Genomic DNA, 132,047 nt, shown 5'->3' with positions numbered 1-132,047 from the left:
GGCAACCCCCGTGAGCTCTTGGTATTTTCTCTTGGGACTTGCTGAGGAAAGGTTGGTTTCTTCCTAAGAAAAAGCTGTTGGTGGCTGATTGCAGGGTGATTTACAATGCAATCGCAGTGCTAGCAACCTGCCCTTGGATTGCTCTAAATCATCTGCGTCACCAGCTTTACAAAGGCTGCCACGCCACCCTTGCGCTGCATGAAGATAAGCGAGGGCTGGTGATTTCACGGTTTTTGCCTTGAAATAAAATGTCAGCAGTGAAATCCCAGCTCCTTGGCCCTGCTGTGCTGCCTGAGCTCGGCCCTGCCATGGTGAAAGCAATGAGATCCTCCAAGGTGAAGCCGTGCGTGTTACGGTCCTGGCTCATCTCCTAAACCCATGACAGCAAAGTTGACTTGACCGCCGACTGCAGAGGCTGAGAGAGCAGAGGCAGAGCTCCAGACCTGAAAATTCAAAGGGTTTTAAAAGTCAGCGTGTGCTTTTACCCCAAACAACCTCACTTGCTGTAGCCAACTCATCCTAAAGCTCCTGTGGAGCCACAGACACCGTGCCTGCTCCCTCGTGACAAAGGCCAGGTGCAATGCCATGGTTGAAGTAGATCCTGCTTGGCTCTAGTTGTCATATTTGGGATGATGTTAGAGCCCAGGGAGATGACACAGAGCTGTGTGTAAGGGCTGGTTAAAAAATAAAATGAGTTTCCAGGTGAATGTCCTCTTCCCCAAGCTAAAGGTACGTTTTGTGGGTTTCCTGCTTCATAGCCAGCTTGGAGCTGTGGGGATTTCACACAGAGCTGGGACATCAAACCCAGATCACCAAGGCACCGTCATCATTTTCATGGAAATGGAAATAATTTGCACTGAATATGAACACAAAATCTTGATGGAAACCAGGCAGAGACAGGTCTTCAGCATGGAGCGATGTGAACATTCATTCCCCTTGCTCACCCACCTGGCTGTGCCCAGCCCTCTGGCTGCCTCGCCAACAACAACCATCTCCAATGAGCCATCTGGTTGTAAAAAACACACACAAAAAATGTGATTTTTGGCCTTTGCAAGGTTTCTGTCGCTTGCCTTTCAGAGCAGCCCAGGGCCGTGCCTTGCAAGCGCCTGTGCTGCTGGAATTAGAGGCACGTTGCGGTTTCATGAGCTGCCCCAAAAGCACTTGGCTTGAAATTAGTGTTGCCAGGAGGCCGTCAGGCAAAACCCCAACTGAGCTCCTTTGTTTTGGGGGTAGGCGACAGCAATAAATTGCCCGTTTCACTCGACAGCTCGCTTCCCTTTTGTTCCCTGTTAAAGACCAAGCAAGGTGATGCCCCGGATGAAAAGCTCCGGGTGAAGGCAGATGAGGGGAATGTCAAGGTCAAAGACGGGCGATTCCTCACACCCCTTCTGCTGCCACTGGAAGAAGACATCTCCTTTTGGCAGGACATCGCTTTAATATTCACATTTTAGCTTCCTTTAGGCAGTAAATAGCGACTTGCTGTCCCCAATCACATCTTAAGCGTCCTGTTTTATGCAGGAAGACATCGGGTTTCCTTAATTTTGTTCTGTTTAGGAAAAAAATAAAATAAAAAAAGCTCTTCCTTTGTCTCCCGGAGAACAAAGAAAAGTGAGGACGCTGTTGGAACAGGGAGGGCTGAGCCCATCCCCAGGGTAAAGGCGCTGCCTTAATAGGGTTACATGCAGCAGAAATTTGGCTCCGAGTGTGTAATCACCGCCTGAATTAATGAAAAAAGGGCTTCTTTGGAGCAGGCTGAATAGCGCAGCTGCGGCAATTATCTCGTCACTCATCAGCATGATGACAAAATTAGTTCCAGATATAAAAACCGGCCAATGGAGGCGAGACACCTATGGTTTATTTATTTTCCCAGCTAATGACACTGGAGGTTGCCTTTCTGTCCCCATATGTTTCTCGCAGCCCCCGCCGCATGCTTGTGGCTCACAGCAAAGCCTTCAGGGTTCACGCCAGGCAAGGCAGGGACCTGGGAAGGGGTTTTTTTGGTGTCAATTTGCTCCTTTTGGGGAAATCTGCCCTGGCTCTGCCTGGGCTCACCCGGCCAGCCCCCCAGCTGGGGATATGGGGGGCTGCACTGTCCCCCAAACTGCAGTGTGCATGGATATTTGCCCCTCTCTGGGGACCCACAGCAATGTTGTGGCTTTTAGGGTAATTACCAGCTTCATGGTGCTGGTAATAACCAAGATGGGCAACGGTATTTTGGGGAGAAGCTATGCACAAAGGGCTCTTGTGAGTGAAGAAGAAGAAAAAAAAAAAAAAAAACAAAACATTACTGTGCAATAAGACCAAGAAATTTTGTTGCCTGTTTCACGGGATTACAGACAATATCCCCCTCCTGCACTGCCCGATGAAGGCTATTGTTGAGAAGTGTTATTTCCAGGCAGATTGGCAGCAAAACTGCCCCAGGAGATGGAAAAAAATAATGATTTTTGTTCAGGGAAGAGAACCATAGGGGACCAAGAGTGAAATGCAGCACATCGGTTGCTCTTAGACCTCAAATCAGCCCCTTTGAGCATCTGGAGCTTTGTGCCCAAGAGCACCAAGACCCTCGGATCCCTGCTGTGCTCTCTTCATAGTGTGATGATGGATTTTGCTACCTGATGGTGTATCAGTGATGCTGCAAGCTGGCATCCTCCTGCTTGCCATCATCCCTTGGTGTGCACACATCATCTTGGCCAGCTTCTGCCCCAGGCTCGGTGCAGGGTGACCCCAACGAGCTCTTTGACCCCCCTAAATGTCCCCTACGTGTTTCGCAGTGGCAGCCCCAAACCCCAGAGAGCTGGTTAAGGTTTTATTCTGGGTTTTGGGGTAATTTAGGTATTTAGGAATTTAAATTAGGAATTTAAATTACCTGCAGGACTGGAAGCTTCTATAGGAGGAAAGATTGCAATAGCTGCTGCTGGATCACTGCACTCTCCTTTTGAAGGTTTGTAAGAAGCTGCATGGAAAAGTATGCGATTTATTATAAGACCTTTTTTTTTGTATTATTATAATTCAGAGGCATGCAGAAATGTTGCTTAAATGACATTTAAATCCCAGTTTTGCTTGTGTGCCCTGCTTCCTTGCGCGAGCAGCTCCCGGGGCCCATTCTGTGCATTGTATGGCCAGCTGACAAGCCGAGCCACAATAAATAACCCAGCTGCTGCTGGCGGGTGTCACGCATGACTGCCAGGAAAGGGCTGACAATGCCCCTTTTCCCCGAGGAAAGCTGGCGAGGGTGAGCCGAAGCGGTGGGAAAACCCTCGGGAAGAGGCTGCCCGGCCAGCTCCATGCTCCGTTTCTCGGGGAACGGGCAAAGCAGCCGCCAGTCAAAGCCGGTGACCTTGGGTGACGGCAAAAAAGCGCATTTGCCCCGTGGGATTTAGCCGCCCCGCCTGCGTCGCTGCTGGGCGATGGGGCGGCCGCTTTTTTGGGGCGAAATAGGAGAAAACATTGTCTCGCGTGTGAAGAACCCGTGGCGGCACAGCCCAGGGATGTGGTGCTGTTGGTAGCGCTGGCAATAAAGAAAGGAATGCCTCTGGGATTCCCAGCAGGGTTTTGCGCTGTGGCAGCCGGTGCTTCGCAAGCACCCGCTGGGAAATTCGGTTCCTGCTCCCGTTGCTGTCACCCGGGCTGGGCCAGCCCTCGGGTGGACGGCAGGCAGTAAATCACGGTCCTTTAGAGGAGGCTGGTGATGGTTTAAAGCAATGGATTTGCACTCAGCAATCCTTTTGGTGGGTGTAAGTGAAGCCTGAGACAAAGAAGAGTCGAAGCCCAGTCCTCCGGCCCTGCACGCTGCATCTCAGCGCTCCTCCCCAGCTCAGCAGTCTGCAAACCCCCATTTCTCACCTTTTTCTCCCCATACCCTTCCTCCTAAACCCTTTCTGCAAATATGCTGGTGGCCAGCAGCCTCTCCCCAAGCTCCAGCTGCTCTCAGAGCCGCACAAACCCCAGGAGCAGCACGGAGCAGCTGCTCTCCCCGGGGTCATTTGGGAAGGAAACGGATGCGAGCCGCTGGAAGAGGCTGGGGGTGATGCAAGCCCTGGAGCAGCTTGAGTCATGAAATCAGCTCCAGCCCAACCCCTCCACACACAGTCCTGCGGCACAGAGCAGCCAAAAAACAGATTTGGGGGCCAAATGGCAGATTTCAGGCCTTTATTACCTACGACCCACATGCCTTGTCTTCCCCGTAGGCTCTTCACAGCTGGGTCTTCCTTCCAGATGCTCTCCCCCAAGACAGTTTAGCTCATGAAATGCAATAAAGATTGCTCACTAGGGTCTGAGCAGAGCTTCTCCGAAGCCTGCCCGCCAGCTCTGATTTCAGGTGATTTCTCAGCTTTTAAGCAACAGACTTCAGGGTTTCACTTTCCAGCCGTAACTGTCCTAGAGGTAGGGAGAGAGGAGTTTATTAGGAAACCAAGATTTATGGCTGGTTAAGCCCGTGTGCTAAGTATTTCGCAAGAATAACTGGGACTGGGGGAGCTTTCCTTCCCAAGGCTGGACTTTAGGCTCTGTTTGGTGTTTCACTACTGCCTGGTTTCACTCTTCTTGCTCCCAGACACAAAAACTACACCGAAGGGCAGCGCATTGACCAAATTTCTCCCCGCGCACCCCCTTCCAAACCTCCGTAATCACATAATTTGATTTCAAAGTACCCTTTTCCTGGCAGTTTCAGAGCGGACCTGGTGAAAGTGAGCTGTAAAACGAGCTCAGCCCTCTTCCCTGCGGACTGAGGCAGGATGGAAGAGGACAGAGTCAGAGACAGAGTGCTTCTGGCCTTCATCATCCCCTGTGTTTTCACGGATGATGTCCTGAGAGAATGAGTTTCATTTATCACAGGGGGTGAAGGCGATCGCCGCTCGGTGTTTGCCCATCAGACCCCTGGCTTCCCACGGAGCGAGCCGAATGGGAAAAAAATAGCTTTGCAAACGATGTCGGTGCTGATTCCTGCCCCTGGTCCCAGCTCCTGGCTCGCAGAGAGCTCGGGGCTGCTTCACTGGAAGCTGGGAAGCTGGAGGGGGACGTGGTCAGGAGCTGCATCTTGCCGTAAAAGAGGTCTGGAAGGAGGTGGCAAGGCAGTGGTGACTCTGCAGGCTGGAAATTAGCAGCAGCAGAGCCTGAGGGTATAAAATCCCTCTTTGGGGAAGGCAAAGAAATGGTTCAGAGGGGTCAGATCCCCGTTCCCACTGTCTGTGGTCCACGTAGGAGAGGGTCAGCGCCGGACCGAGCGTGGTGGTGGTCAGGAAGCCGCGGGAGATGTTGGCCTCAGCAGCAGGAATACATCACCCAGCTGAAATGTTGGCAAAAGGCAATGAAAAGCTGAGGTGGATTTTCCCTTCCTGCCATCCCCGGCCCTGCCAGCTCGCAGCCTCTCTGAGCCAGAAACTGTTACAAGAAACAGAGCCCAGGAGGGGGAAATTCCAGATAAAGAGAGCTGGATGTCTTCCGTGTTTAGCAGAGATGTGCACCGACACAGCACAGCTCTCTCAGCTCTTTGCAGAGCCCCCAGCAAATTTCCAGTGTGATGCAACGGGGTCCAAGGCACACTGGCACCTCGGCTTTCTTTAGGCACCTTTTGTGGGGTCTCCAGGAGCCCAGAGCCCTCCAGGACCACCGGCTGAGGAGCTCTGCCGGGCACGGGGAGGCTCAGAGATGCTCCTCGCCTACGCATCCAGCCTTTGAAGACGTTGCGTTGCCTGAAGTTGCAGCCTCTCCAGGCCTGATGGTTTGAGGCCGACAGGTAGAGACTTGAGAGCAAGCTGGAGAGCTGTATAACCTGCTGCTGCCGCCTTAAATCGTGTTTTAAGAAGCGTTTCTCCAGGCAGCGTTGAGAGGAGACTCCTGGAAGGGCGAAGCAGAGGGAGGGGAAGGATTTGAGCCCCGGAGGGAGCGGGGTGGGAGAGGTGGGAGGTGGTCCTGGAGGTAACGAGATGTAGGGGAGGCCACACAGCAGGCACAGTAGGTCTTGGCTTCCTCGGTGCATCTGAGGCTGAAATGAGAACGTCAAAGAGGGGGAAAAGAGATGGATTTAGGGTCGGTTGCCTCCAGGAGCTGGTGGCCATCTAGAGGGAGGATGGCTGTAGTGCTGAGGGTGGGTAAGTGGAGGCTGGGGTCAAACACTCAGAAAGGAGCAGGTCCAGGGAAATGTTTGAGGTTTGGGGTTGTAGGACCAGGGGAGGTTGTGCTGTCTCCGTCCTTGGGGGTTTTTCAAGATGACACTTGCCTAAAAGTTCCAGCCTCATGGCTGACCCTGCTTGGAGCAGGAGGTTGGTGTAGAGACCTCCTGAGGTTCCTTCCAACCTGACATCCTCAGACATACCCTGACTGTTCTGCACTTGCAGAGCCTTTCCAGAGCATCCAGGGATTACAGAGGAGAAGCCAGCACATCATTCCAGACAATCATTTCATGTTTTTGATCAGACCAATCCCACACTGGCAAATCTGACATTCCCAAGCAGCTTTAGAAAATGCTACCTTTAACCTCCAGGGTCACGCTGTGAGCGAGCAGGTGAGACCTGAACTTGATTTCATGGAGCCAGACAGAATAACACCAGGGAACAGCAGCTGGGCGGATTGCAAAAATCCTATTTCTTTTTCATCAAGAAGTGTCGCAGTGTGGCACCCGGAGATGTCAAAGATCACGCTGGGATTAAGAAGCTGTGCCACTGAACTATTCTCAGGGACTATTCTCAGGGACAGTGGTTCCCCCATCAGGCAGCAAACGCCTCCCTGCTCCTACCACCACTGAAGAAGTCAATGACAACGTCAGCAGTTACCACCAACAGCCCCAAATTCAGATTTCCATACCCGCATGGGGTTAGCTACAGCAAACTGCATCTCATAAAGCTCTCCACAGTCACCCTCACACCTCTCTTAGCTGAACTAGCCACTTACAAAGAGCAGGGATATAAGAAACATCTGGTGGCAGTGCTGGTTTTGTGATACATTTCCTGTGCTCGCGGGATCTCGGTGTGTCACGTCTCCATCATCTCCTGTGCTCAGCTTGCTGAGAATGAACTTGCCTTTTTATTTTCCTTGACTCGAGGGTTGCCTTTTGCAATGAGAACAAAACAGTAACTTAAGGGTAGAGGAAATCTTAAAATCTTAGCATCTGCCTCCCCCAAATAACACCTGAGAAGAACTAAGATCTTTTAGCCCGGAGAACTTGGATAAATGGAGTAGGAAGTATTTATCGCCATCATCGGTTATTATTCAATTTTCCCTCCCAAGGTAAAAAGTGGGAAACTTTTGTAATGGTCTTGTTTTATCCTCAGCTGGTGCTGTTCATAAATATTTCAGCAGGAGCTCTGTAGGCAGCACGCCTGTTCTTGGTACGAACACATCCGCTGCTCTGAGGACACTGCCTGGAGGGTGGGCTCTGCTGAAACATTTATGGGATCCCATAAACTCTACGGGATCCCATAAATCTGAACGGAAGGGAGGAAAAACAATTCGTACAAAGCCCAGCGGGTGACTACCTTGTTTGTTTACCACAGGAGTATGGCACGCTTCTTTTTTTTTTCTCTCTAAGAAGTCTGAATGATTTCCTTAAAAATGCTGTCACAGTGGGAAAATGGCTCCTTGTATTCCTCATGGATAAAAAATAAAACAAAATTGAGAGCCCTGAGAGATGTACCCATGGCTCACAGCAAGCTGGAAGCTGACTGTGAGATCTGTGTAAGCCATAAAGCTTTTCTGTTTGCTATTCCTAACAGTTGTGCTGTCCGTGCCACCGTGACCAGCAGCATCTCAGCTGTGCCTGGCACCACAGCAAGAACCAGAGCCAGAGCTCTGACCTCCAGTTTTATTTCTGTAGCTGCCTCTGCCCGGCCAAACACAAGGGCTGGAGAGACATCTCCCAACCAATAAATTGGGGATCCACCATCCTGGAAAGTCCTCCAGGATGGCTCATGGACCAGGACATCAAAGCCTTCCCACAGCCACCAGCCTCCAAACCAACAAAATGAGCAGCCAACGCTTCTTGGTGGGAATTGTTTGGCATGGGACATCCCAGTAGCACGAAACTTACATATTTATTTTTGAATCAGATGCAGTCACCAGCCTGAGGGTGAAAAGCTTTGGTGTTCCCTACACGGAGGTTCTCCAGGTGCATGCCTCGGGGCAAACAACAGTTATTTTCAGCCTCTGTGTTTGCAGCATTGTTTTCCCCCTCGGTGCAGCAGGGATCTACTAAAAATAAAAAGGTATTCGTGGGAGAGGGTGCGAAGGCAGCTGTTTCCATAGGCAGGTGCCAACGATGAACTAGCCAAGCTGAAAGCACAGTGTGAGAGAGCCCTATCAGGTCAAGCAGAGACTTTACCCAGGTTTTGTTAATATAGGACAAGATTTAGGCCAGGAGAACCCACAAAGGAACACCACCAGCAGGTTCCCCCTTTTCCATAGCACTCTGCTTCCTTCCTTTGGCAGCTGTGATGGATTTCAATCAGTGTTTGCAGCCTCCAAAACATGCAACAATAGTGGGACAGTGAGGCTCAGGAAGCGGGGGAGCAGGAGCAGCTGACGTAGTGTCCGCTCCAGCCATGCTGCCAGGCACCCCTTCCCCTTCCACTTCACTCCTCCAGGAAGCCTGACCTCTTTTGGGTGTTTTCCAGGCTGTTAATCTGCTTTAGCATCGCAGGGAAAGGCGAGGCTGTGGATAGCAACCCTGGGCATTGCACCAGTGGTTTAAAATGCCTTCCCTTGTTGGCTTGGAGAAGGGGACTTAAGGCAAAACTGCAGCAAGCTGTGTCCCAGAAGGTTGTCCTTCACCTCTCCTCTCCTCTCTCTCCATGGCCTTGTTTAGTGTTTGGGGCTGAGGAGCTCCTGAAGCAGGCGGGTGAACACCCCCATGAGGCAGGACTGTGGCCATCGGGGTCTTGTTTAGGTGGCAAGGAGAAGATGGAGCCAACATAACACCCACGTGCTGGATGAGGATGGGGCTTGCTGCAGGGAAAGGACATCAGGACATGAGTTCTAGGACTCATTCCTTTCCCTGCACGAGCGCTGTATGAGGAGGGAGCCTGGCTCTGGGCTTAAGGCTAGTGCTTGTAGCCTTGGAACAGAATCACACAATCATTAGGGTTGGAAAAGCCCTCCAAGATCATCTGGTCCAACCACCCCTCTACCACCATTGAACCATGTCCCCAAGCATCACGTCCAACCTTTCCTTGAACACCCCTCAGGGACGGGGACTCCACCACCTCTCTGGGCACCCCATCCCTACACCCGACCACTCTTTCTGACAGAAATGTCTCCTCGTTTCCCACCTGAACCTCCCCTGGCACAACTTGAGGCCATTCCCTCAGTCCTATCACAGTTACCTGTGAGCAGAGGCTGACCCTCAGCTCCCCAAAGCTCCCTTCAGGCAGTAGCAGAGAGCAATGGGGTCTGCCCTGAGCCTCCAGCTCAAACCCCCACAGTTCCTTCATCCGCTCCTCATAGGTTTTGTGTCCCAGACCCTTCACCAGCTTTGTAGCCCTACTCTGGACACGTTTCAGGGCTTTGGTGCTGCTGGTAGCACACTAGTAAGCTCATCTTGAAGCACATCCAGGGGCTCAAAAATCAAGAAGAGCTTGGGATGGACATGGGATGTACACCATCAGCGTAAGAGATAGGGCAGGGCGGCATGACACCTGGCTGCAGGACATTTGTATGTGGTGATATCAGGTCATGGTCCTGTGTATTTATCTGATCTCTGCCCCATGGCAGAGGGCAAAGTGCGATTTAGGTTTCAAGGACAGCACGGCTCTGGAACAAGCTCCAAGCTGAAGAGAGGGGATGGTGAAGTCCACTGCTCTGGCAAAATATATAGGGGAATTAAAACACAGTGCAGAGAGGGGGTGTGGGATGAAGGGCTGGGCGGTGAGGGAAGAGGAGGATGCACTCTGTGTGTTCCTTTTAATTTTTTTTTTACAAAAAACATGCCCAAGGGGGGAGTGAAACGACCCAATGATCCTTGTGGGTCCCGTCCACCTCAGGATGTTCTGACTGCACGATCCTCATGGCCTCAAGTTGCACCAGGGGAGGTTCGGGTGGGAAATGAGGAGACATTTCTGTCAGAAAGCGGTCAGGGTTGGGGACGGGGTGACAGAGAGGTGGTGGCATCCCCATGCCTGGGGGTGTTCAAGGGAAGGTGCTTGGGGACATGGTTCAGTGGGTGACAGCGGTGGTAGGCGGGTGGTTAGACCAGAGGAGGTTGGAGGCATTTCCAAATTTAACGATTTTGTGATTCTGTGATTCCGGGGTTCTTTTATTTGATGATTCTGCGACCCCACAGATCAAAATGGGGCACGTATGGGGTAGGGGGGGGCTCAAGCCCACAGCCCTCAGGGGGCTCGGGCGAGCCCGTACCACAGCGGGCGGGGGGGGGGGAGCGGGGCTGTGCCGGGGGCTGGACGCGCCCATGACAGGAGGCGGGGGGTGGGCTGGGCGCTGCGCGAGGGGGACAGGCGTTGGACGAGCCCATTCTCCCTAAATGGGGGGAGACATAAACAATACACTCCATTCACTTTATATATAATTATTGTCGGCGGGAAAAAACCCTTTTACTATCCTTTAAAATATTGAAGCTGAATGTCAGGCTGCCTTATTCCCGCCGCCGAGGCGAGGAGAGCGGGCGTCATTGCGGCCCGTCGTCCTTTACCCCCCTTTCTCCTCAGAGGTGGCGCGGGCGGGGCGGGGCGGGGCGGGGCTGATGGCGGCGGTTGCTGCGGGCGCTGTGGTGCCGCGGCTCCCCCCTCACCGCCCCCCGCCGTCGCCATGGCGCTGTGCGGCCGCTCCGCGCTGCTCCGGCCGGCCCCGGCCCCGAGCCCCTCGCTCCGCCGTTCCCCTGCCGCCGCCGAAGCCTTCGTCAGGTAACGGGGGGGGGGTGGTGGGAAGGGGGCCGGGGTGGGTGTTGAGGGTGCTGAGGGGGGGGGGTGGGAGAGGGGGTTGGGGGGGGGATGTGGGGGCTGTGAGGGGGTTTGGGGCGCTGAGGGGGTGATATGGGGGGGATATGGGGGCTGTGAGGGGTCTGGGGGGTCTGTAGGGGCTCTGAGGGGACGTTATGGAGGTGATAAGGGGGCTGTGAGGGGATTTGGGGCTCTGAGGGGACGATATAGGGGCTGTGAGGGGGTTTGGGGCGCTGAGAGGATGATATGGGGGCGATATGGGGACTGTGAGGGGTCCAGGGCAGTCTGTAGGGGCTCTTAGGGGACGCTATGGGGACGATACGGGGGCTCTGAGGGACGATGTGGGGGTTATGAGGGGATTTGGGGCGCTGAGGGGACGCTATGGGGGCTGTGAGGGGGCTTGGGGCTCTGAGGGGACGATATGGGGGCTGTGAGGGGTCTGTAGGGGCTCTGAGGGGACGCTATGGAGGTGATATGGGGGCTATGAGGGGGCTTGGGGTGCTGAGGGGTTGAAATGGGGACGATATGGGGGCTTTGAGGGGTCCGGGGGGGTCCGGAGGGGCTCTTAGGGGATGATATGGGGGCTGTGAGGGGGTTTGGGGTGCTGAGGGGATGATATGGGGGCGATATGGGAGCTCTGAGTGGGCTTGGAGCTCTGAGGGGATGCTGTCGGGGCGATAAGGGGACTCTGAGGGGTGTGGGGGGGTCTATGGGGGCTCCTTGGGGATGCTATGGAGGCGATATGGGGTCTCTGAGGGGGCTCTGAAGGGTGAGGGAGCTCTACTGGGGCCCTGAGGGGATGTTATGGGGGCCTTGAGGGGGCAGGGGGCTCGTTTGGGAGCTCTGAGGGGGCGGGGGGCGATATAGGGGCGCTTTGAGTGCCCTGAGGGGGAGCTGTGGGTACTCAGGCATGGCTGGGGACTCTAAGGGAGCGCTGAGGGGGCTGGGGGCGTTATAGGGGTGCTAAGGGAGCCACTGGGGAGTGTTCTGTGGGGCAAGGGTGTGCGGGTGTTGAGGGGTTCCCTTGGGGAACAGATGGGGTATTTTGAAAGCTGCGGGCACTGAAGGTGGTGCTTGAGGAAAAAAAGGGGATGTAAGGGGTTTGGAGGGGGGTATTGGGGCATGGTGTGGGGGCCATGCTACCCCCTACCACCACTGTCACCCACTGAACCACGTCCCCAAGCACCACGTCCAACCTTGCCTTGAACACCCCCAGGGACGGGGACTCCACCACCTCCCTGGGCACCCCATCCCAATGCCTGACCGCTCTGTCTGAGAAGAAACATCTCATTTCCAACCTGAAATTAGGGTGAAATTAAAGAAAGGAGACGAGCGCGGTGTGTTCGTGTGGGCAGCTGCTGGGGGGCTCGTGCTGAGCTTCAGGAACAGGGAGCGCAAAGCTGGAAGGAGGTGGGACATGGGGCTGTGTTACGGGATAGCAGCGGCTCCCCAGGAGCTCAGGTGTCAGCTCAGGTATCTCTAGGTTGCTAGCTCTGCGCCCTTTTTCAAGGCTTGAGGTGTGTGCGTTGGGCTACAGTCCATTATTTGAAGTGTTTTGAGTATCTTAGAGAACAACCCATGGAAATAACGACTGCAGGCAGCAAGCATTTTGCAGCACAATACGTGGAAGTACTCCCCAGTGTAAAATCAGATAATAGAATAACCGGGACGTTGCATATGAATTGCAAAATTGCTGCAAACAAACGGTTGGCCCAAGCTGTTTGGTATTAAAATGGCTGTGTATTTGCCACAAGCTTTCTTTTGTTCGGGGAGGGAATAAGAGCCTTGTCGCTTGTCAGACAATGTGCCTGTGAAATGAGAAATTCTGCAGGGAGAGGGGGAGAAATGGAGGTCGCTGTGTTCGCCTGGAATACATGAACATGGCTGGTCCTGGTGGTTGTGCTCCTCCTCAGCCAGCTGGTGGGAACTGAATTGATCCCAAGAGGGAAGGCAAAAAGAAGGGATCTTGTTCAAATATTTTCGTTTCTCACTGAATAAATTAACTGTATTTGCTTAAAAGGAGCTTGCCGTTTGTTTGTAGCTGGAGATTCTCTCCCAATTCATTCCTAAGAAAATACCAATAAGGTAAAACAAAACAAAAAGGCTAAAACCACGCTGAAAGAGAAAATGGTTTCCTCTCAAGCCCCCTTTCTTTATGAGTGATTTCTGTAATTTGAGAGCCTGTTTCAGAGTTGTCATGAGAACATTCGGGCTGCGAACATCTGCAAGCTTTCGAGCTCCACCGGGAGATTCAGACAGCATCTGTAATTCAGCGTGTTTGTAGGAGGCATGTCATCCGTTAGTTTTTTTTTTTCCCCTCTCCAACGTTCGTTCTTGTGCAGTTTTTTTTTTCAGTCCAGATGGAGGAGGGAGGCCAGTGTTTGCCATAAATTTCCCAAGCAGTCAGCAGATACAAGGCAGTTCATAAAAATAACTTAAAACAAAACAATCCGTTACCCTTCCCTCCCCCCTCCGCGTCCCAAACAGGAATGGAAAAATTCTTAAGACTATATAAAGAATAGAGAAACGGCCAGAGATAATTCTTGGAGTTCTTCCACATGCTTCAGAGATTTGGTCTTGCTGTGTGGTGCGCTGGGAGCCAGCGTTTGCCACAGGGACCCGAAGCATTGCAATGGCAAAAGGAAGAAAGTTGTGCAAATAAAGAGGAAAAGTGCCTTGACTGAGAGATGAGCATTGTCCAAAAAAAAGGGTGCTTCTTTTTAGAAGCTGATGTCATGCTTCATGTGTCTGTGGGACCGTGTGTTTTGAGTATATGTGCTTTTTTTGATCAAAATCTCTGTTAAACATCAGCATCTGAAACTGAGGTGAGCTTGTTCCGTATGGTGGGGTTTTGGACCCACCCAATTCCGCGTTACCCTGATGTAAAACAGCGTAGGCAAATCCTTGTCCTTATTTACCCACGTTTCTAGCAGGCACCGAGCGAGAGCTCATCTGCATTTTATGTGGGGAAATGCAAAGCGAGTACTGGGGTTTGTTTGACATTGTCTCTGCCTCTGTGCCTGACATTATTATCCTCTGCACCGTTCTGTTTTTAATCACCGAGTGGTTAAATATGTGGCTTTTTTCTTCCCCTACAGCTTCACAGATCCGTCGGTGGGGTGTTCGGGAGCATGGTGCTGCAGGGACAAAAGAGCTGTTGTGGTTTCCCAACCCATTCTAGCTGGGGACATACATATCTGTGTTGCAGGATTAACAGTTTGTATCCATGTGTTCCTCGGGTAATGATGCCGAGGGTCAGGGTTTTGTAATAGCAGTTTCACCTAATTTTTTTTAAGGAATGCTCTGCATTTGAGCTATGCAAAGAGGGACCTAAATTAACCATGCTGAAGGGGGGTAAAAGGAGAAAAACAAACCCTGTGTTTTGCGTTTGGGTAGTTTTCTACCAAGGTAGAGAAGTAAAAGGTGTTAGGGTCTGTCAACTGCCAGTTTGGGGCCGAAGTTCAGAGGGATGTGGAAGTGGAAAGGCAGGGTGCCACTTTGTTAGGTGATAGGTTTTCCGAGGGGAGTAGTTGGCATCCTTACAGACATGCTGCAGTTTCAGAAGGTGAATAAACAGAGCTGGTGTTCACACATCAGGCTGTAAATTAATGCATCATGGCCACAGGTCTGGCTGGCATCTGTATGTGCACAGCTGGTGGGCAACCGTTTGGGTGCACCCGTGGAAGAACTTCACTTGGCTTCCAGCCCTTTAGCTGGTGGTGGGACTTCCAGCTGTCCTAAAACCATGCTGGTGTGCATCTACGTGACACTGACATCAAATTAAAGCAGGTCTTGTCTGTGAGCTGCTCACAGCAAAAAGTGTGCTGAAGGGCTGTGCTGGGTCCAAGTGTGGCTACGGGAAATACCAGCGTGAATATTGGTGTGCAGCCTTAATAAATAGTGCTGCTGTTTGGGTGTGCTGGGTCCCAAACAAGCCTGGAGTTTGGAAATGGCACCAGGTAGTCCCAAAATCCAGTAAGGGTCTCTTCTGGTGTGCTATGACATCTTCGAATTGTGGAATTGAATATTGCTCTCCAGTTACACTGAAGAAGCAAGGAATTTGGTCCTGCAAAATGCACACAGAGTTGAAGTTTCTTCCTCTGCATCCAGTCTTAATGTTCGTTACCAAATATTGCTAACAATGCGTGTTTCTAAAGACGCTGTTCCTAGTCAAGTCGCCCATGTTCTTTGTTAAGAAATCATGAAAATAGCTGGAAAATTGTGTGTAAGGTAGGAGCACACCATTGTCTGAGTGCCATGCAGTAAAACACAATTATTTTGGTGAATTAAGGAAGGAAAAAAAAAAAACAAAACAGCAAAGAAAGACCCACCAACCAACCAGCCAAGAGCAAGCATGTTCTGGCTCAATATTAAATTTCAAATAAACTGCTTTTGAAATCCATGAATTTGAGAGCCTTTAACTCAGTCTGGCTTCTGGTTTCTGTTTTCATAAATACCTTAAGATGCCGACCATGTCGGAGTGTGGGAAATCCAGTACTCTGCTGTATGCAGACAATAACAAGGGTTCTGGTAGAAATTGAGAGGTCAACAAAAAGCCTGCAAAGAATAAACTTCTTGTGTTTTTTGAGGGGTAGAGTGGAAACAGATGGTGGTAGCAGCCAGTTAACAAGGAGTGGAATCTGTGGGGGGGAAAAAAAAGGCGTGAGCTGTTCTTTATCTTTCCAATTTCTTATTTTTAAATCAAGCACTTAAGGCAGATTCTGCCTTTAACATTAGGTAGACAGCACAAATCCCTCCAGGTCCTTCCCCTTGGATGAGCGTTGATAATGTGAAGATTTGCACGATCTTGCCAGGGGTGCCTCCGACGTTGCTTCCCCTTGTCCGCTGCGATCTGGTAAAGCTTTTACCACGTGTGGGTTTTTAAGGCTGCCTAGCCTTTGTGGGGGAGGAGTGTAACATCTGCCAATATGGAGCAAAACAGGCTCAGCTCGGCGCTCCCTACGGCAGCGGGATTGCATCCATCACGAGAGCTGCAGGGTGACCACAGCTGCGCCATCCCAGGCGTTGGGCGAGCCAGCCTGGGGGAAATCAGGGTAGGAATCAATGGGGGATCGGTGCTGGTCCTGATCCTGCACGAAGCACTGCTTGACTGCAACAAGAATGAATGAATTCAGCTTCAGCTGGTAACAAGGGGTTCAGAAAAACTACTACATTGTGGAAACATCAGTTAAATGAAAGTTAAAACACTGGCTGACGTTATTTTAAAAAAATATATATATTTTTTTCTGGCTGTGAAAGGCACAGTTGTTAATTCTCTGTTTGCTGCCAGGCACTGTGTGCAGCGCTCTGCCTGTTACCGAGCTGCGACAGGCTGGGCTGCTACAAAGCAAGGTACTTTGCATAATTAGCAGAAGATGTGTGAACAGATGAGCGCTAATTCTCAGAAGTTAATGACTGTTAATTTTCTTCCTTTTTTTTTTTTTTCATCTACTCCAAGGCTAGCAGAAGATCAAGAACTGAATCGAGAACCTCAACAGAGCCGTTCTTAATTGGCCTAAATGCACTTTATTACCAGATGCTACCCCAAAACGTGGTTTGGCTTTCTGACCCTCCTTCCTTGGCAATCAGATTAGCTTGTGATGGCTGAAAGGTTTATATAAATGTGTGTTTTTTAATCCATGGTCTAGAGTTTGTGACTTGACGCGTGGCTTCAAGATTGTTGGTGAGATACAAAGGCAATGAGAAGGCCGAGACAGTCCCTTGGAACAGGGGGCTGCTTATACTGGTGTAAACCCATGTAGAAACTGGGGAGATTCTCACCGTACCTGCTTGTAAAGCAGCCTGGGTGTCTGTGCTCGTCTCGCTGGGCTGTTTGCAACAGACCTAGTTCAAGTAGCTCGCAGCTCAGGTCTCTTCCAAGGCTCACAGAAGCCCAGGACTTTGGGGTTTCCTCACAAAGGCTTCGCATAATTGTGGTTTTGAACCCATGTAATGCCTGTGTTCAGCATCAAGCTACTGCAGAATGAAGCTGTGGTTACCTACGTGCAGGGATCCAGAGCCCCATCTTCCAGGAGAGCATACTAAAGCCCGGAGGGTTGTGTGGCTCTGCAGAGATCCTTCATTGCCTTTGTTTGAAGTTGGGAGTGAGGTGGAAAGGAGTAAAATTCAGTGTCCTTGCCAGGGCACCCGCTTTGGAGGTGGGAAAAGTCAGGGATTTTTGTTCCCAGGGCCGTTTCTTTGTTTTTGTCAGATGAGTGTTTAATGTGAAACGCAAGAAAATGCCATTTTTTCCTCTGACTTGATACACAGTCCAGCCTGCATTGTTTAAAAGCATGTAGTAAGAGTTCTAATTATTCTCTTCAGTTTTTCTGAATAACGTCTTTATTCAGGAACAGAACTCTTTGGTTTTTAATGTCAGCCTCTGAATGTAATGATTTATATACACTTGAAATGACGTTGAAAATATCTCCTGAAGAAGCTTTTTTCAAAGATTTCTTTCATAGAAACTGCCTCTTCAACTGAGGCAAGGAAAAATACTCTGCTGAAGGCTGCCCAGTGTTAGAGACTGAAATAAACATGTTTATGGTCATACGTTTCATTATGAAATAACATGATTTGACCTATGCTCTTTGATTTCATGTCAGGACTATCTCCCGAATGAGATGTAGACCTGACCAACTTGGCTTGGCAGGAATTAGCAGCTTAATCCGAGAGCTTTGTGCATTTTAAGGGGTTCACTGAAATTAATCTCTGTGGAAGATGCTGAATGTAACTATAAGAGTAAAATTTTTAACCATTTATCAGACCATGAAGTAGGAAAAGACCAACCCAGAGCAAACATAGAAGTGTATTTCTCCCCCCTCTTTTTTTTTTTTTTTTTTTTTTAACCCCCTGAAATTTACTTGAACGGATAAGAAAATGCTTTTACCAAGCTGAAAAAGACAAAAACTCTGTATTTTGCTTTTCTCTGCTCATTACGCAGGGCCATTTTGCTGGTTTGTATTTACACATGATAATCCTATTTGATCAGGTCTCCCTTTCATCAGGGATGTTAGTGTGAAATTGAGATTTGAACATCTCAGAGAGGAGCAACTTGTATCTTATAATAACGCTTTGGAATGAATGAATCTTCCCCAAGGAGTTTCCACGCTTGCTCTTTGTTCAAATTTAGCTCTGACCACTCCTTTCCTTTAGAAGTGATCCAGGGCGGGGTGAGGGGAGATGGCAAAATCAAGGTATGTGCTCGTGCTGTGTTTGTAATGCCCAAGAGCTTTAAAAAATAATTTTCAATCAAGACAAATCTGCCTTTGGAGAATTGGTTAAATTTGCCTTCGGAGTAAATTTGAACACTGGTAGTGGAGATGTTTTTGAGTCTTTTCTCTGCGAGGAGTCAATAGAAAATCTGCCTCTTGTGCCTTTCGTTTGAGAGCATTCATATTTTTCCCGATGACAGTTTCTTTTCCTACTCTGAGTGAGAGCAGGAAGATGCATCCTTTGATATGGTAAGTTGTTTAATAAAAGGCAGTCTGCAAGCTGCTGATTGTGGAACTGCAGATGTCCTTGGGCATGCTTTGTCAGCCCTTCATATCTGTCCTTCAAATAGGCTCGGGAAGCACGGGCTTCTCCTCAGCAGCCCTTCCCAGATAGGTAGAGCAGCAGTTTTGTTTTCCCATGTGCTTTGTCTGCACGTGAAGCTTCTTCCACGTTGCAACGTCTGAGGGCTGCTCTAGCAATTTTACTTGGCCTGCAGCCGATCCTTAAATATCTGCAGGCTTGGCTGCATGTTAACGAATGAAGTCAGTTCAATTTGTTTGTAGAGTCCAGGGGATTTTTCTACTTCTGCTCTTTTGACATGGAAAGTCCAAAAAAAAAAAAAAAAAAAAAAAAGGGTGCTGTATGGCTTGCCATCGGGGATCGTGTCACCCCTAGCTAGTCTGGGGTCCTGGTTAACAGTGGACTGCAAGCTTCCCAAATAAGATACAAACCCTTAAGTTAATGAAGTTTTAGGTTAGGTTTAATCAATAATTAGGAGCTGTCTGTGCAGTGTGAAGCTCAGTGTTTTGTTCACAGAATTCATACCATCACCTCCATGGGCAACAACATCTGATATAATTAGCATCCGGCTAGATGTCATTTTGCTGTCATCAGTGCCTAATTTCTTTCTGTATCTCAGGCTGGATCAAAATGCCAGTTCATATGTACCCTGGACTATGATATGATGCAGCATTTAATACGAATTGGGAAGTTTCAGGCAAAAAGAGTAATTGAGGGGTTCACAGCTCAGGCAACTCACGAGGGGAAGAAATAAATCTGGAATGTGCATTTGTACAAATGGATCTCAATTTTTTTTCTTCCCTCCTTCTTGTAGAAGTATCTTGATGTTGTCTGACCTTCACTGTTAGTGTGGACGTTCGGATTGCACTTCGATGGGCTGTGATACAGATCTTTCGTGTCTGTTCTGTCTTTCAGAGAAAGTAGAGCATGATAATTGTGGGACCACTGCAAAGACCTGTCCACCTTTTACTTGATTTAAGTAACTATGAAAATAGGAGTACTTGATGTGGCTTTCTTGTTTATTTGGGCGGATCATAAATTTAGCTCTGTTTGAGGGTTTCTGTAAGAGAAAGCTGTTTCCTAGAGCTGAGCAGCCCGGTTGTATAAACAAGAAAACATTTGGTGATATCAGCAGTGAAAATTCTTGCCTTTTATCTGCTTTGAAACAAGCTCACAAAAGGTTGGCTGGAAGTACAAACTGCGCTGCTCTCTGTGTGGCTGAGATCCTTGCGTAGCTTAGAAATGTGCATTGGCCAAGATCAAATTGATACGACAATTCATTTCGGTTCTGAGAATCTTGGCAAGACTTGGTAATGCTTTAGATGTAGATTATCAAAGGGTTTGCTTTAGGTTTATAATTTTCTTGAGCTGTTTATTCTAGAAAAAAGTCACAATCGCAATATAGAAGTCACGAGAAAGATACAGTGCAGGTTACCTCATGGAAATGCTCTAGATACCCCTCTGGATATAGAGGGGAATAAAGTTCCCTTTTAATTGCTTGCATTAAGCATTATTCACGAATATTGGGCTTCCTACACGAATATTGGGTTTCTCAATTTGGTTTTGTGGGGGATTTGGGGCATCTCTACTGTGTAGTTACACAGGGTAGAAGTTTTCTGGTGGTGCTGGGGTGCTCAAACTCTCGACTTTTGCAAATCCTTCCTGGGCTGTCAAAGCATTTGCAGTCCCTTCCCATCCCCTCTCTACCTTGGTGTCACCTGCCCTGCGGTGCTTTGTGCTGTGCCCCTCTGGTAGGGGCTGACTTGGAGAGAGGGGAGGGAAAGGAACAGAAATTCTTGCTAGAGATCAGAGATGAACGAGGCACTTGGTTAGAAGGAATTCTCACGGGTTGTGGTGTTCTCTCAGGGCTACTTGTGCATATTTTAGTGGACAAATATAAATAGTCAGGGGCTGGTTTGATAAGAGATTTAAAAGTATTTCAGAGAAATGATACCTAAGCTGAACCATGTCCGAATAACTTCTATAACAAAGGAAAAGCGAGGTAAACTTTGCCCTACCAAATTTGAGCATTTTAAAAGACTGACTTTAAAGACCAATTCTCTTTCTTTTGCAGCTGCAGCCGCCTCCGAAACATTCAGAGTATCCTGACACAGAGCAGCAAATCTCAGCCTGATGGAATCCTTTGCATTTTAGGTTAGTGTTACTTATTTTTTCCCCCTCCGCTCTTCTCGTTGTATTAATGAAGATGCCACGAGTTTCAGAAAGATGAATATTATCTCCTCCTTCCTGTCCCATCCCTGTTTGGCAGCAAGAGAACAGCTCTCTGACTGTTACACCCTTTTCTCTCTCAATATTTCTCAGGCCTAAGTTCAGGCAGACTTACTGCAATAAGAAATGTTATTAACGTTCTTCCAAGCCTTAAGAAAATTGAGTGGCTGGAGGAAAAGACAAAATCTGCCTTAATGTCCAGATTGAAGGAAAGATAGGGAGAATTTAACCCATGCATATTTGGAGTAAACAGTCAGCTGTCCAGGCAGCGTTTGTGATGGGATAGGAGCTGAAAACATACGTGTTGCAGCTGGTTTCCCCACAGAGGCAGGGATGTGGAAGAAACTAGAAGGAGCTGGAGAAGGCCCTAGGAGTTCCAGGGTTCATAATCATCATCTGCAGCACGTTGGGGAGGGGTGGTTGAGAGCAGGCTCAGCTTGTAAGAGATGAAGAGGGGAAGAAGGGGGAATCAGGAGGCTGGCAGAGTTAATAAAACTGGATTTTAGTAGGAGGGTGGTCTTCCCTCAGGAGAAGTAATTCAAAATGCACTTAAAGAGTTGCTTGAGAAACCTGGGAAGCAGTTGAGAGTGAAATGGTGGTATTTAAACAGTATGTGGTTTCCATGCTTTATTTCTTCTGGGGGTAGGGGAAAAGAGCAATACTAAACAAAGCTGTGTGCAGAGGTATGCTATAGGAAAGTTACATATTTTTTTTCTTAGTTTCATCATTTCTGTATGTAACATTGACTTTTGTTTCTTAATATATAATTAATATTGGTACATTAAAGAAGTCAGGAATTATAATTGAAATTCCCTGCAGGTTAGGTCTAGAGTAACTGTGCAAATAACGTATAACAGTTAAGGATGGAGAAATCGAGTGTAGCCCTAAAGAAGTTGTGTAGTAATGGATTTGCAATAAGTAACGCTACAACAGATCGTTTCCTGCCATAGTCTGGTTTTGATTTTTTTATTTTTTTTAATGGTGCAGCAAGAAAACTTGAAGCTCACTTAGTGGCTAACAAAAATGTTAAGGGTGCATAACCTAGTTTTCTTCTGATGTCAACTATCTAACAACCTTCCTAACCCACATTCTTCACAGCTGAAGACACCTTTGGTTAAGTAGTAACTTCACAGGTAGGTGATCTATTAGGTGGCTCTGTCAACCTTGCATTGAAACTTACTGATACAAGATAAATCACTTGGTTTGGCTTTTAATGCCAGTCAAGTTTCATAAGATACCCCAAGTTGTGCCATCTCTTAATTCTGGCTGATGACTCTGCACTACTCGTGACTCTTAATTCTGAAGCTGCAGTAAGTCCCGAGCAAAAAAGTCACTCAAAACATTGTACAGCTTTAGGGAAAACATCAGAGGCAAAAGGAATTCCTTTGTGTAAGCCTCGGTGTGATGTGGAATGCTTAAGACCATGCATAAGGCTGCCTCTTAACGCGCGTTTCTGTTATGGAAATATAGGAAGCGTGTTTTGTCATTAAACTTGTGCTTTGCAGTAATCTTTCTGCATGCACAATGGGGCTGCTGTTGTCGAAGCTGACCTGTCTAATGTAGCTGGCAGAATTTCTCACATAACTCTGGTTAAGCAGGAATGTCTCCGTTACGAATGCATTAAATCTGTCTTCAAATTCACACTTGCAGTGACAAAAATATCATCTTACATCTTGATTCCTCTTGTATATAAAGTAGCTAATCTTTTATACTTTTTTTTTTTTTTTTTTTACAATCACTGCATTTTATATTTCACCTGGCTCTTTTTAATGACTTGCAGCTAATGTGTTTCCCTCCCCCCAGCTTTCATTTTACCCACTGAGATGAAACAGCATCAAATTCACAGCTTCACTTCAGGTGGTGCAGCGTTTCTACTGAAATTGGGAAAATTCTAATGAGGTGCAGAACTGACCAGCTGTTGACACAATTATTTAAATGCAGTTCTGGCTAATTTTAAAGAATCCTGGGTCTTGTGTTTTAAAATGGTTGAGTGTTGGCATTTCTGCATTCTTTGCTGGTGACAAAAGGCATCACAGCTGACAGGAGAAAGGCATCTGGAGGTCAGGAGAGAAGAGATGCATGTCAGACGTATCTTGAAGAAGCTGTGGTGTCTCAGCTGGAGTGCATTGCTGTTAAAGTTAAGAAAATATATTGAACTACCTAAATTATACTGTCAGCTTCTTTTTTTTATAATGCTGCTCTTTCTCACAATTTACTTTGAGAGCATATTTTTAGCTCATGTTTAAGTTGTGATTGCTGAGGATGTGTATTTAGTAGGCTGTCTGTAAATCTGACTGTAGGTTGTAGCTCTTCTGACCGTAGATCAAACTTTGTGTCACAGTTCAGCATAGCTAAGCTAAATTTTTCCAGACCTTGACATTTACCTTTTATACTCCCTGAAGAGGATAGGAGTACTTTCGAGCCCGTGCCAGTACATCTTCAAGTTATCTCCTTTTTTCTTATGTGTGACAACTTCTTTAGGATCTTTTAAAATTATATCTGCGCTGCACGGGGCTCGTGCACTTAGGATGTGGGAGAAACCTCACCAAAATTTAGCACATTGAACTGGTTTTTCATCCCACCTCCTTTCTAAATGAAGACTATTTTAATAGTTAAGTGCCATTTCTTGTGGATGGCAGCTGTACAACCATGTGATGGCTTTTGGTACCACAGTCCACTCGCTCCAGCCTCACCTTCCTGCTACCTCCCTGTGCCCTGAGAGCTCACGTGGGTGTTTGAGGTGCTAGGGAACAGGTATTGCTTTTGGTGCATGGAGATCTGTCAGGAATGCATGGCTGGGAACAAGAAAGTGTGACTTTTCTCCTCCTGTAGAGTGCTTATGTCAGTTTATCAACTGAGAAGTTGCAAATGAGGTGGCTGAGCTGAATCCCTTTTTTGTTGAAGAACAGGGATTCAGCTCAGAAAGGGATTTTGGTTGCAGAAAAGGGATTCTCACCCTGTTCCCGGTCTTGTGGGCCGCAGCGAGCTGCTGGGCTGCCTCACTGCCTGGCTACACCCTCAGGAGGAGCTGGGACAGCCTGGGATTACTCAGTTTGTGGCTCTGCTGAGCCAGGCGTGGGGGTTTCCGAATTACCAGCTTCCCCATTGTTCTCCTGAGGGCTCCAGACAGGCTTTCTGGAGGTATCTGATCTTTGCCTGTGTTTCATTTCCTGTTTGTTTTCCACTAACTGGAGCTGTGCCTTTAACTCCAGATGCTTTGGTATTAGGACCATTTTATCTTCTGATTTCCCATGCTTATTTCTCTCTCCTTTTCTCCTGGTTCTCTGTTACTCAGCCTGTCCCCTAGGCTCATCACCTTGGCTCTTCAGCCTTCGGAGACCTCTGTAATGAGCCTGATCGGATGAAAGTGGCCGTGACATTTGCACTTTCCCCTTTGTTTAGCCCGTAGTTGTGTGTCTCATTAGATTAACATCTGATCAGTGCTGTTTGCTTGTGAAACATTTAGCAATGCCTCTTGCAGAACAACTGATCCAACAGCTTGCTGCCGCTGAAAGGGACCATCCGAACTCCTTTGTGCTCCATTGATTGCTCATCAGATTGTCTTCAAAAGTTGCTTCAGTGAGGCTCAAGCAGCAAACCAGTTTATCTTCAGGACACCGTGTGCTAATATTGTAATGTTACAGTGGAGTTCAGGCTGACCACTGATGTTTTGAGTTCCCAAGGGCAGAGGGGTGGTTGCTTGCTGGAAGGAGGGTCTCTGCACATTTGGTTTTAACTCAAGTCCTGCCTTGAGATGGGTGGGAGCTTTTGGTACCACGATCATTGTGTTGAGTCCCGTTGAATTCTAGATTACACTGCTACAGCTGCTTTTGTGGGAATGGAAATTTAAATTAAAAAAAAGAGAGAACTAGAGAGTGTTCTGCCTCACCTTGCTCATTCATTTACGGTCCGTCTTTAAGTTCCCAGATCCAGGGCAGTCTGGTTGTACGGATTATCAGCAAAGTGATGACAGAGCATTGCAGAAGAGAGGACAAATGAGCAGCTGGGAGTTATTTGGCTGAGCTGTACTGATGCTGTGACTGGAGTTAGAAACGAACTGCTAAGGCTCCCCGTTCTCAGGGACACCTAACCTCCAATACCCTGGTATCATGGAACGGTTTGGGTTGGAAGGGATAAAAAAGATCATCCAGTTCCACCCCCATGCTGTGAGCAGGGACACCTCCCCCTGGATTGTGGCTCACTTTCAGAAAAGCACATTCCAGTGCTGTGTATAGGAATGGGAGGTCAATGCTAGAAGCTAGATAGCAAAGGAATGAGGATTTCAAGATCCTGGCAGGGTTTTGAGGGCTGAGAAAGCCAGGGCTAGTGTGGTGTAGTTTCCCCCTTTCCCAGCAGCTACAAGCAGGGAGCAGTGTTAGTTTCATAGCTTCAGCACAACTTTAAGTGATTCTCTTCATCTCTTCTGTGTGCTTAAACCAAACATAGGATACTTGGGAATATGTGTGAGCTATCCAAAGAACTATCACTAGACAAAGGGGAGCTTATTAAGGTGTAGAATTCAGTAGCTGGAGGCAGACACTGCATCTGGTTAACACCTTGAAGTCTGAAGCACAGCTTAAAAAGAAGTATAGTTAGAGAACCTAGTGTTTGTTCCAATTTCTGATGTGCTCACGTGACTTCAGTTTGATTTGTGATACAAGTCCCAAAGCCCAGACAGCCAGGCTGGGTTATTACATTATCACCGTACTGATCTCGTTAGGATGACAGAAACAAATGACATGTTGACAACCATCCATCTGTATCCTAATATAACTTGGTGGGAAAACGTGGCCTTAGTGTTTATGAGAGATTTTTGTGTCATTCGAGACCCATGATCTCTACCATGTATGGATGTTGAGGATGCTGTTTCTCGAATAGTTTCTACCTGTGGAGAAACCTTGATTTATTTCAGTAGAATTAGAATCTCTTTTCCAGAGATGAAGGCCTTCCCTAAATCTGTGGCTTGTTTCTTTTCTCTTGTATTTGTTCTTACCTCTTCATGTTACAGATCTTCAGTTTTCATTTTACTTTCCCAATGACCACAGAACCTTTTTCTTTTTATGGAAGCTCTTTGTATACTATATGTTATGTCCGAATGTCTTTTGACTTGTTAGAAGTCTGCAGTGGCTTTCTGGTGACTCAGGGATTACACTGTAATACTTGCGAGATAATGTTTAATCATGTATTCTAAAGCAGGAGATTTAGGTCACAGGATTAGTTTGTTAGGAAGCTTCTATCAAGAACATATTCATTGGAATGAACACTGCATCCAGACAGATGTCAAGTTTCAATTACTAGATAAAATTGAAACTCTGTTGCTTCATAACGCCGCAGAAAACTAGACTATTTTTTATGCAGAACCTGTAGATTTAGGTCAAAAGAAGAATGTCAGCATGTAGCAATGAACTTGCAAAAGCTGCCTTGTCCCTCTCCTCCTTTCCCTGTGAAGGTGTTCAGGTAATGCTCCTGTTTAAATATTTTTCTTAGCTGGGAAGAACACAAACTTTACAGGTGCACTGTGTTGAGAGAGAACGTTTCACATCTGGCTTTGCTTTTGCAGGAATAGATAGCCGATACAACGAAGGTTGCAGGGAACTGGCAAACTATCTGCTTTTTGGCTTGTACAGTCAGAGTAACAATGACTTCGAGAGAACTGGTTTCCCTGAAGAAGTTCTTGATGGTAAGTAGTACACTCAGCGTTTTCATCAATTCTTCTCTCCCTTTGGAGAGAGGCTGGGCCAGGAAAAGTGATAGGCAACGGGGAAAAAAGAAAAAGCCGGAAAACTTCTAATCACGTTTATAGACCTGAAAAACTGTTCTAAAAACGCTACTGAAGAACCCTTATTCAAATTTCCTTCCCCCAATTCAGAACTTCCTCCAAATGTTCTAAACAAGGAGAAGTACACCCAGTATCAGAGTCCTCGTTCAGTCATGGTGTGTTTGTACATTTATCATCAATTATTATCTGATCAAACTGTTGGAGTGCTAAAAGACTAAAGCTATATTTTTCCTCTACTTTAACATATTCCCCCTTATTTTCATGCAACTTTGAATGTCCGTCCTACGTGTTGTAAGGCTAGTTTTCAGTAGGAGCAAGCTGATGTAACATCAGGCAAGAGCAGCTGTAGTTTACAGTTCTCGAAGTGCTCTGTGAGTCCTCATCACTGACACTCTTGGCCTGTCAAAGGACAGGCTGACGCAAGTTCTGTGCAAGACTTCTGAATAAACCCACAGTTGTTCTGGACAGCAAAAAGTATTATTGTACTTGGAGCAGTGCAGAGCTGCCAACTGTTCCATTAAAAAAAAAAAAAGAAAAGTGGGGGATGATTGTTTATTCAAATAGTTAAATAATTTCTTTTAATGAGGCACGTTATAGGAAGAGTGTTTTCTGGTCAGTTCCTGTGCTCTTCTTGTGTTCGTGTAATTCTATATATGGAGTCTTGATGCTAGAATAATGCTTGTTCTGCTTGTTGCAGATATAATCATATTAATAAAACCTGATAGTGTCCATCTGTACTGTAACCCTGTGAATTATAATCATCTTTTGCCATATGTGGCATTTTGGAGGAACTTGCATTTTCACTGTCTAACTGAAAATGAGGTAAGTGGAAAAATCAGTGCAGATAAGAATTGCCTTTCTGTAATATCTTTCTGATGAACTCATATTCAAAGTGGACATTTGGTTTTTATGTTCCTTGTGGAATCTTTATTTCATATTCAGTAGGGAGTGATCCCCATCTACGTATGGGTATTAATTGCTTTGCCTAATGTGTGTGAGAAGAATGTTTTTAATAATTGGCAATTGCTGGAGCATTAAAACAAATTGCTTCCCTCCCCCACTAATTTATTACTGTTTTGATATGACTCAGTGATCTTTTAGTGAGGGAAAATGTGGGTTGTAAAAAATACAGAATCTGAATCAAATCAAATACTGAGATTCTGAATCCAAGCACTGAGATTTCCAGCAATTTGTCTTGTTTGCTGTCAAAGCAGTGTTTTAATGCTTTGTATGCCAATAGTTTCAGAACATTAGAAAAGGTTGGCTTAGCAAGCCGTTTAAAATGAATAAACTGTTATGTATTTTTATTTTAACTTTCAACTATTCCTTTGAAGAGCTATTAATTTCAGTAAGGAGAAAAGCTGGGTTATGTCACTCACTTTGATCAGAATATGGTTACTGGATCAGAGTTTCATCTTGTATTTCAAAAGTCAAGGTATTCTTACAGAAAGCTATCTTGTAGTAAAGAGAAGGTGAGAGAAGTAGGAAATGAAAATAATTGTTTACCATTCCAGTTCTCTGTGATGAATAACATAAACGAGGATGCTGGTGGACAATTAGTTGCTTGGCTGCCAAGGAGCGTGCCACTTGTGCATGCAGCATTACAAAGCAGCGTGCTGTTGTCTCAGTGTGCTGCTCTGCAGGCAGTTCTGGTGCTTAGGTGCAGAATAAGAACTTTTTTATTCCAATTGAGACTGGAAATTATGTTTAGTTAGTCCCATTAAGGCAAGCTTTTTTCCCAGTTAGGAAACTGTGTAGTTTCTTCTCTAAATTAGATACTGAAATGTGGGGAAGTGGGGTAGGAGCCTTGATGTAAATGGGTGAAACTAGTGCAAGAAATGGAGAGGGAAGGGAGAGAACCATTTTGTTCCCTTGAGCTTCCAGTGATGGGGGTTATAGTGTTTTTGTGTGGCTGCTTTGTTTTATGTCACACAGTTATGAAATAATTTAGAAGGGACCTCCAGAGAACATCTTGTCCAGCCTCTAGGTTAAGGCAGGGTGAGCAAGGAGATCTGGTGACTTTGAGGGTTTTTATGGCTGGGTGTTGAAAACCTCCAAGGATGATGACTGCAGAACTTCTTCTGGCTACCTGACTCACCACTTGACTGTGGTGAATGGTGAAAAAGCATTTCCTTTTATCCAATCTGAAATTTGTTTCACATTTGTCATGCCCTTTGTCATGCATCCTGCTGGTGCACACCACTACAAAGATCCTGGCTTTGCCATCTCAGCAACAATTTTGTAGGTGTTGAAAGGCAGTTACGGGGTGCAGCCACAGCATCTGAACAGTGCCAAGACCTCAGCCTTTCCTCCCTCGTACTGCTCCAACCCCATGATCATTTCAATGGCCCTCCAGTGAACTCAGTCCTCTTTGTCAGCGTCTTAGCTGATCGTGAGTCCCAAACTGCATGAAGTATTCTAGATGCGGTCCCCTGAGTGCTGCACAGAGGATGATAATTACTCTTTGTTTGGATGTGAACAACTGAACTATGGGTTAAAATGTGCCATAGCAAAATCCAAAGCCTTATAAGGCTTTTCTGTTGCTAAAAACCACACGGAAAGGGCAAAGCAGCATGCCTGAAGGTGGTCAAACAGGCATTTTGGAATGAGGAATGGAGCAGTTTTTACCACACCTTTGCTAGCACAGCTGTAATCTAAGCTACTGAATTTTAAGTTGTATCTGCTTATGGGCTTTTATATGATTTGTTACGGTAAGCAGTTACCTTAATCACACAGTACTGGCTTGAAATAATGGTGTAAGTGGAAAGGTAACCATAAAGAAACGAATGGAAGCATTTGAGACTTCTGATGCTGAAAATACAAGGTGCATTTCAACACATTGCTCAGCTCATTCACACAAAGCAGTGCTTCCAGTCACATTTCTTTTGTGTAAGACTGCCAATTTCCTAGATTACTTGTGAATTAAAATAGAATTAAAAAAAAAAAAAAAAGTTGTGTCAGCCTTTAGGTGCATCCTGTTTACAGGAGGACTTTCTGTAGTGGCTTTTAAGCAGGCTTTTTTCTTTTTTTTATTAATACAAATAAATGTTGCTGCTTTTCAAAAAGTGAAACAAATTGTTCTCAGTAGCTCTTGATGAGGCTGGCAAAACCTGTTGCCTCTCCTTGCTGTCTTCCTTCCTGCTTGTCTTTAACAGGACTATGGGCTTTTAAGTGAACATCCCAGTTAGTGGAGCAAAAAACCACATTATTGAAGAATGCACATTTTAAAAATGGCCAAGTAAGATAAAACAGTGAAATTTGATGGATATTGTATAAGCTTTCTAGGTGTCATGACTGCACCAGTTATGAAAAGGTCTGTGTGTATATCTACAGTTACGGATAGTGAACAAACCTCTAGCCTGCTGTCCAAACCCAAGTTCTCCTTCTGATGGCATTTTCAGCTTTGAGAAGCTGGCAGCTGTTTAGTGCTTGGTTTTGAACTAAAGCTTTGATCTGGTTTCCTGGGATTCTAAAAAGAGCACATCATGGAAGGACTTGGTATGCTTCTTATAATCAGGCTCGTCTCAAAAGAACTTGTTCTTAAAAGAAATTTCCTGTGTGCTGCCTGACGCTCACGAGAGCTGTAAGTAAAAAGCTTATAATCATGTACTTTACCTGTATGTTAAGTTTGGAGCAGTGTAAAATGAATAAAAAGAAGTCAACAAATCACTGCTTGCAGCCCAGAAGCTGATCATATCGGGGGCTGCACCAAAAGCAGCGTGGCAGCAGGGTGAGGGAGGGGATTGCCCCCCTCTGCTCTGCTGTCCTTGACCCCACCTGGAGCCCTGAATTTAGCTTTGGGTTCCCCAGCACAAGAAGGAGGTGAAACTGCTAGGAAAAAGTCTGAAGGAGAACCACAGAGATGATCAAGGGGCTGGAGCACCTCTGCTATGAAGACAGGCTGAAGGATTTGGGGTTGTTCAGCCTGGGGAAGAGAAGGCTCTGGGGGAGAGCTCACAGCAGTCTACCACTACCTAAAGGGGGCTGCAGGAAGGCTGGGGAGGGATGCTAAGTGTCTCTTGGAGCACCCAAAGGTGCTAAGCCTGTTCCAGAGGTGCTGCTACACTGTGTAAAAATGGTTTTTGTGTGTTGTCTCTTTAGTCTAATTTTCAACCTCCTCTGAGCCATAAGTATGGCATTTGCACTTTGTTTCTGCTCTAGTGCTAGAAATATGGTGTGGAGTGAAAAAAATTGACTTCTGTTTGCTCCTCACATGGAACAAGATGGTGTTGGCTGCTTTTCCTCTGCTTTTCTCCTGTTTTTCTTCCATAGACCCCTCCCTTAGATAGCAATTAGTTGTCATTGCCTGTTTGTGACCTGAGGCATATCTGGTTAGTCTGCTCTGCAGATTTAACACTGTTAACCTGGTAATACTTTTTTCCTCAATGGCAAGTTTTCTTTGTGGCGTATCAGTTTGCATTCTCCAAATACTTTACGTTGTTTAAAAGTTATACAGAATCTAGCAGGTGATGTTGAAAGACTAGACTAAAAGCTGGAAATGAAGCATGTGTTTATGCCTTCATATGACCTTACGAAAACCTTGCTTTAAAGGTTTAAAAGGTTTAAAAAAGTCTCTGTTGGCTTGAGTGTATCCATGCTTTGATGTAGTTTCCAAAAGACGGATGCTAAAGAGGTGCTTTGGTCTCTGTAGGTAATATTTCAGTGAATTACATGAAGCTATGTTTGCCATGGATTTAAAGCTACATAGTACATGTTTTCTTTAGTATAAAACTAACAGTCAGATAATTTTAAATGATTCCTTTCAGTATGAAGATGAAGAAGCTGCAGAGGAGTTCAAAATTTCCAGCTTCGTAGACATGGTTCGAGATTGCAGTCGCATTGGTATTCCATACAGCTGCCAAGGTAGGTTAGTTTGTGTTATGCTTACTGCAAGTGTTCAGCATGCAAGCCATTCAGTTCAGGGAGTGAAGTTTTCCTTGCCTTTAGTAAGCAATAAGGATTAATATGTCATTAGTTTCCTTCTAGACTTTTTTTTTTTTTTACTTAGAGGTTGGGTTTCTTTCTGAAAAATGTAAGCCCTTAGACTTCAGCTGAAGAGTGAATGCTCACAGCGTGAGGAAAAGAAGTAATTTGCATTCAGAGGAGTATGTTCTGCTGCCACAGAAGTTCTCTGTTCAGATGGGAGCTTCAGATAAATGCTCCTTTATGTAAGGAAACAATAAAGATTTCGTTATGCAAGTTTCCTTTTTTAGCACTGAAAAAACTGGACTGTGCGGCTTCCTGTTATGATCTGTAGGCAGACATGCAGTCTGAGCAATGTAACCTTACATTGTTTAGTCAAGTGTACTTCACAGCATCCCGAACAGCAAATATTGCAAAAGCGATGCAATATGTGCTGCTTCACCCTGTAGCATGGGGTTTTTTCATCCATAGTAAAGTAGGTGAGAGAAAAAATGTGTTATAATAAAAAATAGGCTTTTTTCAACTGTTTAGGTTCAAACCAAACTACTTCAGTTAGCTTTGCTTTCTCACTAATAGCACTGCGTTTCCCTTCCGTGTGTGTTTTCATAGTTAAAACAGCCGTGTCTGGAAATCCTTTTTCAGTTCTTCATTGCTTCCCTTGAGGAAAAGGTGATGTGCTCTCACTGCCTGGAAAATCCTTAATGTGTCGGGGCAGGGGGAAAAGTGGAGTCCCTCTGTTAGGAAGTCTCTACAGAAGGTGTTTAGCTTAAGGATAATGATTGTGCTTCAATTTAGATGGCTTCCAGCTTTACTGATTAGTACTTTATACCAGGCTAAATAGTTTTTCCTCTCCACCAACCTAAAATTTTGATTAAAATGGGGACAATGATGTCTCTAACTTAGGGACAGATAATTGAAGATTTTGAAATAAGCAACGCTTCTTGTGTTTTAGCTTGACTTTTAACGGACACAGTTTTTCTGATGTCCTTGGAAAGAAATTTGCATGAAAAAGTAATTATTTTTTTTTTCCCTGGTGGAAAAAGGGTACAAAATTTGGGGTGTAGAGAAAGTATTTTTCAAAAGTTTTTCTTCACCAAAAAACACTTTTCAGTTACAGGTTTGAAGTTTTACAGGCAAATATGATAATCAAGAGCCTTTATTAGACTCTCAGAACCACTCTAACATCTTAGAGGAAATTAGTAAACTGATGATATTTATGAGAGAATGTTTGTGCATTTTTTTTGCAGGTCACCTACAGATATTTGATATGTTCATTGTTGAAAAGTGGCCAATTGTGCAGGCTTTTGCACTGGAAGGAATCGGGGGTGATGGCTTCTTTACGATGAAATACGAAGTGAGTATTTGCTTTTCATCTTCTTGAGTCTTCCTTTGTGAAGCAGCAGTAAGTTCGTGGAATAATTTAAGCTGGAAAGTACCTTATGAGATCATATAGTCCTGCCTTGCTACTCCTAGTAGGGTCAGCTTCTAAGTTGGATCAATTTTCTTGGGATTTTATTAAATCTGAAGGACGGAGACACTGTGGTCTTACTGAAAGGCTGCTAGGAGCTACCTAATGCTCTGCCCTGGATAAGTGATGACTGTTTGGTTCCACCCTGAGCCTCCTGCTGTGATTTACAACTTTTATGTTCTACAGCATCATCTGCTACTAGCAGACAAAGCTTCTTCAGCGCTGCTAGTTGGGAGTAGTTCTTCAGGAGTAGTGTAATAGAAGCTGGTTAGTAACAAACGCTGGATTTCCTAGGTCATTGGGTCTGACACAGGAAATGAATCTACTTTTCTCACCGGTATTAGATATTCGATTTTGGATCACATTTCTAGTTTAAATAATAATTTGCTGTTCCACTTTGAGTAACTTGTCACTTGATTTGCTTATTAAATATATGCTAACAGCATCTTCAGAGGAAAGCTTCGCATTTAAGTACTTGTGCGTAGCTTCTTTTATTTCATTTTCTTGAACCTCTGCCAAAGAAATGCAGATGTTCTTTATTTTGTCACTTTTTTTTTTTTTTTTTTTACAGTCAGTGCTCTTTGTCTGATGATTGAAGCTGGGGGGGGAATACAAAGAATTAATAGTGCCATTGTTAGTCTCATCATGTTATACTGTACGTGCTTGCTCAAATGGCTTCTGTTAGTTCCTGGGTGCCTTTTCCACCAATATCTACCTTGATGCTTTTCCTTTGTTCTGCTGCTAGCAGCATAACCACCTTGTGTGAACCTGTCAGAATTGTTAAAAGTCAAGTGCAGATAGCTGAGCATCTTTGTGAAGCTCTGACTGGGAGCAGTTGCCCTTCCTGATGTCAGAAATGAGTCAATAAAAATTTTGACTGTGGGAACTCGCAGGGAGTTGATTGGATCTTTAGTTACCCTCACCCAATTTACTTTACGAATCTGCAGAAGCTTTGGGAAGATGTATATAGTGTGGTGTTGGCTTTGTAAAGGCAGAGCCTTTTCTGTTTGATCGTGAGAGTTGATAATGTCCTTATGGCACTCTCGAAGCCTTAAAAGGAGCAATGCAAATCCTCACTATCTGAAGAGCAAGCACATTAACTCGCCTTTCAGCCACATTCCAGCACGGCTCCCTCCCTCCCTCCCTCCCTCAGAGTTATAAGGGGATTTAAGTGGGAATTAGCATTTTTAACTTTTTACCTGTTTGTGCATGGCTGCCTGTTAAACAACTTCTGTATGTCATAGACAAGGAGAAAAAAAACAAGGTATGGGAGGAAATAGATTTTGGAAATTAAATAATTTTTCCCCTATTGTGTTCTTGATCCATTTCTAGCTCCTAAAACTTAGCTTCCCCCGGGTGTGCATTCAGTGCTGCTAAATCTAAAAATCTGAAATCCAGTGATAACTTGTTAATCCTTTATTTGGTGTTTTAAGGATCCTTGTTTTCTTACATGACAGAACTCCAGCAGCTAAGAAATATTTCCTGTGTTTTGTGGTAGAATAAACGTATAATTTGTTCAAGGTGCTGTAATTCAGAGAATTTACTGTACTGATAATTGAATGGAAGTTAATGTCTGGGATATCATTATTGCCATATCTTATGATATGTATAATTGGAATAGCTGTGTAAAGCAGTGGTTTAAGTAAATTACAGTCAGTGTTGCATTTTCAGTTAAGGGAGTGTGGAGGGGAACACAGTAAATACAGACATTATTCACATACAGGTGTCCCTCTAGGAATGTATTTTGGAATAGTATTTTTGTACACATCATCTTAAAGCTTGGAAGAAGGTAATGCTAATTGCTAAGTTAAACTAGTTTTGCCTAAATTTCAATTTGGCATAGAGCAAGAATCAACTGTTGCCTAGGACTAGTAACTTTGGAATCTACTTGTCTGTCCCAGGAAACTGATCTTTCCCTTCTGGTTGCACCAGCTGATATTATTCTTCACTGTTAATTGAGTTTCCAAGAATATTTTGTGAAATCGTTTAAAAGATACAAGAAAAAGTCTTTGTGTACTTGAGGACATGAGCATCCAGAATATTGGCATCATTTCTGGTCAATTCTTTTGTAAGCAGTAGTGGAAAAGCATTACTTATCCCAGAGGACTCTAGGCAGTATTCTGCAAGTCTGTTTCAGTGCATCTTAAACCTGTATGTGTGTTGTTCATCCTGGAATTTTTCACAGAAGTCCATTTAAAATATCTTGCAGCTAATGGATGTCAGCGTTGATTTGTGGAAAACATACAGCAAGATGGATCCAGTTTCCTTGGAGGACTTGGTATTTGAGGTAAGGCAGGTGTAATTTTCTGATCCAGTGACTATCTGTTACTCTGGCTGCAGAGCTAAGTTGTTGTGTGCCTTTATTCTTATTTTTTTTTAATTTTAATAGTGTTTACAATCTACTGAATCCACATGGTGAGTTCAGGGTGTCTAAAATAGCTCATCTTGGATTCCTTAAAGTTCTTAAAATGCCTGAAGTTCCTACAGAAGATTCCCTGAATCTTGTGATATTATTCAGGTCACAGGACTTTGAACAAAGTTGTATGTTTCTGTGTGTTAATCCTCCGTTTGTGGTAAGGGGAAGAAATCCATCCATACAGCCATTCTCTGGGAAAAAACATTTTCATGGTTGCTTTGTAACTGCTTTGAGTGGGTAACAGTGACACACAGTGGCTACCCTGTAGCTTTGTGAAATACGAACAATACAATGTTAAGTGATTCCTTATTTTAAAGAGTTGATCTGATCTCCGTGCTAGAAAAGGGAGGCATATATAAGTATTAGCATATATAATTACGTGAGTTCTCAAAACTGAATTTCTGCCTTTTCCTACTTACCTGTTGTACTTGTTCAGGTATTCAAAAGAAGACATTATTTCTACCAGAACTGGTTACAGACCGACTTTTGCATTTGTGGCTATACCTTCCATAAGTGTAGACTGAAGTTAATCAGTTAATGAGTTTTTTGCCCAGCTAGAAACAGAAGAATTAATGAACAACCATGTCTCCTGAATACCTGAGCTACATTTACAGAAGATATAGCCAGAAAACTGAAGTTAATGAATAGGCATTTCAAACAACTCTGGTGTCATAGAAATTGGCTATTTTAAAAATGACTTTCTCAGCAAGGAGGAAGTTGGGTGGCCTTAGAGCATTTGCAGTTCATAAATACTTTTTTTTAGTTAGCTGCTTTGATTTTAATTCTACTTGAGATTTAAGAGAAAGTTCTGTACAATATTGACGTGTTCTGAATAAGCTGACAAAAACATTTTAGTTCTTAATTTCTATGAAAAGCGTACTTGAGGCTGAAATAACTCTGCAATAATAATACTCCCAGGATAGACACCTTGATTTTAAACTTCTAATAAAGCCTTGACTTTTATTTTAGAAGGCTTGTAAGAGTTTATCAACATCCACTGCGTAAACTGTGTGCGTTGTTACGTTAATGAAGTGAAGTCAAGTCCTATAAAATATTTGTACCTCTGCTAAAATCATATTTCTGGTTTTGCTTGTTATACTCCTGGAATGTTAGACTTCCTAAAATCGGGATGTCTCTTACCTTTCATGTTAGTGTATGACAATTAATTGAGTTATCCTGAGCATTTTTAAAATTGTATAGTTCTGTAAGGTTCCTGCTTTACCAGCATGATGCACTCCTCTCTTTACTGGTTCTCTTTTTTAAAAAAAAAATTAATCTGAATGATTTTTTTACCTAGGAGTCATCTTAATTTCCATTCTTTTGCTTCAGTGAGAAGCAACTGATATTTCCTCTTCTGTATACCACTTTTTTATTCCAGATGCAGATAAATAAATTTTCTTGTATTGTTGCCATTTGCTGATCATGAGTTTCCCAAACTCCCTACCTTGTTCCTAACCTTCTGTATGTAAGCTCAACTTATTTCAGATACAAATCTATTTCGGAACATCTAGAGATTTAAAAACATAAATTAAATCTATTCATGTATGTTTTGAAAGTCATATGGCAGACATGATGTCTGAGTTATGGGTGCTCAAAATAGTGTACTTCCTTAGATCAAGGAAGATCTCTCCTGTCTTTTCATCTCTTCCCCACCAGCAATCCCTAAAGTCCACACTCAAAGAAGTCCCTCCAACAAAAGGGAGTCCTTTATCTTTTAGAGAAGATGTAGGTTTTGTTTTTAAGGTTTCATCAGTCAGGCTGTGTTCTATACTGCATTGTGAAAAATAATTTGTTTTTCTAATGTAATTTGGGATTATTCAGTAATATCTGTGTCTTCCTTCTTTGGTGTAACTCTTGCCTTAATAATTAATATTGTTTTTTTTTTTTTCTTCTAGGATTTAATGACTTTTGAGCATCAGTGGACCAACTTCTTTGCTAATTTTGATACTGAAATTCCCTTCATTCTGGAACTGTCAGAATCTCAGGCAGGGGAGGTATGCCTGCTTCAGTAATTCTTTGAAATGCCAGTGTCATCCATGCAGAAGTACTAACGCATGTTGAGCATTGTTGATTTTTATTCCTCTCTACCCATGTCACCTTACCTGTTTCAGGAGTCAAAACCTACATTTTGTTGATAAGTTGCCCACCCCCCAGGGTGTGATGGCATAGGACTGCATAATGTAATTCACAATTAAGTGTTTATTCGCTGATTACTGAGCTTAGCTTTAGGTTTGCACTACAGATCGCTATTTGTAGGTGGACCAAACTTGATTTCAGTGGTAGCTCCTGTATATGTGCACTCACAAGTTGAGGTCACACATGTCAGATCTCAAACATAACTGGTGACATTCAGGATGGATAAAAATACTACAGTGTGTTTGCTTCTAGTGCTTTTTGGAAGTATCTCTTCCTTTTTAAGCATATATGAGACTTAATGGTATTTGGGTTTGTTTATGGAGATAAGTAGTTTTTGAGGGTTGAGGACTTTTCTCTGAGAAGTGTAATTCAAGTTTGTTCTTAATGATAGTGAGGGTAAATCACACCTTCCATTTATTTGCTTATTAATCATGATTTTTTTTTCCCCACAGCCTTTCAGAAGTTATTTCAGTCATGGAATGATCTCAAGCCATATAACAGACAACAGGTATTACTCATTATTTCCTGTGAAACGGTGTTTTTTTTAGTATGTGGATGAGTTATTTCTATAACTGCCATAAGAACACTTACAATGCTTCCTTTGGGGACCACCCTATTATATTACATCTTATCTTTGCATATTTAAAAACAAACAAACAAACATGCAGAAGCAGTTCTGTGAGGGATACTCCAAATTTCCATGGGTTTTAATTCTATAGGTATTGCATACACAATTTCAATATGTTTGAAACCATCCACATTGCGTTTTCGAGTGTGATCAATTTCTTCATGGCCAGATATCAAAATACTGCACAGGATAGTTCTGTTTGAAAATTTGGATCTTCTGTTTATGATAATCAAATCAACTAAAATATGAAGGTTGAAGGAGTCGGTATGCTTTTCTGAGTCACGAAGAACAAGAGCAGTGTTTTTTATTGGAAGCAAGGCAGTTAAAACCCAAATCTTAGCCTACACAAGTTGTGGAATCCAGGTCAGCTTTATTTCATTTCAGCCCAGAATCTGAACTGAGAGAGGAGGGCTGTTTATCATATGTTGCAAAACCAAGTGTTCTGCTATTTCGAGCTAAATAAAGGTTGCTTAGCTCCTCGGTGTCTCTGCAGATTCTTCTTTATTTGGAATTAAAGGACACTGAACTCCAACTCCACTGTTTATTGTCTCCAGCATCCTATGTTGTTTTGCATTTAAATAATGGAAAGAAAAGTCTTGACCTTAACAGTGGAGTCTTGGGCCTGAAGCCAGAGCTAAAACCAAAATAGGTTTGTTCCAATCTACTTATTTCAAGGTTTGCCATGATAGTAAACTTTAAACGACTCAGTTTTTGAAGGCAATTTTCTTTTTTGAGGGGAAAAAAATTCTAATGGCCAAGTTTTAAATGCAGTCTGCTACTTAATGTTTAAGAAACAGCCTTGAGGTACAATATTGTATATGAAAGAAAATTATAGTCTTGTTAATTCAAGTCCTTTTTTCTTTGGAACTTGGTCTTTTCAATAGGAAGCTTTCTGTGGCTTTGATCTGTGCAGCTGTAGCAATTTTTTGTCCTGCTCTCCTAGTAAGAAATTGAATAGTTGGTCTATCATACTTGAAAGCCTTTTTCATTTGTTGTTATTCAAGTTTTCTTGCAGTGTTTTGGTGGTGATAGCTTCTTTTTTTTCCATAGTCCCAGCCGGCAGCCTTTTGTTCTGTTTGGTAGCCACTCAACTAGAGAAAACTTGAACTCTGGTAACTTCAATTTTCCATCAGAAGGACATCTTGTTCGAAACACTGGCCTTGGTGGAAGCACTGCTAAACATATGGTGAGGTTTTAAAGTAATTATCCAGCGCTTCTAGGCAGCATATATTTCTGTTTTCTTTGTATATTTTTATGCCCTTTAAGCACATGTTTCCTATTAGTTAAATACCCAATTTCTCATGTATAAAAACGTAAGTTACCTTAACAATCAATCAGCTTAAGGAGCAATTTTTTTTTCTCTTTCCAAGTGAAAGTATACTGGCTATTTAATCATAGGCTGCTGAAAGCTGCCCTTTAAAGACTGCTTGTTTTTTTTTTTAACACTTGAGGTGCTGCAAATGTTTGGGTGGGGGAGAGGAAATGCCACTTGGAACACTTACCCTAGCTGTAAAGAAAAAAGCTTTGTAATGGTAGCACATGATCTGACACACAGGTTTTGGTTGAATCAGAGCTGTTAAGCTGCTTCTTTAAAAGAAACAGTAGGACACTTCTCTCTCTTTTTTTAATAATGGTTTTGTAGGTAGACACAGGATCCATACGTGCATCCAAATTTCAGTGTCTGCTTCAGCAACCGAACAGTTGCTTGAAAATTTTGACCTTTGCAAATCTTTCTGGTGTTCTTTGTTCTGGTGAACTTTGAAAATCTCTGTGGTGTTCAACGAATGTTACGCTCAAGTTGTAAGATTAACTTGTTTCCGTTTTCAAGTAAAAGCTTAGTTTTAAAACATATCATGAGGTCGATGGCTTGTTGCACTGCTGCGCAGGGGACGTAACTGGGGAAGCGACCCCAGGGAACTCAGATCCTCTGCCTGGCTGGGCTGGGTGCATCAAGAAGGTAACTCGCAGCGGAGGAGGAGAGGTAGCGTGCAGCTTGCGTTGTGTAGTGCTCCCTGCTGGCTGATCTCCACGGGCCCTGGGAGTGTCTGTCAGTCGTGCGAGTCCCAAGTCTGTGCTGTGGAGGAGATGGATGTGGCTGAGTACATACAGGTCATCGCGGAGTGAACGTATGATTGAGGGACTGACTTTATGATCTTGTCGTGACATTTCATGCATAAGCTGCCTGATGGATGGATGGATACGGGTACTCCTGACACATCACATGAGTCAGATGCCTGAGAAAGGATTGTATTGGCATTCCAGTGAAATCTCATTCACCGTTTGCTGTCCTAACCTTATTTCTGTGAAGACATCTCCGATTTTTATTTTTTCTTCCCATGTTAACATTCCAGTTGAGTTCGTGTGCTATCTTTGAGAATGCAAGTGCAGTTTTTTTTTTTCTGATGCAGTACCTGCTCCATCTGTTGTCTTCAATTCTGACGTTGTTCTTAAAAAGGTGGTTGGTTTATTTACAGGTACAGGTGATACTGTTTTAATAGGGTATCGTGAAAACAGTAAATAAGGCCATGTGCGAGCATAGTTATTGGAACGTGACCCACTTCCCTTTTCATGAGAAGAGCAGTTGGCATAGGAAGTTGAAAATGCATTCTTAACACTTATGGAAGTCAGAGCTCATCTCCTTTCCAAAGCCTTTGAACCGTTCAGGTCAAGTCAAAAATGAAATATACCTTTGAAAACGTAAGTTGTTCTTTAAATCAGCCAACTCTCTTATACACCTTGTGTAGTATCAGTTGTTAGAATACTTAAGGGGAACTTAGTTTATTGTTAAATATTGCACTGATTTTTATTTTTACTAAGATCTTTCTGTATCTCATTACTACTGACCACCAGGTAGTGCAGTGTGTATCTCCAAAGGGACCTCTGGCTTGTTCCAGGACCTATTTTTTTGGAACCACTCACGTTCCTTTCCTGGGTAAGTATACTAAGCATGACAAGCAGCAATTTAAGGGAATTCTTCTCTTTAATCACTGCAAGTCTTAAATAATCAAAAGATGTTTTTGATTCCTTTATGAGCATTAGGCTGCAGTGTTTTTGGTGGTAGATTCTTGCATAATTCTGCAGTGGGTGCATGACACCTTAGCAGAACATTTTTCTGCTGCACATCCTACGCTACTGTGCAATGCTGTACACTACTGTGTTGTGATTCTTGTTGGTTTGGGTGGTTTTTGTGATTGTGTCTTTGTTTTACATTTGTTTTTTGGGGGTGTCGGTAAACAAGCCAAAGATTTTTAAAAAGGATAGAGAAAAGTCTTTGATTCATCCTCAGCCATCTTGCTTGGGTTGAATACAAGGTGTTTGAACAGTTATCTTCCCTAATAAAAACAAATCAAATGAAAGTTTGAAAAACAAGTTTCTTAAATGACCATTCTAAGTGGTTTGGGGTCTGTGGATAAAGTCAGTCTCCTTAGGGTTACCATACATTTTCAAACTGTATCCAACTCAGATAGTGTCAGAAGAGAAAGTGGTCAGAGGCATGCAAGAGAGAAGGAATTGTAGCATGTATCTACTGTAGCTATGCTTTTTCCTGGGTATCCAGTAATAGCAGCTTTGGGATCTTTGTTCTGACTCAGTGAAGCTGTGCTTACGAGATGCAGATATTATTTTGGCAATTATGTACAGTCTGTAGTGTTACGAGTTGATCTGTGCTTTGCTCTTTCTTTAATTTATAAACAAGGTGAAGTTACATAAAATATTGGGTAAATATTGTCTAAGATAAGCAGCAGAACTGTTAAGCCAAATAAGTTCTGTGTGAAACGCTTCCAGAAGTGCTTAAAGGAAATGTTTTTTTTTTCTTTACAGGAAATGACAGTGAGATGCACAAGAAATCTGAACAAGTGTAAGTTGCCGACTTAGAGTCATAGAGTGGTTTGGGTTGGAAGGGACCTTAGAGCCCCCCCAAACTCCCTGCCATGGGCAGGGCCTCGTGCCCCCAGCCCCATCCAGGCTGGATTTGAGCGCTGCCAGGGATGGGGCAGCCACAGTTCACAGAAATATTTCATAAGCAATACTCAGTCCAAATCCAGCTATATTTAGGAAGCAGAGTTGCAATCTACAATACAGAACGGCTGGAGTACATAAACTGGCTGTGTGACTTCAGGTATCCCTGGAGTAAACTTTTTTAACAAATACCGTTTGCTGTCTTGCATTGTTAACATTAACATTTTAAAATGGGTAGAGAAGTAAGAGAACTAAAACCTAAATGAAATGCATGTATTAGTACATGCAATTATATGGATTAAACCTCATCAAATAAATAAGGTTAATTTTTAAACTACTTGCTGCTCTCAGGGATGAAGTTAGAACAAAGCCTCTGTAGAGCTTGTTTGAATTGGCTGATGCCTGTCCAGGCAATCATCAGGGCGTTTTGAGATTCCTCCATATTGGGCCATGCTTGGGAGCTTCAGATGCTTTTTTTCCGTTTTTCGGGAATGCTTTGCATAGGCTTAAATGCTGTATTTTTGTCTGTCTTTCCCCCTGCATCCATCCCTCAAAATTTAGCTGTTGCAGAAGAGTTGGGGAAGAAGGAACGTTGGTCTATTTATCTTTCGGTTCCAGTTTAGTTGCAGGACAAAATGTCTTAGTTGGGCACAGGTTTTTTGTTTTCAATAGCTCTGGAGCTGTGAATGTGTCAGGAGCTGTAAATCACTTCTGGCTTCTCATCATCTTTGTTTAGTTCAGTAGTAGTCTTTCACTTCCCATTTATGAAGAGAATGGGACTAAGCTATGATGTAGATGTGATCTAAAGGCGGTGACTGCTTTGTTCTGGCTTTTTTTTTGATTGACATTCTCCAGTAAAAGACCGTCTTAAAGCTGGTTCTAGCCTGGTTTTCTTTTTTCAGAACGTGGGGCTACCATTCCATTTCTGTGTGAATATTTAGGGGGTGATCCTTAACACAGTTCCAGTGAAAGTCAACAATAAAATGTGTATTTTCCTTGACTGATGAGAACAGGGCTACATTTCTGGCAAGAGATTTTATCAAGATACTCTGTAGTTTGAGCAATAGCAAATTAATCTTTTTTAAACTGTGATTTAAGCATAAAGCTACATCTACACTCATTTGAACAAGAACCCCTTCTGTACGAGGGAGTTAGTTCTGTGTTAACTGCTCCTTTTAAACCGTGGAGGAAACCAAACTCTATCTGTCTAGTAAATGTTGTGTTTGTGTTTCTCTTCAGTATGCTGTTGTCGCAAATATATACTGCTGTTGTAGAGGCTGTGCTTGCTGGCATTGAGTGCTATGCTAAAACTTCCACTGAATCCAAGGTAAATGAAGCACTGATTCTGTACATTCTCACTGTTGATTTGCTGCCGTATAAACTTATATTTAATATATTTAAACACCCTTTACCTCACATGCCCACCCCCCAAAAAAAAACACCTTTCACAAAGCATTTCAGACAACTGCTTAGCATTAACGAGGTTAACACTGTGGTTTCCAAGCAGTATCTCTGAATTCTGTCAAAAAAAAAATAAATTCAGGGTGTATCTAATCTTACCTTTTTACAGTAGTTCATCTTTTATGAATTTCCCTTACCTTACAGTAAGGAACACTAGAGAAGTAAAAGACAAATTTTAGCCGGGTGCATCAGTGTAATATTGTTTGGTGTATGGTCTCTGTGTATTTTATGGGTGCTCCTACGGTTGCTGGGATTTTGAAATATGGGAAAAGGTGTTTCATTCTTGATTTCCTTTTTTCAGGCAAAGGAGGGAGCAGAGCAGATGTTTATGTCTATGTTAGATACCCTACATTTAACACAGCTTAAAACGGCGTTAAGGTAACTACTTCCAAATAAATATTGATTTATTGCATCTTTTGGGGGAAAAAATGCACAAAATGTTAACTTCAAAGTTAACTTGTGCGAGTGTCAGTATTCCAAGACTTCATAATGTGTTCAAAAAGCTCTTACAATCACAATAATTTAATTTTTCCTGTTTATGTAATCACTTCAACAGTTACTTTGTTTAAAATGTGTTATTGCTGCTCTTTAAAAATGTGCAATAGAAGTATACAACATGTTTTTCACCAGTACATTTTCTTTTCTGCAGCTCTAAAATTGCTTTTCAAATTCAGGCTGTGAACAATCATGGAAGGTTTGTATCGCTTCCTGCTATTAATTAGTGTTCTATTACATTAATGAATATATTGTCTCGGAGACTGAAAAAACATTTGATTATTTTGTACAAGATGCTCTAAATATTTTTATATTTGAGTCGGTTTAATGGATTCCTATTTGTAATTATGGAATCTTGAAAACATTTTTAAAAAAAAAAAGGAAAAAGAATACAACTGGGTAAACCATTTTTATTAACTCTGTTAATGAGTAGAAGCAGCACAAGCCCATTAAGAGTTTCCATTTAAAACAGTGCTTTTAACTTGGTTGACATCACGAGCTTGTGCTTTTTTAATCCCCATGTTGTCTAATTGACTGAAATGGCCTACACAAATCAGAGCTTGCTTTAAAATGAAATAGATTTTTGACTGTTAAAAAGTCACTCAAAATGATCTAATCTTTAAATATTTAATTATCATTATTATTCCAGAATTACTCCATTAGATAATGAGGATAGCCTGAGTCTGATTAAAACGGTAAGTAAGCTGTTCAATATTCTGATTATATATTTTGTTAGAAAGTAGAGCTTGAGTGGCTGTTTTTATGGGGCATGCTGAGCATTTTATCTATGTGACTAGAAATGTAATGGCAGTGATTATTTCAGAGATAAGATTGAGATAAGATTGAGTTTTAATGTGAAGTAAGTGGAATTTGGAGCAAAACCTTAAAATATTGTTAAGGTTTCAGGCTTTTCGATTCAATGTAAAAGCATTGTGTTTTAGGAAGTTTAAAACACGCTGTTTGTTGCTTCACTTGAAATATTTCAAATTCTGCATTCTCTCCCTTTCCTGTCCAACTGTCTGATCGTTGTAGGCGTCTATGATGGTGTTTGACATTCCAGACTTGCTCACAGGAAGAGGATGCTTGGGATCTGTTGTCTTTTCAGAGTCCTTCCTAACATCACAGATATATGTAAAAGAAAAAGGTAACTACTTTGATTTCTAGTACCAATGTATCATTCTCTGAACTTTTTTGTGGTTGAATAGCAAATGGATTTCTGATGGTTGTTATTATTGCCGTTAATATTTTTAAGCCTTTTTGTTAAATATCTACATGTTTTAGCCTGTAGTGATCTACACGTTTTTGCCTGTAGTAAAGAATATCTTAAGTGTCAAGACAGTTTGTCTAAGCTAACTGAAAGGACTTCAGGTTTTATGGCTGCCTTGTCCCTAAGATTGGGCTGAGGTGTCAAGCATTCCAGTATACTAGTAACCTACCCAAATTTTCCTTGGTCTTGGTGAATATTTTATATTGTAGCTCTCTTATATCACTTTGTAATACTTGTTTCATGTATTTGGAAGAGATAAAATAAAACTAAAATGATACAACTTCTAGAAAGCTTATTTTTAGAACAGGCTTTTATTTAAAATACAGAATATTGAGTAATATCTTTAAACAAGTGAATAGTTTTTCAGATTGTTTACATGTGGCAAGGAAGTGTAGTTGTTAGGGTTGTCTGGACAATATTTATGAATTCTTGTATGCAGACAGACTGCAAGATTTTTAACCATGGGAGTTGGAACACTTTTGGTGAGGAAGAGAGCAAAGGAAGAAGCCAATCACACATTCAGCCACTAGTATTATTTATATTAAAACTTTGTAGTCCCTCCTCAAAACTAGAAGTTTTGGGCTACCATTTGGGGCAAGTTGCAGGCAAGAATTGGAAGAAAGTTAGCTTAGGCTGTAGTGCGAGCCAGAAAGAAGCAAGAAATAGCCAAGAAGCTATGATAAGGAGATGCAAGAGGCATACTGAGAACAAAATAAAAGCAGGGCTTCTTTGTTGTTTAGCAGTTCTGGGTACATTACAGCACAGGGAGACTAGAAGCTAGTCTGCTGGGAGAGCTTCACTTAAAAAATAATGAGTCCTTAAAATAATGAGCAATCTTTTCATATTTCCTAGAGAAATTTCCAGTTATTAAAGTAACATTAAATGGTCTGAAGTACATGGATGGTATTATACTTCTTTGCTTTCCATTTACTTCCCTGCAGATGGCAGTATTAATTCAGAAACCAGCCACATAATATTGACTGCAGCTATCCCAAGATACGCATCTTGGCTGGTTAGTACACAAAAATTTGTTCGATTTTATTCTGTGAATGCAGTTTCACAACTGGAATCGTGTCATAAATGTATGGATTTATGAAGAAGAAGTACAGAATCCAGTCATTAAAACAGAATTCTGTAATACTGTAATTTTTTTAAAATTTGGACAAGGAGTGTATAAATAATAAGAAGAAACAGGCTGATGGTTCCATTCATGACAAGTTTTAAATCATTTTCTTTTCACCACCATTTCAGTTTTTAACTGTCTGAAGTCACGTTTGGTTTTTATTTTTTTATTTCTAGGAAGTATACACTATAACATTTGAAAATTCTGTTTATTGTGGGGTCACTTCAGTGTCTACCCCAACAGAGGTCTGTTTCCAGACCTCTAAGGTAGTAAACTGAGTTATAACTTCAATGAATGTTCAGAAGAAGGACAACATTATGCCAGTTGGCAGTCCATGCTTCTGAAGTACTTTAATAATGGTATTTTTTTTGAAAGTTACACTCCTTTGTGTCTAATACAATACAGTTTTAGTCTACAAAAACAATTTAATGGGGAGTATCTCCTTGAATATATTTCAAAGAATTATTTCTGTCCCATGGTAGCACAGTATTGAAAAGCACAAAGCTGTCTTTGAAGCAGTCTGGTCAGGATTTTTAACTGTCTGTGGTCCATAAGGTTCTTGAACCTTCTTTAAAGATTTCTTGTTGAATTAACTTGCTTTATCTACTAACAGTACAAAGGGAAACTTTTTTTTGGCTACAGGTTGAAGATAGCGATGTGAAACTGTCTGAAAAGGCACAGCTAATATTAAAGGTAAAATTAAACTTTTTAGTTAAATTATAAAGGTTATTTTTTTCAAGAACCAATATCCTCAAGATCTTAGCTGCTAGTAAAACTGGCTTTTAGCATTTTTTTCCTCTTCTGTGAAAGTCTTATCTGTTCTATCTTGTCTTTTTTAAACTTGGACCTAAAAAAAAGAAATGCATTGTATGTAAAAGTTTGGTGTTTTCTTTCAGTCCAAGAATGGCAAAACCCAAGAGCAAAAAGTTCTAATAGGGCTTAGATTCCATGGAAGTCTCACTAAGCATTACCCATGGAGCACATGAGCTTAAAAAAAAAAACCAACAAACCTCAATGCCACTTTACATGCAACTTTCTTTTAACTTAATTAGCATGCTAAATGTCTACAGGAAAACACTTCAAGCAGTATGAAAAAGAAAAGAATTTGGGATCTGGGAACGTCTTAAACCACATGAGTTTCACATTTGTGGCTTAGCTTGCGGTTCCCAGGAATCTTCATTACAAATAGTTTCATTTTCCTGTAGTACACTTTGAGTTCAGTCGATTGACAATCTAAAAACAAAAAGCTGTGCCTTGTGGCTGTGACAATAACTTGTAATTTAATAGCTGCTGGCAAAACCAGCCGGGGGGCGGAGGGGGTGCTTCTAAAAATTGGTCTCCTGACATAAGTGTCTTTCACTAGTTCTTCTGTATCCGTGCAGTTTAAATTCTTTTAAACAGCATCTGTCAGAACTTTTTCATTTCTTTATTCTTGTAGTAAAACCTCTTCTGATGAAAATGTTCTTGTCTAGACTACAGTCTTTGATGTGGTCTGTGATACTTTTGTTTTTTATCCTGTTTAGGAAGACAAATCTTTTCTGGGCACTTTACTTACTGGAGGTGATGGAGCATATATTTACTCCAGCAATCCACAGGCCATGCCTGCAGAAGGTGAGATGTGTTTTCAATTGTTTTTACAGTTAGTCCAGTTTCTGCACAGTTTCTGGGATTCACGAATTTGTACCATCATTTTAAGCTGCTTTCTTTCTACTTGCCTCTGTAAATCTCTTGTTAAACTCCACGTTTTCCTTCTTTGTTCCCAACCTCTGCTTGGAACTCGTAGGTGTAGAGGAAGAATTTATATCAGAGCTATAGGCTTGATTTTGACACACATGCAGCTCCCGTTGCATGATTGAGAATTAATGTTTGTGAGCCTGGGAGAGTTCTCCCATAGTTAAAGTACAGAAGAATGCACAAACTGGGTTTTTCTCCCCTTAATGGGTAAAGTGGGCTTTGGCTTTTTCTGTACCTGTGAGAACATCAGGTTAGAAAGACTGGGCGTTAAAGTAGTGACATTATGCTGTGGGCTCCCAGCATAGGAACTGAAGGCCAATACGTAAGTACCTTTTGAGCAGCATGATACACTGCCTCTGTGTTGTGATTTGTTTCTAAATTTACTTAAAGCCTTGTGCTCTTTGCTTCTACCAAAGCCTCTTCCCGGAGCTGACATGCTGTTCCAGCTTTTTTTTCTGTTGTCATTTTCACTCAGGAACTTTATTAGCACAGAAGCTCCCTGTATAACAGAAAGATGGTCATTCTCAGTATTTTTCAGATTTGGTGAAGTTACTGTTTTCTGACACAAAATGACAAGCAATGGATAGACCACTCCTCTTGTCTTGGTGCATTTTAATTGAAGACCTTTAGTTATGTTACTGAGATGCTCGTGCTTCTTAATACAACTTAGGTGGACTGTTGGCAGGATTTTCCTTCACACGGCAGCATTGCATTAATGTGACTTGCTTTGCCTTGTGAAAACTCAAAGGTGAATGAATATTTTGCTAAATCAAAACATTTCTTAAGGCATATTGCTTCTCTATTCTTTTGTCCAGGGTAGGTACTCTTGTCACAGTATTGATGTACAGCAGCAGTGGTTGTTCAAATACTTATAAGCTGTTAATTTTTATGGGAAAATACTTAGCTTTTTTCTTTTGTAGTTACACAAAGAGAGTACTGAAGACAAATAATGATGTGCAAAGCAATAAAACAGCAAGTTTCACATACTGGATTTTTTTTTTTTCACTCTAATTTAGAAGATTTTAAAGGAAAAGTTAATGCAGAACAACACGTTTAGCTATTTTGTTGTTTTGCAACACAGTTCTGTGGGTGCAGGCTCACTCGGTAAATAATCAGGGAGAAGAAGAGTGGTTTCTTCAGCGTTGTGAAAAGTGACTGTCTCTGCCTCAGTGGAGCAGTGTGTTTTTTCCCCTTTTTTGGTAGATTTGCTAAGTTAAATGTTTCCATAACTCTCGGGATGGAGAGTTATAAGTAGGTGGTATAAAGACCATTATGTAACACTTCAACGAGTGAGATATTTTCTCAGGTGTCAAGTGAAAACCAACTTGATCTCGTTCCCTTTCATGTGTGCTGCAAGATGCTTTGCTGTGCTCCAATTTGGGCTCTACTGGGGCTTCAGCCATCTAGTCTGGCAAGGCGAGGTGAAAAAGATGCTGTCACACAGGCACTCCTCCTCTCTGTCATTTGTCTTGCTGTAATGAGCTCTGCATCCACGACTAAAGTTCATGGCAAAGAAGTTGAGCTGTTAAACCTTTTCCTCAGTATGCTAACGTGTCTAATGTTCTCTGGAATTTTATGGGGTGAACTTCACTGAGTCAATCACTCGTACCAATTAATTGGTCTCTGTTGTGATTAATGACTTGTGAAAAATATACAAACGGTATATCAAGTTGTTCTTGATGTAATTCAGTGACTTTAATGTTGAAGGGGGCAATCTTGGTTTGGACTAATTACAATTCTTTTTGGATTCCTTTCCTGTTACAGAAGAATTAACATCTCCAGTTTTCCTGCTTTTTTCCCCCATTTCTCAGGATTTGTCAGTGGGATGCTCTATGAAATCTGACAAATGTATTCCTAATGTTGTATTTGGCCATATTTCTTCCTCAGCCAACAGAATACCACCTGTGTTGTGTGCTTTGAATTTTGTGAGCCCTATGTCAGCAATGAAGTTCTTGTCTACGTAGACTGTTAAATTTCTACACTTGTTTTATTATGTGAAGCTTTCTAGTGACTTGGAGGATTTGTTGATTCCTAGGTTGTCTCCATTTTACTTTGAATTTGGACCTCAAATTTGTGATTGCTTTGCTTACAACAGTAGTGCCTGTGTGTTATAATAGCAGTTGATTTTGCAGCACAGGTTTAGTGTTTGCTGGAAGCTTCACCCTACAACTATGGCATTTGTAGCTAACAGCCTTTTTTCAGCTAACTGTTGAAATCATTTACCTAGATACTGTGAATCTTATCAAGCTTCTTTTCAGTATTAGGATTTAAAAGTTTGAAGATCTTAATGAGTTGCCATTTCAAGAGGAAAATGTCTTAGTTCTTTGCCTTCATTCTTTATTTATTCAAAACATTATTTGATTGAGCTGGGTGTACAGTCATGTTTAGCTGGATCTTGTAGCTGTTCTGCTGCTGACCCTTGCTTTTTGTTAAAGCTCAGCTCTGAGTAAAGCTGCTTTTTTTTCCCTTTCCCTTTTCCTGTCTCACACACTTGCCTGGATGGGATGTGATCCTGCTTTTAATGCTTGGTCTAGCACTGGTAGCAGAGCCCCTACTTCAGTCTTCTGTTTATGGCTTTCTTAGGACTGTCAGAAATTAGCTTTTGCTAATGTCAGTCTGTAGAGCTTTGGAATATTCTTTGTTATACCAGTGAGCCTTGCTGCTTCCCCTGATCATCCCATTTGCTAAGAGCCAGTGTCGAGGAAAAAAAAGGAGATAAAATGAACTTTGTCTCTCTCAGCTCTAAGTCAGGAGCTTCCGGGGAAATTGCTAGCCCAGAAACAGTTGCCTCTGAGAAATCCCAGTGCAGGGTGCCCAGCCCCACACTGGGGCGGCTGCTGAAGAAAAGAGCAAGTTGTCAGAAGTGGGATTCGAACCCACGCCTCCAGGGGAGACTGCGACCTGAACGCAGCGCCTTAGACCGCTCGGCCATCCTGACGGTGCTGCTGTGCTGGGGAAGCAGTGAGCAAGGATTTATGGCAGCATGTAGGGGATCTGTGTAAAGGGGGTGGTTCTGTGCCTGTGCAAGGACAGGAACCTCTTCTGATAAAGGGCTTGCTTGTTTTCAACTCCCTTTTGATGAGGGAGTGAAGGCAAACTGTTATCTGAGATTTCGTTTTTTACTGTCTGCGTGGTTTGTATTAATATGTTGGCTCTTTGCTGGAAGTCTCACCACCTTTTCCCCTTCCCCCCAACCCTAAAAAATGAAGCAGAGAGTATTTTTATAGTAAGTGGGCTTCAGGGAGGGCTGAGATGAAAGCAAATGTAATCACAGTCATGATTCCTGCCCTTGATAGTGAGATCTGGTGAAGAGCAGATAACTGCACTCTGAATGCTGCCTAGAAGGTATTGCAAATCTTCACTCAAATGTGTTCCATGTTAAGTATGACAAAATTCTGCAAGAGCATAGATTCTCCCTGAGAAAGAGGCATTCAACCATCATATGATGTTGAAATATTGGTACACACCTCAGTGACTTTTTTCTTTCACGTTCTAGGCAAATTGTACTTCTTCTCAGATGGTATCCTCTTTTCTGACCCCCACCATGGCAGCATTTCCATTTCAAAGGACCATATGAAGTCCCTTTCTCTCTACGATGGGGTGAGTGTTCTGTTTGTTCCTACTACCACTAACTTTTCATCACATTTTAGAATTACTTGTATGCGACTAATGCAAAGTGTTCAATTTCAGTTGCATTTTTATAAGGGTGTGTAAAACTAATACCTGATGCAAACATCTACTGTTTTTATATTGCTTAGCTAAACAAATTATTGATAAAATCCAAGGATATAATGTTCTTAATCTGTAAAATTGCTTTTTATAAGAAAAAATGCAGAACAAAGCTTTCATAAAATGCCTAGCGGTCCTAAGTCATGGGTAGAGAAAAGTTCAAGGCATTGTGAAGTCCTACAGAGTATTAGGCAGCAAAATGCTGCGTTCTGTTCAAAATATATTTAACCTTTAGCCAAACGTTCGTGGCAGTGTACTTCTTATCTCCGGGGAGGTCACGAGCAGTGTCTGTCTCCTGTCGTAGAGCACCGTGTAACTGACAGGGTGAAGGGAGTGCCTGGTTCGCCTTTTCCAGGCTGAGAGATGAGATGGAGAGGCATGCTGCTTGTAACTATACATATTCCAAATAATTTCAGTAAAAGCCAGTGTTAGGAATCACAAAAGTATGACTACGATCAGCTTAGTATCTCTTCACTCAACTTTGTGAAGCTGCTGTGCTAATAGTTTGGTTTTCTGGCTCAGTGGGAATTGAGCCAGGATGATGATGGCACCTCAGCTTTTTTTCTTCTTTTTCCTCTTTGAGGCAGGCACGCTGGGTTAACTATCACTTTTTCAGGATGGAAAAGAAATTATTTTGGTTATTGTTTCCTAAGCACACACAAAAAAAAGTTCTTTCCTTTAGTTTCTATTTTGTTCAGGTACAGCATTACACATTTGCTTAGTGACCTCCAGAAAGCATTGTGTAGCTGTAATTTCATCATATAATGGAGGAAAACAGTAAAATACAATAAAAGTGCTATTCAATTGAGATGACTGAGGAGAATCTTACCTTAGCTGCCTTTTCTTCTATATCATATTAATTGCCCAGTGGTAGTTTAAGAAGCTATTTTAACGCTGACCTTCCTTCTATTGTTTGATTCAAGACACTCACTTTCGTAAAACTAGCTATTTATGGGACCTGGCTATCATTCTTGAACCGACGCCAGATTTTTGTGTAAAGCTAAACCTTGACAGAGAGCATTTTATTGTTTAACTGACTAGGCATAATACAAGGGTGGAGAGTTTAAACGTTCAGTGACAGGAGAAGAAGGCTAATTGTTATGCTTTTGCTGAAAGTTAGTGCAGCAACAATATTGATGGAAAGTAAATGATAATGCTAGGATTAAAATGAAAAATAGAGACTGTAAGTGATGCAGAGTACGGATTCTTAGCAGCTGTCTCATGATGCCTGCTTGATGCTTCTCTTTTTGACTTGAAAATGTATTTCTGCTTCCAACACATGCTGCAAGCTTCTCTCTTCTGAGAATCGAGGTGCTTAACTGCCATCTAACCTCCTGAAGTCCTCGGGGCTCACAGGCATCCAGTGCATAGAGGAAAGGATAAATTGCTTATGAAATTGTGCCACGAACATCTAAAGCAATAACCATCCCATCCCAATCTGGGTACAACCAAAGATAACTCACCAGGGTGTAAGGCAGTATTGGTCTGCATTCTAGCTTAGTTCCAGCCAACCAAAGGGAGTAGTTGCCACCCAGTCTCTACACCCAGGTTTATTTCTTTCTCTTTCGTAGCTGAAATTTTACCGAAGCATCTTTATTGTGTAAAGATTAGATTCTGAGTGCTTGGTTATAGGGTCTTAAATTTAAGACTAAGGATTGAAGCTTGAAGGTATCTGAATCCAATATTCATTTTGGTCATTTATCATTACCTGAACAAATATTTAAGTGATATTTAGATTTCATAACAGAATTAACATCTTGTAAAACTTGGAAAATAATTCTTTTAACCTTAAGTCTGTGAGGAATATTGATGTTTATTTTCAGCCTTCTTCAATTTGTAGCATGCTAAACGTTTTCCAGGAGGAGGAACATGTTCTGTTGGGCTTTTCACGTGCAGATTGCAGCAAGTATGAGTTTTCATACTTCAGTCTTCATTAAATCTTCCAGTTATCCCACAGGACCTGGGGTCTGTGGGCCATGAGCTAAAAGTCATTTTCTCTTGAGAAATTGTTCTCTTAAAACATTTTTGTTCTTCAGTAACCTCAGTGACTTAAGGAGAAGATTACTTTTATAATTAATCCCTGAGTCAGGAAAGGGTAGAGATTTCTTTGACAAATGTTTCTTAATTGATACTGATTCTTATGTAAATGTTCCCCAGTTGGAGCTTTCCTCCAAAATCAGGAAGTAGGGATCTTTCTTCATGTCCAAGGAGATGGATGTTACTCAAATGCCAACTTGTACACTGAGTAACAGAATCCCTACTTTCCAAGGATGTTTCACACTGTTGGGTTGTACTCTGTGTCCAATACTTTGGTATGAAGAGAGTTGCAGGTTAAAGCTTGAGCATGAAACACTCAAGCATCCTGACAAGTTGTACATAGATGGCTATCTCGAAATCCAGAAAGCAAGGGTCACATCTTGTTTTCTTAGAAGAAAAATTGGATAATCTCAGTTCAATTCTTCTGAGGGAGACTGGTTTTGAAGGCTTCAGCTTTCTGTTGGTGAAGAAACAACAGGTTCAGTGGAGTTTGTGCTCGCTGAAGAATCTGAGAGAAATGGGACACTTGTAAGATGCAGGCAACCCACACTTCCAATTGCAGGCTTGACAGATGTACCTGTTGGCAGTGAGGAACCTTTCAGGTCAGAACCTGAAGAGAGTGGTATGAAAGTTTGCAGTAGCACCACACCATCCTTCTGATCCTTTTACTGACTCATTTAATTTGTTCTTCTAAGGAACCTGTGTAAGGAAATGTAAAGGTATAAATAAAGGTAGCTCTGTTGTGATGCATTAGCAGTTAGAAGAAGAGAGGCTGGTGGTGGAGGGAAAAGATGGGGCTACAAGAATAGGTATTAAAATTCAAATGTTTTTTATTTGTCTTTTGTTTTTTAAGGATCCAAATCATGTGAACAATCCCAGGTGTTTTCTTTAAAGTGTACAATATTGCTGATAGCTGCTAAATAGAAACTGAGAAGTAGAGCAGGTGATTTTTCTGCTCCATTCCAGTGACATGCAAGCTAATGAATGCTCAGATCATTATGCATGCCATGCTAAGTAGTACAGATCAGAAAAGAACTGTTACAGTCATAACACATTAAGCCTGTTTCTCACTTTCAATAACTGTTTTTTATAAATTGTCCTGTTTCTTCCTTTTTCTAGGATTCAACCAGTATTGTTGCTGCTCTCTTTATAGACTTCAAAAGCTCCTTGCTTGCTCATCTACCAATTGAATTCCATACCCAAGACAACTTTTTGATGATTGCACTTTTCCCCAAAACGAAGATTTATAAAGCTTTTTATTCACAGGTAAAGTAAATAAAGATAGCAATTTTTTAGCCCAGTCCAAACTCTTAATCTTTGTGTTTCAGATGAGAGGCAAGGGTAAATGTCTGTGTAAACTAATTATATTTGTTTTAAAATATATATATGTATATTCCTTCTTATGTTAGATCAGCTGCTGAAGCTTGGCATCTGATAAGTAGGTTCTGAAAAGTTTGAAGTATGAGGTCTTTCTTGCCTCACTCTTCACAAGCAAAACCTTTTCCTGTATCTCAGTGCACCAGCATGGTTTGGAAAGGAGAAGAAGCAATTAGTTCTGAGGGAGCAACAGGTTAGGAAGTATGTTGAAACTAACTGGATGTTAGGAGGGTGATTTTCAGCAAGAGGTTGGTTGGTTCAGCACTAGAGCAGGCCACCCAGAAACTTAGTCTCCACTTCTGAAGATCTTGAAAACTTGGCTGGACAAATCCATTTTGCAAATCTGATCTGTACTGCCAGCAGTAGTCCTGCTAGGAGCAGAAGATTGGTCTGGAGACCTCCAGAGGCTCTTTTTCCTCTAGAAACTTTCTTTTTTATGTGACCGATAGCAGTTCCCTGTAGTCCTTCCTAGAAGCATGATTGCTTCTGATCTTAGGAACTTGCATGTGTGAGAAACTTTGTCATGTGTGTATTCGTAGTGATTGTGTTGCTTGTTATGTTTAATGGTCACCATGTGCTTTCATTTTGTATTCTGAAGTCAGCGATTGCTCTAAAAGCTTGTTTTCTAGTAGTTGCATTTTAAACGTAGTACTGGTGTATAATTGGCTGCAGCAATTGTATGCAGTGGCAGAGGTTCCATTGTATTTTTTTTTGTGGTTAGACACATTTGGATCGTGATCCTTAGGGAAGTTTTGTTTCAGTCTTTAAGTATCCCATATGGCATTGTATTATTCTCTGAGTAGATTGGCTTCGTGTGTTGTAATGCAGAGGCTTTTAATAAGCGAAACTTTATAACAATAGCACTTTTGAGGAAATGAGCCTGGAGATTTTAGGACTTTGCAAGGGTTTTAGTATGTGATAGTAGCCCAGGACTGGAAAAGACCACCTAGCTCAGTGAGTACAGTCCCCACTGGTAGCATTAATGATTCCATACAATTTCTCCTTTTATCTTAAGTGTTTAGAGTCCTCCCACTGTTCAACTATTTTGAGTGGCTGTGATTATTTTGCTCTTGAATTTCTAGCCTATTTTATTAGGTCTACTTTTATACATGCTTGTGTTTTGTTTTCCCAATGGAAATGCTTGAGCTGTTCAGAGATTTCAGACCTATCCTTTCTGGCGTACTTAGTCTGATAAACAAAAACCAGATCCTTTTTAGTCTATTATTATAAAATGTGCTCTTTTCCTCTGATCATTATAATAGTTCTTTTGTTTTTGGCTACAGATATCCAATACTGTGTGCAGTATTATATATGAGGGTATTTGTTTCTTATAGATGCAGTAACAATTATCTTCAGAAAAAGTTTAGTTATCCTTTATTTGCCTTTGCTTTGCCCTGCTGCCTTGAATTAACAGATCTTGGTGGTTTTTTTTTGTTTTGTTTTTTGTTTTTGTTTTTTGAGAAACATCTTCAGGTCCTTCCCTTCTGATACCCACTGACTTTCCATCTGATTCCAGAAGTGTTTGTGTTTATTCTTACCTTCTTCATATTTTTCACTTTCTTCCGTTCTTTTTTGTTAGATTTTCTTGTAAGATATAGTGCTGTGCAACTGTCTCCCAACTTAATTTCCACACAATGCTGTCAATTCCCTTCAGTTCTTGTGTAATCCCTTAAGGATGGCGTTTTGGAGCATTCACTAAGCAGCTGAGTTGCAGTTTCTCATCTGGCTGGCACCATACCAGCTGCTTTGCTCACATTCAAGCAGATGAACCATGTCGTTTGTCTAGGAGCTGTTATCACGTAAATGAAGACTAGCCATAAGACCAAGTGTTCCTCGCTGTAAGCCATTCCAGTCAGGCATTTTATTTTGTTGGTAACTACAGGTATTTGTTTTCCTCCAAAATTTTGTCTAAAACTCTGCATAATGCTGAAGTTATGTAGACTTAGCAGTTGCTTTACAGACCTGTAGCTGCAAAGATTGACTGAAATAAATACAGACGGTGGTTTTAGTCTTCTCCAGTCATATGCCACGATACCTCTCTTAGCAGACTCACTGGAACTATGACAATTATTTTAAGACTCCTTGAAATAGGAAGTGGCAATTACCCATCCCTCCAGATCTGAGTGTATCAAATTCTTTGTAACTGCAATGTCGATTGCAAGATGTTGAGCACACAGGAATAGAATCTGATTTGAGGATCTTGCAAAGACAGGGCAGTGCCTTTCACATCTCCACTGTAATTGAAAGTTGAGGTGGCTTTGATTAGATTTTGGGACATACAGAGAGCATCTTTTTTCTTTTTTTTTTTCCTTGAAGTCATACAAAAAGGACACTTCCCAGTTTTGTTGATTTTCCTTTTCAAGTTCTGTCTCAGTCTGACCTATGTTTTTGCTTTATCCCTAGCACTTTGACTTCTAAGTAATTTTTTTTTTTTCTGTTTACCAGTCCTTCTTTCCATCCCTTGTAGGCATTTTCCTTAGTTTTGAAGTGGTTATTTGTTTGGTTGTGTGGTTCATTCTACATGAGCAATGCTGTCTTTGTTAATATCAAAAGTTTATTTTATTTTGATGTTTTTTTTATCTCAGTACCCTTGCACTTAGGATGCCGATTTGTTAATGGAAAGCAGTCTTGTCCCTCCTCGGTTGTTTTGTCTTGCAGAAAATAATTGTGAAAAATGACAATGGCTGTTGCCTTTACTTACTAAAAGAAGGGAAATACTGAACACTGAAATGACTGTGATTCATCTGAATCTGATTTCTAGGTTCAGAATGCCATTCATATTAATGGGACTTGGCTAGAGCAGCAGGATGTGAGCCAAATGTTGTTCCCCAGAGAAGCGAATGCCTCCTTTTTCTCTTGCATAGAACCAGAATTTTTCTTAAATTTCTAAAAATGTGATTGTTGCAATATTACCTAATAAAAACTACAACAATACTTAGAGGAGTTGTAGAGCAGGAACTGCTCTGTGAAGAATTCTCTGTGGAGAATTCTTCCACATTTTGAATATTTTCAGCAAAACTAGTATTGTGAAGTATTACTTTAATGACTGGCTAAGATGAATGTATGTTTAAGTGAATAAAAGTAATTCTTAAATTCAAAAAACAAATTTTGCAAAATAATGACATTTACGAGCAGGTCTGGTTTGTTCCAGGTTTTCTCTTCGTGGCAAAACCAGAGAAACTCAGGATTATGTTTAAGAGTTGTCCAAGAAGAATTCCTGTCAGTGGCACAAAAGAGACTGTAAGTTCATGCTTCTTAATTGCAATTCCATTTTAACTGTGTGCTACCATTAGAAAAATGCTGAGACTCAGTTTTTGATAATGATTTGGAAAGGAATTGCAGTGTTCTTAGTGCAACACTCCATTTTTTTTTTGTGCTGGCTATGTAGACATCTGGCTTAAAGAAGGAAAACTTCTAGGCTTTTTGTTTCAACTAACAAATTGATTTTTTTTGCTTCTTTTCAGACATTCCAGTGTTCAGAAGCTATTTAATTATTTGTCTTTTCCTTCTGGGGAAAGATGCAGTGAACTGAAAATATCCGCTGCCCTCCCAGAACTAGAGAGGTGAGAAATTATTTTTATTTCCAAGGGATTAGGTTTGACAGAAATGGTACAAAAATATTTTGTTGTATGTAATCATCATCTAAAAATTGCTTATTAAATAAGTGTGTTCACACTAGGTATTTTTACTCTGAGATGAATTATTTCCTTGCTAGGAAGCCTCTGTTTGACCTTTTAAACAATTTTATTTTAGTTATTTCCCAGCTATTTATATGAATGAAGCCTTGGTCCTTTATTTTTAAAAACACAACTTTTATTTTTTTTTTTTGAAAGGTTTGTGCAGCATTTTACTGTCAGCAGCGTCAGTCGCGAGCCAATAATGAGAGCACATCTTCCTGTTTTACTGCAACAGTCAGAAATCATTCCTGATAGCAAAGCAGAAAGTGATAAGGTAAGAAAGCAGTGCAACAATACTTCCTATCCCTAGCACGGAGTGTTTACCAAATATTCTGGCTGTTACTGGTTCCATTGCAGGTAATGCAATACTGACACGCAGCATGGTGTGTGTTTAGCTATGCCTCCTGCTCCGGTTCATACTGAACATGTTTCAAGTCTGTTTCTTAGAATAAATTGCTCTGTCTTCTTTTCCTGTTTACGTTACTTAATTTTGTGTTTAAACAATCTTTTGGAAGTGCCAGTGGACCTTCAGTCTGGTGAAACAGGGATGGAAAACGAACAGTAGATCTTCACAACTGAGCAGTTTTCTCTAATGTCCAGACAGTTTAGCCCTGAAGCAGTAGTTTGTTTTTATGAATTTCTGAATAATTTAACCGAATTGTTCTCTGCAACATAAGACCTTTAAATAGCATGGAGGTAGCACATGATATTTAACATTTGCTGATATTATCTGTAGAACACTCTGTTCTTTATAGGGGCAACAACAATCATCAAACTTAAGGGATGCTTTAAATAGCATTTTCAGAGAAATAATTTCCTTGGAAGTTTCCAGCATTTGAAGGCTGCTATAAGCAAGAAAAACAAAGCAGCAGAAATATGGTCTTTCTCTTCAAGTATTGCAATATGGTGGCAGCCTTATTTCCTAGGATCTATTTCAGAGACCGTACTGACACCTAAGTATTAATTAGTAAACCCTTAGTGTTTTTAAACCTGATTTTAAGCTTCACTTAAATGTCTTAAGAAAAAAAAAAAAATTCTATAATGTTATACTAGTTTCTATAAAACATTCAAACTTTGATTTTTGTTGAGTTACTTCTCTATCTGTATTATGCCTACTCATTGTCTGTTAGCATCCAAAAGTGATTTTGAGGATAGGATACAAATAACCTGCAGATGGCTATCTTCAGCTATGCTCCAGGTAGAAACTGGGAGAGGTAAATTGTCCCTTATTGATAGGATGATACACAGTGTGTGGGGTGGTTACCAGTGTGACATAATTTCTCTTTCTCTTTCAGCACCACAGAGAATATGCATAATGGCAACAGGGGTGCTTTGTGCAGAAAAGCTATTGGCGTGTTGGAGCTGTTACTGTGCAGCCTCTTCCCAACCCTGCTCAAAGCTGCATGCACCGTTGCTTAAATCTGCAATAAATTTTGGATATAACACACTGGGCTTAGTATCAGAAACTGTTTAGACTTAAGGTTTTATGGAGATAGAGAGCCTCATGTGCAGTGCTAAACCTTGTGTGCAGTGCTAACTCATTTCTTCTAGTTTTTTAAGTTGTCCCCTTCTGTTTCTTGTGTTTTAGGTTGTTATCACCATTATAACGGGTCTTCCAGGATGTCGCAGCAGTGATCTGTGTGCTTTTCTTGTAACTTTTAACAAGGAGCATGGAAGGTTTGTATAGTTCTGGTTTTACAGTCCAAAGCAGTGGTCTTACATACAATCAAAGAACTACTCAACATGAAGGAAATAAAAAAACAGATGTTATACTTTAAAAAAAGGATCCCGATTTCTGATTTGTAATCAGATGTATTATAAGAATACATTGAGTAAATATTATGAGGCACTTCAAATAATCCTACATAGCACAGCATAGGGTCTGTTTCCCATGGGGCATTAAATGAGCACAGTTCTATTATTTCAGGTATTTCAGTTAACTTTGTTATGCCAGGCATATTTGATCTTAAATACTAGACATTCAGAGAAGAAAAAAAAAGAGATTTCTTCTTGATATTCCATATTAAAAATACCAGAGGTATCATTACAGAGCAATGACAAGTCTGGAACTACCACTCATGCTACAGACAGTTGAGAATAATTTTAGAAGGGCCAAGTGAATCTTTGATTAAGCATGGGAAAGGTCTTGTCAAAACTTGAAGGAAACAGTTGAACAGTTTCCATTTATTAACTTGTGTGGTAGTGAGTCTAAAATACATTTTTCTTCTTGGGGAAAACACTGTACTAATGGTCCTTACTACAATATTTTAAAATCTGATCTAGTTTCTATTCTACAGTTGCAGGAGATATATTCAGGACACGTATTGAATGGCAATAAGATAAATCCACTGTAGGAATTTATCATTGTGTGTGTTGATACAGCTCTTTGTTCTGAGAAAATCAAAATTCTTAGTCTTTCAAATCTTACAGCCAGACACCTTACAGTTTAATCTTAGTAAGGTTCTGGACTGTTCTGTTGTATTATTTTTTAACTTGATGTCTTGATATTGGCAAGTTGATTTGGAATATCTTAGTGGCTCTCTTCAGGGCAAATGTAAGGTGGTTTTTGAATGAGATGTAGTATTATAGAACATTACGTTTTCCCACAAATGTCATCATTACTTTTATTTTTGCAGTGAAAGAGTTTCATGCCCAGTCTTAAATTATATGAATCTGAGTTTTGTTTACTGCATCACCAACAAAGATTAGAATTACTCATATGATGTGCTGCTTTGAAGAAGCTGTTGAACATTGTTTTATTAAAAAAAAAAAAAAAAAAAAAAAAAAAAAGGCAACAAAAAACCACAAGCCCTTTTGGCAGTAGTCTGAGGAATGTGCTTATGCTGAAATGATAGAAAGCCAAGTAAATTTCTCTCTCCCACGTGGTATGAGAAATGTGGAGTCTTGGGGCTTGTCATTGTTGGGTTTGGTCGCTGGTTCAAAACAAGAAGTAAATAGTGTTCTATTACATAATAATTCTAACTTTTTTCCTTGTGTTCTGTTGAAGGTGGATAGTTTATCGGCAGACTATGGATAGTCCTGAATGTTTCAGTGCAGCACACTTCCAGCGTTATCTCTCCAGTGTCCTGGAGGCTCAGCAAAACCACAGCGTCCGTCAGTCCACTTATGCTAGAAAGAACAAGCGGCTCTTAGTGGTCTTGCAAGGGTAAATGTTACAACTCTGAACGGTTGAATGGAATAGGGGATTTTCTGTTCCTCGTGTTTCCAAGGCGTTTTTAAACTTCTTGTCACTCTGAAGCAGTCAAGTTTCTGTGCTAAAGTGTGGTTCTCTGTTAATTCTATTTTATGTACGTACTAAACTCAACTTTCCTGCTACCTATTAATTTTATTGCTTGCTACTCTTAAAAAAAAAAAAAAAAAGTGTCCAAAGAATTTGGTCTGTCTCCTCAGTTTAGGAGGTTGCTTTTGAGAGGCCTGAAAATCACATTCAGTTTCTTTGCCTTTTCCAGCTGTAATGTAGACTGCTGTCTAGGGGAGTTTTTTGCTGTCTTGCGCCAGGGGAGTTTTAGGTTGGATGTTAGGAAGAACTTCTTTACCAAAAGGGTTGTTAGACATTGGAACAGGCTGCCCAGGGAAGTGGTGGAGTCACCATCCCTGGAAGTCTTTAAAAGACGTTTTGATGTAGAGCTTAGGAGTATGGTTTAGTGGGGACTGTTAGCGTTAGGTCAGAGGTTGGACTCGATGATCTTGAGGTCTCTTCCAACCTAGAAATTCTGTGATTCTATAGAATTTTATTGGAACAGCTGTTTCCCCTCTATACACGCTTCCCCAGACAACCTAGATAGAGAGGTAATTGTCCTTCAAAGCCTGGTTCATATTCATGAGTATCTTCTTCATCTTCATATTCTCCTATCTCCTGCAGACTTGCACTTCAGTGGTAAGCTTGCATGTTGTTGTCCCTGATGGTACATGTATTACTGCCACTTTTTCACAACAGACCTATGTTTTGCATTGAACAAAGCAATAAAATATACAATAAATACACAAATCACTGCAGAATAGGCTTAGCTAACTTGATTGGCCCCTTCCAACCTAAGCTGTCCTGTAATTCTATGATGATTCATATTTTACCTTTCATGTATAATCTTCCTTGAAAGGTTGGAAAAATATTGAAATTATTTAATGGAAAGTGGGGGTGGAACACCTTCCTGTTTTTTTGTTTTTGTTTTTTTTTTTAGAGGAAGATCTATTGTGTTTAAGGTATTAGATGACTGAGGACACTTTGACTTTTAATTTCTGGAGCTTCAGAATAGAATGGAAGTGTGATATGGTATGGCATAGACTGTAGCTATATCTCTGAAGTTCTTACAGCCTTTAAACTTCTGAAAGATCAGCAAATGCTAGGCAATCACTATATTAATAGATTTATAGTTTTCAGAAGTAAATGGCCCATTCAGTTTGCAATGTTTTTTTCTCCAAATAGAAACTTAAAAGCCTAAGCTAAACAGAATGAGCATTCTACAGTAAGCGTAAGAGTTGATCTTTGTGGTTTTTCCCCACGTATTTAGCATCTTGGTGTGTTTTTCTTTCTCTTTGCATTTCCAGTAGTCCTTGCTTTAATTCTTCGAAAGTTTTAGCTACAAAAAAACATGAATTTTCAAAGTTCTACTTGATAAAAGATGTGAAGACAGTTGCATGCATGTGATTTAACATACATTTTTGTGCAGTTTTTGCACAGCATCCTCGTGGTATGCCCTCAGTGTTTGTGCTTCAGAAGAATGGCTCCCTAAACTTAAAGCAAGCTGTCTAAAACATGCCATTCACTTGACACGACAGGAAATATTTAAGTACGACGGATTAAAACATTTTTGATAAATGCCAGTTGTCTTCTTCAAATGAAGGTGAAGACTGAGGCATATTTGCCCACTCTGTTTCTGTATGAGACGTTAGCAGCTACCACAACTAGCTTGAGCAAAGTACTACTCTAACCTGACTGGTTTTAGTTCCCAGGCTACCAACCATTCATCTGTTTTGCAAAGGACATGTACATGGCGTTTTCTTCACTATAGTCTCTTCTCTTACTGATAAACAGAGTTGTTTTTTTTTTTTTTTTCCACTTGAGTGAGATACTTTTCATGAAGTCAGTAGCTATAGTGTCCAGTGATGTGCAAAATAACTGACACTCTGGTAGCAGCATTAGCTTTAAGAATAGTTGATTATAGCTTTTCCATTCTTTTCTGAGCAGTTGAGTGGTATTTAGACAACTTTAACAAGTATAATTCCTATGTTATAATCGATTAACGTGATAATTCTCAATACAGTTTTGAGAGAGATTGTCACTTAGCGAGAAATAAGCTCCAGTTCACATAAATTTTGCTATCCTACAGAAGTGCAATACAGCAATGTCAAGAGTAATGATTCAAAAATGAACTTGTTAATTATAATAGCACACTTAAATTGGGAATGCTGGTAAAAGCGCATGTTATTTTTTAATATTTCTTTTTCACTTGAGTCAGACAATGCTAGAATGTTCTACAGAAAGCATAGGGTGCATCTATTTCCACTATACAATTCTGGGCCTCCAGAAAGTCAAGTTTAAAGTTGTTCAGTGTGAAGTTTGTACTGTTTTTTCTCTGAAGCTGACATTAGTGTATTTCTAGTGTTACTCACTTTACTCAGTTTGCTTAATCGTTTCAATTGCAAAGTTTTGAAATGCTTTATAACTATCTTTGCAGGCTTTTTTAGAACATTAACCTTGCAAGTAACTGATTTTTTTCTTACTACATGTTGAAAGGTGTTACTGTTTCTCTGAAGCCTTCTTTCATTTTGTTTTCTTACAGATACACTGATGTGATTGATGTTGTACAAGCTCTACAAACTCATCCTGACCCAGATGTGAAGTCTTCTTTCATCATTGGAGCAGTTAACACTTGTGTAGAGCCACTGAGTTGCTATATAGAGCATAGGTATACTTGAAAACGTTTTTAGTAGTCTGAAAATAGATTATGTATATATTTGAGATCACTTTTATGATAACTTGGGCTATGCGGTAGGTAAATGCCATTGAACTGTCTTAAATCTCACAAAATTGCTAGGTAGTCAGTCTTGGATGAAGTTTTTAAGTGTTGTTTGGTTTATAATGAAACTTGGTTTCCAATGGGTATATAATTAGTTACATATAATATTAGTAAAGCTTATTTTGTAGAAGAATGAAGCATTAGCTTACTAAAATTATGTATACTCTGGATAGGTGTTTTGTGAAAACTGGACAGTTGGCCTGTTGGAGGTTTCTTCAGTCATTCTTCATGATTTGTTAAATGTGGCTGAGTATTGGGACGTGCATCTCGATTTGGATTATTGATTATATCAACACTTTGTGGTGTTAAACAAAGAGTTTCCATATTTAAAGTATGGAATTTACGGGAAGCTGTCCCAAATCAAAGACAAAGCACGGAAGCAAAAGCATTGCAAGTATTAAAATCTGATATCCTGGGTTACTGCAGAGGCAGGCTGGGGAGGAAATGATAGCAAAGCCAAGTCAATAACATAAGTTAGTATTTATAACACTAACATTATGAAGTAGTGTGGTATAGTTGCTGTTTCCTAGTATACGTTTGTGTTCCACACTTCAACAAACGTGGAATAGAACTCATTTAATTTCATAGACTATCGGTAAACTGTAATCTATATATTTTGCAACTGTGCCTTGCTGCTGATTTGATAAAAAAAAATAAGTCAAAGCAGTTCAAATCTTCAGTTCTTAGTGTTACTGCTATTTTTGTTTAAAAACTCTGTGCATCAGAGTTCAGAGGTGAACTGCCCAATCATTTTATAAAAAGATTCCTTAAACGTACTGGCTGTTTTTGGAACATGAACCAATAACTTGTGCTTTGTACTAGTCAATAGTAGATGCTCCCTTGCTGCTGCTTTTGGTCTCTGTAGCCAAGATTGTAAATAAATAAAACAGACGACAGAAAATACTGGTGAATTGATGCTGGAGTGCTGTTTAAACTTCTTTCCATAACTATAGTAAAGACAAATTCCTCCCGTAGGTGCATATTTTTTTCCCAAACTTCATGTGTAACTGGTCATGGCGCTGAGTAGTATTTATAGCAGCAGTAGCCTGCAATCCTTTGCCTAACATTGTTTGTCTACTGAATTGCAGTAGCAATTGAAGGAAGAGGCTTAGCTGATGCTGTAGATTATTTCTGTCTCACTTTGAAGTTTCTTCTGATAAGAGCTTACAAAGTAGCAGTGTACAGCCAATGACAAATCTTTCAGTTGGGAAACTTTGGCAGTTTCACTGAGTGTTGAGTGATTTTGATGTTTGTCTTGCAACATTTTCAGTCAAGAAAAGCAAAACCTTTTCCCATCCCAGAAAGTTTATTGCTGTGGAGATCTAGCTTTTTCATGTGCTAGGGTGAAGCTCTTCCTAGTACTGAACAGCAGGGCAGGACAAGGGATAGGTAGCTGAATGTGAACAGATAAGATTTTGTCTTTTGTATGGAGCTTTTTATGTGTGTCTGATAAAGCTCATAAAAAATGATTGTTGCTTGTCTGACACAATAGGACATGCAAAGTGATGTTCAGAAAACATTATGTACATAGTGTCTTTCCATAAAGAATTCAGAAGGAATAGAAACCCTAGAAAACTAAATTTTGGGGAAGAACTCTTCAAAATCATAACCTCTAGAGATGTTCCAGTTACGTGAAAATGGGTTGGAAAGCAAGACTCTGGCAGTCGGTGTCTAAATGAATGGAAACATTTTAATTGAAGGGACCTGTATAAATAATACCAATTATTAATATATAAACTTTTTTTCTTCTAGGCTTCTTTTTCCCAAGTTTTTGGACCAGTGCTCACAAGGTACGTGTCATTTTTCTTGACTGTATGCTGTACAGAACAAGTAGCTGAGCCATGTGGCCAAATAACTAGACTGTAAATGTGTATAGTCAAAGGTCATGATAAACTTTTGGAGGTAAGACTCACCTGTGCAGAACAGACAATTTCTCTCTGCCTATATTATTAAAAAAAACACGGGTGCATGGAGAAAATGTAAGAATCTATAGCTTGATGTATTCTGGCTGTCATCACCTGGAGGATGGGATTCAGACAGCCAGGAATTAAGCTGTTTACCTTAAGCTGCTCTAACTTGTGCAGTGTTGCTAATCGAGTTGCCAAATGGTTTGCATTTGATAGGAGAGCTGTGTTTCCTCATCCCTCCCATCCTTTCTTTGGGGAAATATGAGTAAATGGAGCTCTCCTTCAATTTCTTCTATTTTAGAAAGGAAAAGATGAGCTAGTTAGCTTTTTTCCCATATCCAATTCTTCTGCAGCATTGGAGGATCCTTGCACGTTTCATGTGACAGCTCTTTTGCGAATGCTTGTCTGCTGGTTCTGAGCTGTGTATTCAGTTTTATGTCCTCACTCTGAAATGAATCATTTACTGCATTGTCTTCCTTGTCAGAGTAGAGCAGCTGTTAGTGTTGGTGGGTTACCATCTTTCCTGACCTACCATCAAATAAGTAATTTAAGTTTCAGTAGCAAAATCCTTCAGCAGTAGCACCTTTATAGTTTTCAACAGTTGTCCAGCTGTTTCATGATATAATAAGCAGTAAATGTGGTTGGTGTGTGTGTGTAAGAACATATATCTTCAGTCAGATAACCCTTATTTTAGGAAGACTGTGAGCTCAACCTAAAGTTGGTTAGGCCAACGATGGTGGGGATTTCTTTATGTCACTGTCAGACCACAGTTACTGTGACATGACTTTCTGATCTTACACTCATGTCTTCTCAAGTGAACTGCAGGACTGTAAATTTTTGTTTGTTTTGTTAAATGCTGTTGTCAAAGTAGGATGCTGCACTCTCTTCTTATGGCTATTTAGAGTCTAGTGCTCCATTTTGCTGCCTGAATTATTATTTGTGTATGAAGAGAGCCCAAAAGAATTAACCCCCTGAACATAAACAGGCTGGAAAGTTTGTAGGTGCTATTATATAAACCAGTGTTTTGCTCCCACTTGGAAAAAACTGGTGAACTGACCAGTAAATAACTGGTATGATTAAAGCCAAATTCCTCTTTGAAAGGAGCAGGAGAATGTTAAGAAGGTACCAAAATACCGATTGCCTTTTGCTTTTATAGCAATTTTAAAAGTGTATGTATGGAGACATGACAGGGTAAGAACATGTCATGGTTTGAAGAGTAACTAGAAAATGCATAGGACAAGGATAGCTGCTCTTCCTATGGCCCAAACGCTGAAGGAAGAACAAATGTTGGGGTTAGAAGAATGTTCTGGCAGCAAATTATTTCTGCATGTTGCAAGGTTTTGTAATCTAGTTCCCAGATACAGACTGTGACATCAGATAGCCCAGAGGTCTGTTCATGTAAAGCAAATGGGTTCACGTGAATAGAGGCTGTTTTTAAAAGTTGTTTAAAAGTTTTAGGAGCAAAACTACACTTTGAACTGAGTGGTAGTACACTTCCAAACTTTCCAGGCAAGTGTATCACATGCATAATGGAAGAAACGTAAACTGTCTTGTAATGTACAAAGCCTTTTTATTCCCCACCACCACCTTGTCCAAAAAAATGAAGGCTTTTATAGGATGTAGAAGTCCAAATGCTTTGGGGCAGTTTAGCACCAACCATCCTATGTGCCTGTCACTGCAGAGCAGGTGGGAAGAGCCAGAGGGAATGAAAAATGCAGCTTTATACAGCCCAGGGAATCCACTTCTGCCTGTTGAAGAACTGAAGCAGTAGCAATATTTAATGAGGCATTCACTTGGAGGGAGATTTGTCCCATTTTTTATTCTTGTGCACCCCAATATTGTGTTACTGCAGTGTCTGTGGGCCAACATTTTGTACTGGGCGTTGTGTAAGTGCAAAGTCAAGAAGTCCATGGGTACAGGTGCTTAAGGATTAATAAGAGCTTTGGGTATCTACCTTCTATCTTGTCCTCATAATTATCTTGCAGAAATTTTGGAAGTGAGGTTAGCTTTTTGTGCAGTTTTCTGGGTATTTTCAGTTCTGACAGGGTACCTATGCATGTTCTCAACATGACATCGCTTTATGTGAGTGACATGCTCTGCTTGGAAAGCCACAAGACTAGCAAAAATGGATGAGAATCCCAGAGAACTGATAAAGCCTTGAGCAGAGTCATTTGTCAGCAGCATTAGCAGTTCTTTTTTCTCTCCCTTGCGTGCTTGTTCAAACTTTTCCAAAAGATAACTGCTACCATCTGTGCACTGTAGTTTACTTTTGTCTACTTGCAAATGTGCCTCTTGCACAGAAGCTCTGAGATGACACCTCGCTAGTCTAGGGGCACATTGACATCTCGTGGTATATATGAAGTTGTCTTACAGATGAAGACATCACTGTTGTTAAATATACCCATTGTATACTGGTAAGTGAAAGGGACGTGTTATTTTTGTATGGTTTTAATCTGTCCCTGCTTCTTTGTTGTTTCTCTCCAACGTGCTATTCCCCAGGCTGCAAAGATTTTTCTTTAGATGGGTGCACAGATAGAGAATTCAACGAAACTAGGTCATCTTAAAAAAGCACCAGGTACAGAGATAGCAGTGACAATTCAAACAGAAAAGTCCAAATTATTAGTTACTAAAGCTGTGTGGGCATCTTCCAGCTCTCAAACAGCTATTTTTCGTCTGGATTACACCACCTGTCTGTCAATTCAGTTCTGTGGACTGCAGCCAGCTAACACGGGGCCAATTTCTGTGGGATGCTGGCACCTACAAAACTTTTGCATAGGTGTGTGCCGAGCCGAAGCCTGCAGGTTCCACAGCCTTTTGTTTCTTGCAAGGTTGCGTGGGAGTTTACAGCGAGAATGACAGCTAGTGCCTGAAAGCTGTTCCCCTTAGACAAGCGCAAAGGAAGCGGGGAGTGATGGAGAAACAGCATGGGCGAGGAGGATGAGACAAGATGCTTTGGTTTCTGATTTGCTCGGGATCTTATTCCTTGAGTCTTTTTCTTCTCAACTTCAGGCTCTGCCAGCTTAGCCCTTGACAATTACCTGTTCTCTCCAAGGCACAGCAATTCTAACTAATGTATTCTACACAGCATTTGTATTGTACAGCCTATTTATTGTTCTGTGCTAGCTTTGCAGAAATTATAACAACGTTTTTGATTAAACTTGACTCTTAAATCAATACTAAGTTTGGGGATATTAATAGAAAAAAAACATACACTACATTTAGCATACCCACAGTGTGGTGGTTGTTGATTAGCTTATTCAGACTTTTCCATCTTAATTGTATGATCTACATAATAATTTCAAGAACTCATGCAACTTTTAAATTCCTAAGCATGCTTGTTCCTCCTGAAAAAGGAGATGGGGGGAGAGAACAACTGCATATTGCATAAATATAGGTGTTTCTGAAACTGGACTCGAAACATCTGTGGGGGATTAAGAAACAAAATAATGATGGGAATTTGCACAGGTTATTAAAATCCTCTCTTGAAAGGGTCAGTGATGCCTGTAACAGAGTGGGATCATATGGTGTAAAGGAACCCAGAACACTTGGCATAGATACATCCATTTAATGTAAGGAAGCCTCTGCTGGGATGAGTGTACTCTAAAGACCTCTGTAAAGCTCAGGAATAACTTCAGGCAGCAGATGATGCTGAGAAGTTCGTTATATATTCCCCTTTAAGTAGTGGTGGGGATGGGGTGGACTGTCCTGGCTCAGTTGCTCATGGATAGCCAAGAGTTTACTGTTGTCTTACACCGTACCTGTAGATGCAGGATCTGAAACAAGCTGCACACCTTGAGCAGAGAAACAGCATTCCTCCTGTGTTGTGGACAGCACTGATATCCTAGGGAGACCTGAAAAAGCATCATTTCTTCTTGCTGAGGAACTGGGCTGTAATTCCTTCTGCTGTGGCACCACCTTGATACAATTGGCAAGTGGAGATCCGCTAATGCTCAAATTAACTGGATGATAATCCAGTACCTCACCTGGCAATTTTTCCTTAAAGATCTTCTCCAGTGCCCAAGGCTTGACAAGTGTGATGGTTGCTGCATTACTGCTCAAGACAAATATATATGTATGGCGCATCATTTTTTCGTTACTTCTTTTTTTGCTGGCCTGTGGATTCAGACTTGCTGTCTGAAAACCATTTCAGGGCTTGCCTTTATCTTTTGCTTTAATTTTGAAACCCAACCCTTGTCTTGTATTTTGAAAGTAACAACTGTCAGGGTATAAAACACTGATTTTTTTTTTTTTTTTAATCAAGATGTTTAACCTATCTTCTTACACATCAGTATTTAAAGCCTCTTGGAAAATTCAGTAATTTTTTATTAAACTGTCCCTTCTCAAACTGCTTCTAGCATAATTTAATTCTTTTGATTAGTTGATTCTTTTGATTAATTGATTCTAAATTACTTCTGTTACACCATCTGTCTAATAAAAAAGAAAAATATCTTGACCTGGTGTAGCTGTGTTCTGGCAAAGCAGGACTTCATCGTTAGTCAAGTCATCTTCAGTGACTAGTGTTATACTGGTAGGATCATATTGTTCTGTTTTTTGTTTTTTTTTTGTAAGATTGTTTTCACTGAAATATAAGAACCCCCAGAGTGTAACAGCCTGCCTCTTCCCCCTTGAGTCATATCAGTGTCTGAAAACGGTTGCCTCCTTCAGGAGCTACTGTTCCTGCACGTCTACAGGTTGTGATAAAATGGGCTTCTGAGCCGGCTGCTGCAAAATAGTTAATGGTTCTGTGTGGTTGTTCATATCTGAAGTTAGATGGGCTTCTGGGTTTTTGTTGGGCAGGAAAGAGAAGAAAGACTCTGCTTTTTTTTTTCTCCTTAATACCTTTAATGCAGTGAGGTAGGGGCAAAATAAGAACAGCTGTTAAATCACTTAATTATTCATTAGTTATTGTTGCATACCTGACATCTGTAAACTATCCTCTGTTTTTCTTACGCAGGACTGGTGAGTAATGTGATCTTCACAAGTCACGCTACGGAGCAGAAGCATCCACTCCTTATGCAACTGCAGAGCCTCATCCGAGCGGCAAATCCTGCTGTTTCGTTCATCTTGGCAGAAAATGGAGTTGTGACTAGGTAATGTTCGTCGCCATCCCGTATTTGTCACTTTTGGTGCATGGGGCACATGCATTTGGAAATTACCAGAGCAAAACAAGAGAATACCATATAAACAGGAGATACTTGTTTTTCTTAATTGCCTCTCATGTGAAAGGCATCTTACCTTTACATTTTTGGTCATAAGTAGGGACTAGGATATGTAAGTTCTTGTTTGAAGAATGTGATTACTGTTAGTGTCATACTGAGGGGATACTGGGGAATACTCTAATTTTACCGTAGCTAACACATCCTGTTTTATTTAAGCAGCTTACAGATAGCGGCCATTTTATTGAGGCCATAAATTAAAAATCTTCATTTTTTATCTCTCTGTAGGAACGAGGATATTGAATTAATTCTCTCAGAAGGCAGTTTCTCAAATCCTCAGATGATGAGAGCTCGATATTTAATGTATCCTGGCTGGCAAGTATCTAGACTGAGAAATATTAAAACTATTTTTCTAATTAACTTGAAGATTAAAAAGTCTTACTAACTTAATTTAGATTTTTTTTTTCCAGACTACTCATTTGGAACAGGCAATAGCTTTGTAAATCATTTTTGAAAGAGAGCTGATGAGTATTCGTAGTAGATACACAACTGCTTTCCTTTTAAGGGGAAAAGGATCCTTTTTTGGACCCCATTTAAATCAATGGCAAGATTACTGTTGCTTTTCAGAAGAATAGAAAAGAACCCTCTGGGAATAAGCTGGGAAGGATTGGGATGGGTGAGGTCAATAATGATGAGAGTAATTTCATTCTGACAGCTATTCAGCCTTACTGGAATGAACTTGCTATGTCAGTCTAGCTATTAGCAGAACAATTATTCATAAAAAAGAATCAGCAGTCTTACTGACAGTCTTGGCAGAGGCTAAGGGCCCCAATAATAAGTGGTACCAAGCTTTTCCTTTAATACTGGGTGATATTTTTCATTGCTCAGGGTGCTTTGCACGTCTTGTTGCAGTTATCTGTGTTGCTGTACCTATTTGGCAGAAAATGTAAACCTGACAGCCATTATAAGTCCTGGCTGGCTGTTTCCTACTTAGATTTATAGTGTTGGAAGCATGATTTATCTGCAGTGCCCTGCAATATGCATGTGTAGTTTTTGGTTGGAATTTTAACTCGAAATTGGGTTACGAGTAAGGCTCCTAAAATAAATTGGCACAAAGCTTGGAGTGTCAGGGTTGTTGGCAAATTGCATGGTGCTGAAGGAAGAGAAGAAAAAAAAAACAACAGTATTTAAAACTTTTGGACAGCAGTTTCTGCATTTGGTAGTATGCAAGTATAGTAAGTAGATAGTGTATAAGGAAAAAAAAAAAAGCCTAGAAGCAGGAAGAACATCAAAATGAATCCCAAGCTCTTTGAACAACCTCAGACTTTAATATTGCACTTTCATGAATTTCTTCGTAGAGGGGGAAAAAAAGCTTCATGGTTTTCTTCCTGTGAGGAAAGCTTACATGTAGTGAAATAATGGATGTTCTTTTTAAGAAGTCTGTTAGATGAAAAGTGCAAGTGTGTGTGTTCTCTTTGTTGAAAGTGTGTGTTTGTTTTTTGCCTTAAGGTATGAAGGCAAATATGGAGCTGGGTCTGTGTTTCCTCCAATGGTTCAGATCTGTGTGTGGTTTAATCGTCCTCTAGAAAAAACACGATTTGTGACCAAATGTAAAGGTACAAATGAACTTTGACTCACTTGATTTAAATCCAGGTGTAAAAGGCTGAGGAACAGAAGGGAAGGAAGACACTGACGTAGCACAGTTCTTTAATTACTGTTGAAGTAAACATTTAATTGAAAATTCAGCTTTCCTTCCTCAAAGTACAGTAAATGACCTTTAGAATCTGCTCTGGAAAACTGACCTATGATTGTGTTCAGATGAAAATCTCATTTCAGTTAGAGTTTCTAGAAGCCGAGACAGCTATCTTCATATGTTTGCTTTTTGGTTTAATTTTATTTACTAGTGTTGAAACACAGTTTGTAAGTGAGCATCAGCTTTTACTGTCAATGCCAAACAATTCCTTGTAGTTACTAGAAAATAGGCTCAACTGTGTGTCAGGCTGCTAGAGTAGATCTATAATCATGCCTTTCCTTCTTTCCATAGCAAAACAATGTTAAGGAGCACCATTTTACTTGCCACACACAGTGTAAGCGTTCAGTATGCCAAGCACGTGTTACTTCCCACCTAACCCCTAGAGAAGAAATGAGAGCGTATAGAAATGTTTTGTAGTGGGAGCTACGGGGGACACTGCAGCTTTTTCCCCCCAAAGCACTAGGATGTGGATTAGAGACCTGTAGCGTAGGTCTGATGAGAAGCTACACCAAGAAGAAAAATAAGTGAGATAATGTTGTCTGTCTTCCATTTCAAACAGCAATCAAGTCATTGCTCAAGCCAAGTCCTTTTTCTGGAAACATTTATCACATCATGGGCAAAGTTAAGTTTTCAGGTAAGAGGGAAACGCTTCTGCAGTTCCTTGTGCTTGTGTTGTGTGTGGTATTTGAAAACTTAATTTTTACGTACTGTAGTCTGTCTACACCGTTGTGTTGGTGTTAAATTAGATTAGCAATTATCAAGACATTCTTTTCTTCTGTCTTCTCCTTGTTAGATTCTGATAAACTGATTGAAGTCTGTCACAACACATCATCTAACTCACTAAGCCTTGTGCCTGTTCAGGAGGGGCCAACTCCTCCTGATGCAAGAAACGATAGCAGAGATTGCAGCAGTCAACAGGAGTGCTTCCTTGTGTTCATTGGCTGCTCTCTTAAGGAAGAGGATATAAAAGATTGGCTCAGAGAAACTGCAAAACAGGTTTGTGGACGTGTTTGCTTCTATTTAGCGTGATCTGTTTGGCATTTCCTAACAACAAAAGGAGAAATAGGAGTATCGTGATGAAACATTTTTTGTTAATCTCCTTTCTCTTCTACCAAGGTATTAGCATTCCAGAGTGTAAATGTATTTCAAACAGAGGACTAACAGCTTGTAAATGTGTATTGTTTTAATACCTGCTACAGCATATTCATGGATTGATCTGCTTTGGATTGAGCACTGGGGCAAATGGAATATGTCCAGAATAAACACAAGATGATTAAGCTGAGACGTGATTGCCCGAAGCTAAAATGTAGTATGAAATAAATCTTCTTGAAGTACCTGAATGCTATAATGCTGAAAACTTGTTTTGATTCACTAAATTAAACCTTCTTGAGAGTAACCAACTGAAATGGAGGGTATAGCTTTTTCATTTTTTATGCTTAATTTGTCAAGCGTACAGCTGCGTAAGACTTCATATATTCCTGCATGGTTAGCATACACATGCAGCAGAGGTAGGGAACAGAGTATGGCCATAAGAAGTCTAGAAGGCTCGTCCTGCAGCTGTTGTGCCTTGCTAACTTAACACAAAGACTGGCACAGCCTGACCAGGAGTGTGGGACAAGCTGATTTTCTTCTACACATCCAAATAATACCAGCATTTTTGCCAGGCTCTTGGGGTTGTGATTCAGAAATATACTTGGACAGGAACTGTTGAGCCATACAAGTTATTTATTTTGGCACTTCGGTTGGATTCTGAGCCTATGGTTCCAACTCTGCCCTTTTATGATGCCCATTTTGGAATATTAGTTAATTGGAGATGCTTATAATTACTTTTTTATGGCTTAGAATTTGCATAGTGTCTCTACCAAATTGTGTAGAAAGGGAAATAATTTATGTGCAGATGAGTGTTGGAGCTGTTTGTAAGGATCTTCAAGTTCTCATCTCTGTGTTAAGTTGTGCAAGTTGTGTTCTATGGGTAGTATATGGAGACAAATGCTTTTTGCATGTAAGAAAGCACTATACAGAATACTATTTTAATTTTATGATAAAGAATAGTATTTTAATTTTATGATAAGGAATACTTTTAATTTTATGAAAACTTGCAACTTGAAATTGCATATCTCAAATGTGAAGTTTCTTCTTTGACCAGGTCAGGACTGCAAGTAGTCTTCCTTAAGTCTCTCTGGTCATGGCTAATTTCATGAAAGAAATGAAGTATAAAACCTTTCAGACTAAAAACTAGGTGGTTTTTCTGTTTGTGTGCTTTTTTTTTTTTTTTTTGCATTAGAGTTGTATTTAAATTGCATTGTTTAAAATACTTCTAGAATTTGTCATCTGTAGTGGTGCCTTATGTAAGATCACGTAGTTTGTACTTATGTTTTCAGCACACATTTGTGAGTGCTGTAGTATAATACAATCAGTCAGTCTAGAAATTAATGTTTAAAATATATGCTTCTAAAAGGTTTACTTCTTTGCTGGGCTTGAGCATGGTAGCATGTGATCGTAATTTCACTGTCTTTTTCCACATTTCCCAGGAAGAACTTCTCTGTATTTATTTTTTAACATAACTAGACTGTAATGGCACATCGTCACCCAGTAGATACATAACTGGGCTCTAATTCTTTCTACAGAAACCTCAGAGGAAAGCCCTGAAGACCAGGGGAATGCTAACCCTTCAGGAAATAAAAAACATTCACGTAAGTAGAAACTATTAATAGCAAAGAAAATTTTAGCTAATTTTCTTAAATATCCATTTGTATGATAGAGCACTTACCATATCTGCCATGACAAGTGTGCTGAGCACTAAATTATAACATTTAACTGTCTCTTCATATACTCAAAACACAACCAAGGCTGTCCAGGAGGAATTTACGACGTAAATCTTGGTGTTGTGTAGGCATTTATATTGGGATGTTAAGTGAGCTTTGAAAAGCTGGGGATGTTGACCATGCATGCTATTTTGGTTGGTTTAATGGTCGTCTTTCCCCATCTTTTCTCCTTGCTCTGTACTGTGCAGGTTGTCGTTTACAGACTAGGATCCCAACTGTTTAATTGTGCCCCAATCAACTGGCTGTGGGTTGTAAAAGTTGGGGTACTAAGATTTTTGTGCCTCTGAGTGTTGCTGTACATAACTCCCTTAGTCTGTATAGATCTTTGTCATAAGTAGATTGGTCATACTGCCTTTTTGGAGTGCTCCTTTTTAGCCACGTGCCATAAATTCCTGCCTGCTGAAGGTGTTTTTTCCTTTTTTTTTTTTTTTTTTTTGTATCTGTTTAAGCTTGTTAGGACTGTGTCTAAGCAGTTTTGCATTGTAAATGCTTATTGTGTGGTATATATCCTTTCTTAATTTAGGTAAAACGCCATTTGGATCCGCTTCCAGCTGGTTATTTTTACAATGGGACTCAATTTGTGAATTTTTTTGGTGACAAAATGGATTACCATCCATGTATCCTTTGAAATGCATTTTTTGGTGCAGGATTAGGTAGGCTACAGGCTATGCAGATCAGAAATGTATACTGTCAAAGTAGATGATACACTAAAGAGACAGTTTGATTGTCAGGTAGTAATATGAAGTGAAAACTTTTGTTGCTTGAATCTTTTCGTGGTTACTTGCCATTTAAAGCTTACTATTAAAACAATTTTTCGGAGGTATGATCTAAGAAGTGGTGTAGAACCAACAAAACAACCCTAAAATTGCTGTACGTGATCTAATGCGAAGAACAATTTACAGACCACAGCTTGTCAAAGAAATATTTTTCAAACCCAATAGTTATATAATGTTGCCTAATTCTTGGTTATGACTGATAAAATTTCCAAATGGATGTAATTTAATGTGAATGCATGTGCGTGCACACTGAAATAAAAGCAGTCAGGGTCGGTTTGTTTTGCTACAGTATACTTCTTTCTGTTGTCTATCTTTGTGGTGCAGCTCAAGTTAAATGATTGCTCTCATTTTGTAACTCAGTATGATAAAAAAAAAAAAAAAAAAAAAAAACAAACAACACAAACTTATTTGATGCAAAGTAGAAATGTGAACAGTGTCCAGAAGTAGTGGAGGTGCAGTTTTTGTAACTGCTTTTTAAACTTATTTAACTAAAACCTTATTTTATAACTCCGTCAGCTGAGCAAGCAAAATGATTTACTCATCTAATTGTGCTATGTATTTGTTCGTAAATGCTCTGTCCTTACTGGTCTTGTTTAGTATCAATTACAAAAGTGAGCTAGGACCAACACATCCCTCTAGTTTTCTTTCCAGAACCATATTGATTTTATACAAATATATACGTTACTTAAACCTGAATGTGTTTTTGTCTCTGGCATAAACGCCAGAGTAATACTAATGATCCATTTTACTCCATTCCATATCTTTCTATTGTTTTTTGCTTTTGTTTTATCACTGAAATTTTAAATTTGGTTTGATATCCTCAATTTGCTTTTTACTTAACAAAAATTGGAGTATGTTCTGTTCTGGAGTAAGAACAGATTTTCACTGCTCTATGGGACAACGTTAATTTTAAACCAGCAGGCTTCTGGCTGCTGGGTAAACTCCTAGTTACAGTACAGTGGCAGGAAATAGGGTAACAGTGAACTTCAACTCTGCTCTTCACTAGGCCATCAGAATCCTGGTGTTTGGAAGTCAAAGATGTCTGTGCAGGTACTTCTGGCCGTTTTGTGTTGGGCAAGTAAATGTTTTCAGACTTGCACTTACCAAAATAGCTATAAATATCTGCAAACCTGCTGTAGTTTTATTGTTCTTACATTCTTCCTTATGGGAAACTCTTTTATTCCCCAGTAATAAAAAGTAGCTGTGGTTGGGTCCAACTCACAATCTCAGAAGGTAACACATTGAATTTCTATGAATTTCTATGAATCCGTGAATTTCTGCTTTCAGTAAGTGTTCCTGAACTGGCAGATCCTTCAGACCTGTTTGTTCTTTTTGTAACGAATGTTATCTGCACAAATGTTTTTTTCCTTAGCTTTTCAAAATCAGTAATGGACCAATTCATGAACGATTACTTGGAAGAAGCCAACCGGGAAATAGAGAAGTACAACAGAGAATTAGAAGAACAAGAGTATCACGATCTCTTTGAGCAGAAGACATAAGCACATGTATTCTGTGGATTTCTGAGCTACCTACTGTCAGTAACCAAAAATGCTGTTGTCCTTGCTGGTTAACTAGAAAATTAAGTGAAATGTCAGTTTTCAGCACTCCTTTTAAAACTAAGAGATCATTCCTGTAAGGTTGGCATTTTTAATATGGTAACTGCTTAGTTGTTTGTATTGTCAGGTTTGCTTCCACTTCACCTTAATTCCAGACTGTAAAAAGTGTCACCTGGAATCTCTGGCTAGCAGTGGAAATTTTGTTAAAAGAAGAAAAGCTGGAAAGGTGTTCTTTCCTAGCAGGTCAAAACGCAAGCATGGATTTGGTCCATTGTGCGGATGGTCAAACAATTTCAGTCTCTTGATGTCCCCTGAAACATGTTGCACAGAAGCATAAAAGAGCAGTGGTATACTTCAGCTTGTGGGACTGGGGGATGTTCCTAAAGCGAGAAATGGGGGAATGTCCCAAAAGCTCTGAAGAGTGCCTAACGCTCCTGCTGTTAGGGTGTTCCCAAAGCGAGAAATGAGGGAACGCTTCAAGAACTCTGAAGAGTACCTGATCCTGCTGCTGTAAGGGTGTTCCTAAAGCGAGAAATGGGGGAATACATAAACCTCTGCTCTTTTTCTGAGGGGACAGCGTGTCTCAAACCTCTGCACAGTTTGAATCTGCGGTCAAAGTTTTGACATTTTAAAGAAAAAGACATTTATGCATTTCAGGGTGAAATGAGAGGTGGAGATATCTCTCTTCCCAGTGGTGTTATAGCAATTCAGGTCATATTTTCTAGAATCTGTAACTTGTGATTCTTTAAAGGATTATCTCTGAAGGATTCTTACTTCAGTAGTAAAAACTAAGCAGAGCAAGAAACAGGGAAGAGTATGAAAAGCCAGGATTCTTTAGCTAAAAAGAATTGCTCTTTGTGAAAAAGACTCACTTCCAAAGGTAAAAAAATATCAAAAGGTGAACTTGTAATAGGAAAGAAGTTGTTTGGGAAACTTTCAGAAAAATTTGCACCCAGTAACATCTCACTAAACTGATGCACTAGGTTTTAATTACTTGCACCAAAACCTTTACAGTTATTAAATGATACTGTAATAGGGATTTGGGCAATTTGTCCTGTAACTTAATTCAGTGCAATTTTAAGTGAGACATCATAGATCACTGACTGAAGGATTACGTGGTACCCCAGCAGCTACTTAAACAAAATTATTGAAGGCTTATTGAGTAAGCAGATTATTGTAGCATGCTATGTGTTCAGAACTTAGTCAGGTGAAAAAAGTCCAAGAGGGATTTTGATTTTCATATTCCTTTGCTTTAGGAATAGTTCAGTCTTTTAATACAACTGCTGCCTTCCTTTTTGGTGAGATGTATACGATGCAGTAAGAAATCAAATGAATTATTTCTTAGAGCATACTTAAAGCACATAACGTGTCCACTCAGTCTCTTTTTGTGGGAGGAAAATGAGATTTAAATCCTGCCATGAAACCTAAGGCTACATACCATTTTACGCCTTATTTAAGAAAGATATTTTTTACCTTTGGACTCTGAAATGGCTGAAACTTCAGTAAGGCTGTCAAAAACTGCAATGCCTTGTAGGTAGAGTTTCAGTTCGTGTTGCTACTAGCTGGCTCGGTGCCTGCGCTGCGATGGTGACGCAGCACAGATGTGGAATTCCAGGTGCTGCAGACTGGGATATAGGTGTTGATAAGGTTTCGTTAATAGCTTTCCTACTAGATTTAAAAAAAACTGTCTGAACTTTTTTTTTGCACACCACGAGACTTTATAAACTACTTGTATCCTTTTCAATTTCATTAAAAGCCAGCGGTTAGTTTGTGTGTCTAGGCTTTTCGGGGTAACCCTTATTACAGGTATAGAGCATCATGATAAGGCTCGTGAGTTTATCTATGCATGGCTATACTTTAGTCTTAATATACTGTAGTGCCTGGTAGAGAAATGTAGCTAGCAGTGGATTTGGGGGGCAAGCAGGTGTTTACAAGCTAAGTACAGTTGGCTGCATGAAACTATAGATACCAGACCAGGATTATCAGAGTGCAGAATTCTGGAGGTAACATTGCAAGAAAAGGGGCATTAAGAAATAAACTTTGCCAATAAACTTAGTGTAAACCCCGCGTGCTCCTTCGCAGTACACGTTAATCTAATCTGCAAAGCCATATTTCTAGGATAGCGGTGTGACAACGTGATGGCAGGAGAAACACCATTTTTGCAGAGCCCACGGGCACTCCCTTGATGCATGGTCTCAGCTTGCAAGTCAGTAACAGTGTAGTTAAGTGCAATTGAACGATAGATGAAGATACTGTAGCTGATTTTGCTCTGCTGAACTCTTTTTAAGAACTCCAATTTGTGCAGCTCTTGGAAACAGCTGTTGATGGGGCTAATTCAGCTGGGGCTGGCGTAGCAGCTTGCAGTTCCAAACGCAGTGCCTCATGAACAAAAAAAAAAAAAGGAAATAAGCGTATCCAATTGGCGTGCTGCTGTGCAAATTGAGGTGTTCTCTAAAAACTGCATCAGAAGAGCTCCGAACAAAGGCCTAGTATACTTATATACTGTACTGCATGCTATATGGTAATAGCTGTGTATTTTGAAGACCTTTCACCATACTGGTACTATTTCAATTAATCTATTTTGGTATTGAAATGATTTGATTACCTCAATTTTTTTTTTTAGTTTTTAACTGTGACTTTAAAACTGAAAAATTACTGAAATAGTGAAACTGTGACAATGGTATCCTTTAAACATAGTAGTGCCTTGCAGACGATGCCTTTTATGCACGAAGCGTAGCATAAACGGCCATCGTGGGTTGTATTGCTTGCACCCTCTTTTTTTAAAGGAAAAAAAAACGGTTTTGGTGAAAGGACTTAAAATTAACCTAGCGGAGAATATTAGCACAAATGGTTAAACTGTTAAAAGAAAACTCTTTGAGGACTAAAACGTATAAATGCCTGATGCTGCTGATAGTTTGATAGCAGTTGCTGATTCTTTTGGAGTTACTTCTAACAGTCAGCAGCACTTTTTTTTTTTCTTTAGAAGAGCGTAACTTTTGTACTCTGGTCAGAGAGATTTATACTGTGTCAAACCCCATCTGTAGGGCAAGCTGCTTTCCTCGCTGTTTTGAAGACGAGGTAAGGATTGAATTAAAGATCTAGTTTTGAAAATTTTTTAGCTACTGTAATAATAATTAAAAATAAAAAAAGCACCATTTCTAAACCACAAATGTTTGGATACAAAAAAAGTGCCATTACGCTGTTCCATTATGTTTTACTGTATTTTGACAATTGGTAACAGTAACTTTGTGTCCAGGCATTTCTGAAATTGGGAAGAAATGCTGAGAGTCCTCAAGGGGTTTACGTGCTTTGCTGACCCTCATGGTAGCAGGTTGTGGTGTTTTTTTATTTTCCCCTCGTGGAGAATGAGTGTGATCAGAAGTTACTGAAGTTATAGGGAGAAAAATGTGATAAACTTAAGAGAGGAACACTTGCAACTTGGACTGCGCTGCAATCTCGGAGTATTTTATAGTAAGCTGTGCAATTTGGTCTTAGTCCGATTTTACACTTTGCAATTAAGGACCGATTGCAGGGAGCGTTTAAGTTGCATGAAGTTCCCTAATAAGTTTTTTTTATTATTATTTTTTAATTGAAACTTTTCTGAATTTGCACAGATTTAAGCTCGGGAATACTTTGGTATTCTTAAAAGGGAAAAAAAACGTAACTAGTATAGTGAATTGTGAACTGTGAGTTGTTAGAACTGCATCTTTGATCTAATTTTAGATTGTTTGAAAATGTACCTCAGAAAGCCAGTGAGAAATTGCTTCATTTTCACACACGTTAGATACTAATGTAACACTTCTCACTTTACAATGTGCCAAAATTCACTTTTATACTAGTTCTCAATGCTTTAATATTTGCAATTTTAAGTTAAAAACTTGTATTTACAAACACTACTGTAACTTCAGTTAAACTGAATCGTGTGATTGAAGCTTTTTGCCTATTGTATTTATTACACAACTTGATTCAATAAATATAAAATTACCTTTCCATTTATTTTTGTATTGTTTTACATGTTTATACCTGCAGTTTGTGTGACTTTTACACTTGTAACTCAGATGTGATGGAAAGAACCAATAAACCGTCTCCATCTGCTGTCTGTCTTTGACTTCTTTAATAAGCTCATTAAGCTTGAATTTTTAATCATTGAAGTTTCCTTTCAAAGTAATTAGTTTTCTGAGAAGAGAAATGCAGAAGATCAGAAAGGTGACTGGTTCATATTTAAACTAAAATCGAAAGATTTAAAGAAATTGTTGTTGTTTTTTTTTTTTTTTTCCTAAGCTGCTATTTTATCTTTAGATGTTCTTACATGGAATTTTAATGGGGTAAAATTTAAAAGCAGTTGTAGGATGAAGGAAGTTAATCAGCTTCATTCCTGCCATCCAGTCCTTTAGCAACTGTATGTCACTATAAGTAGATAGTTGTGTGTACATGAATGCAAGAGCTGAATCCTGCTCCCAGTACTCATAAATGAGGGAGCTGCTTCAAGACCAGCTGCGGTTGATGTAAAAATCAAGCTGCCATTGAGAGGGCAATCCCACCTTACCCTCCTTTTTCTGCTTCAGTCTCTGAGTGGGAGGCTGTGCACAGGTCAGGTCACTTTGCTGATTAAAACAAGTCTGCAATGATTTGTCTCAGGTTGTCAATGCTTTCTTGTTTTTATTTTTTAGGATAGTTTTGTGTTATCTTTTTTATAATCAGTTCTAAAAAAAATGTTAAATTCAGCCTGTTTTGCTTACTATAGGCATGCATGCAAGAAACAGCAGCTTCTGCTGCATGGTCCTTTGACTAAAATCCAGCAATTTACCCTTGCTTTGCAGCTGGTTTGGGGAAGCATGAACTCTTCCACTTCCAAACGCAGTTGGACTGCATCCACTGCTTTTCAACTGCTGAGTCCATTCCCTTGACTTGCGGTGAACAATTTCCCCATCATATATTGATGGTCTGAGAGAGGCAGCGGTTAACAATTCAGTATCAGACTGCAGACCCCACAAGATCATTCCTGTGTTACTTTTAGAGTGGTTGGGCCCTGTTCTTAACTAGTTGTGGTCATAATCTTTCATCACAAGCCTTCGGGCTATGTCTTCGTGCTGGCCAAGCAACTAGGAGAGTTTCCACCATGCCTTACAGTGCCATTGCTCCTAAGACATTCCCCAAATGCAGGCACAGTTGCTGAAGGTCAATGCTTCCTTTATTACTTTTCTCAAGTATCTTGAGCATAAAATGGAGCTCTGGGACAAGTGATGAGGTGTTTGTTGATGGGGGATTTCTGGAAATGACCATCCTGATACCAAAGTATTTGGCTTTTTCCCTAGAGAAAGCACATCCCTTACTAGGTCCACTGAAAGCGCTGGTAGAGACCACTGGCTTACCTGTGGTCCCATCCATGAAAGTATAGAAATAGAAACGTTTGAACAAATGTTCAAATAGAGGAAAATCTCTATCCCAAGAACCTTTAGCTTAAAACTTTCAGAAAATGGTGGTGACAATGGTTTCTGAGTCAAGCAATACCCCAGCAGTACTTTCCTGGGGAGAGAGGCTGGGGTTTCAGTCTGCTATTTTGGCCATTAAATTCCTAAACATTTACTAACAGCTCTGCAACCCTGAGAGATTTGGGGTTTCTGTTAAAGTACTAAGTTACATCACCAAATATTACAAGGAAACAGCATTTGGGGAAATTTCCTGGTAATTTAACTTGGGAATCGAGGTAATCTAACTTGGGAATCATCTTTTCTGTTTTTTGTTTTATGGGATCAGAGGAGATATCCTGACATCTGTGCCTTCACAAAAATAAACTGCAGTAATAGCTTTGAGAAGGGGAGTACACATGGCACAATTGTTTTATCTGCTCCAGTTTTTGAAAGCCTTTGCTATCCTCTGGGGAAACTGGCTGTGGTGACTTAATGCAGGATCTCACCCCTTGCAGTTCCCACTCGCTGCCCAGCCCCTTTTTACCCTCGTGTTAGGACCTAATCTTCAGCTCTCTTCTTCAGGCTGAGATGGTTGAAACGTCTAGTTATTTACAGCCAAAACTTCAGAGGGGGAATATGCAACACATATAAAACGTGTCCTCTTATGAGCCTGTAACTTCTGCTGTCTCCTTTTTGTAGGAATGAAATACAGAGGTCAAAGCCTGTCCCTTCTCTGACCTAACTCCTGTAAGAGGCCATGTAGGTGCATCACTTTTTACCTATTATAAGTGACTTATTCTTCTTCTCGACTTTTTTCACTTTATTCTCTACTTACCCTGGAGCAGAATCAAACCTGAAGTCTAATGTATATTTACTCTTCTCATGCTGCTGTTTAGCTTCAAGGATGTGGTTCGGATCCTTGTTCCAGTCCCCCTAACTGAAGGACTGTCTTCTTTCCTGCCCTCCTGGTGAAAGGAGGATCTGTGAGCACTGCCGTGCATCTCCCTGCTTGAGAATGGGGCTTTAAGAATGATTAATGAAATTTATGAATGATTAAGAAATCATGATGATACAGTAAATTTACTAAGGAAGTAGAGAGGAGAGTTATATAGAGAAGATGGTCAAGAAATGCTGGAGGATAAAGTGGAAAACCTAAAGGTAACGCTGAAAACTAAGGTATGGATAGAGGGACTTGAGCTCCTGTCAGATGAGCAAGAAAAGCTGAACGTGAGGTTGGTGCAAAGCACCTCTGACAAATCCTTGTAGCTCACTGGGATAGCCTGGGCTCTTCTGGTGACTTCTGCTCCCAAAAGAAAGGCTCCAGAAATGTTGGAGACTGATCTGGGTGGGTGAAGCAGGAACATCGTGTTCCTTTCCTAGTAGGTGAAGAGCAAATACCTCACGTAAAGCTTGAAATGCTTTGATAAGGTATAGTTAATGGGGTGCCTGCTACATGAATTTCTTCTCCTAAAAGAGATGAGCTGGGTTTCCTTACCTGACTAATCACATCCCTTGAGTCATGGATTTTGCTGCTGTTCTTGGCTCCCTTTCACGTTTTGGTGAGCCTGGTTGACTTCGGTGAGCATCCACAGAGGTTTCCAGTTCTCCTTGGCTTTTTATGAGCTCATCCACCATCCAAGGTGCATGGATTTGGAATTTCATAGCCTACGTGTCTGCGGACAAATGGTGTCTTGTTAGCTTTGCAAATTGCCAGCCTAATTAAAGTAATGAATTCACAACAGGAATTGCATGAAAATGGAGCTCTTGTTGATTGAATAACCCTGGGCTCGGCTCCTATTGTACACTTTCAACAAGGTGCTTGTGGGATCCCTCCTATTGAATTTGCTTAAAATAAACCTTCAGGCTAGTTTGATGTCTTGGTAGGAAAGAAAACACCCAGTGGGCAAGGCCTGGAGGATTTCAATAGCTTTATTGCTCCAGGACAGACAAAAAAAAAAAAAAAAAAAAAAAAAAAAAAAAGGCATGGAAAGTAAAATCTGAGTGACCCATTCATGGCTAGGAAATCATTAGGCACACAATGTATTGTATAGATCACTGTAAAACCGCCTGACACGAGTAAAACAGGAAATTTATAATAGTTAAAATTGAGCCTTCGGTTAACCCCACCAAAAATCTCCTATTTTTCTGTGTTATCAAAGTTAGTTCAATATTTGCTTTATATACATCCTGTTCCGGACTTTGATTCCTCTATATAGCACACCTTCCTGCCTTCTAATATCTGATTTATTACATAACCCTTTTTCTTCTGAAGCTTTTGCTTCGCCTGCTTTAACTCTTTATCTTGTCAGCCCGAGAGCTGCTTCTGGTCCTTGCCCCCCGTGCTTGCTGTGTGAAGCCCTGGGGAAGGAATAATCGAGGAGCTGGCAAAGAGGGGAGGCTGGAAGGGATGAGGTAAGGCTGGGCAGCGGGGTCTTCTGGAGAGGGAGACAGAATAATTGGGGTGACTTGGGGATAATTTAAGGGGGCAAAAAGTCGGAAATTGGGTGGGTTTGTCCTGAAGCCAAGGGACAGCAAATGTGCAGGGTGTGCTCAGCATCGTGCTGCCAATGATTGGTGCCTTATATCGTAATAACAGGAGAGACAGCAGGTCCGTCAGCCTCTTCTTTCCTAAAACCTGATGTAGGGTAGCGAGGCTTTGCACCCTCTCCTTACCCTAGTGCTGGGTTTGGCACCACTGCCCTAAGGCTATTTGCAGGCTTCACCACGCCGTGGGGAAACGGGGAGGAAGCGCTTTGCTCGGGGTCAGAGGGGATGTCACCAGCAGACGGGGAAGGTCCCAGAGGCAGGTTTGATGCCGAAAACTATTGAAAGATGTGTTTCCTGTGCAACAATAGAGAATTTTGTCGTATTTCCCCATGGAACCTCTTGAGATAAGGGCTGAAGTTCATCCTGTACCAGCAGACACATCCCTTCTCCCTTTGTTGGCACGAAGAAGGACACAAAGAGAATTTACAAATTGCGGTGCCTCCCCTATGCCTTGTGCTGTCAGAGGTGACCTGCCCCTACTCAGCCTGTTCTGTCCCACATGTACCACCAGGATGATGTGCATCTGCCTAACACGCATCCTCACGTGCACCAGTGATTACCGATGCTATTAGATGTTGCCTTGGTGGGAACAGAAGATTTCTGCTTTGTCTTTTTGGAAGAAAATGAAGAATGCTGTTGCTGGGAGAGGATGGTCCCGAGTAAGCCAGAAAGAGGAGTCAGCAGCAAGGAAGCATCTTGCCCCAGCTCAAGTTGGCCAGGAGCTTCCTGCGGTCACTGCAGATTTGCATCTTCAGGAGTTAAATAACTCTTTGAATTATGCCAGTTTTCTTTTTCTCCCCTCACCCCCCCCCCCCCAAAAAAAAAAAAAAAAAAAAAAAATCTGCCAAAAGGCTATGTTGTCCCCCTGATCAAAGGTTTGCCCCTGGCAGCAGGATGTGGTGATGACACAGCAGGGCTGATAAGAGAAACATCTTCTCAAAGCAATGATTTACAGCTTTCTTCTCTCTGGCTGCAAGAGTAAAGAAATCGTTTTAGAGGAAAAGTTCCCTAAAATAGGCAATGTAATGGCTCAGAGAAAGGTCAAAGCAAAGGCACAAGCCAGCACCAGTCTGGGGATGGGATGCTGTGGGGAATGTGGGAGAACAAGGTGATCACAAGAAGAGGGGTGTTCCCCGTCCCATCACCCTGTGTGTTGTCTGTCATCTTCACCTTCCTGCGACTGTCCTTGCAGGCAGCATTGGCATTGCTTTGGCTCTTGAGTCCTCTCAGATTCCTTTCCCTAGCAAATTAGAGGGTTTAAAGCAGTGTGGAGGGAGAGAAGGAATGCAGGGAAGGATGAAAAAGCATCTCGTTCATCCCCATTGCCCCCATGGGAGGTCTCTGCTCCTCTGAGCATCCTTCAGCCTGCTCCCTGGGGCATCCAGCCACGGAGATTTCCACCTGATAGCTGAGTCTTGCCTTCTTCCTCCCAGTACAAAGCTTTGTGTGTTGTCTGACTCACATCTTTCTTGTATGACAGAGCTGAACAGGGACTCTAAGAGGGGCTGGGTGCCTTTTGGTACACCCAAGCAGCTTGATGCTTACCGATGTCTCTTATCAATGTCTACAAATGTTGGGGGGCTCCTCCTGGGAGAGCTGCAGCAGCCGCCAGGATGTGGGGCTGGGCACCCTGCTCGGGTCCTGCCCGCCTCAGCCTGTCTGTGGCTCAAAGTCCCCACCACATACAGCAGCACAACTCCTGTCCACTAATAACAATCCCTCCATTTCCACTACTTGCAAATTACTCATAGAGTAGCCCTGGAATGACATCACCCATGGAGATTTGGGAAAGGTGGTGTGATCCCTCTGAGCCCTGGTGATGGGGCAGTGCATCGGGTTTTGATGTCCTTGCTGGGGGCCTTGAGGAGCACCACAGACCGGCTTCCCTCCACCTTCAGCGTGAACAAACAAGCTATTGTTTGATTCACTAACGAAGTGGAAATGTGCTCCAGATGTGAGGATGTTGGTAGAGATCTGACACAAAGATGAGAGCAGCATCCCTGGAGCGAAGAGGGGCAGATTGTCCACAGCGAGTGAGGTATGGCTGATTTCTAGGGGTCATTGATGAGGAAGTCACCTTCCTCATCACGTATACATTCATTCCTCTTGTAGGAATTAGGGCCTAAAACAGCAAACCCAATGGGGCTGCTTTGCTCGTATTGAGAAAGAAAGGTAATGGGATTCACTGCCAGCAGCACTGCGGTGTGCAGCATCAGTCTGGTGGGAGCATCCCTTGGTGGGGCTTTGTTGGGGTGGATGGGATGTCCCAATGCAGTGCTGAAGGGCAGAGCTCATCTCCAACAGGAGGAAGGGACACCAAAAACATGGCAAGGCCAGGTGTCTGATATCTAGGAAGGGTTTAGGGCATTGGGAAGCAGGATGAGCCTATTTCACATGGTTAGAGTTATGGGTTTTCTTTATTCCCACTTCAACAAGACTCAAACTGCAACTTTCCTTCCTCACAGGTCTAGGTGGCAGCCCGCTACCCAACACCATGGGACACAGTAGCAGAGGAGGGCCACATCAGTGTCATCCAGAATATGTTAAACTCTGTCCTGAACTTGCCAGTCCCTCTGGGACACACGGAGGAGTTCACATCTCGGAGAGCTTCTGATTCAGCTGGCTTGCAGACAGCGCTGAGTTCACCCATCTGCCGCTTTCTTGGCAGCCGGTGAGGAGAGGAAAATAACGATCGTTTTCAATCAAAGTTTAATGTGTGCAAAAAGCAGCCCGGAGGATTCCTTTGGCAAAGCCTGCCGCGGGGGAAGACAGCCACCAGAGTGGGCCAGAAAGGCATTCTCCCCCTGCCCTGGGTCAACCTCTTTGCCATGAGCCAACATTTGGGATTATCTGCAGCAAGTCTGCCGTGGCTGAGCTCTTCTTAGCACAGAGGAGCTCTCATCCCTTTTCTGCCTTCAGTAGTCCTGCCCGAGCTCTCATCTGATATTTCAAGCAGTTTGTGCACTGCTGCAGACAGCCTCCAAAGGGCTGCCCCAGCTTGGGTCATGAACCTGGTTGTGGGGTGCATGGTCTTGTGCTGGCCCAGCAGCTCCCACATTGCTTTCCAGGCCAGCAATCTACACTGCTATCCTTCTTACAGCATGCTGAGGAGCAAATCTGTATTTTCTTTGTGATCTGGATATTTGAGAGGTTTTATATTTATTAACTTCCCCTGTTTTTCTGTTCTAGACATGCAGTTCTCCACACGATGCTGTCGCTACCCACATTCTCCATCTAATCCTTCTCCCCAGAGTCCCCTCCCACAAAATGGTTTCTGGAAGTTTCCATGCTTGTAGGTGAAAGGGAAGCTTGTTAATCTGAGGGATGCTCTTAGCTTCATATGGGAAATACATTCATAGTGCATTGCCTTGAGGCAGCCCTTGAAGGGTTAACTAGTACTCATGAAAGATTTTAGCCTGCAGAAAGCTGGTTTCAACCCATCAACCAGATATTAATATTTTACCTTAATTGAAGTTATTATTTTTTTAAGTCTCTGTAAATTGGAGTCTTTCAATTTGTTACGTATCATATGCAACCAGCTTTCCTCTTTCATTTCTAATGGAAGACAAGGGACCTGTTTGGAAAGAAAAGCCACTGAAGCTGTGGGAATTATGGCCAGAGATTCAGTGTACAGCCTGCTGCCACCTTCCCTTCACCGACAGCTTTTGCTGCCTGGTGGCACCGGGGCTGCTGGAGGTTGCCCTGAGCTCCTCCCTGGGGATCTTGTCCCAGTGCCCGACCACCTCTGGGTGCAGACCCTTTCCCTAGCACCCAGCCTGACCCTCCCCTGTCCCAGCTCCATGCCATTCCCTCGGGTCCTGTTGCTGTCCCCAGAGAGCAGCGCTCAGTGCCTGCCCCTCCGCTCCCCTGTGAGGGAGCTGCAGGCCGCCATGAGGCCTCCCCTCAGCCTGGGCTGAACAAACCAAGGCAGCCTCCATCTTAACCTTTCAAGGCGGTCAAAGAGAAAGCAGTGAGGTTGCCGAGGATAAATCTGCTCTCAGGAGCAGAAAGTGAAGCCTCCAAGGCAGCTTTCCCCCCTCTGCAGTGCATGTGAAGACTCCTAGCCCAAATGTTGTTGCCTCCCGCAGGAGGAAAGCAAAATCACGGGGAAAAGATCTCAAGTGAGATTTCCTGAAGGGAAAGTTCAGCTGAAGGAGACCCCAGCTTGGCTGTACATCTGCTGTGGGGCACAGGGTGGCTTCACATTGGCCTGTGAGGATATTTGACAGGCACTTTGGATATCAGTCACCTGTAGCCTTCCACACACAGCCAGGTCTGGAAGCATGGCCTCTGCTCAGAGTGGGGGAACCACGCTGCCTGCCCCTTGTTTCAGGCTGCCATTTATGTTCCAGCCATGTGGTGGCTGTCACGGCAAAGATCTCAGAGCTTTCCCCCCAGATGATGTCCACCAGCTCAAGGAAGGACTGTGACAGGGTGCAGCTATTCCCCAAACCCAGCGGGACCACCCTCAGGGCAGGATGAGCCCCTCTTGTGGGGTGTCCCTCCAGGAATCCTCATTTACCCCTATGAGCTGTGGGTGCTTTCATAGCAGGGCTGGGTGGGCAGGGATGCCCTCCAGAATTCATCAAACCTGCATCACTGCCTGAAAACACACCAGGTTTTCTGAGGACAATACCCCTTTTATCGGATCCCACTCTCGAGCTGACCCTATGGAGGATGAAAAGATGGGGACAGCCTTGATTCAGTGTGATAATCCACGTCAAATCTCTTGAGAAACCCCAAAATGTGTCTGAAGTCATATGCGGCTGCAGATCCCTGCATGGAGCCCTTCTCCGCATTAGCAGAGCATAACCAGGCCAGGAGCAGAGGTTACTCTCTGTTCTGCTCCCAAAGGAAGATAAAAAGAAGGTAGGAGAAAGAAAACAAAGGGCAAAAGCACAGCTGTTTCCTTGCTTCTGTTTTTCTTCTTTGACAGCAGCTATTTTTGGGATCTGAGCTATGTTTTGTTCCCATTTTGAGCTACCTGAAATGTTCAATTCAGACTGTCTTTGGACATGGCTTCAGGGAAAAAAAAAAAAAAAAAAGGAAAATTAAAAGAAATGAAAAACCAGCTGATTAGGCACATTTCTAGAAAAGAGGGAAATAAAAACTGAATATATATGTTATACAGGAGCTAAGACTGTGATACTAACATGACAGCCATCCTGGCAATCCCATTTTGTGATACCACAGGGGACCAAGTTTCCAAGGAAAAAACATTGCTGGGGAAGAGAAACCTAACAACAGCAATACAAAATGTCCTTTCTGCTGTGTTCTGCTGCCTTGTTAGCTCAGTTCTTGGTAAGGGGAAAATAAAAATATACTTGTGTGTCCTTGGACTTTAAGGCTAGGGTTATCCAGCCTAATGAGGAGGCTTGTTCACTACTGGCCCCTTTGTTGCTGCTTGAGGTCTTCCAGCCCCTTTCCTTGAGGTTCATGGGTGCTCAGCTGAGCAAAGCCAAGAGCTGTTACTGAATTTGTCCTTGTGCCAAAGAACAAGGATGCACGTGTTCTTCTCCAGCCAGCTAGTCAGCTTTGCTCTTAATCCATCACTGGCTATGAGGAACCTCTTTAGGATCTCCTTTGTGCAATCTGCAGTTCAGCTCAGGAACTCCTCGCTGTGTTCTCTTGGGGGTGAAGCCATCCATGTAAATGTGTCCAGAACGGCCAGTTTGTAGAAGAAATGTTCTATCGAGCCATTAAGCAGAATAACGAGGAGTCAATATTTGCACGAGGCATGGCAGAGACTTCAGATTGCTGGAATCACAGAATCATCTAGTCCAGCTGTCCCCCTACCACCCATACTGGCCACTAAACCACATCCCTAAGTACCACATCTACCCTTTCCTTAAACACCTCCAAGGATGGTGACTCCACTGCTTACTTCCCTGGGCAAACCTGTTCCAATGCCTAATTACTCTTTTTGAGATTTTTTTTTTTAAATATCCAACAGCCAGAAGAGTAAAACAAGGTGACCATCACTGCATGGTTGTAGTCTTTCCACCAGCACTTCTTCTGGCTCCTGCCTGATCTTGGTGGACCCTTGGTGTGATCCGAGGGAGCTGTTGCATCAAAAAAAACCCTTATGACAAAAAATTGAATTAACAATATGGCTGTAACAGCCCAGGTGGCCTGGAAATAGAAGCCCTGGCATGAATCAAGAGGAGTTTCCCAGGGCTGGGTCACCGTTCCCAGAGATGTTGCAGCAGGGCCTCAAGGAAGGCTGGGACAACACAGCTTGTCCTAGGAGATGCTGCCTCCACAGGCACTGTACGAAGGCTGCCATCCCCTGCAGCACCTCACCCCAAGGTACCTGCTTGTTTTTGTTCCTTGTAGAGGCCACAAAGTCTGTCGAGAGGGACCCATCTTCAAGGTTGAGCACAATGGAGCCCTGCTTCATCTGAGGAGCCAATGCACTGCCAAAGGGGGAGGGGGAATATTGCTTTCTTTGGGAACAAAAAAAGCCTAACACAACACAGGAGCAAAACCCAAGTAACCTTGGTTACCAGAGTTTTATTTGTGGTAAGCAGAACGGCTGATAGCAGAAGTCCCTTTCTTATGTCTGTACTGAGTACACACTGTACCCAGGGCTGGAGAACAGCAGAGCCAGGGCAATGAAGACTTTGGTACAGCAAGTAAAAGTGTTGGAAATGTGATGTCATGGTTTTAGCATCACTCCAGTGCTCTTGGCAACTCTCTGCTAAGGGGTTTGTCTCTTAGGTACAATAGGAAGTTGTTCCTTCTCTCCTTTGTTCTTGTCCAACTCGTGCCCCATGACAATTTGTTTTTGCAGCCCTAGAGATGAAACGTCTTTGGCTACAGTCACGAAAATGCTAACAAGGTGTCCATGGTTGGATAGCTTTGTAAAATGGGTTCGTAGCTTAAATCCTTAATAATGTGGGATTTGGGAGATATGTTTGCCTGGTCCTTAGCCTACCCAGGAGCTAATCTCTCAGTCCTGTTGTTATAGAAATGCCCTTTGCAGCTTTCCCACCAGCTTTCAGTTCTGGAAGTCCTCCCTCCTGCTGGGTAAAAAAATGCCTGCTCATCACTTCCTCCCTTTTTCTGCAGGAAGGGGAGCTTCACAACCAGAGTAATTTGTGCAATTTCCTTGGTCTTCAGAGATTTTCCAGATTCATCTTTTCCACTTAGCTCTGTGTTATCAGTGTTGCATTGACAGTCTGGAGAGGACAGCACCTCTAGCAGGGGGTAGTTTACCTCCCGTCCCTCTTGTACCCCAGCCTGCAGAGGCACAGGACACAGCTGAGCTTGCTCTGCAAAATATTTTTAACCCTCCCTCCTCCCAGGCAGGTCTCCAGGGACTTGCTGAACAAGGATGATCTCACTTAAATGTCTCAGGTGGCTGCATGAAAGAGCTTAGCTCTGCTTTGAGACGCACCCTTCTTACATACATTCTTCTTGTCTGTACCCATTTTTTTTTCTTGCACTTTTGCCATGAAATCCCAGTTGTCAGACCAAAGAGAAAAAGTTTGCAATTACCCTTGAAAGTGGATAATGTTTCATCTTGCTGGGTTTTGAAGACACTTGGGCAATGCAAGGACTGTTTTACCAGCCACGTTCTCTGACCTGATGGATCAAAATAAAGCAGTTCTTACGTTGTTATCATACTCACTGTGGGACTTCTCTGATCACAAGCAGCCATTTCATCTGGTCTGGTCTTTCGAAGCCAGTGAATCCTACCCCAGTACACATATACTGATATCCCCACAGATTATCTTACCCTCAATACATAAGCTGTAAAAGTAACACAGGACAAAAGGGCATCCAGGCTGCAGATGGGCCAGGCTGGTTCATGGTGTGCATGAACACGCAGAGCACACGTGGTGCATGTGTACAGCCATGACCTGCTCCAAGGGTGGCAGAAGCTTCATTATATTGTCATGCTGACTTGTTGTACCACAGCCTCAGCATGATTTTGTGGTGTAGGAAGCTCATGGATGCTAATGGATACTGAGGATACAACTCATCCCAACTACAGCATGCACTTAGGAAGACTTTAGCTTCTACCCTGGTGTCCTGATGTTCGTTTGCTGCAGTCTGGCAGCTAACTGCACATTCACATACATTTCTGGAAATTCCTACACCTTCATTGCCCCCAAACAAAGTCACTGAAGGCCAAACACAGGTTGGAAAGAATGGTCATCTCAGGCTTTAATAGCACCGAAGCAAAGAAGCACAACAAGGAGCCAAAGAAAACACAGCTTGTATAGCCACTTCAATGATACAGACTCACTGGATAAACTAAATAAATATGAACACAATTCACACTAATGACAATCTTAACAGGGATATAGCACAGGGAAATATGTAAAGCCAAAGAATTTGGACACAGTGTTTGGTTGACATCACATACAGCTCCATAGAGGAAGACAAAAACTCACTCCAGGCTCACGGGATCCCAGAATGGCTGGGGGCAGAAAGATCTCCGTAGGTGATCTGCTCCAAGTCCCTATCACAGAGGGACACTGCAAGCAGGTTGCCCAGAAATGCTGCTCGGGTTGGTGACTGCTGCCTTACCTTGCTCAGGAAGGTTTTAGTCCAGGGGGTTCATGTTCAGCTCTTCCTGCTCTTACCTGCTTTGATTTTGGTTGTAAAGAAGCCTCTCAGCCAAGAAGGCTTGTAGAGCTGGGTGCAGCCTCCTGGTTTTGGCTGTCCACAGCTCCGTGCATGCCTGGAGGCCTCCCAATGACTTTTTGAACCAAGTTAGCTCAGAACTAGGTGTGTTTTGTAGCTCCAGGTATGTGTTGTAATCTATCTTTACCTAATTTAATCCTGATGGGCAGAGGGAGTGAGAGGAGGAGAGACATACGGGTTTGTTCTTTCGCTTATCATTGTGTTTTCATGAGTGATGCTTGCTCCAGGGCTGTTATTTTTGGAGAGGTGGTGCTCGTGTTTATTGTGAAGGCACTTAGAGCTGGGGGTGCAGGCTTTGAGGTATGTAAATCTAAATAAGAATGACATTTAAAATAGGTTGCATGCTATACCCAAGCATGCATAGAGAGGAAATATGAGTAGATTGACTTCAGATCCTTGAAGTGAAAAATTCCCCGTGGGAGTATCATTAAAGTTCTCAGCACCTCCAGGTAATTATATGCTGACATAAATTGTTTGGACCCCAAATCAAGGTAACTCTAATCTGGACCTCATTATGATGGATAAAGAGGAGTTAATCACTGGGCTGGAAGCTGGATTTTCCCTGGGGGCTCACGATCATGACCTGCCTGCTTAAATCGGGCAAAGATGGGACAGTTTCAGCTCGCAGTGTTTGCACACGCACAGATACGTAGAGTGGCTCAACAGGGTTAGAGGGGCACAGCTGAGGAGAGTTAGCAGCAAAGCTGGCTGAAAAGGAAAAAGAAGACATGGAAAGGAAGATGGCAATGGGAACTGAGAGTCGTGTCTCTTGTCAGTCATTTTCGTTTGCCAAGCCAAAATTCTGCCACAAAGTTATAAAAAAAAAAAAAAAGACTTAGGGATTGAGCTCTGCAGATTAAAATTTCATGGCCAGTGCTATCCATGGGCAATGCAGCTTGGAGGAAATCTGGGAAATTGCCCAGCAGCATCCCCACTGCTCAGGGAGCACGACGTGGTCAGAAGACTATTGCTCATGAAGTAGGGGTAAGTCTGGAGGACAACTCTGAGTGCCAGCAGCTTTCGGGGCTCTGACCCTCGGGGCTGGGCTCTGGGTTGTCTGCTCAGCCTCACAGGGAACAGGATTTTTTGTTGTGTTTATTCTGAAAGACACAGGGGGGAGCTGAGGCACATTGCACGTCTCCTTCCCTTATCCATCCGAGTGGATGGCCCAATGTGGACTACCAAAATATGGGGCAGAACAGGAGAATCCAGGGATCTGTACTTCTTAAATTGCTTTTTTAAGTTCACAGGCAAGAGTTTAGCCTGTGTCTGCTGTAGGTGCTTCCCTTCGTTCAAAGCAGTCCTTGTGCTTTGTTCTTCAGGGGGCTCTTCCAGCACATCAGCGTGGTTCCAGCGAGTTTGCTGTCAAATGCAGACCCTGACACGATATCTATCTACATTGCCTGATTTCCAGATCTTGAAAAGTTTCAAATCTATTTGAATTTTTGCTACAGGTGAAATTTAAATTGCTAGACCTGAAGAAAGCAAACGACCCCCTCCCCTATCTCTTGTGCAGCATCCAAAAATAACCCACGGTTCTTCCGTATTGCAACCAGAATCCCCATTTCAAGCATCACTCCACTGCAGGCACGGAGAACTATTTCCACTGTATATCTTCCAGCCCATGCCCTCTAAATTTATCCCAACAGTGGCACCGCTTCGTGCACCAGATGATGCAATTGCAGTTTTTGCCTTTTTCTTTAGATTCTCACAGCGTGTTTTCTTCCAACAAGAAGTGTCATCTGTTCTCCTGGATGCTGCGAGGGCCCTGCCCGGCGTTGCCGTCTCCTGTTTATGGTGCCTTGCAGCATCTGCCAAAGTTTAAGAGCAGTTGTCTGCGCTTTCCACTCTGCGGTTAGAAGCTTTGGCTACAGAGCCACTTCCTTGCCTGTTCCCTCTCTTAATTTCAAACCCTCGGAGCTCTTAAGTGTGTATCTACTTGTCATCTTTGATAAAGAAGACCTGGAAGATGTTTTAAAGACATGGCTGATAAAATGCAGCATCTCTTTCCTTCCTTTCCCCTCTCCTCTGCCCAAGCACAGGTTTCCTCTGCGAGGAGGTCTTGGTTGCTTTACTATATATTTACATTTTTAAAATCTTGCTACCATCTGATGCTCTTGGCTCCAGCTTGGGCTCTTTTCTGTTGTTGTTGTTATCCTCTCGAGAGAAAGAAACTATGCGGGTTTCCAAGTTCTTGAATAAATGTCAAATGAAACATTCCAAACAATTATTCAAGCTGGTAATAAGCAGTGAGACATCCTTCCTGTAGAGAAGCTGAACAATGGTTTCCTCTGACAGAAGCAAAATATGAGGAGCCTTCCATATGTTGGTACTGATTTGAGCGGCGGCGAGATCTCCGAGTGGGATAGGAGGCCCCAGCAAGTATCTGGATATCCTGCGGGAAGAAAAGCTCTGCGTGTAACACCCAGACTCCCCCCTGACATGCCATAAAGTTCTGGGAGATTTCTCCACGTCTCCTCAACATCCTTCAGTTTTAAGAGCTTGTGCTTCCTTCCCTGGCTTCTCAAACCCTTCCCGGCGCGTTACCCCGAACACCCCAGGGAGGCAGGTGGGCCACCTCCCACCTCAAACCCCAGGAGCACCTCCAGGGAGGAGCAGTGCTGGCTGAAGCTGGCCGCCAGTCTGATCGTTGTCCCCGCAGCCCCACTGAACACGTCCCCTTCCCAAACGGCGCTGGGGGCGAGCTGCAGCACCGTCTTCTCTTGCCCGAGGACGACAGCTTTGTGGGCTTTTGGCACCTTCACCCTGAACCGCACCCAGCTCTGCTCCTGCAGCACGCCCGTGCGCGGCTCCAGCAGCACGCACCCTCTCCTCCACAAGCTGTAGACCTTGGGGAAAGGAGGCCAGCAGGGCTCGGAGAAGCAGCGTATGATATAGTCACAAATATGGGAGAACTCCTCATTGTCCTTGCTTCTCCCAAAAAGCCCCACTTTGTACACACCCGGCTCGGGGAGCATGACGCACACGCTGATTTTGGACTTGAGGTGGGTCACCAGCACGTACCTCTCCAGGGGGTACTTGCTGCTGGCAGTCACCTTGTCCTTGCTCAAGCTGGCCATCACCTCGACGTCGGCGGGTGCGTGGAAGGTGATGTTGCACTTCCCCAGCTTGGTGGTGATGATGGGGGCCGAGTGGCTGGGGTTGGAGAGGCCGTGGCTGCTGGAGCTGAGCCCGCTCCCGCAGTGCAGGCTCAGCCCCGAGGGGAAGAGCTTGTTCTGGTTGACGGGTCCCGAGCAGTGGAGGAGGAAATTGGCCGCGTTCCTGAAGGTGGTGGTGCCTTCCACGTCTTTCACGAACACGGAGAGTCGGTAGTAGCCCTGGAAAGGGCAGAGCACGTGGCAACTCAGTTTCTCCTCCTCAGCTTGAGCGGCCAGGCATTTCTTGCTCAGAGCAGCATCTAGATCCTTATGAACCAGCTCGTACGTGGCAAGCAAGGCTCGGGATGTCTGCAGGGTCAAAAGCAAAGTTCCCTGGGGGGCAACGAGCAGCTGCCCTTTGTAGCTGCTGTCCTCAATGCCAAAGTCTCTCACCTTTTGGTGGAGGCCCCAGAAATGAAAAGGGTTTTCAGGCAGGGTCTCCCCGTTGCGCGGCTCCGGGCACTGAATCCGATAGGAGCACACCCAGTTGTAAGGGCCCTGGGAGTCGGCGTGGCGTGCGAAGACCATGAGGTCGAACAAGCCCTTGGTCGGGGGAGTCACCTTGATGGTCACGCTGTTCTCAGACACCACCATCATCCCGTGCGCTGCTCCCGCGGCCTCTCCGGTCGCGGTGCCCTGAGCTTTGGAGAGCTGGTAGGTGAACTCTGTTGGGTGGGTGCTCCCCAGCGTCACTGCTGCCTCCCCACGGGCTGTAGGAAAGTGAACAAAACGCCTTTTACAATCCTTTCATCAGAAGTGTAACACATTCTTTTCTCAGCACAAGATCTGCAGTGTGGACCCAGCATGGACCTCATCTGTGCAGGTGATGGAGACCCAATTTTCCCTCTCACTTTCCCTCCCTACCTGTGGACAGACCTCAGTGAGATCCTTCCTCACCTTCTACCATTTTTTTCCCCTTTTCTGAGTAAATTGATGATACCACTAGATCTAGAGAGGAAGAGGATAGGTACACATATTTATTCTTTGGGTCTCAAGACACCCAAAACTCAGTCAATGTCCCATATGGAGGTAATTATTCCATGGCTTCTTGAGCCGCAGTCATTCCTCTAAGCTGCAGGTCTTGTACTGTGGTGTCAAACCAGCAAAGCAGCTGGGAGGATCAAAATTTTCCAGCCTGGCTGGTAGGAGATCCCACAACGCTGCCACATTTTAGGAATGAGTTTAATTTTTTCCATAATTATTACTATAATATTTTTCTAAAATTTGGCCTCGCCATAAATCACAAACATCCACGAGCTTCTGGTTTGGCGCGTGCCCTAGCTGGGCAGGAGGGGAGAGGAGAAAGTGCAGAGAAAAGATGCTTTGGCACTGGTACCTGCTGGTGGTACCAGGGTTGGTGGATAAGCTCGGTGGCTCTTTCCTTGGGATTTTTGCTCTCTGGGGGAGGACTCAAGCAGGTTTCTCCTTAGGGCCACCATGCAGCACTCAATACCTCCCTGGTAGCCAACTCACTGCCCCAGGCAAGGCACAGGAGATGGCTTTAAGCCAGTCTGAACCCTGCTTTGTACCCAAAAATGAAGCACGGCCATAGGAGGTCACCATGGAGGAGCAAAGTCACTGCAGTCCTGGTGTCACCACTCCCTGCGTGCCACGTCTTGCTTCTCATAAACCCCTACCCCAGTCAGGGAGAGCATTTTTGGTGCAACAAACCCTCCCCAGGGTTCTCCATCTGCTCCTAGGCATAAAGGATAGTTGGTTGATTCTGCAGTGGGGAAGGGACAAGGTTTCACAAGCCTTGGTCCTGAAGAAGACAGAACCATCTCACCAGCAGGCTGCTATCAGCACGTGTAGCCACAGGTCCTGGGGCAGCCTGGCTATAAAACCCACGTTTAAAGGTATTTTTTACCCTTTTTCTCTAGGTGTAAATGAAAGCATGAAGAAAAAGAGCCACGGAGAAGGAGACTTGGAGTCCTTTTGCCCTTGGAGGATCTCAGCGTGCTTCCCAGCCCCTGCCACTGGCACGCAGACCTACTGAGATGCATGCTCAAACCCACCAGCATCAAGGTCTGTGCAAATCGAGCCTGCTCTTCATTACACAGGGACCCCGAGTGCCCGAGGGGGACTCATCTCCTGTCCCGAGCGTGGCTGCTCCGCGCCGTCCCGTCCTCACCACAACATTTTTGCTGGAGAGAGGCGAGCCCCGTACCAAGCGCTGGCACCCCGCGGGAGCCCACGGCTGGTATCGGCACTGGCGCTGTGCACAATGTTCATTTGTTTGGGGTGCTAACACAAAATGACAAAAGCCTCCAGTTTCATGCTGAAAAAAAAAAAAAAAATCGTCTCTTGCTAATTATTAGATTACGAAACATGTTTCATAATCTAATGAATAATGGGGGGGGGGGGGGGCTTTTTCTTTTTTTTTTTTTTTTTCTTTCCCTGTTTGAATCTGGATTTTTTCATTGTTTGCCCCAGAGTTCTTTTTTGGTAGGTCGAAACAGAGATGTGAAAAGAATGGGAAGGCTGGGTTTTATTTGTGCCTTGCCTGTTAAAGCTGTGACTTGGCTCACACAGTAAGTGCAAACAATTCTCTCCTGGCAAGTGTTCAGTGGAGACATTACTGATGACAGACTTTATTAACTGCAGGTTTGCTTGTTATTAAATTCTCTCTATGCTAGTTTCCGAAGCTGCTGGCCTGGCCGGCTGCATCGTATTAGGATCTTTAGGAAGAAAGAAAAGAACAGAACATTGTATGCAGCGGAGCCAGCGATGATGAGATAGGGAAGCCAGCAATGCGTTTTGCTTTGGGAAGAGGACCCAAGGAGATAATTAATGGCTACATTTAAAACAAACATTTGCTTGTTTTATTGAGTTAATTCAAGCCATGAGATTCCTGGTTTTCAGGGAGGCCAGGTGAAGCTGGGGATAGGTTCCCACGTCAGCGCACTCAATGCTGCAGGAGGTCAATGTATGTTGCATTAATTGTTTGGGGGAAAAAAGCCACCATTAAAGTACAGGCATGTTTCTAATTTCTCAAAGCCTTGTCTAAAAGTCTTCTCTTCCCGTCTCCCACCCTCGCTATTGTATCTACAGCATGCCACCAATGACTGCTTTTCCATACACAAAAGTCTTACAAAGTCCTAATTCCATAGGACTGAATGCCTTCCATCACTGCGGGCACCAACCCTGATGGCCCAGGACACCTTACCAATTAAAAATGATGAGTTTTCAGAAAACGGCTGCCAGGTATTTCCTGAAAATCAGGTCCCTTTGCAAGGTGTCCCACCTTCAGCTCTCATCAGATAGTGATTTGTGGAAGGAATCTTGGCTGAAAGCTCGTAAGCATTTTAGACAGACGGGAGCTACTCAGATGCAAGAGAGCAGGAATCGATCCACAGTAGCCAAAAAGGAAAAAGAGATTTTGCACCAAGGATCTTGAGCATTTTTGCCCTAGGATTGTCTGAGATGTTTAAGATGCTGGCTTCCTCCCGCTGACCTAGATCAATACAATCATAATTTTGCGTCAATGAAAGCAGACATCTGGTTTGGTTCACAATCTGGGTTTGCAATTTGGTGTTTTAAGCACACTCCTCTCTCTATATGGCGCTGGCTGTTGAGGCTAATGGCAGTAGTTAAACTGTTCAAGCTAAGCCCAAGAATACAGTTCTTTCCCTCTGCAAGATGAGACATTCACTGGGAGGGGAAAAAAAGTTGTCCTTTTTTTTTTTTTTTTTTTTTTTTTTTTTGTCCTAATAGGAAAATCTCCTTTCATCTCAGTTTTGGAGGAAACAAAAGCAAGCTGTGCCTGTAGCCCAGGTCACCCAGTGATTTTTGTGGCTGAGGGAGAGGCGTTCATCCAGCCAAGGGGTGCAGAACAGCAATGTGGCTGGGATGTGCCAGCAATTTTGCTCCCCTAACTTCTCTCCCCAGGTACGTTTTGGCTCACAGCAGCCAGTGGCCCACAGGGACCCAAAGCCCCGAGCTGCTGTTGGGCTCCATTTCTTCGTCTTTTGGCTATCAAAAACTGGGGAAAGGGAGGAAAGAGGATAACAAAATACTTATTTTTCCTCATTCTTCCCTTTGGGCTTTTGTACCACAGCTAATGATGTTTGGTGGGAGGCCATGTTTTGCAATTTATCACTTTGGCATGCAGATAAAGGGACTGCTGGTGCTATTGATCTCCTGCTTTTCCTTTGAGGCTGCAAACTCTGTGTTATTTGGTTGTGTGCCTTGGGGGCCTCCCTGGTGGCTGGGGCCTGAAAGGACTTAATCAGTCTCCACCCCTGTATTTGCTACATAGGTGCTGTATGGCCTGTGCTATGGTTAAAGACCCCTCCTTGGTGTGCTCCAAGGTCCTGCAGAGGAGAAGCAGCACGAGATCCCTGCATAACAGCACTGACCTTTCAGCTGTTCCCAATTTCATTTGATTTTCCCAGGCTGCTTGCTGCTCAAAAGGTGAGCGACAGCTTGTCTTGGCAATACCCTAGCATCCTGGAAATATTGGAGGATTTCCTTTTCTATGTAAGTAAGAAAATCTCTCAGTTGAAAGCTTTCTGCTGGGCCTTGTTGTACATTCATTTTCTGTAAGTCTGACAAGTGCCCTCAATAGGATGTTGCTTTATCTTCTATCTTGCTCTCCTGATAAAATAAACTGCAGGAGAAATCTGTATACACTTAGAACCATGCAAAGGAACAGATGTGTAACGGGTATCTAGGTTAAAAAAAAATAATAATAAAAGAAAATCATTTTATATCTGGCCTGAAAAATTGTCAGAAAAAAAATACAATCAAGGAAAAAACAGCTCCACCCCCATTCGTTTTCAGAACCTGAGACGTGACCATTTCAGGCCATGTTTTGTCTGGGAGTCTCCTTCCCTAGCCTGTGAGCACAATGAGGATTGTGTCTCAGGTATCTTGAAACTATTTTGCTACTGTTGGTGAATTTAGATGGGAAAAGCCAGGCACAAAGGGACTTAAGTGATTTGGCTCAATTAGCTATAATTTATGAATCCTAATTCCCAGTTGACTAATCACAGTATCACACAATGGCTGTGATTCCAGAAATTGCTTAAATATGTGCCTCTGCTCTACTGGATGTTAAACATGTGCTTAAAAATAGACAGATGGGCCACTTTTGAATGAGAAATATTATCCTCGATTCAGACTTGTTTCTTAAAAGCAAGCGAGCCTGGACGTCACTTGGATTTAGCCCTTGCTTTGTATTTACCTGTTCTGAGGAGGGAAGTGTTTGGAGAAAGGAGGGAGAGCTGAAGTCTGAAAAACTCTGAGGTTTTAAAAACCCTCTGCTCAAAGTCTTCCCACGAGATGGGGTTCTGCAGGAGCTGCCATTCGGGGTCCTCTGGCCAGTGGGTCTCAATGAAGTGCTCAGGGTCAGTAAGGAAGAAGAAATCATCGTGCCTGCAGGGTAAGAGGAGAGGACACCGTGGAGGGTACAAGAAAACCTTTAGCATATGGGAAGGGAGCTTCCCCCACCCCAACAGAGCTGCACCAGCTTCAGTAAGGGAGGACTGAGCTCTCACTGAGCATTTCACTCCTATGCTCACATCCCACTCCAGGAATATGCTACCGAACCTCTGACCGTGTTGGCTTTGCTTCTTCTGAGAGCTGCAGCTTTGCTGGGGGCCTGAGCAGAGCCCTTCAGCTCTTGTTTTCCTTCCCTTTTCTTTTCTTTTATGGATCTTAGGGGTGGGGAAAGGATCCCTCTCTCAGCAGGTCAAATGCAAGGTTTGATTGCCCACAAAAAATGGTCCAGCACCTTGTTGAGCTTGCCAATGCTGGGAGGGATCCTCCAGCACTTCTTTCCAGCCTAGATGCACCCATTTTTCCTGGAAAATGTCTTTATAGACAGCTCTCCACACCCCGAATCCTGTGACCTCTTCCAAGAATGTACTCAGGACTTTTTAGAAAAATACATCTTGGTTCCAGTTTGAACGTGCCCAGCCTGACTTTCCGAACATTGCCTTTGCTGAGGGGTCAACCTGCAGCCTTGTACTGGGGAGCCCTGTTACATCTGTCAACCTGAGTATTTTGAGGACTTTGACAGCACCTTGCAGGTAAAGCTCACTCAGCCTGCCCAGCCTGGAGCAGATACCCCAGGGGACTCCACAAGGACCAACAAGAAGCTGTTATCTCTGCCTGTTGCCATAGGTGATGGTTCTTCTGCTCTTTTTTTTCCCCCCATGCTCAGCTAAAAACAACCCGTGCTCACTGGTGTTATAAACTGTTTGCAGCAAGATAATTACCTATTAGAAATTCCACAATTATTTCATTACACATTATTAGAGAGAGAGAATAAAAAATTAAAAATGTCAGTCCCATAATATAGTTAATGGAAATTATTAAATTGTACAAATAACTTCCATGAGAGTCATTATTTGCTTAACATGGGCTGAGAAATCTGAAGTAATTATGTGTGGAGCCACATAAGAGTGAAGTTGCTGTGAAAACAAGGGTTTGTTTTGTCACCACGGATTGAAATAAATTTGGAAGAGGGAGAGGGACACAATGGAGGAGTTGTCACCTGAAAAGTTGCCCCCCTGGATCAGGGAGTAAGGAACTTGAAGGTAGGTGTTTAGACCCTATAGAGGGTCTCTTTTTGCATGAGGTTCCCAAGGACCCACCGTAGCTAAGGGTGAGCATATTGAATTTGAAATGTGAGCTCAAGGTCTGGCAAACCTGGTCTTTATGGGGTCTACCAGAAGGTTTGGGATGACCATCTCCAAGGCCATGTTGAACCTTGTCAGTTTGTGTTGAGGGACATGTTTCCAACCATGGTGTGGGGTGGTGGTGTGTCTCACCTGGGCACGAACAACCTCCTCTCTGGATCCACGGTCCCCGCACCCCAGCAGGCATCCAGGAGGCACCACTGTCCTTCCAGCTCCACCGCGTTCCACATGTGGCCCGTCTTCTGCTGCTGGCACCACTGGCCTCCAATGGCACCAAGACCCCGGCCAAAACCTGGGACCTCCACGCAGCTCAAACCTGCCTCCCTGCCCAGGGGAGACAACCACTCAACAACCACTGTTTTCCGCCTGCTTCTTGCAAACCAACCCAAACTGCATGGCAAATTTCGTAGAATCATACAACCATCGAATATCCCAACTTGGAAGGGACTCATAAGGATCATCGAGTCCAACTCCTGGCTCCAATTTGACATCCCCAAATCCAAGGTCCCATGTTTGTGGCAGCCGTTGGCCAAATCCAGCTTTCAGCCAGCCTCCTGCTCACCCAGCCTACTCCCAAACATCAGTCCTCGTATCTCAGATCCTGGTTTCTCCATCAAACCCATCCCTACTCCTCCATCCAAGCAGGAAAGGAGGGATTGATGCAGTGGGTAAGTGATGCCGGTTGCGTGCCAGCTGTAGGTCTCCCACTCAGATCTTTGATGGGGCAGGAGGAGAAAGCCCAAGGTGAGTTTTTACCTGCACATTTCCCGGCACAAATGGGCATAACCAGAACACACAGCTTTCCCCGTCTGCAGAACCTGCTCTGGCACGTGGATCTTCTGAGACAGCCCCAGGAAGCCATCCACATCGTATTCTAGGAAAGGGAGAATACCACCCAACTTCAGGCCAACGTATGGGCTTATTATTTCCAAACCGATCCCATTCCTTCTCCTGCCCAACCCTGTTTCTCTGCATACCCACCCTGGAAGCCATGACAGCTCTTCTCTCCGTAGTTATTCAAGAGCTTGACAATTCCCCATATGCGCAAAGAATTGCTAACGCCTTGGGGGAATTGGATCCTCAGCGCATGTAAACAGCGGTTGCGCCATTCAAGTGAGGTACAGTGACAATCACATTGTCTCGCACACATGGATGTAGTAGGGTAAAGTAGCACGAAGCGGCTGCATTGTGCTGAGATTCCTGTGTCCCCAGATGACTGCTGCCAGGCATAGCTCGGCTTCCTCGGGCTCGCACCACGCACGCATTATCAGGGAGATGCCCTTGGGTGCGTTGGAGCTGAGAGCACCGGAGGTGGGTGGGCTCAGCTCATGTCTCTGTGGGTCTGGTACCCAGCAGGTGTTGTTTTCAGGATGGAGGGTCCCAGTTTGCGACTATTTCCCACCCCAGGCTCTTTCCCAAAGTCAGGAGGGGATTATTTCAATTTGTGATTGCTGTAGGAACGCCGTAGAGTCTGTTCTCCAGGACACGGAGAGCCTAAATCCAGGAGGAGGCATCCAAGGAAAGGGCTCTCAGCTCCATCACACCACTACAAAACAGCAGGACCAGACTTACCGATGTTATGGCAGAGCCAAAACCATATTGCCCGCACCATCTCCAGCTTGCTCTGGGATTTGGCAGTGATGAGGGGAACAATGGCCTGGACGGACATCCTGCTGTGCCCAGATTTCAGCTGCAATGGAGAGGACAGGTGAGATCGAGGCACTCTCGGTGTCACCACCACATGGCTGGGTGACTGCTGATATGATGGGCTTGCTGGAAAGAAAAGCTACATCATGAAAACCTCAAAGCGGCATTTCCCACCCCAGAATTTAAAATGCAAAAATCTGGTTTGTGGTAGAACAGGGTATTTTGCCCATTTTCCTAGCATGGTTTTATGAAAGCCTAAGGTCTGGAGTTGCAAGCTGGAGGAAATGAAGGTGGTGTTTCCCATTCCTTTGGTGGGAGGCACAGTGCCACCGCTCCAGTGTCCTCTCCACCTGGTTCAAGTGGCCCAGAGGGTCTTTTCCTGGAGGTGAGTGCCACATTTCTGGGACATTGGGTTTCCAGCCCCACACCGATTAATTTCTCAGTGTATTAACTCTGAAGAGGAGCATCCTTGTGGCTCAGATCCTCTTCTCGAGACTGTGAAACTTCAGCCAAATCCATACCCCAAAATGGGTGGGGAAAAGATTTTTGCCCCTACCACTAAAAATTTCTTAATTTCTTAAAAGCCTTTCTGCCCCTTTCCTCCCATTCACTCATTGACATTTCTGTGCTCTTCCCTTCTTTGTGCTAGCACAAGCATTTTTAGCAACAGGCTTTTCTTTCACCAGGTTAAATTTAGTCCAGCTGATTTCTCCAACCTCCTGCCCCTGCTATTTTACTCCTAAATGACTTTCCTGCCCCAACCATGTAAGATATTTTCACACAGATGGAAATTTCTTTCTTTTAACATATGGGATGTGTTGCATTTGTAATTGCTAAAGATTTGCTTTGGGATGCTGAGCTTGGGATGCTGTTAGATATCTAGCTACCTGCTTCCCTCTTTGCACATCGTGGTGCAAATTCATCCCAAATCTATTCTCTGTTTCAGCCAGAGATGGTAGAATTAGGTCCTAGATTGAGAGTTGCCCCATTCCCACGTAATCCTGGCCCTGAATAAACCCGAGGACCCTGAAGAATTGGAGCAGAGCTTCTTGGTTCATATGTAACTGCTGGATCCACAGAGGTATTTGGAGTTAACAGATGGGTCTGTTTTCCCCCAGACCACCCAGAAAGTGACCTGGGTGCATGCAGACAGTCCCCAGGCTGCTCCTAGATGGCCAGAGATGTGATACCCAACTGGTGGGCAGCCAGAGAGCTCTGCCCGTGCTCTTGGTACTCATAATTCCCATCCAAGGAGAAGAGACCAAACGCACCAGGTTTTAGTGAGGCTTGCACCTCAAATAAACAGCAAAACATGCTGTTCCCATCGCTCCCCATTGCCTTGGAAGTATTTTTGGTAGTTTATTACCTTCTTTCTCCTCCCTTCCAACTCCCTCCCCCTCTCCTCTCTTTTTTAATAGACCAGGTAGACTGTGAAGTACTGCTGCATCCTTCTTCCCAAGGGATATCAGCCTCAGGCTAGGTAGAAATTACAGGTTTCAGCTATAACGGAGAGCACAGCTATTCCTTGATAATGAGTTGATGTGTACGCTGCGAGCTCACTGCTTAGACAAATTGTACCAGCTCTGGGGGAGAAATTATTACAGCAGCACCGGGTTGGGGTAACAGGAAGGAATTACATAATTTGGTGCTCTCCTTCTGGGCTCCCACGCACCTGGAAAAGGGGAGCATGATATAACAGACCCCTTGCACCCTTCTAGAAAGGTCTTCAAGATCCTTTTATCCAAATCCAATCCTGCCTGGGGTTCTGTGAAGCCTGTGCCATGATGAAGCCAGCCCTGATGCCCAGGTTTGGCCACCACCTTGCCACTGCTGTCATCAACTTGTGGTAAAAGCTGAAGGTGAGGACATGGACCTGCAGAGGGACACCAGGACCTACCTGCTGGCTCACGTGTAGGACATGGCAGTCCACGTGGCTGAAAACCTTTGAGTCAGAGAAGAGATCCCTCCTGGTCTTTCTTTGGGGATTTTTTGCTGATTTCTCTTCTTCTGAGCTGCTAGGCCCTTCCTTGGGAAGGAGAGCTGGAGAGACACTTCCCGAGGTCATGGATGACTTTTGAAACACCTTGTGGATGGTGGCCCCTTGGCCACTGCTGTTCACTTTTTTTTCCCAAAACAGGAAAACATCCCTGGAGGGGGAATCCTTGGGCTCATCCCTTACTTTCTGCGCAGTTGGGATGTTCTTTAGCACCCCATCCTTGTTCCTGTTCCTTTTGGTGTCTCGCCGGGGGAGTTTCTCTGGGGTCTCAGGGTTGATCTCTTGAGAAACATGTCCCAGGGACAAGTTACCATTACAGACATCTGATGTCTGAGCCCCCCTCTGACCAGGCACGTTGTCTCCTGCCAGCGGTGGCATCTCGTTTTCTTTCTGGCTCCTGGGATGGGTCCATCTCCCTGGGCTTCGGGTGGGTTGTTTTTCATGGTGGCTGCCATTCCTGGAGTGAGGGGAAAGAACCGGCTCACTTGCTTTGGCGGTGTGTGATTTGGATGACTTGTCTCTGTCGTGGCTGGTCTTCATCCCTGCAGTAGGTAACGGGGTGGAAAAACCACCGACGTCTGGGGATGGAAAGGGAGATGAGTTTTTTTACAAAAGAAGAATATAGTCTGAAATGATTCCTTCAGAGCCTGCCTGTCTGCATGCATAAATGGAGCAAATCAGGATTTGGTCAGCAGAATTTAACCAAATGTACCATTTTTTCCCTAATTCCAGCAGAAATGTAGGATAGAAATGCCACAGAGAAGCCCTTGACTGGTTTCCAAGTGCAGATATTTTTAAATTATTATTATTTTTTTTAATAGATAGATCCAAGCTCACTGGTTGACCATCAGTCATTACATCTCTGCACGGGAAGGAAATGGATAAATCAGGGTTATTTCTTTTGCAAACAAATGGCCAGGAGGCATTTGTGTGTGTTGGAAGTGTCTGTGTTTGGGCACGTGCCTCAGTTTCCCTGCATGAAACTTGGACTGATCACATAAAATTTTTCCTCGCCTCTAGAGCTAAGAATCAGGATAATAAAGAGTTAATAAAATTAGTGTTTAGGTGCTCCAAAGGGGTCAATTTTTCATCAAATCTTTCCTTCAGGAGGACCCTCACATTCCACCCCAAATATTTATGCTCAGACTTGCTTCTTCTTTTCAGGTTCTGCAGAAAAAGAAAATGTCATTTTTTGTTTCCCTGCTTTGCATTTGAAATGTAGCTGGGCTGAGCAACAAGGCTGTGGGGGAAAATAGGTGAAAAAGCAGAAGGAAAGGTGCAATCCAGGACTGGTGGGGTTGTTGGGTTAAAGCTGCGGGCAGAGCCAGCTCTCGCGTGCCCTCGGCATCTGCACAGCGCCCGCTGTTTTTATCTTGGTTTAGCTTCTATTTGCTGTTGTTGTTTTTAATCACGAAATGACTGTTTGTGCCATGCAAACAGCAGAGCCTGCTGTGAGGCACTCGGCGTCGCCCAGAAATGTCACTCCCGGCCTCTCCCAGGCAGGCTGGCTTTCAACAGCTGCGCCGGGGCGCTGGCCCCAATCTTCCAGGAAAGAGGGATGTCGCTCGTCCCTCCCGGTGCTGCCCAGATTGTCCCCACTCTGCTTGGGATGAGCCTTGCCGAGCTGGGACGGCCTCATCCAGAAGGGATGACAGAGGTTGTGACACCCAGGCTCGCCGAAATTAACATGTGAATGCACGCCCCGATGGCCTGCAAATAGCACCCATGGGTTAATCCAGCGCTGGGTGCTCAGATAACCGGAGAACATCCTCTAGGTAGGTTTGTAGGTGGGATGCTCATCTTTACAGGGCTCCTGCAGAGTTTCTGCAGGGCCTGCTGAAACCGTACATTCCCTATTTCCTCCCGGACCACATCTGAGCCCAAGGAGACGAATTGTTGGTGCCCAGCTGTTGACACGTTGGAGCTGTCCCCGCGTGTGGGAGCTGCTGGGCTCCCCAGGGCACAGCCACCCGCTGTCAGAGGCAGAGAGGCGTTTTGCCTGCCACTTTCTAAGTGAGCAACAAGAGGCCACTTCTGGGCCCTTCACAGTCGTTACCTGACATGAACCGGGGCTCGGTGACTCAAAAAAGAGTTACCAAGAGTTTTCCCAGCAGGTCCCAGGAAGCACAGGCTCAGAAAGAGTGGAACAGCCCAAATGATGGAAAACGTGGAAATCCCCACTTTCTTAGCCTTATTTTGTTAATCTCAACACTTTTGCTTAGGTTGAAACTGAATATTTTGTTTCCATTCTGTGTCACTCATGTATTTATGGCTTTAAAAGAAATTTAAGCAAAAACTCTGCTTTAACATCTCTAAATGGTTTTCTGTCCCTGTGCCTTAAACTCAATCCTCCAGACACAACCCCTAGCTCAGAAGCCCCTAAATCATTACTTGTAGTCCTAGAAGAGGAGAAGGAAGATTGCTGCTTTATTATTTTTCCCCTCGAATTTCATCCATGGTTGCATGAGAGCTCTGACCCCAGAGAGCACTGTGCCACCTCCCCTTGCACCCGCTGATGTCCCTGAAGTGCCACCACATTAACCCACAAAATGACAGCTCCAGAGGAGGAATTTCAGCCCCAAGGGGGGCTGTTTCAGCTCCAAGGGGATGCTGCAGAGAGAGGAGAGGTGGAGAAGGACGGGCTGCTGGTGAGGTTTGAATGGGATAAGCACCCCGTGCCTCCCCAGGGACGGTTGGGCTATCAGTGAGCCACTATCGTGTTCCCAGACTGGCATTTCGGTCTGCCCTGTCTGTGTTTTTAATGTCAGGAGGATGGGAATCGCATTCATAAGCTGCAACAGCGACAGCATAGAGGTCAAATGCTCAACAGGAGCAGAGCCACGTTGGACCCTGGCCAGCCCAGGTGGAGACACTGCACTTGGTCCTGCTATGGTGAGGAAATGGATGGAGCCAAGAGCATTAATGCAGAAAAGTGGCAAAATGATGGGAAATAACCCCAAATGGGGTTGTTCCTACTCACCCTGCTCACGCTGCTGCCGTGGCTCCCCGCTGCTGGCAGAAGGCAGGCAGCTCCTGGTGGGCCCCATCCCTTTTATACACGTACCAGCACAGGGCTGGCTCTTTTTTTTGCACCTTGCTGTTATCAGGAGGGCTAAAAATACTATAAAGCGCCGGCGAACGTGTTAACGTCGCTGCCACCAAGCAAAGCCTCTGTGAGCCTGGCACTTCTGCAGTGTGTGTATGGGCTGGGGCGTATTTGCAGGGAGATAGGGGAGAGGGAAAAGATTTTCTCTTATCAGCAGCCAGGCTTTGGCAGGGCCAAAGTGTCAGTCCCCCTGTCTGGGAAGGGCAGCAGCCCGAAGGTTTGGGTGTTTGTGCAGGTTTTCTCCTGTTCTGAGCACCTTTCACTGCTCTCCTGTAATTTCACCATCCTGCTCCTTGTGTTTCACCATCCTGCCTTTGCCCTAAGAGGTGAGGGAAGCCAAGAGCAGATTTATCCAGGGCTGGTGGGGTTGTCCTCCACTTGTTAATTGCAGTTGGTGATGCACAAGATCTTGCTACCTTGTGAGATGCTTGCTGAGCAATTCCCAATGCCTTTGCAATCATCTGTGTCTATCCCAAGCTTATTGCACCCCTGATTTTCCCACTCATGTGCAAAATTCCCCTTGCCATAAGGCTGCATCTGCAGGAATGGAGGATGAACTTTTTATTCCATCTTTGCACAGCATGGGTTGCTTTGCAGCCTTTTTCCTTAACTTGGTATCCTGGGAAATCTCCAGTGCACATTAGAAATAACATCTCATAGAGGTGACCAAAAACTTGAAGCATGGAGGTCAGAATACTGTTCTTTGTTATTATCTAGCTATGGTCCACTAAGTGGCATCATATCCCTTGTTTCTGCTCACTCTGTCCCAAATATTGAAAATTTTCTTGATCAAACAGGAAATAATAAGGGAGGAAACACAGTTGCCAGCTGAAAGGGAGCACATTCTTGGAAAAGAAATCTCAGTCTTTGGCTGAAATTGGAGAGAATAAAACGAAAAGGAGAAAAAGATTACTTTGGAAAAGAGGAGAGAAACATTTTGTATAAACTCTCCCCAGATCTGAGTCGTCTTTAAGTGGGGAAGGAGCCCACAGCCTGCTGATGCTGCAGGTTCTGCCCCGCTCCCCTCTTGGCACGGGGTCGGTGCCGTTCTGGAGGTGTCAGAGCCCAATGTGTCATTTGGGTGCCAGCACTGAGACCTTCCTAATTTGTGGAAAATGGTTTCAAAATGAAATTTTTGCAGCAAGCAGGACTTGGCACTGGGAAGCTGGCACAGTCTTGGGGACAAGAACCTGAAATACCATGGCATGAAGATGTCCCAGTGGCCATTGAAGGCTTTGTTTTGCAATGTGACCCTCTCTGCCCAGTCCAGAGATCACCAAAATGCTGCAAAAGGATCCATAAGGCAAGGGGTCATGAGACATGTCTGTCTGGCACCAGCCCCCTCATTAATCTCATACCATGCTCTTCCCTTTCACCCCATTGGTTTAATATTAATTTGTGAACAACCCCTCTGGCTAACGAAGTCCTGGAGTCAGGGCGTGAGCCCAAGCTTCTGGGTGACCGATGAGAGCCATGGGATTCCTGCTAGGTGAGACAGGAGGGGGCAAGATAGCAAAAACACATAATTTCTTCCTTATTTCCAACAGTGGAAAACGTGTGAAGAGAATCAAGATTTAGACAGAGTTGACCTGGGCAAGACAAGCAGCTAAAAATACTCTTCCAGAGAGGTATTTGCATGTGTGATGGAGGCAAATTTGCATCAGCTGAGCTAGGGCTGCTGCTGATTTGATCTGTGTTGTCCAGGTATGGCAGGAAGGGTTGATTTGTAGGGTGCTTGTGGGTGGTTTAGGATGGGACCAAGGTGGATCTGGTTGCGCTGTCCCCACCTTGGTTGCACGCCATGGTAGAGGGCTGGTAGACCTGCCCCGTTGGGTTGGGTGCAACCCTTGGGCCATACCCATCCTTATGAGGAGACATTTCAGATAGACATCTGTCTATAAACGGGGTCTCACCCTGCTCACTTCTCCCTGAACACCCTGGGATGTGCAGGATGAATCCAGCTCCGTGCCTGCTCGAGGGACCGGCCGTGGGCTCCCGACAGAGGCGAGGGATCGTGGCAGCAGCTCTGCAGCCTTCTCATGCAGAGCGCGGTTGAGAAAGTAATTTTCATTGTAATCTTTTATTTTGCTAGTGAAGCCTTCCAGACTCAGGGAGTCTCTTGGCTCTAAAGCCGGGAGCTAGTTTTTGGGTTATTTTTTTGTTTTATTTTTTTATAAAGCACTCAGCAGGAATCCAGGATTTAAGAGACGAGAGAGAATTGCTCGCTCTGCAGATATTGGCAGCGAGCCGCTTTTCCAGTTTATTTCCCTGGAAAGAGGGAATGAATACATGGAAATAAAGCACAGGCAGTATTTTAAAATCCTCCAGACCAGCACCTTCACCTAACGCAGGTCCGGGCTGTTTTTTTGGGCATGCAGCCTTCTTCTCCTGGCAGACCCTGAGTAGGGGGCAGGCAGGGAAATCCACGGCTGCTTTGGAGACCTGTGCAGTGAGGTGTGTTGGAAAGACAACGTGTCTGCCAGGAGGGCACACCACCCCAAATCATCCAGGTGGGGCTGAATTCACCCCAGCCACTCCGAAGACAACACCGAGTTGTTCTTGCTGCCAAAAAAAAAATAAAAATAATAAAATAAAATAAAATTCTTGGAGTTTGCAATTTTCCAGTCTTCATGGGACAGTCATTGGACATGGGTTACCCATTGATCCACTTGATTTAAAAGCCACAGACCAAAATCTGCACTCCTGGTGGGTCAGGACCGTCTTGTGGTTTGACTGTACAGCATCTCAAGTGTTGGGGTTAGCATCTAAGAGGTGCTGCTCACATCTAACAAGTTTATAGCTGTCCCAGCCTGGGAAGGCTTTGTGTTCTGGGGTGGCCTCTAAGAGCATGAGATGTAAGCAAGCAAGAGAGACAAAAAAGCCTGTCTTTTGATGCGGAGGTCTCTCCGACACTAAGATGTTCACAGATTTATGTGAAGGCAAGACATCGGGGTGAAAAAAGGAATAGAAAACTGGGATTCTGACTTCTTGGCTGGGTCTGTGAGCTAAATCGCAGAGACCTGGCATCTCCTGACCTGACGGGGAACAGGGGGCATGATGCCTGTGTTTCTTGGATGCTCTCACTGCAGGGACTCGGCCTCACAAGGCTCTACCTGCTCTCAGGTGAGCCCTTTCCATGGGGCAGCACGGGGAACAGCCCTGCAGTGTTGTGGGAAGACTTCCTGAGGAGCAGGAGATCCTGTGTGGCTGGAGTTGCTGTGGTGCAAAGGTTTTAAACTTTACATTTTAAGAGTAATAAAGGAAATAATACATCAGACGTGTCAGTCACAGAGTTCTTTCACCTTACGCACCACTGTCTTTGACGACCTTTTCCAAGTGCTTTCTTTTAATGAATTATTATTTTTTTGCAGACTGAGGAAGAACCAGGGCTTTCAACAGGTTTGTTACAGCATAACACCCTTCTCTTTTTCTTTTCTTTTCTTTTCTTTTCTTTTCTTTTCTTTTCTTTTCTTTTCTTTTCTTTTCTTTTCTTTTCTTTTCTTTTCTTTTCTTTTCTTTTCTTTTCTTTTCTTTTCTTTTCTTTTCTTTTCTTTTCTTTTCCTTTCCTTTCCTTTCCTTTCCTTTCCTTTCCTTTCCTTTCCTTTCCTTTCCTTTCCTTTCCTTTCCTTTCCTTTCCTTTCCTTTCCTTTCCTTTCCTTTCCTTTCCTTTCCTTTCCTTTCCTTTCCTTTCCTTTCCTTTCCTTTCCTTTCCTTTCCTTTCCTTTCCTTTCCTTTCCTTTCCTTTCCTTTCTTTTCTTTTTTTCTTTTTTAGTATTCCTTTCAGGTGAACACTTGAACCAGAAATGAGTCAAAAGCACAAAAATACCCCGCAGGGACTGGGCATGTTCTGCTTTGCCAGCTCACAGCAGCGACGATGTGTTTGATGAGCTGGGAAGAGCTGTCCCCTCTTGGAGCCCGCCTCCTGGCACCGAGCTGCCACCAAAAACCTTTGAAGCCTGGACAAGTATTTAATTGACATCACTGAGTATTGTCGTGCTGAAGACGCCAGGCTGCCACAAAGTGAAGGGACAAACAATGTAAGGGACCTTTTGTCTTTGGGGAGGCTGGAGTAGTACAGCCAAGGATGAGAGCATGCTTGGTCCTGGGTGCGCGCTTTCATGCTTTGCTGCCCTGGTGTATGTCTGAGCTTCTTGTGGCTCCTAGGATTTCCTGAAATTTCCTGTTAAAGGTCGTTACTTAAGGTCTTTACCCAGCAATAAAGTCATTTTTGGTGCTGTTTTTTTTTGCCTAGTGATACAGAAAGTCACCACAGCATCACTGAATACCTTGATTTTGAAGGGAACCACAAGGACCATCGAGTCCAACTCCTGTCCAGCCAGGGGTCAGCTCATCCACAAGGACACATTAAGAGGGCCTGCAGGTCTACCGGGGAGAACGACTGGTTTCCATCTCCAGTTGCAGGTCCCAGTCTGGAACTGGTGCACCATGAAAGACTTAGCAGTGCTTATCTCAAAAGATACAAGATGTTCTATGTATCTAGTAAGGCTCTCAGTGTGGGGTACATTTCCAAAAGTGAGCCTTGGGGAAAAGGTGGGGAAAATTTCGGACAAAACTTCTGAGCTCTTGAGATCTGTTTCCCAGAGAAAGGCATATTGTCCATGGGGTCCACGTGGATGCCACGGCAGTTTTCAGACACAATGTTGGGCTGTGAGAATGCAAAACAAATTTGCTTGTGCTGCTGCTGCTTGTGATCTGTCAGCAGAAGAAGCCAGATAATAACCGCAGGTGTAAAACGGGAAATAAGCATCCTAACCTGCATGAGCAATGTTCTTCGTGTCATGTCTTCTAGTTTTGCACTTGTTCTTGTCTCCTTTTCACCCGCTGTAGGTCACGTCTGAGTCGGAGCGGACAGGGCAGGCTGTTACAGGAGGTGTACTCCCAGAAACATGCTGCTTGTGTCTATTTTCACTCGTCCTTGCTTTGTGTGTGGGAAGAACAAATGATCTATCCTTGCAGATTCAAAGGAAGGGAGAAAATAAACAATATTTTAATGTAGCATCTTGCTCGAAAACTGAAACTCCTGGATTTTGAGCTCAGAGGTGGCTCTGCAAGGAAAATACGTGGCTTCCAGACCTGGCACAACCACCAGGCAGGGGATAGCTCTCAGACGAGTTCCCATCCCACCTCCAGGAGTTTCAAGGTGCAATTCACCCTCCACAGGAGCTCACCTATCAACATGACAGGCTTGGGCTGTGCTGCTGGCTTTGTGGCCTGGTGGTCCCAAAATAACAGAGAAGGGACCACGGATGCCATCTATTGGAGAGGTGTAGGAAGGGAGAAAACAGGCTGGCTTCGTTCGCGTGGGCGATATGCTACTGCAAACAGACTGGCTGTTTCAGCTCAAAAACTCACTTCCATCTCGAGTGGGTAGATAACCAAGTGTCGTGTCTCTATTGCACAGCAAGAAGGCACAGGTATGGTCTGTAGGGTGGGCTGTTCAAGAGAAACATCGTCTCAGGCAAACTCTCTTGAGAAATGGAGCAAAAAAAACAGGACAACTTTTTAGAGGTTATGGTGCATTGGGCAAAGGAGGAGGGTGAAGGCCACCACTAGCTGGTTCTGCTCATCAGCTCTGGGGCTGTGAAACCAAAGGCTTGCTCCTCTGCTGGTCTGGGGACCCAGACAGCACATACATGCTACTGACACTGTGGGATGGAGTTGCAGGAGCAAGATGTGTCCAAAGCACTCTTCTGGTGGCCCCACCAGTGTCCAGAGATGTGGGACAGAACTACTGGCCATTTAGCTGAGCAGAAAGGTGTTTTTACTGTTCATTTTAAATCTTTTTTTTTTTTTTTTTTTTTTTTTTTGTAGTGCCTTGTTCTTTCCCTCCTGTGTTGTGCAGGGTTTCTGGGGACCCATGGGTGCTGCTTAGTTTTTCCAGAGTGTTTGGCCCTTTTGGAAGGGCTCTGTGCGTACTGCATGCTTGAAGGCAAGAGTCTGATTCCAGCTGGCATCAGCTGGGGATCCAATACACACACCCCAGAACTATTTTCATTTGGCTAATTTTTGTTGCTGGTGTAACAAGCAACTCTGTGATCATAACTCTTATTCTTCATGGATCTTCACGTACCCATTAAACCCCATTGTAATCTGCAGGATCCCTGGAGAACAAGAAAATTAATAGCAGTGCCTATGTATTGCAGTTACCACTGGGCAAAACCCAGAAATTCCTTTTTGCTGAAAAGCCTGCTTCTCTGGAATACAGCGATTCAGAATTACCAACTCTTAGAAAAAATAGGAATCCCGAAAGAAAAGTTCAGAAATTATCCTCCTTGGCTACTTCGAAAACTGTCTGGGTGTTGAGCTTCTCTCAGAGAGATCGGCCTCTCCTTCTCCTTTGATTTACTCTCGGTGTTATTAAAAACACACACACACACAGACAAACAAACAAAAAACCCAGCTGCTACTCTAATTAGTATTGAGCGAAACAGCTTCTTTTACCGTCTAATCCAATGTGTCAAACAATTCCCTTCCAGCAGCAAGACACACCTCAGACAAGCAGATAAGATGTTTCATTAGAACAGTAGCTGCTTTCAATATTGTGGAAAACTGATCACAGGCTAAAAGAAAAGCAGAAAAATACCGAGCCGGGCTGTCAGACAGGCAGGAGAAACCCTAGATGAAGTCAGCAGCCAGCCATTTTTCCAGACAGACGATTAGGTGCAATTTTTTTTTTATTTTTTTTTTATTTTTTTATTTTTTGTCTGGCAAGTTGATTGATTTTCAGGAGAAATTGCAGTCTTGCCGAAACTTCATTTTCCTGAGCAGTTGCAGCCCTGATAACGCTGCAGCTGAACGGGGGAGCTCAGTTTGCAGTGAAGCAGAGTGGAGCTCCTCTGCAGAGACCCAGGAGCTTTCAATTTTTCAGTTTTTCAAAACAATCAATTTTCTGCCCATTTTACAGGTCAAGAAACTGAGGTGTGATTGTCTGGTGTTTAATCACTGACCCGTAGGAAATGCATATTTCAAATAACCCAAGACAACTTACTCTAAAGTAATAATTACAAAAAATAGTAATAAATCACAGTTTAAGTTTGAACATAACTAGGGATTAAATCAAGAGCAATTTCTGTACAAAACAATATTGTTCCTGTGTGCAAACGAATGGAGACTCCAAAGATACTCCTGAAATTCCTGAGGTAGGTGTGCCAGTGGCTCTCCAAGCCTCACATGCAGTCCCTAAGGTGCCAAGGAGGACTCCATCCTTGCAGGGACACCGATGTAGAAAATGGCTGAAATAGGATAACACAGCAAATACTCTGTTGAAACACTAATTTTGGTGTGTGTTCACTATGGTGGACCTGGTTCTCTGGTTGGTTTTGGAGGCAGGGCTTGAACCTTGGTGTTTGGTGGTGGGTCCAGCATCAGAGGTGGCCACGGGTTAGGCTGGGAGAGGGACGGTGGCTTCCACTTCTGGCTTGGACCAGAAACACTCCCACAGGCTGACAACCTTTCTGCTCAGCACTGCAATTTCGCAGGTTTTTTTTTTTTTTTTTCTTTTTTTGACAAGTTGAGGTTTTCTTAAAATAAATTAAAAAAAAAAAAAAGGAGGGGGGGGGAGATGGATTCTTGATCTCCTCCAACCTGTGATAGTTCCTACCCACTCGTGCTGAGGATGTGGGCAGTCAGGGTCAGAGGGTTTGTGGGACCAGATTGAGGGAAAAAAAAAAAAAGAAAAAAAAAAAGAAAGGTAGGGGGAAGCAGCACAGGCATGTTTTACCTGGCTGGGAGGTATGGGAGAAGCTGGGAAGCCATCTGGAGGGCTCTTCCCTATAGGAAGGAGGTGCAGAGTTTTCCAACATCCCTCATGTGGGGCCATTTTACAGCTCCTCCAGGTCTGACAGACACAGACAGATTTGCTGCTGGTTCCTTACCCCACAGTGCTGGTGTTTTCAGGATAACTGGTGGCTCTGGAGTGCTCTGTGTCCCTCTGCTGGGTCAGCAATGGCCACAAATCACCGCACAAACACTACGGACATCCCCATCCCTGCTCGGTGCTGTCCCCAAGGGATGGCTGGGGACCCGAGGACAGCAGGGTGCACACCTCACATAAATAAGGGCAGCTCTGCGTCGCTGCGAGGAGTGAAGAGAAGTCTCTCTATATTGTTTGAGTAACAAACAGAGGAAATATCTGTAATCTCTCTTCCCCGCCACTCCTAGGGAGCTATCTTGTTGCTTTTTCCTGTGGAGTCCTCTGCTGCTGTCCTGCCTGTGGGAACGGCTACCTAAAAGGATTATTTAAGCCTGAATACTTCTTCCAGGGGGGCTTACAGGATTCCCCTTCTGGGGATCTGTCTTTCCTAGCAGGAGGAAAAAAAATGTAGTGATTTCCAGTTTGCGTCTGGTTGGTGAGGTGGGGGTTACCTGGCAGCTCCTCTCCTGCAAGAGCTCAGCTCATAAAAAATAAATACATTATAATAATAATAAAAATTATATATATATATAAACACAAACAAATTAACCACCCCCTTGTCTAGACCCTAAACTGCAAAGTTCATCACTGCTTAACCTTAGTTACTAGCACCTTGTTGAAGAAATGAACAAATTCTTATTTAATAAATTGCACAGATGAGAGCAGAAGGAAAAGTCTTGTTGGGATGGAGATGAGTACAGCAGCTTGAAACAGTGCTGTTTGCATGGGGATGGGGGCAAGACTCTACAAAACACCACTAAAAAGCCTTGTTTTGGGAGCCAGCCCTACAGACCATCTGCAGAGTAGGTGAAATCCTAGAAAGAAGGCATTATTGGCCCTAAGAGCTTGTGGCTGAGGCAGTTACCAGAGGCCATGGGTGCTAAACATCAGTGTTACAGCTTCAAGGCAGCAGGGAGCAATCCCATACCCGTGCCCTGACAGAGGAGCCATTGGGTTATGTAGGTCTGAGTCAGACTTTGCTGTCACAGCTGTGCCAGACACACTTAAATGCATCACCCCATAGCTGCAGGCAACCTAACCCTAACCCGTGTTTAAGGCATGGAGCCTGCAGGGCTGCCAAGCAGCCTCACTCCTCCTGGGGTAAGAGCCCAGTTCATTTCCAGCCCATGCTGGAAGTTTCCCTCGAGTCGATTCCCCCCTTGCCATCTCTCCCAGCCAAGCTGCTTCATTGCTCTTCCAGCAGCACACACCTGGGTGCCAGATACCCTGGGAAGGAGGGGGAACAAGCCTAGGCTTTTCTGCAGACTCAGATTTTGCTTTTCCTGCTCACTCTAGTACCACTATAGCATGTCTTTCCTCCACACATGGTGGTTTGGGTTCACTCTTTTAAAATAACTATAACCAGAACCACTCAGGATGCTTCAGTTGTGTTCTCACAAGTGTCTAACACAACAGCATTAAGGTTTCCATACCAGCATTGAAACCAGTTACCCAGTACATCCTAGGATGATGTTTTTCCAGTTACTCAATTACTTGTGTTATAGATTCCCCATATCTTTCTTCTCTTCCATTATTTCCAAACTGTATTTTCTATTCTTTCAGTGAAACTCTTTATCCCCTCACTGCATGTTCCTGTACCTTGCTTTATTAATTTCCATCCTTTTTAACTCTTAAACTCAGGCATTTTGTCATTTACAATAATTAGGAATTCTTCCTTCTGCAGTGTCTTTATCTCTTGTATCCACAGCAATCACCAGCTCCCTGCTTTTCCTTTAGTCAAAGCTATTACTGAAAAAATATATTTTTAAAAAGGGCCCCAATGGCTCACCTTTGAACTCCATTAGAAACTTTATTCCCATCCATCCTCTCCCATCAAAACCTGGTGTGGTCTCCACCCATCCTCAGCTTGCTGCTTACTTACCTTTACAGTTTCCAACTGTATGGCTTTTTTGGGGATATTACTGGGTAAATAAGGTGCCTGGCATGATGTCAGCAAATAGATCAGTGAGGTTCTGAAATAAAGGTTTCTTGCATTTCACTTTTCCAGTAAAAAAAAAAAACTGTTTTCTGGCAATGGGTGAGGGGAGGAGGTACAGGAGGAAAGCAGCCATGGCAGCTCCTGCTGGCAGGTAGCACACAACAGTTTTGAGCAACGACTGGACCCACAATGGGGTCATCCTGCTTGGTTTTCAACACCCACAGTGCAGATTGAAGACCCAACAGAGCTGCCTTGAAACCCTGGTGCTTGAGAACCCCTCAGCCCCCCTTGGAGACCACCTTCCCCCCCTGCAGGCCTGACATCGAGCTGTGGGACAGCCATCTATCCTATAGCCAGAGATCCTCCCAGAGCAAAGTCCTCGAGGGCTCAGGTCTGGACCCAGTGTGTCACTTGCTGGCTTTGTTGATGTGATGCCAGAGATTAGTCCGCTCCCCGCGGTGTGAGCACCACAGCTGCAGCTGCTGGGAAGAACTGCTCCAGGCTGTCTTGGCAAATATCTTGGCCGGTGAACGTTTCAAGGCTGACTTAATAACTCCGAGAAAACAAAAAAACAAAAGCCACAACAATCAGCCAGCCATTGCTTATTTGCAGGACGTGGGATGGGAGATGGGCAGCACAAGGTTTTTTGCTGCCTGTTAGGTGCGCACAGCCTGGGCTGGCTGCGTGGCAGGTAGCCCCAGCTGGGGGTTCAGCAAATAAAACAACTGAAGCAGCCAAAAATCAAAATATTTTGAGGTTGCAGGCAGAGAAATTCATAGCCTAGCTCATCCAGTGCCACTGCCCTGATCTGAATTCAGCCTTATCTGTAACCTCGGTGATTTTTCATGAGCCAATTCCCATTTTATTGGTAAGGAAAATGATCGTATCGTCCAATTCTTCAAATTCATCCTCCAATCCCTCCCTCTGAATGAGGGATTTGAAAGCCCTGCAGGTTTTATTGATGCCCATTATAAACGAACACAATGCCTATAAAACATGCTCTGTAGTTTCACATTTTCAACATCCCCACAGCACATCAGTGTTATGCAGAAGCATGATGTCTGCTTCTTTCTACTGCAAATTCAGACTTACTCTGGGGCCCCAGGTAGACTTTCCCACAAGGCTCTGTAGTCCCAGAAAGAGAAGAAAATACTAATGTGTGTCTGTCAAATGCAAGTAAAATGCATGCCAGGAAGTGAAGTAATTTGTAGGGTCAGAAACCCCTTGCTAGAGCGAAGATGAAATTTAGAAAAGTCTTGCTGAATTTCTCAGGGCACTATTTTATTATTGTTATTATTATTATTTGTCATTTTCTCTGCATTTACATGTTTCTGAGGGCTCCTAGGACAAAATAACTTTTCTAAATCTCTAGTCTTTTGTACTAAAAAGTCTTTCAGACAGAAGCTGTGCTGTATTTTCTCACTCCAGGTGGAAAGGATGCAGACACCAGGGTAAAAATTTATATTTTCTATTTCCTTGGATGTTTTCCTTCCGGGGCTGGCTTTTAAGCATTGCATTAACGAAGCCCACTCCCAGGCAGAATTGCCTCACCAGCCTCATTTGTGTGCTGCAAGATAAGGGAACGAATTTGGCTGGTTGTCAGTTAATTAACGCACCGCTGATGAATTCGTGCCACCGGCAGCAGGGTGTTGGCGCTCTCCTGGGCACCTGCTGTCAACAGGAGGTGGAGGACAGAGAGTTTCTGTAACATCCGTGCTGTGGAGCAAGCAGCCTCTGGGGTCCCTCCAAACCTGCCAAGGGCAAGCACTGTTGCTGTTCCCAGATACCACTTGGCAATGGCTATTTCTAAAAGAAAAAAGAAAAAGAAAAAGAAAAGGAAAAAGAAAAAGAAAAAGAAAAAGAAAAAGAAAAAGAAAAAGAAAAAGAAAAAGAAAAAGAAAAAGAAAAAGAAAAAGAAAAAGAAAAAGAAAAAAAGAAAAAGAAAAAGAAAAAAAAAAGAAAAAAAAAGGAAAAAGAAAGAAGAAGAGGAAAAGGAAAAGGAAAAGGAAAAGGAAAAGGAAAAGGAAAAGGAAAAGGAAAAGGAAAAGGAAAAGGAAAAGGAAAAGGAAAAGGAAATCCCAGGGCGTGATGTCTCCACCCAGGACAGGACAGCCTGCGTACCAGACACCAGAGCTGTAATTATTTAGGTTGAACACTTTCAAGAAAATAGCATTCTAATATTCTTCCCCCCCCCTCCCTTTTTTTTTTTTCTGTGAACAGATGACCAAAAAATCCATCAAGTGGAATTTGGAGTGCTCCCTTTCCTCCTTCCCCAGCTGCCACAGGGGGGTTGAAGATTTCAGATGGGGAAATAAATGAATGGATTTCTCCAGACCTCACTCCTTGTGCAATCCTTTCACTCTTCTGGGGTACCGAAATGAGCTCAGCCTAAGGGTCAGGGTGGGTTTCATTGAAAATAGGCAGCATCTCCCAGGGCTTGGCAGTACGAGCCCATTGGCAGTGGGAGACACAGGACCTCACTGTGAGCAGATGTGGTTTTGGGGAAATCTCTTTCTGGCTGCGTGTTTTGGGGACGGAAAATCTTTTGTTTTGTCCTTGCTGAGCAGGAGGTAGATCTGCTTGCAGATGAGCAAAGAGAAAACACATGGAAGAGCAAGGAAATGTGAGCATGTCCAGAGGTTAATCTGAGCTCAGGTATAAAAGTAGCAATAAACTTGGTTTTTAGAAAACAAACATTAATTCATGAAATACACTCAAAGAGCATATTTTTGTACTGTTCTTTCTCCTTTACTTCTACCCAAGAGAGAAAGAATCAGAAGAAATATATACATGTAAGAATCCTGAGTTATTTGGGACTTCCATAGCAGTCCTACTCTTCCCAACAGGTGCTTGCACCAGCCCAAGAAGGTGTTTACTACGAAAGGAGTGAAACAAATTCTTTAGCAAAGGGTTTGGTGCCCTGCAAAGCAGAGCATAACGCTGTGCCTCAGAGACTGGCCTCAGAGACCTCAGAAAAGGCACTGAAATACAAGCTCCTAGCTGAAATGTTTGGATTTCCCCACAGCTGTGGTGTTGGACATCCAGGAAAGCATCAGGCAAATCATACTTGTGCAATGGGGAATGCTGCCTGGGAAGCAGCGACCAAAAAGGATTTGGGGTTGATCCTTTAAGTCCCAACGCCCGATGTGATGCTCTGACCAAGAGATCTGGCAGGGCTTTGTACCAGGTGGGGCAGCTCAGGCAGCAAGGTGGGATCAGGCTGGCGACCTAGGGCTGCTTGATCATCTTCACTTCAAGAAGTGCAGGGCTGGAAAGGGGGTTTCCAGATATATTGCTCTTTTTATTTATTATTTATTTATTTATTTTATAAAAAGCTCCTTCTCCTGATTTGCAGGCCAAGAACCACTGCCAAACTCAGAGGCTTGGCTCTGCTGGGCACCAGCTGCTGGGACCAGAGGCAGGCAGTGGGTTAGGGCAGGAGAGGGGGCTCAAGGGTCCTTCTGAATTAGGCACAGGTGTAACCCTGAAAATGAAGGGAATTCTCCTCTGGTGCAGGTCCTAATGGCAACCTCCAGCAACAGAGCCTGGTGCTTCATGCAAGTCCAAACAAGATCTTCCAGGCATGTTGTCTTAGCCACTTCCCAAGCTGAGTGACGTCTCTATGCATTAGCAATTCTCAGTTAATTTCTCCTCCATTAATTTGTCCAGCTTCCCTGTGAGCCTACACCAACTCTCAGCACCTGTGTGACCTTGTGGCAAGGAGATAAATGGCTCAGATGTGAAGAGCTATCTCTACATGATCCCCCAATGTCAGCCTTCTCTGCACCTTCCCCAGGCATACCAAGAGCTTCCTGGCAATGCTGTGGCTGTTTCAAGCCAGGTTTGTGTCTGCAATAGAGCTGGCAATGCAGGCAGAAAGCATCTCCAACACAAAAGTGGCCAGGGGTACACAGGTAAGAGCTGGGGTTATGGTGGCTGTGGGGTTGTATAGATCCTCAGCATCCCTTCTGCAGCCCCTGTTCATCTCCCAGCACACACGGCTGGCTGGCACCCAGCCTTTTTGGCTTGCTCAGCACCCTCTCTGCGGGGCTGTCCTCCTTCCTCAGCCTCCCAGAGGCAGGCTCAGCTGGAGCAGATTCACCATGCAGAGCATTATTGAGCCCAACAGTCGTGTTAGCTTTATCTGGAGTTACAAATTCCAAGAAAAAGCAGGGCCTATGGTTTCAGCGTTGGTGCAACATTAGTGCTGTGTTGCTAAACAGGAATTTAGCGGAGCCACAAGAAGGCTGAGAGAACAAAAACCCCGGGATTTCAGCAAGGGGTAAGTGTCTTGCTCTTGTGGGAAACAAGTGGCTTTGCTCTCTAATTTGTTTCACCCCCTAAGCTAGGTGAAAGAGTGCATTACATCATGCAAGGCGGGGAATATTTCTGCAGGTCTCCTTCCACTCAGAAGATAATCCTCAGCCCTGTCTGGTCTGTTGTTTACTTTTAATCTCTCTTTAATAGAAGCTCTTCTGTAAAGAATTAAAAGCTAATTTTTTGAAGAAGGGATATGTAAGTGAACCCACACAAACCTTGCCCACCCCATCTGGGGCTGCTCAGGGCTCTGGGATGAACTGCTGTGTCCCCTTCTGTACTGAATTGCTCTATTAGCAATTTGCTCTTTGCTTTTCTGTCTCCTAAATGCATCTGCAGCCCTCGCTTCCATGAGCTCTCTGCCAGGCTTGGAAATGCACCAGCTGTGATGAAGAACCCATGGAAGAGAGAGCAGGAGCTGGACAGGGGTTTCCAGCCTCAGTGTGGGACCAGGCACCAAGGATGAGCGATGAAATGAGGCAGGACTGACAAGAAGACAGAGGTGAGGAGGTGGGAGGATGCTGTTACATTTGGGTAGGAAGATCTGGGGTTTGATGGAGGAGGAGAGGCCAAGAGAAGGGGGGCTGTCAGGGATCACAGCTAGTCAGCAACTCCCTTTAGCCCAGGGTCATCCATAGTTCCAGCTTGTGGGCTCGTTGTGGAGGCAAACATCTGAAATTGTGCAATCCCCTCCTGTGCTGCCACACGCGTGGACAGGCTGATGAGCCTTGGGGAGGCAATCTGTCCTGCACAGCCAAACACGAGAATAAATCGGGCTGCAGCGTGTACCACGAGACGCCTGGCCATGCTTGGAAAGAGATCTTCAAAAGCTGCCCGGACATGGTCCTGGGCTACCTGCTCTGCATGACCCTGCTTACGGAGGGGTCTTGGACAAGATGACCTTCAGAGGTCCCTTTGAGGCCAACCACAAGCATTCTGTGATTCTGTAAAACCTGGAAGGGGTCAGCCCCCACCGCTCCGAAGATGGGACAGCTCTTCCACTGACAGGATTTTGGTGCCTCCACTGGTTTAGTTTCAGTTTATATCTAATAAAACCTCTCACCAAGGTTTTAACTGCATCAGAGAAGCCAACCCCAGGCACCAGAGAGAGCCGAAGGGCAATTTCTGCCTGTGGCAAGGACGGAGGAGCAGCCTTTGCAAGAGGAGGATGCGCAAGAACCGAGCAATTTGGCCTCAATCTCTCCTCGGTTTGCATTATTGGGGTATCGATAGCAAGGCTAATAGCCCCATGGTTCCGGATTCGATGTGCAAGACTGTTTATAGTGTCTGCTGAGAGGCGGTTACTTTTACTCTCGTTGGCAAATCATTGTTTACGTCTCGTGTTTCGAAATGCAGCTGGGTTCCAGCCTTTCCTCACCAACTGGCGGAGCCGAGTGAATCCATGCCCATGTGCTGCTCTTTAGCAACACAAACAGCACAGCCAGATTCCACTTAGCGGGCTTTGCTAACCCTCCAAACACGCAAGGCTTGGCCACGAGCACGCCAGCTTGTTCCTGGCGGCTCCTCGAGCCCAGAGCACAGCCACAGGAGTTAAGAGTGGTTGAGTGCTCATGAAGTATCCCAAAATAAGAATGGGCTTGATTCTTGCATCGAAGTTGGGGTGTAATTTATCTTCCTGGCACCATCAACTTCCCTTCCACTTGTGATTCTGAAGGCATCTGTTGACTCTTGTGAAGTGTGCTTCATTCTGGCCTTCTCTCCACCTTTTCTGGGTCTATCAGCAATACCAGGTTGCTTTCGTCCAACCTGAAGACTGGTATGTTGCAAAAAAGACCCTGAGAACCCAAATGGGAGATCAAGTTACGAAGATGGAGATGAAAGGCTATAGCCCTCAGAAGATCTACACAGATAATTGTGGTCAGCTTGGAGGGATCATGTTCATCCATTTTGAGCTGCACTAAATCAGAGAATCACCACAGAATCAGAGATTATCCCAATCTGGAAGGAACCCACAAGGATCATAGATTCCAACTCCTGGCTCCACATGGGACCACCCAAAAATCAAACCATAAGTACAAGAGCACCATCCAAACACTCTTTGAACTCCAGCTGGCTTGGTGTTGAGACCACTTCCCTGGGGAGCCTAAAAAGCTTGAGTGGTGCACCACAGCTTGAGTGGTGCCCTAAAGCCACCCTTGCTCGTTCCAGCTTGTGTGCATTCTCATTCCCCTTGAAGTTCAGTCCACAGTGATGGGAAGAAGGGACAAAATACATCATCCAGAGCTTTGGGAAGAAGGGACAAAGTACCAGTAGCTCTTATTGCTGGACTTCACGCACTCAAGTCCTGTGCTGCCTAGATAAGCCCTAGGTGCTTTTTTAGGTTGGGAGATCTTCCTTGCAGAACTCCAACAGTGACATCTCCATATGTGCCTTGGGACTTATGGTCCAACCAATGCTGAAGACATTATCTTTAAGGTCTTTTATTCAGTTAAACTCCAAGGCTTAGACACGTTGGCAGTGAAGACCAAGCTGAGAGCAATGCCCTGTTTATTGGTGTGAACAGCAAATGGGGTGGGGGTGTGTAGAAACAAGAGGAGTTGTAGTAGAGGTCTTACAATGATAAGAAAATCATTAATCAATGATAAGTAAATCATTTTAGCCAAATAGACAAAGAGAGATCTGACAAACACGGGGCATTGTTTGAATTTAAACGAAGAGAAATAAAGGTAAAAGAAGAAATTTAGAAGAAGCAAGGGCAGAGCACTAAGCCAGCCCAAATCTTCTTGATTTGTCTTATACAGGTGGGAAACTTGAGATCTGGTGGCAATGCTTAGATCCAACTCCAAAGAAACTGCATTTTAAGGACTGGAGCTGCCTAGGGAAGAGTTTCTCTCTGCGGGGAGGCGAGAGGGCTCAGAGGAGAGGGAAGGGCCTGGGAGAAGCCTCTTCTTGTTTTGCAGTCTGGTCCCAGGTTCGGGCTGCTGATGGAGTGGCAAGGGGTGGCTGACTCATCAGGCTTTGTGCTGTTTCGCAGAAGCCGTGCAAAGCTCCTGACACCCTCTGATTTTGTGTTACATAAAGTAGATACACCCTAGTGCCAGATGTGCTATATCACATTCCTCTTTAACAGAATTCTTCGGCTCTCCAAACCATGTCATGTTTATGTAGACTCCCAAGCACCAATTATGCAATCTTTTCCCATTCTCTCTCGCCAACAAACATCCAATTAAAATGAGCAGTTGCCATGGTTTCCTCCTCACCAACCTAGGTAGTGATGAGATGAGAAGTTTGGATTTGTGGGGAAAAAAAAAAAAAAAAAAAGTATTTTCTGGTTAGGAAATGTACTCATTAGGCTGATGGTCTTAAAATGTTCTGTTCAGCCCACTTGGTGTTTGGGTGTTTTAATGGCATTCATTTGTTGTTTTTTTGTTTGTTTGTTTGTTTGAGTGCTCAAATCCATGGAAAGGGAAGAGCTTGGGAATGGTTTACTATGACAAATACATTGTTTTCAGAGTAAATTTAAGCAGCCAGAGACGAGGACTGGAGCTGGGGAATGTTTGCTGGAGTATAAGAACGTGCTGTTGGAAATAGCTCGTTGTTAGTAAAAGCTGGGTTTAATTGTAGTCTCTTAAAATCCCCAAATGTCATATAAAGAAAAGAGTTTTACAACAAAACATGTCTTTCAGAATGGAGCTGAAAATGAATGTGGAGCTTAGAAACAAATGGGAGTTGCCTGAACTGGGTAACAAACCCATCCTCCAGCGCATGCCTTTTGTCATGTCCCACCATCCTGCCTCTCAGGATCCCTTCACCATGGCAGGAAATTGGACTCAAAACCCTGGCTCCATGCAATACCGTAGGGATCAGGCAACATAGCAAAACTAATTTCTCCCATTTTCCCCACAGGGAGAGCAAGAGGACACTGCAAGCAGGTCACGGCAGCTGCGGGGATGGGAAGAAGAACGTGTCAGTGATTTGGTGAAGTGGAGCTTGGCTGTGGCTGTTGAGCCAGTGCAAAATTTCCCGAGCTGTGATGGAGACCAACAGCATGGTTCACAGCTCTCCAAGCCTTAGACCTTCCCTTTAAACAGAAGGGAAGGTACAGGGGTGAAAGGACTCATGGAAACATTAGTAAGTCTGCAGAGAGTAGCAATTGACCATAAATAATTGCCAGCAAATACATGATAATGATGGCTGACCATGCCAAGGAGAGAAGTTGGCTAGGCCCTGGAGATTTCATCTAGATAGATTAATCAAATTTGGCTTCCTCTTTTTGCTTTCCCCCTCTGTGTTTATGGAAGATGAACCAAAATGATTAGAGACACAGAAAGGAAGTAATACGATAACATTAAATGGAGACCATTCTTAAGAAATAGAAGAAAGAAAAAAATAATAATAAAAAATGAAGACAAGAGTATGTCCTGGTCAGCATAAATCCATGAGCATCTCCTGGAGAAGCTGGCTCTTCTACAAGGTGTGCTGCGCCATTAAATAGAGGTAATGGTTACTTCTATTGTAGTAAATAAAATAGGATGAAGAATGGGTTCAAAAACTGCCAAATGGCCATCAGAATGGTTTCATCTCCTCATGAGGTTTTGGTCTGGTTTGTGTCAATGAATGGTCCCTAACAAAGACTGGGAATGCTGCAAGTGTGCATGCCAGGTTTTCCCCAGTTTTCTAAACTACTGCCTGGCTTTCCCTTTCTCCTTCCAAAGGGAAAAGCTTTGCAGTGCCATTCCTTATCTGACACTTGTCATCAGGGTTTGACTTTGAGCAGTGAGTCTTTGGTTAACCTGCAAGACACAGAATGACTCCTGGTGCAATCAGCCTGTGGCTGCTTCCTGAGTGTATTTATTATATATTATTATTATTATTATTATTTATTCCCTTCTGTGCTGGATTTTGCAGAAGGGGAACCTGGGCATGGAAACCAGAAAGGAGTTGTGCTGGGCTATCACAGGCGAGACCTCGGTGCCCAGCCCAACGTGGGCACAGGCCTGATGCTTAATGGAGACTGTCTGATGGGACATGGTGCTGTTATGCTACGGGGGACCACTGCTGTGGGATCAAAACCTCACATTGCAATGATGCTGCCAGAACACTGCATTGATCCTCTGTTTTTATTTGGGTGCAGAGTAGAAAATGGCTTTCCTGATGTCCCAGGCTAGGGGAAAACCAAGAGCAACAGCTAGAAATCTGCACCCTAGCACATGAATCTGGGGCTGAGGAAGCTCCTCCAGAGGGCAAGGTATATCAGGGACTTCCAGGGGAAAGGGACTGGAGCTATCAGCAATCCCGTTTCGATAGGCTCTCTGGTGAGCTTGGCCCCTGCAGTTTCAGCTCATGAGATCATCCACTTCCCGAAGGTTAGGTTGGAACAACATTTCACCACTGATGGAAACCTCAAAGCAAAGCAAACCCACTGAAGCCATAATTATGTCTTTATTGTCCAGGGCCAAGCTGTGTGCGGCCTGGCAGCGTGCCTTTCATTCTGCAGAGACGATTACATTTATACTACATTACACATTGTGGGTTGGGGTTGGTAGTGCCGTTGTAATTCAGCGAGGGGCATCTCCATTCAGATCACTCGCTTGGCACTGCTCGCCACAGCGCTGTGAAGGCCATGTGTATGCAGATCCCATAAAGAAGGACTTTGTTGCCTTTCTCCCAAGCAAGTCCCTCCTGGCCACCACATGGGGTGATGTGAAAGGGCTTTGTGTTGCCTGTCAGCACCAACGCTCCAGCTGAGACTGAAAAGGGCATGGACGAGGTGGGTGCACACACAGAGATGAGGCAGCAGAGAGGGAGCAGTGCAGAGGTGGTTGATATTTAGGTGAGGAAGCGTGGGGCTGGGTCGTGTCTTGTGAAAAAGAAGTTTTGGAAACGGT

General features: G+C 43.4%; 1 protein-coding gene across 2 annotated transcripts; it reads left to right on the top strand.

Moving 5' to 3' along the window:
• Nucleotides 1-10,738: 10,738 nt before the first annotated feature.
• Nucleotides 10,739-82,934, top strand: DNAAF9 (dynein axonemal assembly factor 9). 2 transcript variants are annotated; one of them, XM_082760177.1, is made up of 37 exons: nucleotides 10,739-10,847; nucleotides 20,473-20,552; nucleotides 26,188-26,307; nucleotides 27,104-27,228; nucleotides 31,173-31,269; nucleotides 32,577-32,683; nucleotides 35,007-35,084; nucleotides 37,109-37,207; nucleotides 37,802-37,857; nucleotides 39,028-39,163; nucleotides 40,828-40,909; nucleotides 41,797-41,833; nucleotides 43,174-43,261; nucleotides 43,697-43,773; nucleotides 44,045-44,089; nucleotides 44,540-44,585; nucleotides 44,923-45,034; nucleotides 46,099-46,169; nucleotides 46,923-46,973; nucleotides 47,804-47,891; nucleotides 51,511-51,614; nucleotides 54,900-55,046; nucleotides 58,309-58,397; nucleotides 58,622-58,720; nucleotides 58,991-59,108; nucleotides 60,423-60,511; nucleotides 61,842-62,000; nucleotides 64,636-64,761; nucleotides 66,625-66,662; nucleotides 71,734-71,869; nucleotides 72,224-72,310; nucleotides 73,445-73,551; nucleotides 74,248-74,322; nucleotides 74,482-74,684; nucleotides 76,316-76,381; nucleotides 77,037-77,130; nucleotides 78,676-82,934. In XM_082760177.1, exons 1-37 carry the CDS (start codon nucleotides 10,753-10,755, stop codon nucleotides 78,786-78,788), a joined length of 3,540 nt encoding a protein of 1,179 aa, XP_082616303.1. In that variant the 5' UTR covers nucleotides 10,739-10,752; the 3' UTR covers nucleotides 78,789-82,934. The 2 variants fall into 2 exon arrangements, with proteins under 2 accessions (XP_082616303.1, XP_082616304.1); XM_082760178.1 differs by lacking the exons at nucleotides 73,445-73,551; nucleotides 76,316-76,381; nucleotides 77,037-77,130; nucleotides 78,676-82,934 and having other exon boundaries at nucleotides 74,482-74,619.
• Nucleotides 82,935-132,047: the final 49,113 nt, after the last annotated feature.

Source organism: Aythya marila (assembly GCF_965140915.1).
Source record: "Aythya marila genome assembly, chromosome: 4".
Classification (NCBI taxonomy): domain Eukaryota; kingdom Metazoa; phylum Chordata; class Aves; order Anseriformes; family Anatidae; genus Aythya; species Aythya marila.
The sequence above is the reverse complement of the archived record's forward strand: the minus strand, read 5'-3'. Positions and strand labels throughout refer to the sequence as shown.

What these genes read in the sequence shown, in the direction of transcription:
- DNAAF9 (XM_082760177.1), top strand. Translation starts at nt 10,753, where the DNA reads ATGGCGCTGTGCGGCCGCTCCGCGCTGCTCCGGCCGGCCCCGGCCCCG. An exon ending in TGGAATCCTTTGCATTTTAG is followed by an intron (nt 20,553 to 26,187) that starts GTTAGTGTTACT and finishes TTGCTTTTGCAG; the next exon opens with GAATAGATAGCCGATACAAC. An exon ending in CACAAGAAATCTGAACAAGT is followed by an intron (nt 41,834 to 43,173) that starts GTAAGTTGCCGA and finishes GTTTCTCTTCAG; the next exon opens with TATGCTGTTGTCGCAAATAT.